We start from the raw sequence: 123,151 nt of genomic DNA, 5'->3' as shown, positions 1-123,151 counted from the left end.
TCTGCCTAGTTTGCAGTCAGGGGGCCTGCTGGTGATACCCAGGGGGGCTTTTGGCAACTGTGACGAAGGGGCTCCACCCGCTTCGGAGGTGACCTTGGTTCTGGGCTCTGCTTCTGTGGCCGTGGGGCAAGACTCCGCAGTAAAGAGTCAAGAGGGGACAGTTTGCCTCAGGACGCAGGAGTCCCTGAAAGTGTGGGCAGTGGAACTCAAGTCCCTGAATCCCTGGTCGGCTTCAGCAGCTTCTAATAATAGGACTCAGCCAATCACCTGGGCCCGGGCTGATCGAAAGCGCCACGGGCCCATTGGAGGTGCTGCCCACCACGCGCTGGCACCAGGCACCACCCCACACTAACACCCTGGTCAGGCTCTGATCGCCACAGCCCAGGGGCGCTGAACGCAGGGCGGCTGGTGAGAGACCAGCCCCGCCGGGACGGGCCCCGGACACTGGGCCCTCAGAAGGGACAGCCGTCAGGACCCCGAGGTCAGGGTTGGCGTTGCCGCGGTTGGGCTCAGGAACTGTGAGCCCAGCCCGCTGGTACAGATGGGAGAACTGAGACGGGGAGACCGGCTTGCTGCCCTGGGGTCATGGGGCAGGGAACATCTGGGCTGCCCTGGGGTCACGGGGCAGGGGAATCTGGGGCAGCACTCACGCCCACTGGCCCAGCCACCTTTGTGGGTGTGCGAGGTCCGGGCTTGAGGGGTCTTTCCTCCCACTCCTGAGACCAAAACAAAAAGCGAAACCCAAAAAACAACCCTTCTCCCTAACTCCTGACACAGACACAAGGCTGGAGTAAAACCTCCCTCCCCGCCCCTTCTGGGCACCTAACCACATGGCCTGTGTTTGTGTCCTGGTCCATCCCTGACTACCTGTGTAAACTCCATAACCTCTCTGCCTCCAGTCACCCCTTTCTGTTGCTGGCGTGACGATGCAGCCGCCTCCAAGGCCGTTGGGAGAATCTGGAAGGGAATTTTTTTTTTCTTTAGGTGGCTCAGTGGTATGGTACAGTCCATCTGCAATGCAGGAGACAGAGGTTCCATCCCGGGGTGGGGAGGATCCCCTGGAGGAGGACATGGCCACCCGCTCCAGTATTCTTGCCTGGGAAATCCCACGGACAGAGGTGTCGCAAAAGAGTTGGACACGACTTAGCGACTCAACAACAACAAATTGTTAATTCGCAGCATTGTGTTTCAAGTATAAAGCAACGTGATTCAGTTATGCACACATGCTTGTTTTTTCTGATTCTTTTCCATTGCAGGTTATCACAAGGTACTGAGTACAGTTCCCTGTGCTATGCAATGCGTGTTAGTCATTCAGGCGTGTCCGACTCTCCATGGCCCCATGGACTGCAGCTCGTCAGGTTCCCCTGTCCCTGGGATTCTCCAGGCATGAATACTGGAGTGGGTAGCCATTCCCTTCTCCAGTTCTATACAGTAGGTCCTTGTTTATTTTATATATCCGTGTGTATGTTATTTGTTAATCTCAAACTCCTAATTCATCCCCTCATCCCCTTTTGTAACCATTAACTTTGTTTTCTGTGTCTGTGAGTCGATTTCTGTTCTGTAAATAACATCATTTGTATTCTCATTATTCCACAAATAAGTGATATCATCGGCTGTTTGTCTTTCTCTAGTCTCTAGGTCCATTCACATTGTTGCCAATGATATTATTTCATTCTTTTTATGGAAGGTTCCCTTTTCTCCACACACTTTCCCGCATTTATTATCTGTAGACTTTAAAAAAACAAAGCTTTTTTGGGAGTCTTCATTGCATCCTGTGGGATCTTTCTTTGCGGTGCGTGGGCTGCAGCGTCTGCAGGCCCGGTGTTGGCGGGACACAGGCACGGAGGTTGAGGCACGTGGGGTCCACACTGCACAAGCTCCGTAGTTGGCTGGTCGCACAGGCTCTGGCGTTGCGTGGGCTCGGGTGCCCCGTGGCCTGCGGGGTCTTAGTTTCCTGATCAGGGATGGAACCTGCATCCGCTGCATTGCAAGGCAGATTCCCAGTCACTGAGCCACCAGGGAAGTCCCTGGACTTTTGAACGATGTCCACTTTGATTGGTGTAAGGTGATAGCTGACTGTAGTTTGGATTTGCATTTCTGTCTGACAATTAAGGATGTTGACCATCTTTTCATATGCCTGTTGGCCATCTGTCTTCTTTGGAGAAATAACTATGTTTCATGCTAAGATTGATTGGATGTGTTTTTTCCCCCATATTAAACTGTATGAGCTGTTTGTATATTTTGGAAATTAATTAATTAATTCCTTGTCAGTCACATCGTTTGCAAATATTTTCTCCCGGCCCATAGGTTGTCTTTGTTTGTTTGTTTACAATTTCCTTTGCCGTACGAAAGCTCTTAAGTTGGATTAGGTCTCATTATTTATGTTAGGTCTCATTATTTATGTTCGTTTTTATCTCTATTACTCTAGGAGATGGACCCAAAACTACACTGCTGCGGCTTATGTCAGAGTGTTAGGCTGATGTTTTCCTCTAGGAGTTTTATAGTATATGGTCTTATTTTTAGGTCTGTACTCCATTTTGAGTTTATTTCTATATATGGTGTTAGAGAATGCTCTAACCCTATGCGTTCTTGCCTCCTCTGGTGTGCGTTAGCTGGCCGAAAGTGTGCGGGTTGATCGCTGGGCTTTCCAGCCTGTCCTGTTGATCATCAGGTGTGTTTTCTGTGCCACTGCTCTTGTGTTTTGAGACTGTAGCTTTGTAGAACCGCCTGAGGTCAGGGAGCTTGATTCCTCCCTCCTGACCCGTTCTTTCCCAAGATTGCTCTGGCTAACTTGTGTGGGTCTTTTGTGTTTCTATACAAACTGGAAAAAAAGAAAAAAAAGCGGTTGTTCTTGTTCTGTGAAAAATGCCATTGGGAATTTGAAAGGAATTGCCCTAACTCTTTTGAACTGTGGCATTGGAGAAAACTCCTGAGAGTCCCTTGGACTGCAAGGAGATCCAACCAGTCCATCTTAAAGGAGATCAGTCCTGGGTGTTCATTGGAAGGACTGATGTTGAAGCTGAAACTCCAATACTTTGGGCACCTGATGCGAAGAGCTGACTCATTTGAAAAGACCCTGATGCTGGGAAAGATGGAGGGCAGGAGGAGAAGGGGACGACAGAGGATAAGATGGTTGGATGGCATCACCAACTCAATGGACATGGGTTTGGGTGGACTCTGGGAGTTGGTGATGGACAGGCAGGCCTGGCGTGCTGCAGTCCATGGGGTCACAAAGAGTCAGACATGACTGAGCAACTGAACTGAACCACCCTGCCTCTGCAGATTGCCTTGGGCGGCTTGGTCATCTTAACAAAACTGAGTCTTCCAGTCCGAGAACGAGGTAGACCTCTCCATCTGTTAGAAGGAGCCTTGCAGAGCACTCAGACGGTGCTGGGCTCGCAGCCAGGCTGTGGGACCAGTGCCCCTTCTCCGTCTTGCCGGTCCAATCCACACCTCCTTCCCATCTTAGATGTGCCCCTAGCCTGTCCCCCCCAACACTAGGGAGAACAGCAGTGCTCTGAGCACACATCTGGCCCCCCAGCCACGCTGGTCCAGCCACGCAAACGCGCCTGGTGTGACCCAGGGCCTGCCTGCTCCCCTCCCAGACGTGGGGCTCACACCATCCTGCGGAGCTGATGGCGTGATGCCCACGCAGAGCCGTGGTTCCCCCAGCCAGGTCCACACTGCCCCCTGGGCTCCTCCTGCCCTGGCGGCCCGGGAGAGACTTGGGGGCGTCCCTGGGCCCCCACCCCCAGGCGAAAGGGGCTCCGTACAGCAGACCCACTGCTCATCCGCATCAGTGGCTCCCCCTGCACACGGGATAAAATCCGCAGTCCCCAGCCAAGCCTCTCTACCGCGCCCTGCCACCTCCAGCCCCGCACCCCTCCCTGGCCTGCTTTCTCTTCCTGGCCCACCGGGCTCTGTCCACCTGGGGGTCCTTGCACTTGCTGTGTCCTCTGCCTGGACACTGTTCCTCCAGATGCGAGCATAAATGTCACCTTCCTGCCCCCTGAGCTAAAACCCCCCTGGTCACTTTACCCTTTGACCCTCTGTTGTTCCAGCCTCCAGGGCCCCCGTCCCTCTTGGAATCATTGGTGGCCCACTCACTGGTAAACTGTCTTCTGTGAGGATATGAGCCTCCCGCACGCACACAGGCCTTCATCTGTCTCGTTTGTGCTGTCCGCCCAGGTGGGAGAATGAGGCTGTGTGTGTGAGCTTAGTTGCTATCTGTGTCTGAGTCTTTGTGACCCACCAGTCTGTAGTCCATCAGGCTCCTCTGTCCATGGGATTCTCCAGGCAAGAACAGGTTGCCGTGCCCGCCTCCAGGGGATCTTCCAGACCCAGGGATCGAACCCAGTTCTCTTGTGTCTCCTGCATTGCAGGCAGACTCCTCACCTGCTGAGCCACCGAGGAAGCCCAAGTACGTTACTACTTTTTGAGTTCACAAATTACTCAAGAGCAGGTGAGCTGTGACAAGATCCAAAATAAAGATGACTCTTGCGAGGCTGGGATGTTCCTTCTTCATTTTTTTCTTGAAGATATTTTTTTTTGATGTGGACCATTTTTAAAGTCTTTACTGAGTTTGTTACAATATTGTTTCCGTTTTATGTTTTGGTCATTTGTGAGCCCTGTGGGCTCTTACCTCCATGACCACGGACAGAACTGGCAGGCCCTACACCAGAAGGTGGAGTCTTAACCACCAGACCGCCAGGTGAGTCCCTCTTATTTAAGCCGACGTATACTTCACTTAGAACATTATGTGAGTTTCTGTGGTACACAGGCTAATTCAGATATATATACAATAGATACAGATATTCTTCTTTAGATTCATTTCATTATAGGTTATTACATGACACTGAATTTAATTCCTAGACTTATTTACTAGAACACTGTTGATTATCTGTTATATGTATAGTGTTGGTGTTCAGTCGCTCAGTCGGGCCCGACTCTTTGTTACCCCATGAATCACAGCACGCCAGGCTTCCCTGTCCATCACCATCTCCCAGAGTTCACTCAAACTCAAGTCCCTTGAGTCAGTGATGCCATCCAACCATCTCATCCTTTGTCATCCCCTTCTCCTCCTGCCTTCAATCTTTCCCAGCATCAGAGTCTTTTCCGTTGAGTTGGCTCTTGGCATCAGGTGACCAAAGGGTTGGAGCGTCAACTTCAGTGTCAGTCCTTCTAGTGAATATTCAGGGTTGATCTCCTTGCAGTCCAAGGGACTCTCAAGAGTCTTCTCCAACACCACAGTTCAAAAGCATCAATTCTTCGGCCCTCAGCCTTCTTTATGGTCCAACTCTCGCATCCATACATGACCACTGGAAAAACCATAGCTTTCACTAGATGGACCTTTTTCGGCAAAGTAACGTCTCTGCTTTTTAATATGCTGTCTAGCTTGATCATAGCTTTTCTTCCAAGGAGCAAACATCTTAATTTCATGGCTGTAGTTACCATCTGCAGTGATTTTGGAGCCCCCCAAAATAGTCTGTCACTATTTCCATTGTGTCCCCATCTATTTGCAATCAAGTGATGGGACTGGATGCCATGCTCTTAGTTTTATGAACGCTGAGTTTTAAGCCAGCTTTTTCACTCTCCTTTTTCACCTTCACCAAGAGACTCCTTAATTCTTTGCTTTCTGCCATTAGGATGGTATCATCTGCATATCCGAGGTTATTGCTATTCCTCCTGGCAATCTTGATTCCAACTTGTGTTTCATCCAGCCCAGCATTTTGCATGATGTACTCTGTATATCATGTATGCAGGTCAGGAGCCAACAGTTAGAACTGGACATGGAACAACAGACCGGTTCCAAGTCAGAAAAGGAATACGTCAAGGCTGTATATTGTCACCCTGCTTATTTAACTTATATGCAGAGTACATCATGTGAAACGCTGGGCTGGAGGAAGCACAAGCTGGAATCAAGATTGCCGGGAGAAGTATCAATAACCTCAGATATGCAGATGACACCACCTTTATGGCAGAAAGTGAAGAATGAATAAGCCTCTTGATGAAAGTGAAAGAAGACAATGAAAAAGTTGGTTTAAAGTTCAACGTTCAAAAAACTAAGATCATGGCATCCAGTCCCATCACTTCATGGCAAATAGATGGGGAAACGATGGAAACAGTGAGAGACTTTATTTTCTTGGGCTCCAAAATCACTGCAGATGGTGACTGCAGCCATGAAATTAAAAGACACTTGCTCCTTGGAAGAAAAGTTATGACCAACCTAAAGAGCATATTCAAAAGCAGAGACATGACTTTGCCAACAAAGGTCCATCTAGTCAAAGCTATGGTTTTTCCAGTAGTCATGTTGCTGCTAAGTCTGCTTCTGTCGTGTCCGACTCTGTGCAACCCTATAGACGGCAGCCCACTAGGCTCCTCTGTCCCTGGGATTCTCCAGGCAAGAATACTGGAGTGGGTTGCCATTTCCTTCTCCAATGCATGAAAGTGAAAAGTGAAAATGAAGTCGCTCAGTCATCTCCGACTCTTAGCGACACCAAGAACTGCAGCCCACCAGGCTCCTCCATCCATGGGATTTTCCAGGCAAGAGTACTGGAGTGGGTGCCATTGCCTTCTCCGAGTAGTCATGTATGGATGTGAGAGTTGGACCATAAAGAAGCCTGAGGGCTGAAGAATTGATGCTTTTGAACTGTGGTGTTGGAGAAGACTCTTGAGAGTCCCTTGGACTGTAAGGAGATCCAACCAGTCCATCCTAAAGGAAATCAGTCCTGAATATTCATTGGAAGGACTGATGCTGAAGCTGAAACTCCAATACTTCGGCCACCTGATGGGCAGAACTGATTCATTTGAAAAGACCCTGATTCTGTGAAAGATTGAGGGCAGGAGGAGAAGGGGACGACAGAGGATGAGATGGTTGGATGGTATCACTGACTCAGTGGACATAAGTTTGAGTAAACTCTAAGAATTGGTGATGGACTGGTGTGCTGCAGTCCATGGGGTCACAAAGAGTCGGATACGACTGAGCGACTGAACTTGAACAGAACTCTGCATATAAGTTAAATAAGCAGGGTGACAATATACAGCCTTGACGTACTCCTTTTCCTATTTGGAACCAGTCCGTTGTTTCACATCCAATTCAAATTGTTGCTTCTTGACCTTCATACAGGTTTCTCAGGAAGCAGGTAAGGTGGTCTGGTATTCCAGTTTGTTGTGATCCACAGTCTGTTGTGATCCACAGTCAAAGTCTTTAGCGTACTCCATGAAGCAGATGTTTTTCTGGCTCTTCTGTTAATCCCAAGCTCCTATTTTATCCCTTCACCCCATATTTCTCCTTTGGTGATCATAAGTTTGTTGCCTATTTCTGTTTTGTAAATAAGTTCATTTGAATCAATTTTTCTAGATTTTACATATAATTGATATCACATAATATTTGTCTTTGTCTGACTTACTTCACCTAGCATAGTAATCCATAGGTCCATCCATGTTGCCGCAAGCGGCATCATTTCATTCTTTTCTGGCTAGTAATATTCCACGGCGTGTGTGTGTGTGTGTGTGTGTGTGTGCGCGCGTGTGTGTGTGTGTGTGTGCATGCGTGCACGCGTGGCACCTTCCTTGCCATTCAGCTGTCAGTGGACACTTAGGGGCATTCGGGTCTTGGCTATTTGTAGGTAGTGTTGCAATGCGTGTTGGGGAGCAAGTGTCTTTTCAAATTACGGTTTTCTCTGGTTATATGCCCAAGAGTGGGATTGCCAGATCATAGGGTAGATGTCTTTTTAGTTTTTCCATAAAAACCCAAATACTTTGCTCCAAAGTGGTGGTTACCAGTGCACATTCCCACCAACAGTATAGGAGGGTTCCCTTTTATCCAGGTCCTCACTCACAACTATTGTTTGTAGACATTTATAAAAATTATTTTTATTGCAGTATAGCTGCTTTACAATGCTATGTCAGTCTCTGCTGCATAGCAGAGTGAATTGGCCATATATATATATATGTATATGCCCTATTTTTGGATTTCCTTCCCAGTTATGCCACCAGAACAGATTGAGTAGACTTCACGGTGCTATACAGCAGGTTCTCATTAATTACCTGTGTTATAAGATCCCCTGGAGAAGGAAATAGCAACCCAACCAGTATTCTTGCCTGGAAAGTCCCATGGCTGGAGGCTCCTGGCAGGCTACAGTCCATGGCCTTGCTGCAAAGAGTTGGACACGACTGAGCAACTTCACTTTCATTTCACCTTCATACATAGCAGTGTATATCTTTAGTATACAGTCCACGGGATTCTCCAGGCCAGAATACTGGAGCGGGTAGCCTTTCCCTTCTCCAGGGGATCTCCCCAACCCAGGGATCGAACCCAGGTCTCTGGCACTGCAGGAGGATTCTTTACCAGCTGAGCCACCAGGGAAGCCCAAAAGTGAAAGTGAAAGTCGCTCAGTCGTGTCCGACTCTTTGCGACCCCATGGACTATACAGTCCATGAAATTCTCCAGGCCAGAATACTGGAGTGGGTAGCCTTTCCCTTCTCCAGGGGATCTTCCCAACCCAGGGATCGAACCCTGGTCTCCAGCACTGCAGGTGGATTTTTCTGTAGCTCAAACGGTGAAGAATCTGTCTGCAACACAGGAGACCCGGGTTTGATTCCTGGGATAGAAAGATCCTTTGGAGAAGGGAATGGCTACCCACTCCAGTATCCTTGCCTGGAGAATCCCATGGACAGAAGAGCCTGGTGGCTACCGTCCACGGGGTTACAAAGAGTCAGACACGACTGAACGACTTCACTACTGCGAGCATGCGTCTCTAAGGGCCAATGCCCCAGTGCCCTCTGCCCCAGCCTTTCACATGTTCTCTATGTCTGTGTCTCTATTTCTCCTTAACATAAAAGCTCATCTTTATCATTTTGGGGGGTTCCACATAGGAACAACATTATACAATGTAGGTTTTACTCTTTCCGAATGACTATACTCTGTTTGACAGTCTCTGAGCCCATTCACAACTCTGCAGATGGCATGATTTGGTTCATCTTATGAACAATATTCCACTGTACGTATGACACACATCGTGTTTGTCCATCACTCTGTTGCTGAATATCTAGGCTGCTTCCACGTCTTGGTTATTTTAAATAGAGTTATGTGAACACTGCGGTGCCTCTATCTATTGGAATTACGGTTTTTTACAGGTATATGTGGTAGACATTATTATGAAACCCATTCTGACCTCTGCCAACTGATACCTTATTTTAGATTTGATTTCAGTGATTCTGATCATTTTCAGTGTTGAGCATATCGTCATAGATTTTCTACTTATACAAAAAGAGTGAGCAAACTACCTCCTGAAATTGACGCCCGGAACCGTGGAGCTCTCCAAGCTCCTCGAGACCAGAGGTTTGGACCAGCACGCTTTAGGTGCACTGGGGACTCTGGTCCCAGCCAGAGCCAACCAGGCTGCACAGGCTTAAGAGGGGGCTCAACTGAGGGCAGCCTGCCCGGCTGTCTGGACCCCACCCCAATCCAGCTGTGGCATGAAACCCTGGCCAGGGCCAAGGACAGGACGGGATCGCGAGTCAAAAGGCCGAGGCTGTGAGGCGGCCACTGCTTGTCTTCGCTTGATTTCATTCCCTGATGCCAGCGCTCCGTCAGAGGACAGCCGACTTGCAGAGCTGTGCTCCCTGTCAGTGCAGAGCGGCCTGACTGAGGTGTTACGTACCCATGAGTATATTGATTCTGTTATTTTTTGGATTCTTTTACCACAGAGATCATTGCAGAAAGTGGGGCAGAGTGCTGGACACAGGCCTTTGTAGGGCGCTACAGAAACGGGGGGGAAGGAAGGAAGGAATGAGCTAATCCTGCGGATTATCTCTTAGAGTTTCAGATTTCTGTTTGTTAGAGACACAGATGTCTGTGTATACATGGAAGGAAGGAGATAATCCTTTTGATTATCTATTACAATTGCAGACTGCTGTGTCTATGTTGTTGCCACACCCTGATTAATATCGGACCCTTCAATTTTTGGGGGGAGCCCTTTGGATTCTCAGGGACTCTTTTTGGTTGTAAATTACTTGTTTTGCATCTGTTTCTTCATTTCTCCCCAAAGGAACACGATACAGTCTTGTCACCCTCTGTCTCGCTGACTTCACTTCGAGAGTGAGCCTTCAGACTCCATCCACGGCAGCATTTCACAGTTTCAGGGGCGTTTCTCATGGCTGAGTGATCGTTCAGCACACACGTGTGCTACAGCGTCCCAAAGCTTTCTCTCTCGCTGCGTATCCTGCGTTTCTCTGTCGTGGCTATTGTAAGCGGTGCTGCTGTGAGCGTTGGGGTGCGTGTGTATTTTTGAATGATGGATTTTTGGGGGTACAGGCCCTGCTGTGGGTGTGTCACATCCTAGGCTTAGCCTCTCTTGATATTTTTTTCAGGCATTGGGAAACTGTCCATTAGACTGGCGTTGCCCGTGTACATTCCCACCAGGAGTAGAGGGGGGGGTTCCCTTTCCTCCAGACTCTCTTCCCCATTTATTGTCTGCAGACTTGTGAGGATGGCCATTCTGACTGGTGGGATTTGATTTCTCATCATTTTGATTGGTTGCCTGCACAGATTAAGGATACTGAGCACCTGGGCCTGTGGTGGAGTTTTCGGTTGATTTTTTTTTTTCTTTTTCCTTCAAGTGTGTGAAGAAAATTTACCTGTGCCAGTTGGTGTCTTGAGTCACTTGTGTTTGGAAATTATTTCTGCAGTACTCACGCCAGGGCATGTCCTGAGGGCAGCCGTGATTAAGGGCACCCCGTCGTCTCTATGCACCTCCGTCCTTTAAGCTTTAATCTGTCAGAGAATTTGCTGATTCTTTTTCATACTGTCGTAGTGTGAGCGTGAAGGTCAGGGGCAAGTGTCTTTTTGAATGACGGTTTCTCAAGATACAGGCCCATGTATGGGAAGGTCAGATCCTAAGGTTAGCCTCTCTTAATAGTATTTCTGTGTGTGTGGCATTTCAACGCTGTCCATCACACAGGACCTGGCCAATGTTACCCACAGCGTAGGGAGGTTCCCTTTCCTCCTGGATGTGTCCCGCATTTAATGTTTGTAGGTTTTGAGGATGTCCGTTATCACAGGTGAGATGTGATTTCTCTTTGCTCTTTGATTGACATTCCTACAGTAATTAGGGATGCTGAGATCTTGTTCTGTGGTGGATGTTTGGGGTATTTTATTCCCTAAAGGGTGTGAGGATAACTGACCACTGGCATTGGGCTTTTTGAAAGTCAGGTGCTTTGGAAATTTTTTTCCCATTACCTAGGCAGGATGTATTCTCAGGGCAACTGTCCTTAACAGTCCCCCCAGGCCTTGTGAGTGAGATGGGCAAGTAGACACATGTAGTCAGCTGGTGGCTACAGGAAATGTCGACAAGGCGGAGGGACTCTTCGGTGCCCACCTTTGTTCCTGAGGCAACTAGAGCTTTAGGGAAAGAGGTCAGCTGTTATAAGAGTCCCCCAGGCCTTGTGCTGAGTGCCGAAGAATTGATGCTTTTGAACTCTGGTGTTGGAGAAGACCCTTGAGAGTCCCTTGGACTGCAAGGAGATCCAACCAGTCCATTCTAAAGGAGATCAGCCCTGGGCGTTCTTTGGAAGGAATGATGCTAAAGCTGAAACTCCAGCTTTGGAGTTTGGCCACCTCATGCGAAGAGTTGACTCAGTGGAAAAGACTCTGATGCTGGGAGGGATTCGGGGCAGGAGGAGAAGAGGATGACAGAGGATGAGATGGCTGGATGGCATCACTGACTTCATGAATGTGGGTTTGGGTGAACTCCAGGAGGTGGTGATGGACAGGGAGGCCTGGAGTGCTGCGATTCATGGGGTCGCAAAGAGTCGGACACAACTGAGCAACTGAACTGAACTGAACAGGCCTTGTGGGTGAGAGAACCAGGAGGCACCAGAGCGCAAGATGTAGTTACAGAAAGTGTCCACAAGATGGCAGCACCGCCCATGCCCAACTCTGATTCCTGGGCCAACTAGCGCCTAGGCAAAGGGGACTCCCAGGACTGAATAAGAGTGGGATGTGCCCGGGGACGCACTTAAGGCCTTCATTCTCATTAATTCTTCTCCTAATGTGTCACACCTCCCATCTCAGAACTACCTGCTGAGGGCTTTGGTGGTTGCACACACAGGAAGGAGGCTTGGGGTGCGAGCCCAGGTCGAGTGCAGGCTCGGTGACTCTCCCGCCACGGTCCCAGTGGAGACTCTGGTCTCAGCCCGACCAGAGGACACACCGGAAGTTAAAGCGGCTGCTCACCGAGACCACTCTGCCAGGCCGTCCCGACCTAGCTGCAGTGCAGACAGGAGACTCCAGCCGGCTCAGGCTCCAGGGATAGCGGAGCAGCCCAAAGCAGGGAGGCCGGAGGGGTTAGAAGAGGCGTTTCCCTTCCCTTTCATGTCACCCACATGCTGGGGTTTGAAGCTCCCGCCAGCGTCTGTTGGAGGCGAGGTGATCTGAACAGGGGCACGTGCTCTGAGTGCACACCGGCCTGATGCAGGTCTCGGGTCTCCAGGAGGATATCGCTCCTATACTCCCGGGGAGTCTTTGGCCACAGAGCTTATTTGAGAAGGCCCAGCAATGTGCTCAGGTCCTTGTAGTTTCTCTCTCCCTGATACAGGTTTCTGCATATGAGGGAAAATGGATGGAAAGAACCCCCCTCCTTCCTTCCTCATACACACAAATCTCTGTCTAACCTCTAACAGAGACCTGTGATCAATACTGCAGAGAAGATCTGCTTCCTTCCGGATATACACTGAAAATCGTGGGGCTAGATAACAGATCAGCACCTGATGCTCAGCTTGGTGCTCGACCTTCTGCAACGAGCTCTGTCCAAAACAGACTAGACTAGACAGACTCTGTGGCAAAGTCATACCCGAGTCAGGCGGCTGGACACTGAGGACAAGTGCACCACTGCAAACCGACCGCTGGGAGCGCATCGGCCGACGCGAGAGGGAGGGAAGGAAGGAAGGAAGGAAGGGAAACACGCCTCCTTTCTTCCCTCCCACCTCCCTGACTTGGGCTGTGAAACCCATCCTCGGGGCCCAGGGAGGGGCCAAGTGAGGGTCCACACAGCCTAGCAGCCCCTGAGGACACCTCTACTGCCTTCTCGGCTGTGGCTCGGCCCAGAGTTCCAACGGTATCCCGGCAGCGAGGATCTTGGAGGCCGGAGTCACTTGGCCTCCACCTCTCCGGTGCTGGCTGGGCTTCCCAGCGCGAGCCTTCTTCCTGACAGTCCAGCTTCCTGGGCAATGAGCAGTCTCAGCAGCGTACAGGGGCCCTCATCGTGACCAGTCTTGAAGGGGCGCGGTGGTGACGTTTTAGGGGGAGTAATGAAATGCCCTTGGGTGTTTGCTAAGGCACATCCCATGCTCACTCCCAGCCCAGGAAGCTGCCTTTCCCTCTAGCTTGGTGGCCCTAAGAGCCAGAGGTGGGCATGAAGAAGTGCTGCCACCTTGTGGACGTTTCCTCTAACAACAACTTTCCCGCAAGTTTATTTTCCCTTCTGATTCACAAGGCCTGGGTTGTGTCAATAACCCTATTCTCAGGAAAAAGCCTGCAGTAGATAATGCTAAAAAAAATTTGAATCTCAGCTGACTTTCAGGAAGTCAATTTGAAGAAGTAAATATACTCACACTGGGGATAGAGAAATAAGTAAATAAACCGTACCCCAAGATGCTCAAGATAAATAAACCGTACCCCAAGATGCTCAAGATAAATAAACTGTACCCCAAGATGCTCAAGATAAATAAACCGTACCCCAAGATGCTCAAGATCCCTAATATTTAGGAGAATGCCAAGCAAACCTACAAAAGAGAGGTCACTCCTCCAAGCAGGAGGTCCATTCACTAAAAGTCTACAAACAGTAACTGCTGGAGTGACCAAGGAGGAAAGGAGCCCTCCTACACTGTTGCTGGGAATGTACATTGCTAAGAGCCACCATAAAATGCTCTCCGACATCCTGAACAACGCTTAGAGCAGAACAGGCCCCTGATTTGCCATTTTCTTTCCTGGATGTATGTCCAAAGAAAGCTCTAACTGGAAAAGAATGCACCCCAACATTCACGGCGGCACTGTTTCCCTGTGCCCACGCAGAGCAACCAGGAAACTGTCCACCCGGAAACGAGTGGAAAAGGAAGCCGTGCTAGAAATAGACGACGGACTGTTAGCCAGAAAAAGGGATGAGATGCGCCACTGGCCACAAAACGGATGCACCCATGGAGACCCTCCACCAGCTGAACTGCTTTACACAGAGGAGGGCAGGTAAGACATACCATCACACGTGGATGGGGTTGAAGCACAGATGGAAGAGACCGACTTTGCAAACGACAGAGTGGCTCAGAGACTTCAGCCAGAGAAGGAGGGTTACAGAAACGGAGGAGATGGTGGGGCAGCAAGTGAAGAGGCCTGGATTGACATATGCAGAAATATGTGTGTGTGTGTGTGTAACAGATAATATACAGGACCTGAGATTCAGCACATGGAACGCTCCTCAAACTTCTGGAATTCTCAACTGCAAAAGATCCAAAAGTGAAGAGATATGCTCTATGTATAAATCAAGGAGAGCAAACCAGTCCATCCTAAAGGAAATCAGTCCTGAATATTCATTGGAAGGACTGATGCTGAAGCTGAAACTCCAATACTTTGGCCACCTGATGTGAAGAACTGACTCACTGGAAAAGACCCTGATGCTGGGAAAGACTGAAGGCGGGAGGACAAGGGGACAACAGAGGATGAGATGGTTGGATGGCATCACTGACTCAATGGACATGAGTTTGAGCAAGCTCTGGGAGATAGTGATGGACACGGAGGCCTGGCGCGCTGCAGTCCATGGGGTTGCAAAGAGCAGGACACAACTGAGTGACTGAACTGAGCCGATAAGTCGAGTCGAGCTGCTGTACATCGAAAACAAACAACAGGGTAAATCAACTATACTCCAGCATGTCATAAAAATGGAACTGGAAAGAAAAAGTAATGAAAGGAAAGGCCTTGCATAATGCTCTGTCCTCCTCGTCTTGGGCTGCTTGGTATTACGTCCCTGGAGTCTGAGCCAGCTTGGGTCCCATGGCTGAACCGCACTGGGGCTGAGAGGCCTGGCGTGTGTGTGCTTGTGACCAAGCCCCAGTTTGCTCCTGGAACACATCTGTTTTGCTCCCGATACGACCGCAGTCTCCAGATCTAGGCAGACCGTCCTACAGCTAAAGCAAGCCTGGTACCCCTGAGCGATGGTGGACCTTCTGGCCAGGAGGAGTTTAAAAAACCTCACGTAGCCTCTGCGTGCCCTGGTGTCGGGTCCCCACCTCAGCCTCCCTGCTCCGAGTTACCCCTTCTATGAACCACCGGCCACTGAGGAGGCCATTTGTGCAAGGCTTGGGATGTTTTTTTGTCTCGGTTGAATCTTAAGGGGGCATAAGTGGTGAGACACAGGCCCGTAGTTCTTTGCTCAGGCGCATTCTTCATGAAGAACACGTCCCCTAAGGCTCTAGCTCCCCCAGTAAGCACAAAGAGATGTAAAGAAAGGCTACTGCCTCATGGATGCTGCCCGTAACAACTTTAGTGTGTAGAAGTATCGGGATTGCAGTATCTTCTTCCTGTATATTTTTGTCTCCTTTGTCGAAGATTAATTGATCAGATGCTTGTGGGTTTATCTGTGAGCCCTGTATTCCCTTCTATGGATCTATATGATCATTTCTCTGACAGCGGCATGCTGCTTTGATGACCGTAGCTTTGCAGTGCTGTGTAAAGTTTGGGAGGCTTATGCCTTGCCGTATGTTCTTTCTCTTTGGGATTGCTTTTGCAATTCTGGGTCTTTTGTGGTTCCATAAAAATTTTAACAATTACTTTCCCTTGTGTCGTGAAAACCATCATCAGTAATTGAGAGAGGTATCACAAGCCAATGATTTATTTTTTTAAAGCAGGCACCCTAATCCAGGTGGTTGTAAATAGTTTTATTTTTTTAAAAAATCACCCAACAGCAATCTCCCACCCAACCCCCAAGTCATTGCAACTTGGCGGGGGGAGGTCTATACACGTGTCCCCAGACAGACCCCAAATGGCCTTGACAATTTGGCACCCCTTGTCACGCTGTGCTTCCCGAGAGCCCTAAGAAAACCCCTTGTAGAAAAATACTTTACAAGGAATATGCTCTAATCTCAGCCAGAGAAAAATACAGCTTTTAGGGGTGGGAGGGGCACGTGGCGGGGGGCTGTACTGAAAATGCATAGGCAGGCAGGATGCTCGCTGGGGAGACGGGTGTCAGGAAAAGTGGATTCTGCGAGTGACCAGTCCCCGTGAGAAGACAGAGGAATGTTGCATATGAGAAGGCCGGCTGCAGCCAGGAGGCTCACCTGCAGGGCCCGGCTGCAGACGTCTGGGGGAATGGCGGAGGCCTCAGCCCGAGGATGGGGGGGCTGGCCAGGTTCAGGGCGCATCTTCCTCCAACAGGCAGAACCGGCTCTGAGACCGTCCCTGCCCTAATCGTGCAGAGGGGTCGGCCCACAGGGGCCACATGGCAATGCGCAGTGACCCAGCGTGCAAACAGCACAGCTCTGGGGTCCTCACCAAGCCCCTTGAGGGGAAGAGCATTATTCTGGGGACACAGGGGTGGGAGGTGGAAGGTGCAGGCGGGCGGCGCCTCTGTTTTCCTGGGACCCTGTTAGGAGCTGGGCAGGGTCCAAGCACAGCCGGAGAACTGGCTGAATGCTTTCTGCCCACCTCCATCCGGGGGTGGGGTGGGGGGCCCAGTCCTGACCTCCAGGTAGATGTCCCGGGCCCTTCTCCAAACCCAAAGGTAGCAGAACATGAGGAAAACCATTTTAAGCGATGCTGGTGCTTCCAGATTTTCAAGCAAGAATCCACTTCCCTCCATGACCCCTTTGGACACTGTTGCCCCCAGGAATGAGGAGGAATGGCCTGTCTCCCCCCGCCCCTCCAGTCTCTCCATCTGCTTCTGCCCCCTCCTCCACCAGCCTGGTGAGGAGCTGGATCCCCTCACATGCATCCTATTTCCACGCTTCCCCATCTTTACGGTCACAGCAGCTAAATGGAACACCCCTGGGTCTTCGGTCCGAGAACGACTCCCTCCTGCCCTGAGGGGCCTGGGCTGAGAAGGGTGCGCTCGTACCGGGCAATGGCCACGCATCCGATGAAAGCAGGGGGAGAGACGGACAGCCTGAAGCCCGCTTTGTGGAAGCTCACCCAATGGGCCCAGAAATGCGATCACAAGTCACAGAGGCTTCAACCAGAGTCTCAGAAATGGAAGAACTGCTCAGAGGGCCTGGGATTCGAGACGCCCTGGCTCCAAGTCTCCTGAGTGCGGCATGGGAGGGTGTGCCGGTGAGCCCTGGACCCAGATTCTGGAGAGAAAGGGGTTGGCCCCCTTCCGTCGTTCCTGGCGGGAGGCCGTCCAGATCAAGTAGCCCCCAGCCTCACCCTAGATGCGCCCCTGAGGGGAAACTAACCATCCCCGAGAAGCTGCACATCCCTGCCTGTGACCACACAGGGAGCTCACTCCTGCCCTGCAGTCACTCGGCTCTACAGCTCTGCTGGGCGATCGCTCCCTGCGTGGTGCTGAGCTGTGCCCACATTGGACGCTCTTCCCAGGGGCCCTGCAGGGACCTGGAGTAGCCCCTTTACTCCTGGCTGAGCAACCTGCCTTCACCTCTATTGGGTGCCCCGCCCCACCCTGGCACATCTCAGAGGTCCAGTTGGAGAAAGACCTCGATGTCACTGGAACAGGCCCAGACCCCTGCCACCACAGATCTGGAGGACAAAGTCTGGTCCGAGCCTGCCTGACGACAGACGAGCAAGCGAGTGGCCACTTCTCCAGTCCGGCTGCAGGCGTGGGAGCCAGGATCTTCCTGGATGTCCAGATCACAGGCCGACTTCAGAGCATCCGTGGGCCGCTGGGGCCGGGCGCTCGCGGGGACCGGCTGGTCTGGGCCAGCGGGTTGCGGCTGATGATCAGCTCCACGACATCGCCTGCGTCGGCCAGGAGCGGCACGGTCAGGCGGCAGTCGAGGTCCCGCGTGCGGACGTGGTTGACCTGCACATGCACAGCCATGGGGCAGACGGCGTCCACTCAGCCGGGCTCAAGTGGGTGAGGACTTCCCAACACACAGACCCTGCCCGGCCCAGACACGTGTCAGTCTGAACACTGGCACAGAGGCGGGCACTCCCATTTAACTCTTTTAGCCCTTCCACGCATCCTTCACCCTCTAACACCTGCACCTTCTCTCTGTTTGTTAACATCACAAGCAGACCACACGCTGAGCCTCCTGCCCAGCAGGGGCATGAGCAAGGGTGTGCCCACTCACATTTCCCAGGCTCCCTTGCTGTGAGGTTGCATGACTTAGTTGCCATGGAGTCTGGGGCATTTCCTAGAGGGTGGACCCTCCCCAAGCCCGGGTGGAATAAGACCCGCGGTGGACATATAGGAGAGGTGATAAATAAATGTTCATGTGCGTTAAATCATTGAGATTTGGTGACTTCTCTGTTGGTCCAGTGGTTAAGAATCTGCCCGCCGATACAAGGGACGACCTGGGTTCAATCCCTGGTCCAGGAAGATCCCACGTGCCACAGGGCAACTAAGCCAGCATACCACAACCACTGAGCCAGCGCTCTAGAGCCTGCATACCCCAACTACAGAAGCCACCAGCATAGCCTAGAGCCTGGGCTCTGCAGCAAGAAGCCACCAGTGAGAAGCCCACGCACCCCCACGAGAAAGCCTGAGCACAGCCACCAAGAGCTAGCACAGCCAAAACGAAAATAAAAATATTTTAGGAAAGAAATACTTAAAAACCACTGAGATGTGGGGTTGTTACCACAGCATAACTTAGCCTAACCTCACTGATAAAACTGTGCGGTCAGCCCCTTCTCTCAGATGAAGCAGCTGGCTCTCAGAGACGGGAAGCCACCTGCCCAAGGCCGCTCAGCCAGGGTAGACATTGGGCTTTCTCCCCACCCCGGGGCTAGGGAAGACCACTCCATAAAAGGTACCCCCACCCCGGTGTTACCTGGAGAACCCGGTCAAAGGGCCGGAGACCCCCACGCTGGGCTGGCCCATCAGGCCGCACGGTGTGGACGTAGACGCCCTTCTCCAGGAGGCCGTCTGAGACGCTGAAACCGAAGTCACTCCGTACGGGGTCCTTGTGCAGCGTCACCTGGGAGCAGCAGGAGATGGGGCCCTCTGGAGCCCTGACCTTCCCCCAGCATCCCACAGTTGCCCAAGTCTCTTGGGCTGGCATCAGATGCCTCTCGGACTCAGCCCCAGCCCACCTGGATGCCCCCCGGCCTCTGGGGACCCTCAGTCTGCAGCACTCAGTCACCGCAGAAGCCATAGGAACCGAGTTCCTTTCCATTCCTTTTCAGTCTTCCCGCTTCCGTTCCAGAACAACGTCTCCGTAGGGTGGCCATGTGCGCTCACCAGCCTCTGACACTTCCCATTGCCCTGCCCACCAAAGAGCTCAGAATCTCCTGAAGACTATTATGGGGCCAGAGGTCTCTTTCCTCCTGTGTATCCTATTTTCCTAGACTGTAGCCTATAGTTGACAAAAATGCTGGCCTTTCCTTGAAGGTAGCGACATGCACGCATACACACATATGGGCTTCCCTGGTGGCGGTAGCGGTAACGAAATCCGCCTGCCAACGCAGGAGACGCGAGAGACGCAGTTTCGATCCCTGGGTCGGGAAGATCCCCTGGAATAGGAAGTGGCAACCCACTCCAGTATTCTTGCCTGGAGAATGCCACGGACAGAGGAGCCTGGCAGGCTACAGTCCACGGGGTCATAGAGAGTTGGACTCGACTGAGCGACTAAACAGGCACCGCCATACATATATATACACACACACGCGACAAGCTTATACATTGCATATACTCACACACACAATCACTGAAGTGGGATAGAAGTGAGTCCACTTAAAGAAAAGCATCACAAGAGTGTGTGTGTGTGTGTGTGTGTGTGTGCGTGTGCGTGCACACGAGTGCATGAATGTATATGTGTATGTTTCACCCAAATGGCAGGAGTTTTGGAAAACTCTCCCTTCCACCTACTCTTGTGTTTTACTGGTGGAGGAGAATGAAGCCTGGAGAGGAGCGGGGCCCAGCTGGGGCCGCATCGGGACATGCACCCCGGCCTCCCGCGCACCCTGAGCCCCAGTGCCCACCTTGTGCATCTCCACGGGCGTTGGCAGCAGCAGCTCCTGCGTCTCTTTGGGGGAGGCCCGCAGCTCCCGGCTCCTCCTCCAGGGCCGGTGGCCGGGCCTGCCCTCCGGGGCCATGCTCTGCACGGTGCCTGTCATGATGGACGCCTGAGGGGACACAGCCCTCCACTCAGATGCTTCCCGCTCTGTCTGCCGTCAGCAAACTTTTGCAAGCGTATCCGAAACGGTTACTAAAGCTGATCACGTCCTTGGCCACCAAGAAAGAAGTCTTACAAAAACTCCCAAGAGTTAGTATCAAATCGAATGCAGTTTCACAACCCAGTGTGAATGGGTTTTAAAGTTGGCATCAAAAAATAAAACCAAACATATGCAGTTCCAAAATCAAACACCCCGCTTCTAGAAGTGTAATTAAAGGGCTTCAGCAAAAATCACAATGGAAATTTTTTGAATATTAGGAATTGAATAGACCATAAAAGTACCACAACTTAGAGTTTATGGGATGCAGTCAAGCAAGGGCTTACAGGTAAATTCGTATCTATAAATGTTAGGGAACAAGAAAGATTGAATATTAAGGAGTTGAGAAACCAGGAAAAGTATCAGGACTTAAAACACAAGTAAAGTAGAAGGAAGGGAATATGGAAGCAAAATGTGAAAAAGGGTAAACAAAAAACCAATGAAATGTGAGAGAGAATGAACAAAACTTGACTCTCTGATGAGCCAAGTACTTGGCAAGACTAATAGAGAAAAAAAGCTCAATCAAAAATCCAAGGAGCAAAAACAGGGCACAAGCACAGATAAAGAGAGTGTAGATTACTGATCTCGGAGCGGGAAGGCGCTCCAGGAGTGACCCATAGGACCCCCAGCCGGGTCTCCCGGGCAGCCTGCCCCATCATGGGGGGCGTGGAGCTCACTGCAGCCGCACTCACCTCCCGGCCCCGCATTTCCTGCTGTTACCGATGCTGACATCCAGAAGCTTCCCAGGGCATGCGTACAACCATGCCAGACCACTGTGCTGCACACACACACACACACAGACACAACTGCCCTTATGCATTGACATGTGCACACCCGGACACGTGTTGCGACGATACACTGCACTGTGCATGCCTGAGCGTGCTCACACGCATGCACACACATGCTCCAAACATGCTTGCAGCTGCACATGCCAGTCGCACACATGTCCATCCGTGCATGTGTGCAGCACCTTCCCCCGGAGGACGCCGGTGTGTGCACTGGCACACACGACACGGGAGCACAGCCCACCACCGTGCTGCCTCCCACGGGCACACGCGCCTCGGTGCCCAAGCCCATACCTCCAGCTCCCTCAGCAGCTCTGACTGACCGCACGACTCCAGGTCTTCGAGGGCTTCCCCAAACGTGCGCCAGAAGCCCTCCTCGCGGCTGGGGCCAGGGGCTGGGCTGCAACGTAGGAACCAGAGAGCGTCAACTCCCGGCGGGCAGGCAGGCGGGCAGGGTCTGAGGCGTCTTCCAGGCCCTGGGGACCCTGCGCTGGGCTCAGGGGGGGCCCGAGGGTGGGCGGGCGGGCGGGCTGGAAGGCAGCTGTCCTCGGCGGCAGTGCTGGGGCCCCGGGGCAGTGGCTGGTGACACGGAATGGGGGGGAGACGCAGTGAGGGGCCACCGGGACTGGCGGTGAGCGGCTAGAACAGGGGCAGATGAGACGGGGCGGACAGCGGTGACACAGGACGCCTGGGGAGAGAGACAGACGGACACACAGACGGACAGAGAGACAGACAAGAGAGGAGATCCATGGTGCAGCCCCGGAGGACAGCCCCTGGCCTCCCCTCCCCGCCCAGACACAAGGCATTGCAGGACAGTGACAGACACAGCTGGAGCCGGCGTGGACACGAACGGATGAGGATGAGGGTCTGGGCTGGGGAAAGGGCCGCGCCCCCCCCCCCCCCGCCCCGATTTCCATCACAGGAGGTCAGGCCCCTTCTCACTCTAGACTCAGGTCCCATCAGAACGCAACGAGCCACATTTTCACACTTCACCGCCTGCAAAGCCCTTCACTGTCAACACAGCCCCGGCCGTTATCAAGCGTGCCGTGGTGTGCAAAGCACTCTCTCTCTCTCTCCGGAAGGCACCCAGGCTTTCATCTCCTAGGGAGCCTCAAGGATGATGATACAAATGAGGCGCCCCCCTCGCCTTCCCACTTCAGAGATGAGAAGACGGAGAAGGCCATGGGCTGCGTTCAAGTCCATTCTACAGACGCGCTGAGCCAGGCCTTCTCCTGGGCGCAGGGCCGTGGAGGGGACTAAGGTGAGGCCCCTGATCTCACGGCGTGTGTGCGTGAGCAGCTACTGGGTGCCAGGCTGAGCTAGGGGTGCCACGCAGAAGACTCGACAGCCAGGTCGTTAACAGGCAGACCCAAGGCGGCCAGAGCCACCAGGGGGCTCGTGTGCACGGCCGTGGGTTCCAGCGGAGGGAGGCAGGCCTTCCTTATGAGACTCAGGGAAGCCTGCCGCGGGGAGGGGACCTTGAGCCTGGTCTGATGGATGAGCAAGCGTCGGCCCAGAAATGGGAGGGGACGGCACTCTCGGCAGCAGGCACAGTCGGGTTGAAGCACGGAGGTGGGAAGAGGGCGGCTGGGACTCCTTGGGATCGCTCCTCGCAGGAGCCGTGGGCAGCCAAATCCCTCCGAAGACGCCACCACAAACACCGTCACACCCGCAGCCCAGGGCTGGCGCTCGTGACCACAGCCACCCCGGGGCAGGGAGGTGGTCCCCGCAGGAGGGCCACTGCCATCTGGGCCAAGTTGGGAGGGTCCGAGTTCAACGTCTCAGGTTCTGAGAAGAGCCGATCGCCAGACACAGGGTGGGGTGGGGTGGAGTCGGGGAGTCAACCAGGCTGCCTCGCTGACCCCTACCTGGGCCTCCTGAAATGGAGACGGCTCTGCCCCACGCTTGCTCTCCTCTCCCGGGAGGTGCCTCTCCTGGGGGCCACACGAGACTCATCCATTGCGCCCACCACCCTGGTACAGGGACCAGCTCCCTAAGCCCATCCCAGCCGAGAGGCCAAGCCCGCCTCCTCCCCTAGGGTGCCCCCTGCCCCCCACAGACCTAGTGGGCGGCTCCCAGTCCTCCTCCTCCTCCTCCTCCGGGACGCTCTCATCAGCAGGGCCTGGGGTATAGCTCGTCCTCCGGGGCTCGGTCAGGGGGGGACTGCTTCTCAGCCGGCTGGACCGCCACTCCTGGGGGGTCACGGCCCGAGCTGCCGCCTGTGGAGTGTAGGAACCTGGAGGTGGGAGAGAGGGTGTCGAACATCCTCTCTATGTGTTCTGCCCTCCTTCCTGCCCCACCTCCAGCCTGGCTGGGTGGCCTGGGAGAGAGGTCTTTCCCTCCTCTAGGCTTGCCGAACCACCCAGACCACCCAGGCCCCTACCCCAGAAGCCCATGACCATCAGCAGAGTGAATGCCAGGCCTCCAGGACCCTGTCCCAGCTCCATGGGGCTCAGCGTGGCCAAGCCTGAGAAGGGGTCCACTCTTAACCATCCCCTTCCCCCTGCCCTGAAGGTCCTGCCCTGCAGGGTGATGCTGACCCAGGGCTGCAGATGGGGAAGCTGAAACCAAGCGGGCAGACACGCAGTGAGGGATGACCAGGGCCGAGGGCCCCTGAGACTACCTCGAGGCCTCATCCCACTTCTCCCTGAGCTGGGCCTTGGGGAGTTCCCTGCGGTTCTGGGTCACAGAGATCAAAGATTCAGACGTCCCCCAAGGCCGCCCATGGGTCTCCACTTGCAGTGGGCAGGAGGGCGTGTGTCCTGGGGAGTGGCCTCTCAAGTGGGTCTTGTAGGAGGGATGGCAGGGAGCTTTCTGCCTTCCTGTCTTTGATGGGATACAATCAGCATTGAACACTTGCTGCGTGCCAGCCATCGGGCTGGGAATGGAGGAGGCAGAAGTCAGACCCCTTAGTCTCAAGCCTCATGGGGGAGATCTGAATGGGCGGCTTTGTGCCATGGATGCCAATCAAAGTCCAGGAAGGCCTGCGGTCCACGCTCTGAGGGTGAGGGGCTGCCAGAATGGCTGACGGGCCCGATCAGCTCTACCGTCAGGAAGTGTCCCTAAGGGATGGAGCCAGCAGAGGGGGAGCAAGCTGGTGGGGCAGGGGGAGGGCACGGCCCTGCAAAGGCCCAGAGATAGCACAGCGCTTGTCCAGGGGTCCGAGGCGATACCTGGGCCCCCAAAGCCACCCTCTGTGGCCGAGCTGCCCCAGGACTCCACGGCGCTGTCCACGCTGGGCACAGTGGGCGAGGATCGGGCTGCCAGCAGACCGCCTTTCAGAGCCTCTGGCGGGTCTTCATCCGCATCACTGGCTTCGCTGAGGCTGCCCGACTTGCGGGGTGCAAGGGGGCCTAGGAGGAAGAGCGGGTGTCACCGCCACTGGCTTCTGTCCTTGGAGACAGAGATGTCCACCCAGTCTGTTTCCCTGCTTCGGCCCGGTTTGGGGAATCACAGGCCCCTGGGTGACCAAGTGGACACATGAGGTGGGAGACAGGCTAGTGGGCAAACCCATTTCACAGACGGGAACACTGAGGCTTTGGGAAGGCTGCACCACACACCCAAGGTCACATGGTGGGCAACAGTGGAGCCCAGATTCAAAGGAGAGCTCCAAAGTCTGGACTCGTGTCCACTCCCTACCAAAGCATGGGGGATAAACACAGGGGAAACTGAGGAACGTATAAGTGACAGCCATAAGGGAAAACAAGCAGGCTCCTTAAGAGCCAGGAGGCTGAGGTGGGAGGTGATGAAGAGCATGGCTCAGGCCCAGAGAGCTCCACAGTGGCTGTGTGACCTCGGGCGCATCACTCCAAGCCTTGTCTCCTCATTGTCCCAGGGACCTCCTCGGGGTGAGCAATCAAATCATCTTGTGAGGCTGGGCCCAAGAAGCCGGCCACAGTGCCCGAGGGATCTCTGTCCCTAAGTGGGCTGGACAGCCCCCAGGGTGCGGGGTGAGGCTCACGGTCTAGCTGCTTCTTGATCTTCAGGGTGACGGTCTCGCCAGCCACCTGCAGGAGGTGGATGGCCTCGCTCAGGGGCCGGCCCTTGAGGCTAACACTGTTGATGGCCAGGATACGGTCCCCGACGTGGATGGCGCCAGTCCTGGGGAGGGGGCACAGGGTACAGGATGGGAGTTAGGGACTTGAAGTGGGGGGGGGGGTCTGCCCTCTGGGAACTCAGGAAACCCAAAGCACAAGCCTGGATGACCCCAGGTAAACCCACCTGTGGGGGATTAAAAAACAAAACAAAACAGTGTGATTATGTTAATAGAGGTGTCAAGTCTTTTATCTGGGAGGGGTTTTTCCTGCTCAACTCTAAAGTTAGGTTCTGGAACCAGTGTTCAGCATGAATTTTGAGGATGTTTGGAATGCCGCTTATTAGCTACCAAATACTAATGTGGTCTTTTCAAGCTGAGTGCTGAAAAATTGATGCTTTTGAACTGTGGTGTTGGAGAAGACTCTTGAGAGTCCCTTGGATTGCAAGGAGATTCAATTTGTCAATCCTAAAGGAAATCAGTCCTGAATATTCATTGGAAGGACTGATGCTGAAGCTGAAACTCCAATATTTTGGCCACCTGATGCGAAGAGCTGACTCACTGGAAAAGACCCTGATGCTGGGAAAGACTGAAGGCAGGAGGACAAGGGGATGACAGAGGATGAGATGGTTGGATGGCATCCTGCGTCTCCTAGATTGCAGGCAGATTCTTTACCCACTGAGCTGCCTGGGAGGGATTTATCCAGCACTTACCTGAAATCGGGATGGCTGCCAGGGGCTAGCCCCCACCTAAGGAACTGAGGTTCAGAGAGGGATAGGACAGGCCCCAGACCATCGATACTGGAACAAAGCTAAGAGCCAGTTTTGACTGACCCCAAAGCTCGGCTCCTGCCCCATGAGGTCCCTGGCTCACCTCTCAGCCAGGCCACGCTTGGTGAGGCCCGAGATGACGATGGGATCAAAAGGCTCCTCTGTGCCTGAGATGGTGATGCCCAGGGGGCCCCCATAGCGTTTCAGCTCCACCGTGTAGCTGATGGCACCTGTGGTCTCCTGTTCATCTGTGGAGGGTGGGTATGCATCAGAGGTTCGGGGCACGTATCAGGGGCCGGGGCATAGGGATGGGCACGCCCAGAACCCTGCAAAGCTTTAATGCACCACACTCATCATGCTGCTGCTGCTGCTGCTAAGTTGCTTCAGTCGTGTCCGACTCTGTGCGACCCCATAGACGGCAGCCCACCAGGCTCCCCTGTCCCTGGGATTCTCCAGGCAAGAATACTGGAGTGGGTTGCCAGTTCCTTCTCCAACACTCATCATATGCTTCCATTAATACACCCATTCCCTAAATCACAGATATGCCCAATTCCTCTGCCATTATCAGTCACTGATACACTCATCCCGTTATTCCCTTAATACACCTATTCCCTCAGTCTTTCCTTGTGTTAAGTCAGCCATTCCCTCAGCCATTAATTCAGGCATTCCATCAGCCATTCATTCAACCATTCCCTCAACCATTCATTCAGCCATAATTTCAAACATTCCCTTAGCCATTAATTCAAGTCCTTCATACCATTATTATACCTATTCCCTCAGCCATTAATACACCCATTCTCTCAGCCCCAGTACACAAATTCCCTCAGCTATTAATTCACCAATTTCTTCAGCCATTAATCCATTTTTTAGCTACTGATTCACCCATTCCCTCAGTCATTCATTCACCCATATCATTTACCATTAATTCACCAGGAATTCATCCATGCACTCATTCCATTAATATACCCATAACCTCATGCCTTGGTTCCACCCATTCCCTGAACCATTAAATCACCTACACCCTCAGCCACTCCCTCAGGCATTAGTTTTACCCATTTGGTCAGCCCCATTCTCCCATTCCCTAAGGCATTAGTTCACCCATTCCTTTAGATCCTACTATACCCGTTCACTCAGCCATTAACCCACCTCTGCCTCAGCCATTTACTGCAGCCATTCTCTCATCCACTAACACACCCATTCTCTCATCCACTAACACACCCATGGACTCTGCATTTAGTTCAGGCATTCTTTCAGCTTTAACTGACAGATTTCCTCTGCTCCTAATTCATCAATTCTCTCCACCATTAAATCAGCCTTTTCTCATACATTAGTTCAGCCATTCTTTCAGCTACTAACACACCTATTCCCACAGCTCTTCATTCATCCATTCTCTCAGCCATTAATTCACTGATTCCCTTAGGAATGACTTTCCCATATCCTCAAGTATTAATCCACCTATCCACTGAGACATCAGATCACCCGTTCCCAGAGCCCTTGATTCAGCCAAACCCTCGGCTGTTGTTTCACACGGCTTGCACGTTACTCACTCAGTCGTGTCGACTCTTTGAGACGCTGTGAAGTGTAGCCCGCCAGGCTCCCCCGTCCCTGGGATTCTCCAGGCAAGAATACTGGAGTCAGTTGCCATGCCCTCCTCCAGGGGATCGTCCCGACCCAGGGATCGAGCCCAGGTCTCTCATACTGCAGGCAGATTCCTTACCATCTGAGCCGCCAGGGAAGCCCCTGTCTCATACGTTATCTGCTGTTAATTCAACTATTCCCTCAGCCATTATCACTCATTGCCTCAGTCATTAATACACCAATTCTTTCATGGCTAACATACCCATTCGCTCAGAGATTAGTTCACCCATATCCTCAGCCATTAATTCACTGATTCCCTTAGGAATTAGTTCAAGCTCTCCCTCAGCTTCCCTAATGGCTCAGAGGGTAAAGCGTCTGCCTGCAATGCAGGTAGACCTGGGTTCGATCCCTGGGTCAGGAAGATCCTCTGGAGAAGGAAATGGCAACCCACTCCAGTACCTTTGCCAGGAAAATCCCATGGACGGAGGAGCCCGGTATGCTACAGTCCATGGGGTCGCAAAGAGTCAGACACAACTGACCGACTTCACTTTCCCTTTTCCCTCCCTCAGCCATTAATTAATCCATTCCACACCCACTAGTTCACCCATTCCCTCAGCCTTTAATACACCATTCCCTCAGTCATTAATATACAATTCCTACGTCCATTAATTCACCCATCCTGCCTCCAGTAATTCACCCTTTTCCTTAGCTATTAAATCAGGCATTCCTTCAGCTACTAACTCAGCCAATACCGGAGCCATTAATTCACCCAGTCAGCCATTAGTTTGCTATACCTTCAAACATTAATACACCAATTCCCCCAGCTTTAATACACTCATCCACTTAGCGATAAGTTTACCCAGTTGCTCAGCCATTAATTCACCTTTTTCCACAAAAATTAGTGGACCTATTCCTTTGGCCACTATATACTCATTCTATCAGCACTTAATTCAGCCATTCCCTCAGCCTTCAATACACCATTTCCTCAGTCATTAATCGACTCAACTGCCTCCATTAATTCACCCATTCCCTCAGTCATTCACTTATACCCTCAGCCATGAATTTATCTGTATCTGTTCAGTTCAGTCATTCAGTCGTGCCAGACTCTCTGCAACCCCATGAACCACAGCACACCAGGCCTCCCTGTCCATCACCAACTCTCAGAGTTCACCCAAATGTATGTCCACTGAGTCAGTGATGCCATCCAACCATCTCATCCTCTGTTGTCCCCTTCTCCTGCCCTCAATCTTTCCCAGCATCCGGGTCTTTTCAAATGAGTCAGCTCTTCCCATCAGGTGGCCAAAGTATTGGAGTTTCAGCCTCAGCATCAGTCCTTCCAATGAATATTCAGGACTGATTTCCTTTAGGATGGACTGGTTGGATCTCCTTGCAGTCCAAGGGACTCTCAAGAGTCTTCTCCAACATCACAGTTCAAAAGCATCAATTCTTTGGCGCTCAGCTTTCTTTACAGTCCAACTCTCACATCCATACATGACCACTGGAAAAACCATAGCCTTGACTAGAAGGACCTTTGTTGATAAAGTAATGTCTCTGCTTTTCAATATGCTGTCTAGATTGGTCATAACTTTCCTTTCAAGGAGTAAGCATCTTAATTTCATGGCTGCAGTCACCATCTGCAGTGATTTTGGAGCCCAGAAAAATAAAGTCAGCCACTGTTTCCACTGTTTCCCCATCTATTTCCCATGAAGTGATGGGACTGGATGCCATGATCTTAGTTTTCTGAATGTTGAGCTTTAAGCCAACTTTTTCACTCTCCTCTTTCACCTTCATCAAGAGGCTCTTTAGTTCTTCTTCACTTTCTGCCATAAGGGTGGTGTCATCTGCACATGTGAGATTATTGATATTTCTCCCAGCAATCTTGATTCCAGCTTGTGCTTCCTCCAGCCCAGCGTTTCTCATGATGTACTCTGCATATAAGTTAAATAAGCAGGGTGACAATATACAGCTTTAACGTACTCCTTTTCCTATCTGGAACCAGTCTGTTGTTCCATGTCCAGTTCTAACTGTTGCTTCCTGACCTGCATACAGATTTCTCAAGAGGCAGGTCAGGTGGTCTGGTATTCCCATCTCTTTCAAAATTTTCCACAGTTTATTGTGATCCACACAGTCAAAGGCTTTGGCATAGTCAATAAAGCAGAAATAGATGTTTTTCTGGAGCTCTCTTGCTTTTTTCATGATCCAGCAGATGTTGGCAATTTGACCTCTGGTTCCTCTGCCTTTTCTAAAACCAACTTGAACATCTGGAAGTTCATGGTTCACGTATTGCTGAAGCCTGGCTTGGAGAATTTTGAGCATTACTTTACTAACGAGTGAGATGAGTGCAATTGTGCGGTAGTTTGAGCATTCTTTGGCATTGCCTTTCTTTGGGATTGGAATGAAAACAGACCTTTTCCAGTCCTGTGGCCACTGCTGAGTTTTCCAAATTTGCTGGCATATTGAGTGCAGCACTTTCACAGCATCATCTTTCAGGATTTGGAAGAGCTCCACTGGAATTCCATCACCTCCACTAGCTTTGTTCATAGTGATGCTTTCTAAGGCCCACTTGACTTCACATTCCAGGATGTCTGGCTCTAGGTGAGTGATCACACCATCGTGATTATCTGGGTCGTGAACATCTTTTTTGTACAATTCTTCTGTGTATGCTTGCCACCTGTTCTTAATATCTTCTGCTTCTGTTAGGTCCATACCACTTCTGTCCTTATCGAGCCCGTCTTTGCGTGAACTGCTCCCTTGGTATCACAGAGCACGGGCGGCTGCGACGGCGCACACAGCACGGCCGAGAGGAGCTGCCCCACGTCCGAGGTCACCTATGCAGTTAGTCATTAATTAGGCCAATCCCAGAGCCATCACTTCACCCATTCCTTCAGCCACCAGTTCACCTATATGCTCAGAAATACATCAATTCTGCCAGGCCTAATACACCCAATCTCTCAGGAAATAGTTCACCCATTTGCTCAACATTATTTTCCTCACAGCCATATGACATTATTTCACCAATTCCTTCAGCTGTTATTCCAACCATTCCCTTAACCATTAATTCAGTTAATCCATCAGTCATTAACTCAGCCAATTCCTCAGCCTTTAAGTTACCCATTCCCTCTGCCATTAATTCACCTATTCCCTCAACCATTAGATCATCTGTTCCATCAGGCACATTCCCCCATTTCCTAAGACATTTGTTTATCCATTCCTCATTAGCTGACCCTTTCCATCAGCCATTTAATTCAGCCATTCCCTCAGCCATTAATACAACCATTCTTTCATCCATTAATACACCCATTCCCTCACGCCATGGATTCACACATTTCCCCATCACTGATATACCTACTCCCTTCTCATTTATCAGTAATTCACCAATTCCCTCAGTTTACAATTTACTCATTTCCTCATCCATTATTTCACCCATTCCTGCAGTCTCTAATACATCTATTCCTGCAGCTATTCATTCACTCATTCCCTCAGCCATCAATTAATTCATTTCCTTTGGAATTAGTTCACCTACTACCCACCTAATTTACCCATCCCCTCAACCATTAATTCACCTATTCCTTTGGCCATTAATACATCCATTCTCTGAACCATTAATATACCTATTCCTTTATCTATAACATACTCATCCCCTCATGGCATTTCACACCCATTCTTTCAGCCATTAATTCATCTATTCCCTCAATCACTGATATATCCATTCTTTTTGTCCATTACCATATCCATTCCCTTATACCACTAATTCACCCATTTTCACATCACTAATACATCTATTCCTTTCATATTTAATTCACCAAATTCCTCAATTTGTAATTTACTCATTCCATCACCCATTAATTCACTCATCCCATCAGCCATTAATGAAGCCATTATTTCAGCCATTCCCACAGCCTTGATACATCAATTTCATCAATCACTAATACACACATTTCCCCATCCATTAATCACTCATTTCTGTCTCCGTTAATTCACCCATTCAGTTTGTCATTAATTTAGGCACTCCACCAGCCTATACCCTCACCCATTACTGCACCAATTCCCCCAGGTCTAACACCCAATCCCTCGGGAATTAATTCATCCATTCACTCAATCGTTATTTTACTCATAGCCTCAGGATATTGATTGATAACTAGTCAATCCTAAAGGAAATCAATCCTGAATATGCATTGGAAGAACTGATGCTGAAGCTGAAACTCCAATACTTTGGCCACCTGATGCGAAGAACTGACTCATTTGAAAAGACCCTGATGCTGGGAAAGTTTGAAGGCAGGAAGAGAAGGGGATGACAGAGGATGCGATGGTTGGATGGCATCACCGACTCAATGGACATGGGTTTGGGTGGACTCAGGGAGTTGGTAATGGACACGGAGGCCTGGCGTGCTGCAGTCCATGGGGTCGCAAAGAGTTGGACATGACTGAGCGACTGAACTGGTCTTTCATTCCTTTAGCTGTTATTTCCACCATTCCCTCAGCCATTAATTCAAGCAGTCCCTCAGCATTATTTGTCATTCCCACAGTCTTTGATATACCAATTCCTTCAATCTATAATACCACATACCCGCATGCATTAATTCATCCATTTCATCAGCCATTAATTCAGGCATTCTCTCAGCCCTAATTCACCCATTCCCTCAGCCATTAATCTATTCCCACACCCATTAATATAGCCATATCCTCATGCCATATGAAAAGATCCTCACCCATTTCCTCCACTCTAAGTCACACATTTCCAAAGCCGTTAATTCCCCCCTTCCCTCAGCCATTCATTCCCCCATTCCTTCAGCCACTAATTCACCTATACCCTCAGCCACTAATTCATCTGTTCTTCCAGCCATTAATTCAGCCATACTCTCAGCCAGTAATACGACAATTCTGCCAGGCCTAATACATCCAATCCCTCAGGAATTATTTCATCCACTTGCTCAACCATTATTTTCCTCATAACCTCATGTTCACCAATTCCTTCAGGTATTATTTCAACCATTCTTTCAGCCATAAATTCAGCCATTCCCTCAGCCTATTTTTTGTTTGACAGGTAAGAAGTGGATTTATTTAGTTACACATTCCATAGACAGGGTGTGGTCCATCTTGAAAAGTGCGAGCGACTTTGGCAGAAACACTCCACAGAGAGGGTGGGCCATCTCAGAAGGCAAGAGGCCTCCCTTAATCTTTGATACACTAATTCCCTCCGTCATTAAGACACACATTCCTATATCCATTAATTCAACCATTCCCTCAGCCATATTTCAGGCATTCCTTCAGCCAACCAATCCCTCAGTCATTAACACACATTTCCTCATGCTATTAATTCACACATTCCCTCAGGCCTAATACAAACTTTCCATCGGCTATTAATTCACCCATTCTCTCAGCTATTAGTTTTGCATTATCTTAGCCACTAACTCATTTACTTAAGTTGTTAAATCACCCGCTCCTTCTGCTGCTGAGTTCAGTCATAAGCCCCCGGTTCACCCAGTCCTGCCATCACCTTTTACCTTGGCCATCAGTTCATTCATTCCATAAGTCACATCCACCTCTTTCCTGTGAAATCTCTCACCCATTAATTCAGCCAACCCAAGACGTTTTTACACATTCTCTCGGCCATTAAACTATTTCTTCAGCCAGTAAATCCCATATTCTCTCAGCCATTAATTCACCCATTCCATCAGCCATTAATTAAACCAATCCCTTAGCCATTATTTCACCAGCCCTAATACACCAGTTCTTTCATTTTAATACAGATTCCTTAAGTGATGAGTTCACCCTTTCCCTCAGCCATTGATACAGCCAGTCCCTTAGTCATGAATTCAACCAATCCTGCAGCTATTACCTCAGCCAATTCCTCAGTGATTATCGGAGCCATTTCCACAGACTTTGATACACCAATTCCTCTATTAATATACACATTCCCCCATCCATTAATTCACCCATTCCCTAGCCATTAATTCAGTCAATCCCTCAGCCATGAATTCACAAATGTCCTCAGCCACTAATACACCAATTCCCTAATGCCTAACACCCTGACTTTCTAGTTAGTAGTTCAGCCATGTCCTCATGCCATGAATACGCTCATTCCCTATGTCACTTATAAACCCATTCACTCAACCATAAGTTCAGTTACCTCAATCTTTAGTCACAGATCACCGAACCCGTAATTTATCCACTCCTTCAGCCACTAATTCACCCATGATTTCAGCCACTAATTCTCTACCACTTATTCAGCCAATCCATCAATCATTAATTTACCCAAACCCTGAATCATTCACTCACCTATTCCTTCAGCCATTAATTCGCCATTCCCTCAGCCACCAATACACCAATTTTCTCATGCCTAAACAGCCTGTTCTCTTAGTGACTAGGTCACCCATTCCCTTGTGCCAGCATAGAGCCACTGCCTCAGCCATTACCTCACCCACTCCCCCTCAGCCATTTTTCAAACACTCCCTCAGCTGTCAGTTCACCCATTCCCTCTGCCATTCATATACCGATTCTCTCATCTCTAGTACAGATTCCTTCAGCCACTGATTCCGCCATTCCCCTAGCCATCAAGTCACCCACTCCCTCATGCCATTAATTCGCCCATTCTCTCATGCCGCTAATTCACCCATGCCGTCATGCCATTAACATAACCATTCCCTAGGCCACTACTTTCGGAGTAGGCGATGGCACCCCACTCCAGTACTCTTGCCTGGAAAATCCCATGGGTGGAGGAGCCTGGTAGGCTGCAGTCCATGGGGTCGCTAAGAGTCGGACACGACTGAGCGGCTTCACTTTCACTTTTCACTTTCATGCATTGGAGAAGGAAATGGCAACCCACTCCAGTGTTCTTGCCTGGAGAATCCCAGGGACAGGGGAGCCTGGTAGCTGCCGTCTATGGGGTCGCACAGAGTCGGACACGACTGAAGTGACTTAGCATAGCATAGCATAGGCCACTACTTCACCCATTTCCTCTCCATTAATTCACCCTCCTCTCAGGCATTATTTCACTATTCCTCCAGCCATTACTACACTCGTTGCTTCATGCCTTTAATACACCCGTTCTCTCAGCCATGAATTCACCCATTCCTTAATTCCATTCATTACACCCATTCCCCCAAACATTAATGCAGCCATTCACTCTGCCATTATATCATCCGTTCACTCTGCCATGAATACACCCATTGTTTCATGCTATTTAATACACCTATTTCCTCAGCCATTAATTCAAACATTCCGTCAGTCATTAATCCACCCATTCCCTCAGCCATGAACACATCCATTTCCCCCATGGGAGGACTTCAGATGGCACCACTTGAGGCCATCTTCTGCTGCCAACAATGTTTCATTCCACCCAAACAGCCATTTCAGTAAGAGCAGAAACACTGAACCAGCATTTTTATAATAAAGATTTCACATACCACGCAGAACAACAAGGATAATGATGGTGATGATGATATTGGCTATAAGACGACACCAGATTTCCCGTTTTTCTTAAACAAAACTCTGAAATCTGCCCACAAGTGATCCTCCTGCCCAGGGTGGGAGTCGGTGGCAGCCCTTCTAAACAAGATTCTCACCAGTGGCCACAGCCCTCTCCTTCTGTCTACCCACACTGAATCATTTTTCTCAGCTTCGGCCCAATTCTCTCACTCTGTCACCTGTCCAGCCTCAGATGTGCCTGAGTTTGCAGCCTCAGCTCATTCACAGCCACCCACGCCGTGGTACATCCCCCACCCCCACCCATTCATTGTCACACCCAGTCATCTGTGCCCAGCAGCTGTGGGCAGGGCCTGTTGGGTCCAGGTCTCGCTCAAACTCTAGCAGACCTCACAAGGGCCTTTGGAGAAGGCCAGACCTGGGGACAGAGACACATCTGCCATCTTCCCCCCCGCCACCCCACATCTTCATTCAAGGGCTCTCCACCAGCAGCCCCTGGGTGGCATCCTTGGCTGGAGGGAGCACCAGATTGCCAGCTGGGCACCGTCTGGTTGGCGTGGGTAGGCGGGGACCAGGGCCCTCACCCGAGTTGTCCTCATCCTTGCGGATCTTTAGCTTCACCAGGTCCTCACACTGGCGCAGGATTTGCACAGCGTCCTCCATGGGACAGTTGTCCAGGCGGATGTTGTCAATGGCCAGCAGCTTGTCCCCTGGCTCGAGGGTGCCGGTCCTGCAGGAGCAGGGAGGGGACATGGAGGACTGGGCACATGCAGGCGCCCAGCCCACCCCCGTGGGCCAGCCCCCTGCCCTGCCAGGGGCCCCCCTACCTGTGCGCCACGCTGCCTTTCTTGATGTCAGAGATGACCAGGGGCTCCCCTCGCTTCCTGCTGGCCGCTAGGGGAAAGAAGCCAAAAGCCCATCCTTGGCCACCTTGGCCTCAGGGTCCCAGGAGTTGGGCGTGGACTCGGAGCCCCATGCCCCGCTTCCCATGCCCCGCTTCCCATGCCTCCCAGGCTGGGTGGACTGTGAGCAAACCAGCTCCCCTCTCTGTGCCTCAGTTTCCCCTCTGTAATATGGGGATGAGGCCACAGAGTTCACAGGGACATCCAAGATTAACTAGATGAAGCAGGACACCTCCCACACTCAGCTCATTCTCCAGCACATGGAGCTCCCTGAGGGGCTGTGTCTGGCTGGTGTCTGTGTTCCCAGCAATGGGCAGACAGGCCCAGGTTCCAGAACCAAGTGACTCTTAACAGCTGAGTTCTTCCTTGCCCGCTGCAGGGAATGCTGGCTGGGAACACTACAACAGGATCCTGCTGGGGAATGGCCTTTAGTTGAGGGAGCAGCCTCACCCAAAACAATGTCTACATCCATCGACCGGTCCACTCGGCAGTGCCAAGGCCCAGCTCCCAGCCTCTATGCAGGACAACTCCCACAGAAAGTGAAAGTATTAGTCACTCAGTCATGTCCGACTCTGCAACCCCATGGACTGTAGCCCACCAGGCTCTTCTGTCCATGGAATTCTCCAGGCAAGAATACCAGAGTGGGTAGCCATTTCCTTCTCCCAGGGATCTTCTTGATACTTGGATTGAACCCACATTTTCTGTATTGGCAGGCAGATTCTTTACTGTCTGAGCCACCAGGGAAGCCTCAGCTCCCGCAGCCTCCCCAGCAAAGAAGACTGGGGGAGCCCTCTACTGAGTACATCACAGCCTAGCTCCTCCCACTGCCTGGTCCTATAGTCGCCTCCACCCACAGGTGTTGATCCTAAGAGCCTGTCTCAATAAGGCCCGTCTACATCACTCCTTGTGGGAGAGGCTATTTCCCAGGGAACACGATCTAAGACAACGAGGGGCTGAGTTTTCCTGCAGAAAGACTCCATTTGGGTTAATGGGTTTTCCCATGAGTGATCAGGTGTAAAGCGGTCCCTCTAGCCCAAACAGCACCTTTGCAAATGAGACAAAGGGGCCCCATCTAATTAGTCTGTTGAGAAAATGTCAGAAAAGTCTAAGTCTACCTTGAATGGGCACCTTGCGTCATGTACAACCTGCGCACTGCACCTGGTGGCCCTGCCCAGAGGTTCCTGGGCTGGAAGCACCTTCTCCCCAGCGACTGCTTCAACTTCCACCACCACTGGCTGCGGGGTCTGGGGCCAGAAGGAGCTGCAGCACCAGCCCTTCTGGACAGCTGCTCCTCCAGGGTGTGATGGGGAGATGGCAGGAGAGGAAGTCAGAGGGGGCTTCCCCAGTGGCTCAGTGGTAAAGAATCTGCCTGCAATGCAGGAGCCACAGGAGATGCGGGTTTGATCCCTGGGTCGGGAAGATCCCCTGAAGATGGGCATAGCAATCCACTCCAGCATTCTTGCCTGGAGAATCCCAAGTACAGAGGAGTCTGGTAGACTACAGGCCATAGGGTTGCAAAGAGTTGGACATGACTGAAGCGACTTCACATGCATGCACACACAAAGTCAAAGGACTTCGGCTTTTCCGGAGTGAGATGAGGGCTGGGGGAGGGTCTGTGACCGTTCCTGTACCTTCTTCTTTCCATTCTGCAGTCCCTCACTTTCACTCCTTTGACAAACATGAATTAAGCACTGACTATGTTCCAGGCCTTTCCTGGGCCCTGGGAATACACAGGCAACAGAAAACCAAACCTGGGCCACGTGACTGGTGCCTCATAAAACCACTTAACCACCCCTGGAGACTAAATAGGCCAGGAGACTCCTACTGTGCAAAGAAAACCGAGGCTTCCAGAAGCCTTGCCTGAGGACACGCACTGCAGACAGAGGGAAGTCAAGTCAGCCAGCCCCCTCTCCCACCCAGAGTCTTCCCCTGATTGCCTCATGCTGGGTGGACTCGGGGCAGGCTGGAGGGCGCACAGGACGGGGACTCACAGCTGATGGTGATGCCCAGCTCCACGCCGCGCCTCTTGGGCAGCTTCACGTGGAAGGTGCCGCTGCTCGGGATGACGGACTCTGGGTGCAAACAGACACAAACCTGGGAGACTCAAGCGAATAGCCTCAGGGAGTCCGCACCCCACACTCATTCTGGTCCAGTGGAGAGGGATGCTAAACACAACCCCATCCTGCTTCCTCTACCCACAGAAGAAACTGAGGCACGGTGCACCGATTTGTCCCAGAAAAGCACCCACCGGGTCAGAGCACAGTCAGGATTGGTACCCCGACCTACAGCTGCCACTGGGGCCCCCTAGCCCGGCCCAAGCCATTCGGATCCAGCAAGGATTTAAAGGGCACCTCTCACATGACGGACCTCAGCTGGTGCTTCCAGGAGCTTCATCTCATCTCATCTCAACAACACCCCTTGGGATAGAGGATTCTATCCACTTTACACTGTTTTTACCCTGGGGAAAACTGAGGATGGAGGAGCACAAGCCCTGTCCGAAATTACACGGTGTCCAAATCAGGAGCCAGAATTCTAACCGAGTTGTTTGGGGATCTTTGCATAAACCCTCACCTCCCCCACCCGCGGCTCCTGTTCCCTTGCAAAAACCCTCATTCACACTGGCGTGTGCAATTTCTTCACTCCCGCCCCGTGCCTTTCTCCCAGCGTTCTGGGGACACGCTGCAAACGCGGAAAGAAGCGGGGAAGGAGGTGGGAGGAGCAGGGTGGAGAAAGGGGTCGCGAAGGAAACGAGGAAGCCGCAGGTACCCACTCACCGGCCACGTCAAACTCCACCTCCAGCACGACCTTGTGGGCCAGCGCCGCGTCCCGCAACAGCTGGTTGGCCTCCTCCATCGTCCCGTCCTCGGTGGCGATGCCGTTAATGGCTAGGACGCGGTCCCCTACCTGCAGCAGTCCACACCTGAACCGGAGAGAGAAGCGGCCCCTTTCGAAGCCAGAAACTGGCTGCGCAGGAGCAGTGCCAGGCCCCGCCCACATCCCGGGCGGGGGCGGGGTTCGGGCGGGGCGGGGTTTGGGCGGGGCGGAGAGAGGAGCGGCTCCTTTGGAAGTCAGGAACTGGCGGCCCAGGAGCAGGGCCAGGCCCCGCCCATATCCCCGGACGAGGGCGGGGCCTGGGCGGGGCTGGGCGGGGCTGGTAGCGCCCCGCCCCGCCCCGTACCGCGCCAGCGGCAGCTCCTCAGGCCGTTTACCCGCTCAGGCCATTTACCCGGGACACTGGCTATAAGGGATGCCCTCGCTGGGCCTCAGTTTCTCTGTCCCGTGGGGATGATGCCATGCCTCAGGAGATGTATATACAGGACTCGGACTTCAGACCACACTGGGGTTCGTGTCATGGGTCACTCCCAAGCTGTGTGACCCTGGGCAGGTGAATCAGCTTCTCTGAGCCTCAGACCCCTCATCTACAAAACGGGGCTGGCGACGGGGTGGACCGTGATGGATGTAAGATACACCTGTGCAGCCAGGCTAAGCGTGTGACTGGACTTCCCAGGCTGTCCGTGAGGCCCCACCCCACCGAATTGGAGAGTGGCAGGCCCACGGCGAGGGGGCAGTAGGCTCACCTCTCCGCCGGGCTGTCAGGCTCAATAAAACGCACGAGGGGTGGGGAGGACAAGGTCTCGGTGGCGAAGATGCCGCCCTGGAGTTGGAGGCCGAAGCCGCTGAGGGGGTCTCCGCAGAGCACGACCTCCGTGGTCTCCGTGTGCACAATCTGTCCGCCTGGCCCCACCGTGCTGGAGGCCAGCGACACTGCGGGGCAGACGGGCACGGCGCTCAGGGCACTGTCCCGGGGGTTACTTCCTGCCAAAGCCCACCCACCCTCGGCGGGACCACCTGGAGTCGGAGAGGGCACGTGAGTGGGAGGCCCGACCCGCCCCGGGGCGGGGCCAAGTCGCGGCCCATTCTGAACTTTGGGGTCATGGGTTCCACCTGGCAGAGCTGCGCCCAGGATCCAGGAAGACAGCTCCTGGAATGCCATGTTATAAAACAGGCTCTGAGGGTCCGTGATATGACGTCCTGTGATGTTGTGTGATGTTATGCCGTGCTCAGTCGCTAAGTCGTGTCCTACGCCTTGCAACTCCGGGCTGTAGCCCTCCAGGCACCTTTGTCCATGGGATTTCCCAGGCAACAATACTGGAATGGGTTGCCATGCCCTTCTCCAGGGGATCTTCCCGACCCAAGGATCAAACCCGTGTCTCTTGTGTTAGCAGATGGATGCTTTACCCCTGAGCGTGAGGAAGCCCTGTGTGATGTTATACTTCAACTTATTTTATTATTGTATCATATATCAAATATCACATTATATTACTATTAGATGCGATAGTATATATTATGCTATTTTTGGCAACAGCTTTATTGAGATATAGTTCAGCTTCCACAGTATTCACCCACAGAATGTACAATTCAATGGGTTTTAGTAAATATATTGATTATTTAGTATATTCAAGTTGTACAACCATTCCCTCAATTAATTTTAGCATTTTCAATCCCTCAAAGAAACCCTGTTTCCATTAGTCACTCAAATCCTCCTGTTTCTCCCAGCCCTGAGCATACTTTCTTGTGTCTATAGATTTGCCTGTTCTGGACATCTCATATCAATGGAATCATACTATAAATGGTCTTTTGTATGTGGTTTCTTTCACTTAGCATGTTTTCAGGGTTCATCCATGTAGCATAGATCAAGATGTCCTCCTTCTTGAGGCTAATATCCCACTGTATGATGGTACCACATTTTTTAAAATTCATCCATTGATGGACATCTGGGTTATTCCCACCTTTTGGATATTATGAATGACACTGTATAAACATTCATAAATATGTTTTAGGGTGAATATGACATATGTTTTCATTTCTCCTGGGTATTTATTTAACAGTGGAATTTCTGTGTCACATGATAACTCCATGTTTCACTATTTAATATGTTATTTAACATATTGTATTTTATATTCCACATATAAAATATATTTGTATTATTAATATGGATATTGGATATCATTTATTAAATAAAACTTATGTCATTCTATTAGTTATACCATTGTGTCTTTATATATTATTTTCCTATATTATTATATATCACACATTATAATATGTGTAACCTACTTTATTGTTGGATATATTGTATTATTATATTTCTATTCATTATTTTTTTCACGATTACATCACCAATGATAAAAATGGTATTTGGAACATTGGAAGTATTCAAAATTTTTTATTTAACTAATTAGTCGTTATCATCAAGGAAGGAGACAGGTAAGGGGTCCCAAGAGTCTCCAGGCTCCATAAGCTCCTGCCTGTGAAAAATATTTCTGAATCTCTTCACCTACATACCTGCTGCTTCAGTGGGTGACGATGGTGGCTGGTAAAGTTGTATTTTCTCTATCACCTGACTCTGAATTCTGTTTCTCTTTTCGCCTTGGCTGCCAGGAAGCTCATAACCATGTTTAGCGCCTTTCAGTGCCAAACTGACTTATGTTTCTCTCTTTCCTCACCTGGTTCAATCCTAAATGGCCCAGTTTGACCCTCCATTCTTCCTGGAGGCCTCTGCAATTCACATGGAAAGAGGCTGGGAACACTCTCTACATCAACAAAGGAAAGATTCTTCCCAGGCAAGATTTCAAAATTCAGAGCCCTGGACTTCCCTGGTGGTCCAATGGCTAAGACTCAGCACTCTCAACACAAAGGGCCTGGGTTTGATCCCTGGTCAGGGAACTAGATCCCACATGGTGCAACTAAGACCTGGGGTGGCCAAATAAATAAATATTAAAGAAAAAAATTCTGGGCAATCATGACTTTTTGCTACTTCCACAGGTCTCCTGCATTATCGTTCATTACTATTCTTTTAAAAAACACTTAAGGGACTTCCCTGGTGGTCCAGTGGTTAAAAGTCTGCCTTGTGATGCAAGGGACACAATCTCTGGTCAGGGAACTAAGACCCCACATACTGCAGAGCAACTGGGTCTGTGTACCACGATGGCTGAGCCCACCCGCCACAACTAGAGAGAGGATCTGTGTGCCGCAACAAAAGATCCCATGTGCTGAAACCAAGACCCAATGCAGCCAAATAAATAAAAACTAAATAATTTTTAAAATTTTTAAATAAAAAATTCTTACATGCCTTCATTTCAAAAGGAACTATATATATTGATCACAAATAAAGAAAAGTGTCAACAAGCAAAAGTTGAGTCGAAATATATACCTAATAAAACTAAATATTACTATATTCTGGATGGCTAGTTTCAGGCCTGGATGGCTAGTTTTCACTGCCTTAGGGAAAATTAACAAATGTCAGAAGGGTGGTAAAGACAAAGTAACACCACCCCCTGGAATGGATCAGAGGGTTGAAGAAGAGAAAAATGAAAGGAAGTTACTCTGAGACCTTCACACAAATCTGAAAAAGGCAGCCTTTCCTCAGGACACTTTGCCACCACCTGCTGGGAATTTTTCATGATAAAATTACAAGACAAAGTGTACAAATTCACTGGCACTCCTCAGGAGAGCCCTTGTGCAGTGTGCAACCTGTCCAACCATCCTCAGCAACCTGGTGTACCACATACTCTATGGAATGCCGCCTCCCCACCCCCGGCCCTGCCCCAAATACCCCACACGTTGGCAAATCTCTCTCTCAGGCATACCGGCAGCCCAGAGGGGAGAGAAGAGACCACGGCTTACATGAGCTCTTGTGTTCCCTTCTCCGCGGCCGCCTCCGCCCCATTGTGGTCCGGGGGCTCATGGGCTGGGATCCACGAGGCAGGGTGCTGGGGTTGGTGCAAGAAAAGGCGTGGTTCACGGTCGGCGAGGAGAAGGGAGATGAGGATAAGGCTGGGGAGATGAGAGCACAGACCCATGAGCCCAGCACAGCCCTCCACCCCACCCCAGGGAGACACAGGGGTGCCTCCTCCGCCCCGACCATGCTCACTGTGTGACCTCAGGCCTGTCTCTCCCTCTCTGGGCCTCAAAGCTTACAGGCTTTTCACAGACCTGGTGAAACCCAGCTGCCAGACAGGGGCCCCTCACTTCTCTGAGTCTCAGCTTCCTTCCCTATAAAACAGGCTCCAGCCCCTCCCCAGGGACAGAGGAGAGTGACTGCGGGGAGGGCACTTTACAGCGGTTCTGGTCCTGGCCGGCAGGGGCGGCCCAGGTGGGTGTCCTGCAGCGGCCGGGCTGGGGGCTGTGGCAGGAGGGCACGCAGGGGTCCCAGCGATGCAGCTGCTCGCTCCTCTGCACCTTCACTGCGGTGGAGGAAGAGGAGAGACAGGCGTTAGGGGCTGGGTGGGTCTGGACTCCATGCCCCTGGAGGATGAGCTCCGTCTGCCCAGCAAGGGGAGGAGAGCGGGAACAGAAGGTCTGGAGTTTCTGAGCCAGGCTGGGCATTCCAGACTTTGCCCACATGTCCCGGACGCCCGCTGTGTGCCGGGCCCTGTGCTCAGGGCTCAGCTACGCAGCAGCCCGAGAGGCAGGGATCCGAGAGGGAAAGCCGCACCAGCCCACAGCTGGGAGGGCTGGAGGAGCAGGATGTGAACCAGGCCAACCGGCCGGTCAGCTCCAAGGAGTGCAGCTGGCAGACGGTGACCAGCTGGAGCACCTCCGGGGACTGCGGTCATGCTGTAGCCTGGGCAGCCTTGGCCTGGGGCTGGTCAAGCAGGGCACCAGGGCCGGGTGTTTCTGCCCCATGCTGGGCTCTCGGGGGCCACGTGGGTCCCTGTTGGATTGGCCCAGGCTTGCAAGGACCCACATCGCAGTCTAAGTCTGTCCCCCCTCAACCTTTCATGGGCCTCGACTTCAGTGAACTCTTGACTCCAGCTAAGCATCCGCTTCCCAGGGGAGCCCACGGACCCTGCCTCTCTCACCTCCCTGACCTGGTCCTCCTCCCTGCAGCCCCAGACCCCATTCTGGCTCTTCCTTCTGCTGCAGGACTTTGTGGGGAGTCGGGGGGTGGGGGATGTCCAGCCTGGGGCAGCATGCTCTTGGATAGACGGACGAGGTCCCTGTGATCTCAGCCCATTGATTCTACCTCCCTGTGTGGCGTTCCCACTGCCACCCAAGGGCTGGGCCGACTCTGGGGCCAGGACCTGAGTCCAATCCCGGCTCCATGGCTGATGAGCTGCGGGACTGGGACAAGTCCCTGCGCCCTGCCCTGTGCCTCGCTGTCATAACTGTAAAATGGGACAAGGCGGCTACTTCCCAGGGAAGCTGGGAGGATAGAAGGAGTTACCACATGGGCTTGGCAGACGTTTATTTAGGGAGAGCCAAGGGGACTGTCGGCAGCCAAGTGTCATCAGAAGGACCTGCACTGCTCAGACCCTCAGAGCCTCCATACTGACCTTGTAGACGTGTCACGGGGGTGTACCCAGATGATCCCTGGGAAGCCCCAGCAGCACAGCAGCGGGTGGGAGAACAGATGCTGGGACATCTGAGGGACTCACAGGGGTGGCTCTAGGCCCTCCTGACTGCCTGGCTGCCTCCTCTGGACCTGCTGAGGGCCCTGGGGTGAGCCCACGGGTCCAAATTCTGAGTAGCACAGGGCACAGAAGGACTATCCCCTCCCTTGTTCCAGCCCTCATACTTCTATTAATGCAACCAGTGATGGATCTAGCTTTGGGGGTATCCACGCCAGCAAACTGTCAGATCAGAAAGTGTGAAAGTGTTCGTTGCTCAATCCTGTCTGACTCTTTGTGACCCCATGGACTGTAGCCCACCAGGCTCCTCCATCCATGGGATTTTCCAGGCAAGAATACTGGAGTGGGTTGCCATTTAAACACCCAAGTTATTTATCTGCCCTATTTCCCCACCCTTAGCTGCTGCACTTGATACTTTGAGCGTCCCTGTGGGACTGGACATTTGTTCCGCTAAATGCTAGCCTGCCCCTTAGCCCTCAGGGTTGAGCCCTGAGGTCTGCAGGGGACTCACCTGCCTCTGAGGGCTTGAGGGGCCGCCGGCTCTGGGGCGCAGGCAGGATCTCCAGCCGCACTTTCTCCGACACGCTGGCCAGGAGCTTGGTGGCTTCAAGCAGCGAGCAGTGTTCAGTGCTGGTACCGTCGATGGACAGGATGTGGTCTCCGGCATGCAGGGCCCCACTCCTGGCCGGGTCAGGGAGCAAAGGGGAAAGGGTACAGCCAGACAGCTCCAGACGATTCTCTCCCTGCACCCCTCCAACACACACCACGGCAGCTCCCAGCAGGTGCCCCACCTGTCCACCACGCTGGCCGGCTTGATGCGGTCGATGGTGATGACAGGCTTGTTCCGGTGGGAGCCGGTGGTGAGGGAGATCCCCAGAGCTGACCCTGGCGTCTTGGTGATTTCCACTATTAAGGGCCCCGAAGCGTTGGCCACCGTGTCTGATACGTGGAAGGAAAGAGGAGTTTGAGATGCAAATAATTCAGCACCTTCCTCCGTCTCAGCTTAATTCTCACTGCCAGGGAGGGATCACTGCATCCACTTTACAAACAAGAAAACTGAGGCGCCTGGAGGCAAAGGCCTCGTCCAAGTTCACATGGCCACTCAGTGGCAGAGGAGGGTCAGGAATTCAGGTTTCAGAGAGGCTCTGATCCCAAGGCTTTGGTGAACAGTACTAATTTACTCACATATATTGAGAGCCTGCGCTTCCCAGATGGTGCTAGTGGTAAAGAATCCGCCTGCCAATGCAGGAGACATAAAGAGACTCGGGTTTGATCCCTGGGTCAGGAAGATCCCCTGCAGGAGGGCATGACAACCCACTCCAGTATTCTTGCCTGGAGAATGCCATGGACAGAGGAGCCTGGCGGGCTACAGTCCATGGAGCCACAAAGAGTCAGACATGACGGCAGCAACTGAGCACTCAAGCATCAAGAGCCTACTGTATACACTGAACTGTGGGATTTCACTACGAGCCTTCCCCATCTCAGAAAACAGCACCCCATGCACCCACCCAGTGGCTGGAAAACAAAACCCGGCTCTTTCCACTCTTTTTCCCACCCACGTGTCGAAACCTCAGCAAACCAGGCCAGCAGAGCGTCATCGTCCTTCCCAGATCTAACTCCTCTCTACACCTCCACTCAGCGCCTGCTCCAGCCACCATCACTTTCCACCCACCTGCACGGCCGCAGGTTACAAAGTGTCTCCCTGATTTTTTTTTTTTTTTTTTTTGCACACTTATCATCCTCTGTGAGTATGGTTTCAGTGTGTCTGCCCTCTGATGACCTCTTGCAACACCTACCGTCTTATTTGGGTTTCTCTTACCTTGGGCATGGGGTATCTCTTCACGGCTGTTCCAGCAAAGTGCAGCCGCTGCTCCTTACCTTGGACGTGGGGTATCTCTTCACCGCCGCCCTTCCTGACCTTCAACATGGGATAGCTCCTCTAGGCCCTCCTACCCCACGTCCGAGGTCAGGGGCAGAAGCCGGGAGGACCCCATGCCCAAAGGGCGGCGGCCAAGAGGAGTTACCCCATGTCCGAGGTCAGGGGCAGCGGCCAAGAGTGCCAGGCTGCGACGGCGCAGGAACGGCTGAGAAGAGCTACCCAAGTCCGAGGTCAGGGGCAGCAGCCGAGAGAAGCTACCCCGCGTCCGAGGTCAGGGGCAATGGCTGAGAGGAGCTACCCCGCGTCTGAGGTCAGGGGCAACGGCTGAGAGGAGCTACCCCACGTCCGAGGTCAGGGGCGGCAGCCGGGAGGACCAACCCCACATCCAAGGAGCTGTAGCTGTGTGATGGTGTGATCACTGACCTAGAACCGGACATCCTGGAATGTGAAGTCAAGTGGGCCTTAGGAAGTATCACTATAAACAAAGCTAGTGGAGGTGATGGAATTCCAGTTGAGCTATTTCAAATCCTGGAAGATGATGCTGTGAAAGTGCTGCACTCAATATGCCAGCAAATTTGGAAAACTCAACAGTGGCCACAGGACTGGAAAAGGTCAGTTTTCATTCCAATCCCAAAGAAAGGCAATGCCAAAGAACGCTCAAACTACCACACAATTGCACTCATCTCACTCGCTAGTAAAGTAATGCTCAAAACTCTCCAAGCCAGGCTTCAGCAATACGTGAACCGTGAACTTCCTGATGTTCAAACTGGTTTTAGAAAAGGCAGAAGAACCAGAGATCAAATTGCCAACATCTGCTGGATCATGGAAAAAGCAAGAGAGTTCCAGAAAAACATCTATTTCTACTTTATTGACTATGCCAAAGCCTTTGACTGTGTGGATCACAACAAACTGTGGAAAATTCTGAAAGAGATGGGAATACCAGACCACCTGACCTGCCTCTTGAGAAATCTGTAGGCAGGTCAGGAAGCAACAGTTAGAACTGGACATGGAACAACAGACTGTTTCCAAATAGGAAAAGGAGTACGTCAAGGCTGTATATTGTCACCCTGCTTATTTAACTTATATGCAGGGTACATCATGAGAAACTCTGGACTGGAAGAAGCACAAGCTGGAATCAAGATTGCCGGGAGAAATATCAATAACCTCACATGTGCAGATGACACCACCCTTACGGCAGAAAGTGAAGAGGAACTAAAAAGTCTCTTGATGAAAGTGAAAGTGGAGAGTGAAAAAGTTGGCTTAAAGCTCAACATTCAGAAAACGAAGATCATGGCATCTGGTCCCATCACTTCATGGGAAATAGATGGAGAAACAGTGGAAACAGTGTCAGACTTTATTTTTTGGGGCTCCAAAATCACTGCAGATGGTGACTGCAGCCATGAAATTAAAAGACGCTTACTCCTTGGAAGGAAAGTTATGACCAACCTAGATAGCATATTCAAAAGCAGAGACATTACTTCGCTAACAAAGGTCCATCTAGTCAAGGCTATGGTTTTTCCAGTGGTCATGTATGGATGTGAGAGTTGGACTGTGAAGAAGGCTGAGCGCCGAAGAACTGATGCTTTAGAACTGTGGTGTTGGGAGTCCCTTGGACTGCAAGGAGATCCAACCAGTCCATTCTGAAGGAGATCAGCCCTGGGATTTCTTTGGAAGGAATGATGCTAAAGCTGAAACTCCAGTACTTTGGCCACCTCATGCGAAGAGTTGACTCATTGGAAAAGACTCTGATGCTGGGAGGGATTGGGGGCAGGAGGAGAAGGGAATGACAGAGGATGAGATGGCTGGATGGCATCACCGACTCGATGGACGTGAGTCTGAGTGAACTGCGGGAGTTGGTGATGGACAGGGAGGCCTGGCGTGCTGCGATTCATGGGGTTGCAAAGAGTCGGACACGACTGAGCGACTGAACTGAACTGAACTAAACTGATCATCCTCTGACACACTCTGTATATGACTTATCCTGTCCATGATCCATTTCTCCCCACCAGAATGTCAGCCCCATGGGAACAGAGACCTCATCTGTGTTGTTCTCAGATGGATCCCTGGTGCCTGGCAGAGCGTGTACCACCCAGAGGGGCCCAGAGAGGCTGCGACCGGGCCAGGGTCACACAGCCCTTGCAGTGATGGGGATGTGTGCCCCCCACTCCCTGCCCTCCACCCTGGGGCCTCTTCTCGCTGCAGCCCGAGCCCTCAGGCCACAACTCACCTGGGATGGCCACGTCGTACTCCACCTGGAAGAGCGCCTCGTGGCCGCACTGCCGCAGCGTGGCCAGGGCAGTGGCGTGGCTGGCCCCCTGCAGCGGGATCCCGTCAACGCTGAGCAGTCTGTCCCCCACCTTCAAGGAGCCCTCCCTGCGGGGAAGGGCCAGGTCATGCCGCCTCGTCCAGTGAGCGAGAGAACAGAGGGAGGGCAGGGATCGGAGGAAGGAGACGGGCAGAACGGATGAGGGACAGCACGCGTGGGTGAACAAACCAGGGAGGGCATGCGGAAGAAGCCAAAGAACTGATGGAGGTCGGGTCAGCGACGACACCCCCCGCCCCAATTCAGTTCAGGTCAGTCACTCAGTTATGTCCGACTCTTTGTGATCCCATGGACTGCAGCACACCAGGCCTCCCTGTCCATCACCAACTCCCAGAGTTTACCCAAACTCATGTCTATCGAGTCAGTGATACCGTCCAACCATCTCATCCTCTGTCGTCCCCTTTTCCTCCCACCTTCAGTCTTTCCCAGCACCAATTAGTGCTTAGTAAATTCACAGTCCCAGGTCAGCCCTCCAGCGGCTGAGCTGGAGATGCCCTTTGAGGTCACCTCCAGGGCCTTACCGGGGTCCCAGCCCTGCCAGGACCACCCAGCACCAGGGGCGGGCCGTCTGGAGGCTTGGAGCTGCCTGCACACAGGGCGCCCGCCCAGGGCCCCTCCCTGGGTCTCAGCAGTGACTCTGGCCTGGTGACAAACATGCCTGGGAAGGAATTCCGCTGGGTCCCAGGGGAACGGCCTGAGGGGGTTCGCCTCGGCCTGGGTCATAACCCAGCTCTGGAATGCCTGCCCCAACAGGTGGCCAAGGCTATTCTGGGTGGTTCTATGAATAGCTCGTCACAGGCCCCAAGGACGGGTTTAGATTTCTGACGAGGCCATTCCAGGCTTTTCTTAAAATGGCCAGGAATAGCCCTTCGGGAGGTCGGGGGGCCAGGAGCTGGGAGCTAGGCGTGTTCCTCCCTCACCTTCTCTCCTCCTGGAGCTTCTGAGCAGGCACCAGGCAGGGCCAGCCGGCAGTGTGGCCAGGACTGGGGAGGCTCTGTCACTGAGGGCCACACTGACGCCTGTCACCAAGCCCCACAGCCCTCGCATCAGCTCTGCAGGGCTCCACTATTGGGCCCATTCCACAGATGGGAAAATGAAGGCCAGGGAAGAGGCAACAACACCACACCAAAGCTCTCCACCCTGCAGAGAGCAGGATCTTGGGGAAGAAAGAGCTCGGGGCCCCCCTCATGTGGGACTTAGGGCTGGCTCCACCAACAAGCTACTGAGTGATGCTGGGCGGGGGTGTTCCCCCGTCTGGACCTTCATCCCAGGGGAGCTGGGCGAGGGTGGTGCAGGCCGAGGCTGTAAGCTTCCCCAGCTCAGGCTCACCTGTCGGCAGGGCCGCCAGGCCGCACGTAGGTCAGGACAAGCGGGCGGGACTTGTGCCCATCTTCATGGGCACCTCCTGGACAGAATTTGACAAGAGACGGCAGTCATCCACCCACCGCTGCCTGGTGCCCGGAGGCCCCCACCCAGACCTTAAGCAGGCTTCCTTCATCCCCTCTGCTCGAGGACTCTGTCCCTGCTATTCCCTGCCCCTCCTATGAGACATGGGCTCTAAATCCCATCCAGAGGTGGGACGGAAAGTAGGGAATAAAACCAAAGTCCTCTCTCGGTTAAACAGCTTGCTTTCTCTCCTGCAATCTCATCCGATTTCCCTTTTCTCCCTGGTTGCTAGGGAGCTCTGAACTTCACTTTCTGTTACAACTTTTCCCTTTCACTTCCTCAATCACGCACACTTTATTGGTTGGCCAAGTTTTCCATCTAATACTTGATTTAATGATCCTGGGTTCTTAAAGTTCAGAAAAAGATTATATAAATATAAATATATTTATATAAACATATTAATATAAATGCAAATAAATATATAAATATAAACATTATTTTATATATAATTATATAAATATAAGCTATATTTAAAAATAAAAATTATAGTTAATATAATATAGATATATCATAAAGATTTATCAATTACATATTTGTAACTATATTTAAATCTAAATATAAATATAAATTATATTAATATATAATTATAAAATGTAAATATATTAATAAATATACATTTATTTAAGTATAAACGTAAATTTATTTAAGTATAAATATATATGTATTTATTTAAATATAAAAATGAATTTATTTTAATAAACTTATGTTTGTTTAATATAAACATGTTTGTTTAAATTTAAGTTTATTTAAATTTAAATATATATTTATTTATCTAAATTTAAATATAAATATATTATAATTCATAGAGCAAAGCAGAACACACAGAATTGGCATTAGCCTCCGCGTCCCTTGGCCGCAAAGGTGAGTCTTACACTGACCTCTGAGGACAAAGCCAAAGCTATCGCCCTCCTTGTAGAGGGGGACATCCACTGTCTTTGAAACGATCCCTGGGTTGTTCTCGGGGGCTGGGGAGACGTGGAGACCCTCCTGAGTCCTTCGGTCGCATCACCAAGCTGGCAGCCGTCCCCAGAGTTCGTTCCAGGACAGGCGGGTCACCAGTCACAGACACTGCAGGAAAGGCCAACTCCCCCCACCCCATTTGACAAGCAGGACAAGTGAGGCTTAGAGGCGCCCTCCCCCCTGAAGCCCACTCAGTCCTCCGCTTACAGAGGGGAGAGGGCCGGCCCGGGCTCTCACAGAGACAGCGGCAGGACTCAAGCTTGAGTCCAGGGCTGGCAGTCTTAGGCTCGAGCTCAATTCCAGACAGTTACTCAGATTTCAAGACTTCAGACCAACTTTGGAAATTCAGAGCTGAGCTAAAGCACCCCAGGCCACTGTACTCGGTGCCGCACGGGAAGGGCGGGGACCTATGTACTCGGCGACATTCCTAAAACCTTCCCCCCAGAGGAGAAGCGTCTGGAAACCAAGCAGGATAAGGGTGTTACAAACAGGCCCTGCCGCCTCCTGGTGACAGCGTGCTACATTGCAGCAACGCCCCGGGTGCGGCCTGGCGGTCTGTGGCCAGTCCCCAGGTCCTGCCCGCCCAGGTGCTGTCAGGGAGGCAGCCGCGGCCCCCCGCGACCAAGGTAGTGGAGGGGGTTCCCAGCCCGAGGGCACCCACCGGGCGGGGGCAGCTCAAACTCCACCTCCAGCACCACGCGCTCGCCCACGTTCTTCAGTAGGGTGATGATCTCATCGTGGCGGAGCCTGGTCAGGTGGATCCCGTTCACTGACCGGATGTAGTCGCCCACATTCAGCAGGTCACTCCTGGGAGAGAGGAGGCCAGTGCACGCGCCGGCTGACACACGCTGGCGTTCACATCCTCCCCGCCTGCTGAATCCCGGGGGTCTCTGCGGCCCCATCTTACAGGTGCGGAAACTGAGGCTCAGAGAGGGCAGGCCTGGTCCGGGGCCACACGGCGGGTGAGCAGGAGAGTGCGGATCCTACCCTGGATCTGGGAGACACCCAGGCCTGGTCTTCTCCCCACCACCCCCCACATTGATGCTAGCCGGCCTGCTTTCCCTCCTGCGGGGGCATCACCCTCACAGAGCTCTACAGAGTGGCCAGATGTTAGTGCTTGCTATCCCTTAACACTCTTCCTGGGCCCAGAGGGGCAGTAGTAATACAGAGGCTAACTCCTAGTTTTCATGGACCTGAATCTGCCTGCAACGCAGGAGACCCCGGTTCGATTCCTGGGTGGGGAAGATCCACTGGAAAAGGGATAGGCTACCCACTCCAGTGTTCTTGCTTCCCTTGTGACTCAGCAGGTAAAGAATCCACCTGCAATGTGGGAGATCTGGGTTCGATCCCTGGGTTGGGAAGATCCCCTGGAGAAGAGAAAGGCTACCCACTCCAGTATTCTGGCCTGGAGAATTCCATGGACTGTATAGTCCATGGAGTCGCAAAGAGTCGGACACGACTGAGCGACTTTCACTTCCATGGTCCAGGGAGCCCCCGAGGTAAAGTAAATAGTACGAAAATGCAGGCAGTGTGTGTGGAAGTGCCAGCCAAGCAGAGTGGTGCTTCAGCCTGGGGCCTTGGGAGGGCTTGCCAGAGGCAGTGAGGAGGGAGGAATAGGAATTTGCCAGGAGGGTCTCTGGGCTTCCCTGGTGGCTCAGCGGTAAAGAATCTGCCTGCCTGTGTAAGAGACCCGGGTTCGGTCCCAGGGTCAGGTGGAGCCCCTAGAGGAGGGCATAGCAACCCACTCCAGTATCCTTGCCTGGAGAATCCCATGAACAGAGGAGCCTGGTGGGCTGCAGTCCATGGGGTTGCACAGAGTCGGACACACAATGAGAGGAGGAGGGTGTCTAGGGAAGGGGCCTTCTGGGCAGAGGGTTCTGCGAGTGAAAAGGCCTGGAGGGCCCTGTGAGCATGGGGTGCTGGGGTTGGGTTGGCTCCAGAGGAAAGGGAATGAAGTGGCCTCTAGCCCTTCCTCCACAGACACCCAGCCCTTACTGCTCTGCAGAAGCCCCAGGACCCCCACCCCGCCACCCGGCCCCCTTCCTGCCGGTCCCCTACCCACCGAGCCCAGGCTTCTCACCTGGCCGCAAGTCCCCCAGGCCTCAGGTTGGAGACCCTGGGCTTCCCATCCTTGTCGGTGCCCCCCGAGATGGTCAGGCCCAGCGTGCTGCCCTCCTTCTTGGTCAGCTCCACCGTGGTGACCCCTCGGAACTCCTCTGCCAACAGAGAGGGGGTGAGCGGGCAGCGTGGGGCAAATTCTGAGTCCCCGGCTCCAGGACAAACCAAACAGATGCTTGGTAAGCAGCGCGCGTGATGCTGGGTGAACTCATCTCCTTTTTACGGATCAGAGAGGCTAAGGGACTAGTCTAAGGTCACAGAGCCAACTCATTGGAGAAGACCCTGATGCTGGGAAAGATTGAGGGCGGGAGGAGAAGGGGACGACAGAGGATGAGATGGCTGGATGGCATCACCGACTCAATGGACAGGAGTCTGAGCAAGCTCCAAGAGGTGGTGAAGGACAGGGGAACCTGGCGTGGCACAGTCCAGGGGACAGCAAAGAGTCGGACACGACGGAGCGACTGAACAACAAGGTCACCGGGCGAGTTAGCGGCAGAGCTGAGGTGGTCTGACCCCCGCCCGGAGCTCTCTGTGCCTCCGGAGAGAAAGGGGAAGGTGGGAGGCTGTTTACCTGGGATGCTCTGCCGACGGCACGCCAGGGCCCCGTCGGCCACTCCGGCGTCCTTGCCTCCTTTGGTGTAAGGCCCATTGTCTGCAGGCGGCAAACAGAGGGAAGGCCCTGAGCTGCGCGGTCATTCCCATCAGGCAAATCCCTCCTGCCTCCGCAAGCTTCCGCTTGGTGGATGCGGCCCCTGAGGGGTTCCTTCCTGCCCCCAGCCCCACCCGGGACGCGCTGGGGGAGCCTCATGGCTTCTCCCCGCAAGGGCAATGCTGTCTCATCTCTCAAGTAACACGCTTTGGGGCACCCACCACAGTCTGGGCGGTTCTCTGCCACGCAGCAACTCGCCATCTCTACAGCCATCATACCACGTGCAGAGAAGGAAGCTGAGGCTCAGAGAGAGACGACTCGTGCCCACGGTCACAAAGCCCTCCGCCAAGGTAGCTTCTGCAAAAAGCCAGACGCCTGGCTCCGTTGTCCAGCCCACCCTGTGTTCCAGGTTCCCTGGACTGGGTTCTTCTTTTTTTTTCTTTTTCACATTCCCTCTCCAAGTCCCTTCTCAGTCCTGCACAGAGCTGGGCCAGGTCAACTGGTAAACCCTCAAGCAGGGTGGCTCTCCCATGCTGCCCCTGGGGCCGCCCCCTCCCCACCTCCAGGCACCTGTACAACCCCCCAGGCTTTTGCTAAAGAGCCTGCCTGCCAGTGCAGAAGACACAGGAGATGCACATTCGATCCCTGGGTCAGGAAGAGCCCCTGGAGTAGGAAGTGGCAGCCCACTCCAGTATTCTTGCCTGGAGAATCCCCATGGACAGAGGAGCCTGGCGGGCTACAGTCCACGGGGTTGCAAAGAGCTGGACATGACTGAGCACATAGGCTTCACCCAAGTCTGCACACGCCCCCACTGCCCCTCAGGAGCCCCCTGTGCAGCACCCGCCTTCACCACTCACCAGCTGTGGGAAGGCCACTCCCTCCCCGGCCCCCTGATGTCCGCAAGGCCTCACTCACAGGACCGTCCCCCTTCCCACACTTCAGAAGAGGGGATGAGAGAGGGCTGGGGCAGGGGCAGAAGCGTCCCATCCCATTCCAGCCACATCCTTTTTACGAGGGAGAGGCTCAGGTTAGTGTTCAGCCAGAGATGGGGTCAACCGGGGTCAAGATCAGGACACAGTCTGGTGAGGGCTCCGGGCTCAGTCAGAGGCAAACAATGGGGTTCAATCAACGGCAGGTTTCTCAACAACACTACTAACGCTTTTTTTGCCGGATGCTGTACCATGTTTGGGCTTCCCTGGTGGCTCAGATGCTAAAGAATCTGCCTGCCAACGCAGGAGACCTGGGTTCAATCCCTGGGTCAGGAAGATCCCCTGGAGAAGGGAATGGCGACCCACTCCAGTATTCTTACCTGGAGAATCCCATGGAGAATCCCATGGAGAGAGGAGCCGGGCGGGCTCCAGTCCACATTTAGCAGCATCCCTGCCCTCTGACCACTAGAGGACAGCAGCATTCCACGCCATCATCACAGCCAAAAATGACTAGACACCCCCTCTGTCCTGTAGGCGAGCAACACTGCCTCCCAACCCCCACTCGGCCCCTCACTGAGAATCAAAGCTTTAGATCAGGGGTGGAGCTCAGGCTGGGTCCAGGTCAAGTTCAGCCTGGGGTCAGGGCTCAACCCAGGACTAAGGAAGCCTGAGAACCTTCACCACCTGCAGCTCTAACCATTGAGAAGCGGTTTCTCCAGACCAGGGACAGGCTTCCTTGGCTTTGCCAGAAGGTGGGAAGTAACAAATCAAACCGCAGTTAAGCCCAGAGTCTTTTCCAGGGCCCCTGGAGTCAGCCCCCAGCCGCTTTGCTCACCACAACGCAACCCCAGGCCCCGTGTTCACATTCGCAGCCACGGATTCAGGCAACACCCCATTAAGTATAATGCCTCGTATTACGGTTCCCTCATTCGCACTTCATTTAGATTCAACAAGACGTTTCTGAGCTAATCAAATTAAAAAGACCGGGTTCTATCAACTGTGTGACAGTGAGCATCTCTGATATTTCAATGTGGGCAATTCTGGAATTAAAATGTCTTGTTCCGTGCAAATTAGATTCCGTCACTGGAAAATCCTTCTCTCCTGGGCTGCCCCGGGAAGACCTGAGGTAAGCTTGCTTCCCAGGGGGTGCTCATGGTAAAAGAACTCGCCTGCCTAATGCAGGAGACTTAAGAGATGAGGGTTTGATTCCTGGAAGGAAGGCATGGCAACCCGCTCCAGTCTTCTTGCCTGGAGAATCCCATGGACAGAGGAGCCTGGTGGGCTACAGTCCACGGGGTCGCAAAGAGTCAGACACGACTGAACGACAAACACTTTCACTTCGCTTCAAGTTTGCTGGCTCCAAGTTTGGGAGTCTGGAGACAGGGGAAGGGGAAGATATCCTAAGGACAAGAAAGCAGAGAGTCAAGTTTGCCAAATTCAGAGCCGTAGAATCTCAAAGAATGGAGAGGAATGGCTGCGGGTTCCGGCTGATTCTGGGGCAGAGGATCCGTTTCCTGGGGTGTCTCTGTGGCTTGTCAACACAACCTCACTGCACTTTCCTCATCCCAATATTCAAATTCTGCTCCAGTGAACGACATGGTGCCCGTGATGGCACCAACTGGGCTGTGACGGCAGGCTTGTCACGGCTGAGGCCGGGCGGGCGTGGGGAGGGGGGCGTCTGCTGGCTTTGGGCTAACTGTCAGGCATCTGACCACGCGATGCAAACGAGACGCATACAACTATGTGCGGACAGAGTCAGCAGGCGATAAGCGAGGACACGAGAGTCTTCTTCAGGGAAAGCACATGCATTTTAGGGTGTGGCCTTGATGAGTTCTCCGGGAAGCTGAGGCCACTCAGGACAGCTGGCTGCCAGATAAGGGGCTTCTGGATACCTCGGACCCCTGCCACTTTCAGAAAGGCACCCACAAGGAACGCTATATTGTTCACTGATGCTTGCTCGGAGGCGACCGTCCCCCACTTTCACAAACACCCTCAGGTCAGGGGGAAACAGGAGGCATTTACAGCAAAAACCAAGACAGGGTCAGAATTACTAGTCAACCGTGTGACCCAAGTCTCTATTTCTCTGTGAAATGGGGGTGTCTCCCCCACCACAGGCAGGAGAATTTGAGGGAATTATTTTATTTATGGAAAACCCTCAGAGGGCTCAGACCCCAGTCCTGCTCCCTCAGAGAACATGCCTGCTCTCTTTGGCTCTCTCTCTTTTTTGTTCCGGGACCTGGTAATTATATGCTTAGAGATGAAGGCTTTTCAAAAACATCTTTCCCACCAATTTTCAGCTGGAAACGTGCATAAAAAACAGAGATATTTTTATCTGGGTGTTTTTTTTTCCCCCTGTCTCCTCCTTCCAGCAATGGGCAATTATGAGCTCTTGCCTTCAGTCAATCTGTCCTGTAAGAACTCGCTTCAGAGAGAAATTCATTTCCGCAGTGATGCCAACCCATTCAGCAAGTGGGCTGGGCAAGTGGTGGGGGACAGGAGGGAGAGACGCCTGGCGGAACACAGACTTTACACGTGGTCCCCAGGCCCCAGGCTGCAGTCCGGGTGGGTGGGCTTCTCTTCTATTTCATTTCTCTTGAAAGCAGTGCTCATTTGCCTTCATTATCTCCGTTTCTCTGGGGCCCCAGGGAGCTATTGAGCTTTGACAAAGGGGAAAGGAAGTCAGCCCCCGGCCAGGCTGCCTTTGCCAGGGTCCCGCCTAAGCGGGGGAGAGGGGCTGGGGCCGTGGGGCTGGGCAGGGGGGCTGTGGATGGGGCGTGGCTGACCTTTGGCTCTGCAGGCCTCAAGGAGGGAGCACTCAGCATCTGAGGGGGGCCACTGAGAAACAGAGGCCCTGGTGGGAGGTTCAGCTTGGGCCGGACAGAAAATGACTGCTTGACTGCAAGCCACCAGCAGGGCCAGCCCGGCCCGAGTGCTGATGGAGAGAAGGGGGGCTCCCAGTCGCCTCTGGGTCCAACCACAACAGCGCACAGAGTGACCCGCTGTGGCTTGCTCCCTGCCAAGTGATCTGCCGAACCTGGCTGGCTCGGCCCCACCTTGGAAGCCATTGCCAGCTCGATGCGAAGGATGGACCCTGGAGCCTCAACCTGCTGCCGACTGGCTAAGCGGTCTGGAACGTGTCGCTTCGCCTCTCCAAGTCTTGGCACAGTGCTGGTGCCCACCTCGCGGGCTGGTGGGAGGAATCAGTGCGGTTATGGGGTGCCCGGAGCCAGGACGCATGTTAAGTTCTCTCCGTGGCCCTTCCACTGGCCTCATTAGAAAGATTTTCCTATTAATAACGGTAAGAGTCCCTACTGACTAAGTGCCAGTGCTGTGTTAGAGGCTTCACGAGTTTTATGTCATGTATCCTCATCACCTTCTGAGGTGGGATGATCGCCGTTCCCATTTGACAGATGGGTCGGGGGTGGTGGGTGAGGCACGACAGCTTAGGTGACTTCCCACAGCAAGGGGCAGGGCCAGGATTGGAACCCAGGCTGTAGTCTAAGAAACTGCAACTTGTTACCACTTTATCCTCACATGGGCTTCCCAGGTGGTACTTGTAATGAAGAATCTGCCTGCCAATGGCCGAGACCTAAGAGACGTGAGTTCCATCCCTAGGTCGGGAAGATCCACTGGAGAAGGGCATGGCAACCCCTCCAGTATCCTCGCCTGGAGAATCCCATGGACAGAGGGGCCTGGCGGGCTACGGTCCGTGGGGTCACCAAGAGTCGGACACGACTGAATGTCTGAGCAAGTATCCGCAGGTGGGTGGGTGCCATGATCATTCCTACTCTATCAAAGAGGAAACCAAGGCACAGAGAGGTTATGGGAACTGCCTAAGCCCATACAGCTGCCGGGTCGCATAGCCATGGGCCGCTCCTGCCTCCTCCCCTCGCTCCACGATGGTCTTGGGGGGACTCAATTCGGGGGTGATGCCTGCGGCCCTCCTGCCAGCAGCCTCGGCTCCTTTGGGCACTCCTGACCCACCGAGTGATCACCCTCTGGCCCCGGTGGGCTGGACCAGGGCAGACAGCCGGATGGAGGAGCAGCAAAGCCAGCTGCGGGCTGACCTCAGAGGACAGCCCCAACCCTCGCAGCTCACAGGGCTCCCCAGAAGCCGTGGAGAGATCACTGGCTCAGCCATGGGTGACCCTTGCTCTGTTCAGCGCATGTTTTTAAGGGAAACAAAAAGAAATGTATTAATAGATTTAAAAGGCAGACACCTGTTTCACTTGGAGCCAAGGACTGAAAAAAAAAAAAAAAAAAACGTGACAAAGGAAGCCAGAGCTGATCAGCCCGGTGCCTGGCCCGCTCCAAGCTCTTGGCCACTGATGCGTTCAACTCCTCCGAGAGCTCGCGAGCATCCCCCTCTACAGACAAGGGGACTGAAGCCCAGAGGGACCACTCAACTGGGGAGCTGCAGAGGACAGACTGGAGTTGGTCTGTCTGGCCCCCAGCAGACCACATCCTTAATCACCAGCTCTGCCCTTTCCCGCCAAACACGAGGGCAACGGACCCCAGAAGAGGGGTGCCTGGGGAGGAAGCGCCCGCCCCCAAGAGCCCCCTGTTAGGGCTCGGGCACCCACAGGCTGGACATGACCAGAGAGGTTGCCAGCCCCGCAATCTCCCTTCTACAAGGCATGTGGGGCCCCCGGCACTGGACCCTGAGCCCACACTCTGGCTCATGTTCCCCCTCTATGGGACCACAATGACCCCGGCGTCATGTGGGGTTGAGCACAGGCTCAAGAAGGGCCGTGGCCTTCTGGATCTGTGCTGTCCCACGTCCCTCTGAAACCCACCATATCGGAGTGCATGACCCCCAGACCAGGTCACCAATAGGAGCAGTGAAGACTCAGTTCATCCAGCAGAGAATCAAAGCAAAAGATCTCCCCACAACTGACCGACCTGGGCCTCCCTGACCTCACCTGCTAAAGCTCTGTCCTGGGCCAACTCCACTCTGTGCAATGGTCGTCCCACACCCAGCTTCCACAGCACCCCAGGGCCTTTGCACTGGCTGTTCCCTCTGCCCGGAATGCTCCTTCCCCGACATCCACAAAGCCCCCTTCCTCACCTCCTTCAGGAACTTGTGGAATCTTTACCTTCTCATCTTCCCCAAGCAGCTTGTTTGAATTTACACCTGAACCACTGGTATTTCCAGTACGGAGAGTCTGGCACACAGGATATGCTCAGTAAATCATTCGAAACGCAATTCCCACTTACAGATTAGATGAATGGGGATCAAAGAGGTGGAATGAGTTGTCCAAGGTCATGGAGTCAGGAAGAGACAGAGGCAGGAGGCAAGCCCAAGTCTCCCTGGGTCTGGAGGCCTCGGCCTCCGTGGTCTGGCGCTGGGGGTTTCCCCCCATGACCAGGGCTCTGCTAAGAAGCAGGAGGTCAGGCCTGCCCGAGGTCAGGCTCTGCTAAGACGAGGTCAGGCCTGCCCGAGGATCCAGGTGGTTCTGGTGAGGGCCCCCCCCCGCCAGCCTGGAGGAGTGGGCAGCTCAGGCCGTGGCAGAAGGACCCTCCCACCACCCCGACACACAGGCACCCTGTCTGAGCCTCCCTGCTGGGACAAAGTCCGCTTTGTGGCTGGCCGGCAGTCAGAGGAGAGTGCACACTGTGGGCCATGGGGCTTCCTGCCCAAATCTGCTTTCAAGCCTAACTGTGTACCCCAGTCAGGGACACACCCCTTCCTGCAGGGCTCGGGGTCCGTGGGGTGAACAAGGCTCCCAGCACCAAGACGGCAGCAGCAGGGTATGGGCCTGAGAAAGGACTTGTGCTGGCAGAGTCCATCGGGGAGGAGGAATGGCCCTGGGCAGTGTGCCCCACAGGCCCCAAGCCCCAGCCTGGCTCTCCCCGAGGAGCCTGCCTGAGCACAGCCTGCCCGCTTGGGGCCCCAGCCGGCTCTGAGAAACGCCGAGGGTGCATGGACTGGCCACCTGTTGGCTGCCTTTGGCCCCAGGCTCCAGAGAGGCCATGTGGCCAGAGGCCCAGTGGGTGGTCACGTGATCCAAGCTGGGTTGATGGGAACCAGCCCTGGGTTGCTGGAAATACCCTTAGCCTCAAAGGCACTAGGGGTCCCCTGGGCACCTCAAGGAGAGGAGTCTGCCTAGAAATAAAGCCTGCCTAAAAAGAGGCAGAGAAGAGGCAGAGACCTGGGGTCCTAATCGTGTTAACTGAGCACCTGGATCACACTGTGCCTGAAGCCGCATCTTGGACTTTTCCTTTTAAGAAGAAGCCTGAGTGCCAACACCAAGTGAGACAGGGGTGACCGTGAAGCGATGTGACCCGGGGAGGAGACGGGTCCGCAGGCGTAAGGGAGGGGGTGTCAAGGAAGCCGAATATTCAGAGAGGAAAAAGCCAGGGAGATCATGAAAGGCCTTGAATGCCAGGATAAGAAGCTGTGACCACATCTGAGTTTCAGCAAAAAGAACCCTCCCACAGCAGCATGGAGAGGGTGGGAGAGGGGAGGCCCAGGAGGCCAGTGAGGAGCCTGGGGCTAAGGTCAGGCAGATCAAGGGCAGAGACCACAGTACGGAGAAGAGCGGGAAGACATCTCCCCAGTGTTGCTCCAGGTGAGGTCTCCAGGGCACTGCCACCCTTGTGGCTCCGACCACTGCAGGACGAAGTGATCCCCACTTCTTGGGCCTGATGTTGAGAAGACAGATGTGCCCAAGCCAAGAGAGGGGTGGAGTTGCCAGGAGGGGGCAAGGGCAGATCACAGGGGGTCAAATCCCAGCCATCGCCCCGGACAAGTCACTTAACACCACCCTGCCTCGGTTTCCCCAACTATAAAATGGGGAGATTAACTGAATGCACAGTGGTGTGAGGACGCCATGAGAAAAAGCACAGACAGCGCTGAAAAGAATCTGGCACAGAGTCCGATCTCAATAGCTGTCAGCTACTATTATTATTTGCATTATTATTATTATTTGGGGGCCTGGGGGTAACTCCGCCACCTGTGGGGGGCGGGGTGGGGGCAGGCGAGAGCCTCAGTTCCCGGGCTCTCGGAAGCACGGTGCAGGGAGCTCTGCTATAAGAGAGATCTGGGTGCCAAGCCCGCCTTGGCCCTGTGGGTCTTGGGGGCGGCCGAGGGCCCCTCTGACCCTCAGCTTCCCCACTGGGACCACAGTCCCTACCCTGGGAGCTGTTGCACAGAGGTGACACCAGGAGCATGCCAAATATGGGAAGGCATCGCTGGGGCCGCTCAGGACACGGGCTGAAGGCTGAGCTAGTGGCCCCGAGCCCCACCCAGGGTCCCAGCCCTGGGGCCACCCAGGAGTGCGACAGCTGAGCGATACCTGCCTGCCCCCCACCACCTCCTTCCCACCGACCAGTCACCCCCGCAGGTCAGGGGAGCCTTGAGCCAGGGCAGGAGTTCTCCAACAGCACCCGCGGGCACACGGGGCAGGACGTGCCCCACTGGTACACAACGGAGGCCGGAGCGCTGGGGCAGGACAGCCCAGCGCTCGGTCCCCCAGGGCCGGGTCAGACAGACAGCCCTGCCACCTGCCCACCAACTGGGTGTCCGGCCCCCGCCCACCCTCCTCGCGCTGGGTCTGGGAGTGGCTGTCCCAGGCCTGGCCCCTCTCTGGGCGGCGGTTCCAGAGGACTCCGCAGGTTCAGGCCCCCTCGCCCCTCCTGCCGTCCCGTTACTCACCCGCCTCTCCAAGGGTCTCCCGGCTGAACCCACACAGCATGACTGCTATTGTCTCCCCGGTGCCACTGGCTCCCTCCCTCGCCCTCCCCAGGGAGGGGCCGTGGGAGGGGAGCTCCTGGCTCCCACTGGCTGGGCACGCGTCCACCCACTGCAGCGGGCGGCCCTCTGCTTAAAGGGGACACGGCCGTCGTCACGGCTGATTCCTGGACGGAGCTCAACACCCCTCCCCACCCCCCAGCCCCCTGCCACCCAGTCCGAGTCTGGGCAGGGGGTCTCTGGAGATGGCAGTCCACCCCCAGGGCCCTCAGGCAGACAGACCCCTGGGCCAACTCTGCCCCTGACACGTCCCGGGACTTTGGGGAGTGACTGCTGCCCGCCCCAGACTCAGTGTTTCCACCCAGCAAAGGGGAACAGTGCCTGCCAAACTTTTTTTTTTTTAAGTAGCAGATGCTAGTGGAATCTTGCACGGGATTCCCAGGATATAAGGCAGAGGAAAAGCAGTCATTGAACGAGGCCAGGGCGTGTCTGCAGGTCTCAGTATAGAAACCCTCACCCTCGGAGCCCCTTGGCCCTTCCATGGACATTCCAGCTTCCTTTCCCAGGCCTCTGTCTCCTCTCCCCAAAGGTGGGACTTGGGGAAGACAAGCCCAGCACCCTGTTACCCGGAGCATCCCCCAGCTGTGTGGGAAGACAGAGCAAGCCCGGAGCAAGTTCCGGCTTGATGAGCAGGGACAGCTGGTCACAACTCCAGCCCCCATTGGGCCTTGGGCCAGCACCCTCCGGGCGTCCTCTGCACCAGCTCAGGATGGCCCTGACGACCCTGATGGCCCCCTGGGGCCCTCCTCCAGCTCTCCAGCTGTTCCTGCTCCCCACCCACCAACACTGGTACGGGCAGAGAGCCATACACCGCAGAGGTGCTGGGAGAAGGATAGGGGATGGAGACTCAGGGTGTCAACAGCCTGGAACCAAACAGCATGTTGCAGCCAGCTGAATGAGCAGAGAAAGAGATGGACAAGGTCTCGGCTCCCTGGAAGCGCTCCAATGCATGGGAACAACGGGGCTCAAGTGTCCCCAGGTCCTGCAGCAAATGGGAGGGTACAGCCCATGGCTGGGAGCCCGGGGCTTTATCTGAGGTTCCTCCCCAACAGGGACGCCCACCACAGAACCCAGCCCACAATTCCTGGGCTGCCCGTGCTGGCTCTTGCCAGCCCCACCCTACTGGCACCTTCAGGACAAACTGGGATGCTGAGTGTGTGTGGGGGTGTCACTTGCACCCCTGGATCCACAGGTCACGTTCCTTGCCTGATGCCCACCTCCCGAGGGTGCCTTCATGTTTGGGTGACTTCAGGTACGTCCCAGGGTGCAGGGTGCCTTGGGCCTGCGGTGAGGTCAAAGGTCAAACAGAGATACCAAGGTCTCAGCCATGGGAGGGAGGGTGAGCACCGAGTCGGAGAGGGAACCTGATTTGGGAGGCGTTTGCTGGGAGAGGGCCTGTGGGCTCTCCGTGTGGTCCGCGATGCCCTGCAGCCTTCACGATAAGGCCCTCGATGAAGAGCCTGACAATCCCCAGGGCACCGAGAGCCACCCTGGAGCAGCCCAGCTGCACACCAGGCAGGAAGGGGCACAGCTCTTCACAGACCCTCATCCTCTTCCCCACCCCCCACCGCCCCGACGTACAGCCCCTTCAGGGAGGAGGGCGCTATGATGCCCAAGGCTTTGGAGTTCCATTTACCCGCTTTCCTAAGAAAATATTTGCTCTCCGAACACATGCATTTAAATGAGCGATTAAGACTGAGGGTCTGAAGCCTTGCCGTGTTTCTCTCGTGGCTCCTTTGGAATTTACTCTCGTGGACAAGGAGCGGCCGAAAAGGTCACACCACGGGTTATGGGAGAGCAAGCGAGGGCCAGCATCTTCCCACTGCCCTCTGTCCCTGCCAGCCCACCAAGCATGTTTCACTCCACTTTATCCAAAAAGTGGGTTTGAAAGCAACTATCGGTCCATTCTGGAACAAGGCAGGGCTTCAGTGAATATTTGGCACAGAGAGGTTAGCTGACTTGCCCGAGGCCACCCAGCTGTAACAGCAGAGCCAGGCATACACCTAAGAGGGCTGTTCTTTTTTTTTTCAGAAGACTGCTTCTTTTTTTTGTTTGCTTTTCCTTTAACATAGAGATGCAGTACTTTTATTTTTTATTTTATTTGGCTGCGCTGGGTCTTAGCTGCAGTATGTGGGATCTAGCTCCCCAACCAGGGACCGAACCTGGGGCCCCCTGTATGGGGAGCAACGAGTCTCAACCATTGGGCCACCAGGGAAGTCCCAGAGATCTGTTCTTAAAGGCACGGCTAGATGCCTCTCAAGGCGAAGAGGTTTGGGGGTGAGATGAGGGGGGTCCACCAAGAAGGCGTCTTTGAGCCTGAATGTGCAGGATGGGAAGGACGGTGCCGTGAACACAGTGCCATGGGACAAGGGAGGAGGAGACCAGGCGGGAGACACAGATGGAGCCAGACCACCGAGGGTAGTGGCAGCCACTCCTCTGGGTGTGGGCTGAGGACCAGCAGCATCAGTACCTCTGGCCCCACCAGGAGCCCCCCAAGAAAGGCAGACGCTTAGGGCTCCCTGGGCCTGCTGACCTGGCATTTCAACTGGCTCCCCAGAGGATGCGGAAGAAGTTTAAGAAGTGCTATATTACGAGCCAGGCTTCCATCCTGCAGACAGTGGGAGCCATAGATGGTTGAAGAGCAAGGGTGCGAGAGGCTCCGCGAGGACCTGAGACACAGAACACCGGCCCCAGAGGGAGGAGGTGGGAGGACCTGGGATGAGCAGCAAGAGCCCCTTCTGGGACCTGGGAGCAGGGGAAACTGTGGCGGGGCCCTGCCCCAGCGATGAGCCCTCTCGTCCACTGCGGCCAAAGCTCGGGGAAGCAGAGGAAAAGAGGCACAGATTGCTGGGCGTGCACGCGACTAGAAGCCAGGTCTGCAGGGGCCCAGGCCGCCAGTCGCTCGTGGGCACAGGATTTGAGTGTTCTACATTTCCATCACTGAGGATGACCCGGGAGGGGCACTGGGCAGCCTGGGGAAGGAGGCAGGGCCACTGAGCTGACGAGCGGTCCCTCCATGGCCAGGAGAGGTCCTGACACCTCTGCGTCCTCAGCTCTTACGGGACAAAGAATCGATTGCTGTGTGACCTGGGGCATGTGTCCAAAGCTCTCTGGGCCTCAGCTTCCTTAGCTGCACAAGGGGAATAATAACAGCACCCACCCTCTAGGGTTAGGGAGTCTAGATATAGACTCAGGAAGCATTTACGAACCCACTTTTCTTGCAAGGGTCTCATCCCAATGCCTCAGATGAATGAGGCCAGAGAAGGGGAACTTCAAGGTAGCTGAGCACACAGGCCAGGCGCACCCAGGTTCAAACCCCAGCTCTGCCACCCAAGGACCTTGTCATTCCAGGCAAATCACTTCTGTGCAAACTGCGTCCCCACCGGTGACAAGCGAGGACACAGAGGCCTTAGGAGGTTGGCCCAGTGCCCTGACCTCCTCCCTGCAGGGCATTCTCGAAGCCTCTCAGGGTGCCATGCGGTGTAGGACCCCGGCATCACTGACCCCCACCCACCCAGGGACAGTGACCCCCTCATCTCCATGAGTGGGAACTGACCCCACGCTGCACAGATGGGAAAACAGAGACCCAGAGAAGGTAATGTCGGAGCCCCCCCCAATCCCCCTCCCCCAGAGCAGAGTGGGGCTTGGACCCCAGCCTCTGTCCCTCCTCTCAGACCCCAGGGCTGGTTCGTCATCACCACACAGACAGACCATGTCCTGAGCTGCCAGACACCCTGAATGACGGCCGGAAATGAAGTCTGGGTGGGAAGGATGCAGAGATGGCGATCTGAGGACAAGAGATAAACCATTTATTGCTGTTCTGTTGCTTCTTCCTCCTTGTCTCCCTCCCTCCCTCCTCACACTACCCCGAGGGCCAGGCCAAGACAATCACTCCCCTCTCCTCTCTCAGACATTCCGTAAGGGGCACTATCGTCCCCATCTCACAGATGGGGACACTAAGACCTGGGGTAAAGCCACACCTGGGCTGTGCCCGGGAGTGGGCCCCCGGGCTGACACCTGCTGGTCCCCAGTGCCCTTCACCCCAGCCTCCCTCCAGCCCTGGAGGGCAAGGTGGTCTCTGGCGGCTTCTAGAGCAAAGCACGACAGGCTGTGTGCAGAGACGGGGAAGGGTGAGGCTCGGGAGGCGAGAGGAACCGCAGCGGGCTCTTCACGGAGAAGCTCTGCGCCCGGCCGCATTCTCAGCATTTTACACCTGTCTTCTCGTTTCATCCATATTCCTCGGACGTGAGGAAACTGGGGCCTAAAGAGATGAAGCCACTGGCTCTGAGTCACACAGAGTCTGAGGACCAAGTGGGATTTACACCCAGGCCCTGCTGATGCTGTCTACACAAACATCCCACTTGCAGGCCCCCCTGAGAAATGCACACTCACGGACACAGGAAGAAAGAGAAATGGGTGGGGGGTCCCCAAGCTGCTGCTCCTGGAGGATCTCTCTGTCCTCTGACTAGGGCAGGCCAAGGGGCCATTGTCCAGGCCCGGACACAAACAGGGAAGCTCCTTGGGGCTCCCTCTCAGCCTCCATGCAAGATACCGGCAATGGCTTCTCTCCTGGAGGAGAAACACGGGGCGATGACCGTGTAGGGTCCCTGGAGCCTTGGGCTCCTCCTCTGAATGATGAAGCTGTCTGTCCTCATGGGGTTTTGTTGAGAAACTCAGTGACTAAACAAAACGCCTGGAAAACTGTGGTGCGCAGGCCCCATGGAGGTGGTCAGGGTGAACATGGCCCTGCCCTGCCTCTCTGGTCACTCGGCACCCGAAAGCACCCACTGCCTTCCAGACACTGAGCTGGATGCCAGGTTTCCAAGAGGCCAAAGCAGGTGTGGAGCCTGCCTGTCGGGCGCTGCTCTGGGGGAAGGACAGAGCTCAAAGGAGTAGAAGAGTAGTCGCTCAGTCGTGTCTGACTCTCTGCGACCCCATGGACTGTAGCCCGCCAGGCCCCTCGGCCCATGGGATTCTCCAGGCAAGAATACTGGAGCAGGTTGCCATTCCCTTCTACCAGGGGATCTTCCCGGCCCAGGGATCGAATCTGGGTCTCCCGCATTGCAGGCAGATTCTTTACCGTCTGAGCCATCAGGTAAGCATCCAAAGGAGAGAAACACACAAATACAGGTAAATGATGGAGTCAGTGCTAAGGGCTGAGGGACCAGGATAACAGGCGGCGGGCAGGGGTCAGGGAGGCCCTAGAGGAGGTGCCTCTAGGCTGAGACAGGTTGGGAAGGAACCAGGGTGGCTGCGGGGATGAGCGTGGGCTGTCTGGGGAGCAGGAGGAGAGGAGCCGGGATTCTGCTCCGAGTGCGGTGCCAAGGGAGGCACCAGCAGGTTTAAACAGGGTCCTGAGTGATCTGACTTGTGTCCAAAAAGCAGCCGGAGGGGCTAGGCTGCCAGGGTGCAGATGGCATGGGGGGACCAGAGCAGGAAGGGCCAGGTGCCGCAGGGGCAGGAGACCGGGAAGCCAATTTTCTCCGTGCCTCGGGCCAGTCCCTTCCTGCTCTGAGCCTGTTTCCCTCCTCGTGACCAGCAGTGTGAGCCTGGGGACCTGCCAGGGGGTGAGGGCGGAGGGGAGAGGTCGAAGCCGGGAGTCAGGATGCATCGCGATGCGAAACAGGAAGAAAACGGAAAGGGGGCCGAGCTTAAAGGAAACATCCCAAATGTGTGCAAGGAAACGCAGATGAGTGCGAGAGCCGCCAGACTCACTGGCAAGCAGAGAGGTGAGGGGGAGGCAGTGCTTCTCCCACTGGACTCCTCAGGGCGGTGGACATGAGACCTGCAGGCGAGAGCAGGCGTTGGTGCCCACCGGGAGGCGGAGGGGCAGGGGCACTGCAGCGGGGTAAACTGAGGCAGCCAGGAGAGACCCAGACCCTCCCCCGTGGTAGGCAACCTCCGCAGTCAAAGCTACGGTTTTTCCAGTAGTCACGTACCGATCTGAGAGCTGGACCATAAAGAAGGCTTTAGCGCCAAAGAATTGATGCTTTTGAACCGTGGTGCTGGAGAAGACTCTCGAGAGTCCCTTGGACCAGGCAATCCTAAAGGAAATCAGTCCTGAATATTCACTGGACGGACTGATGCTGAAGCTGAAGCTCCAATACTTTGGCCATCTGACACAAAGAGCCAACTCACTGGAAAAGACTCATGCTGGGAAACATTGAGGGCAGGAGGAGAAGGGGACGACAGAGGATGAGATGGTTGGATGGCGTCATAGACTCAATGGACATGAGTTTGGGTGAACTCCAGGAGATGGTGAAGGACAGGGAAGCCTGGTGTGCTGCCGTCCACAGGGTCACAAAGAGTCAGACGCGACTGAGCGACTGGACAACAACCCTGAAGGGCAGCAGTAAACGCCATTTGTGGAGATGACCTGCATCTCCATCTGGGGGAGGGGGCGCGTGTAACACGATGGCCACACCCGGGCACAGCCACGGGGATGGGTTTAGAAATATAGTGTCGAGTTCACGGGAGCAAGGAGAGGAGGAAATAGCAGGAGGAGAAGGGAAGGAGGACAGAGGGGAAGAAAAGAGGCCGGGAGAAGGCAGGAAAGATCATGAGATTTCCCTGTGACATCATTTATAAACTACAAACATACATAAAGTGCAACGTGTGCCCAAGGGCACATACACAGTGCAGATCTATTTCACAGAGTGAAGGTTTCCAGGGCGGTAACTGGGAAGAGGGGCAGGGCACGAGGGAGGGAAAAATAAAGCAACCAGAGCGGGTGCCAGGCTGGCCCAGGACCAAGTGCGCTATGAACTGAAGAATCTAGCTCAACCGCTGAAGCCTGGGATTAAAAGTAAAAAATAAACAGATGCCTCGAAGGGCTTGTTAAGAAGCTGAAGCTCTCTCCTGAGGATACTGCGGAGCCACGGAAGGTTTTAGAGGGAGGGAGGGATGGGGTCAGCCCAGTTCCTTAGAAAAGCAACCAAACTGGGAGCTGAGAGAGCCCTGGGTGGGGGTGGAGCCTTGGCTGACCTCAGTCACCCTCCCCACCAGGACCACACAGACTGCCCACCTGCCCACTCGCTGCCTAAACAAAACCAGAAAACAAATGGGTACGCAGTCAGGGCTCAGCCCCGTCACGCATCCTCATCTCAGAGTGCCAAGGACACCACGGCAGTGCCCTCCCCAACCCCCATGCGTGTCCAGCCTTGCAGAGAACCCTGGGCTGGGAGTCAAGAGATGCAGGTTCGAGGCCCAGCTGCCGCCCACACAGGACCAACTCTGTGCTGAGAATATCACAGGTAATGCAGAACACCAGGGTCTCTTGTGGAAGGGACCACCCTCAGTGAGGACCCGCCAGGAGCCCAAATATAACAAAAGGGGGCTAAAGATCAGGCCGCTCGGGGAGGCACCAGGGAAGGCTGCCTGGTGGAGCCGGTGTCCAGGCTAAGCCTTAAGGGACGCAGGAACCAAACCCTCCGAGATGCTCCAGGAAGGGCATTCCAGGCAGAGGTACAGCCTGGGCAAAGGGTGGGAGGGGGAAGGCACGCAGTATCGTAGGGAGAGGCACCAGCCCACGTGGCTGAGGTCGGAGGTCCCCCAGGAGCAGGTGGGCTGGACAGGCAAGGGGCTGAGTCCTGATAGCTGGACACCTGCTTGAGGGAGAGAATGAATTGAATGGGGCATCCTGGCACCTTGTGGATAACACCTGAGGAAGGAGGGCTCTCCTCAGCTCCCTCCACAAGATGCTGGCAGGAGGACACATGCAGGGCCCTCCCACGTGACCGAGCTGTTGGGAGCAGGGCGGGCGTGGAGAGAACTGGACCCAGAGGACCGCGACGTCCCTTGGGGCTGGTGACCCATGGGCTGTGGAGGGGCAGGCGCAGCTCTCCTCCTATGCCCTCAGCCACCAAGAGGAGAGGCAGGTGGGTTCAGCCTGTGGCTAACTCTGGACTCCCACCATCCCGCTCTGGATCAAGCGGTGCCCTCTGTGTCCTGGTGTAAACGCCCCAGAGAAACGGCATCTACACACGGCTCTGCCATTTTGAGTGCAGGGTCTCACGGAACCCCTCAGGAGCCCTTGGACGTGGGCACTCCTGCTCCTCTCTTACAGAGAGGAAACAGGTTCAGAGAGGGGAAGGGACTTGGCCAAGGCCCCCTGCTAGGACAGGCCGAGGGTCAGAGCGTCAGAGTCAGGCGCTCCCGCCTGGGGTCCTTTACGTGGGCTCTTCCTTCTTGGGCTCTTCCTTCTGCCTGGAACTCCCTTCCCCCTGCATCCCTAGAGCCCAACCTAAATGCCACCTCCACCAAGAAGTCTGCCCTGACCACACCAGGTGGGCCCTCTTTTCCCTCTCCCAGCCTTTCCTTCAGTGCATTTGCTCACCTGTTTTTTTCCACTAAAGAAGGGACTCTGGACTGTCTTGCTTATTGATTTTGACCCTGTGCTCAGGGCTGGGCTTCATACAAAGTAAGAGCTAAATAAGTGTTTACTGAATGAATGACTAAGAAATAAGTAACCTCTGGATTGCTATATTGGAAAGAAACCCATCATTCATCCCTCTTCAATCTCATGCGGAAAGCCTTTCTGTTGTCTGGTAGAGCTTGCATACCTCCATGAACAGGGAGCTCACCACCACACAAGCAGCCCTCCCTATTTCTGAATGGCTGTCAGGATGGGAGTCCTTCTGTTATCCTGAGCTGGAGCCTATTTCCCTATGGCTTCTCTGGGCCCTGCCCCGGACCAGCCTGCAGAGACTCATAGGTCGTGCCTGGAGCCAGGTCACCCTGGCAAGAGAAGTCACAGCTCAGAGTCTGGATGTGGTTCCAGTGGGGACCCACCAGCTTCCCTCCCACTCTGAGGGTCTCTCCTGGGTGTGTGGCTGGAAAGAGTGGGCGGCCATCGACACCCCACACCACCAGGAAGTCTGGGGCCAGGCTCTTCAATCCCCTGTGAGTGTCACTGTGCTTCTAACGTCCAGTGGCTTCAGGCCCACGAGGCTGGCACGATCACCTCTTTTTACAGATGAGGAAACTGGAGTCCAGAGGGGCAGGAGACAGGGGCAGGTGTCTGACTTCAAAGCCTTAATCTCAGCCCAACACATTCTCAAAAGGGCTTTGTGTGATGGTCTTATTTTGTGTCCTCCTGGTGGACTATTTGAAAGAGAATCCTGCTGTTGTGGACTCATTAGTGGTACAAGCTCATGCAGGGAGAGACTTTGGGAAGGCAAATTTTGGAGAAGGGAATGGCAAACCACTTCACTATTCTTGCCTTGAAAACCCCATGAACAGTACGGAAAGGCAAAAAGATATGAAACTGGAAGATAAGCGCCCCCAGGTCAGTAGGTTTCCAGTATGCTCGAACAGTGGTGTTGGAGAAGACTCTTGAGAGTCCCTTGAACAGCAAGGAGTTCCAACCAGTCAATCCTAAAGGAAGTCAACCCTGAATATTTATTGGAAGGACTGACGCTGAAGCTGAAACTCCAGTACTTTGGCCACTTGATTCGAAGAGTCGACTCATTGGAAAAGACCCCGATGCTGGGAAAGATTGAAGGCAGGAGGAGAAGGGGACGACAGAGGATGAGATGGTTGGATGGCATCACCGACTCAATGGACATGAATTTGAGCAAACTCTGGGAGATAGTAAAGGACTGGGAGGCCTGGTGTGCTGCAGTCCGTGGGGTCTCAAAGAGTCAGATACGACTTAGTGACTGAACACCGCCACCACCAAGGAGGTCACACAGCCAGCTGAGAATACGCCGGTGAGATCCAGGCAGCAGGACTCCCTGGTGGAGGTGCAGGGCAGGGGTGGCCCCTAGCACAGGCCACTTATTTGAGGACAAGGCTTGACGCTGAGATTTCTGGGTCAGTGCCTGCTCCCGGTCAGTTGAGGCTCCCCATGTTCCCTGGCTCAGTGCTGTTTAGGAAGAATCCTTGGGAGGTTGCCAACTGGTGTCAAGAACCTGCCCTCCCCTGCAGCCTGGCCTCCCTCCATTCCCACCTTCAAGCCTTCACACTCTCGTTCCCCCAGGAATGAGCTGGCCCTAAGGCCTCCTCTGCCTGGCAAAATATGCTCCCCAGGGTTGCCCGGCTGGCGCTTCCTGGGGGCCGCTCCAGCTGGTTGGTGTCCCGTCTGGGTCTCCAAAGCCCTGGGGCACCCCTCAGTGCCACTGTGAACTCACCGGATGCCCCCCTCTTCCTCGCCCATCTACTCTGGACAAGCCTGACCCCTGAGGGGTGGCAAACATTCTACCCCTGCCAGCACCCCCTCCTCCAGCAGCAGCAGCGTGGGGGCCTGTGAGGGGACTCTGGGCTCGGGTCCTATCTCCACCCCGACTTGGCTGGGTGACTATGAGCAAAACTGGCCTCAACCTTTCCATGTGTAAAATGGGGGTACATGTGTGGGCTGGTGCAGGAGCCATGGCCTGTGGCCTCTGGAGGCTGCTCCAGCTCCTACCTCGCCAGCCTGGGACCCCTTCGCTTCAGTCCCCAGCTTGGACTCAACAACTCTGTGTGCTCTGTCACTGAGTCTGGTCTGACTCTTTGGGACCCCACGGACTGTGGCCCGCCAGGCTCCTCTCTGTCCATGGGATTTCCCAGGCAAGAATACTGGAGTGAGTTGCCATTTCCTTCTCCAGTAGGAAAGCTTCTGGACCCAGGAAACGAACCTGCGTCTCCTGCATCTCCTAGACTGGCAGGCAGATTCTTTACCACTGAGCCATCTTGGCTGTTTCCAAACCTCAAACCAGCATTCCTTGACGGACTGTTTTGCAACCGGGGACCGAGCCTTGGTGACAAGCGAGGACTGTCCCCAAGGTCACCTGCAGGGACCCCAGCGGCCCCAGTTGTGTGGCTCTAAGAGGCTGCCGGGTGGGTGCCCGCCCCCCTTCCCACACATGCACTTATGAGTCACCATCACCTGGGCCGAGTCAGTGAAAGGCGGGGGCTGGAAGGACAAGGTCAGCCCAAGGAGAGCCATGGGCGGATGGGAAGCAGGGTGACGAGACTTCCAGCCCCAGGGGAGCCGGGTGGGGGCACAGAGGGAAACTGCGGCCAGGAGGAGCAGGGAAGGGCTCCAGGGCCACAGGCAGTGGGGTCTCCTGTGTGATGGCCGTTCTTTCTGCTCCATCAGCCCGTCTCCCCAGAGAGGAGACAGGGGCTGGCAGCCTTCACAATCATCGGGGCGATTAGCAGGCAGATGGTCCTGCTGGACTGAACGTTCAAGCGGACAGACGGAGACGCCGCTGGGACACGGGCTGACCCGATCAGCACCGGTGCTGGTGGGCGACGCCGCTGCTCGGCCTGGAGGGGGAACCTTGGGGGACCCCGTCACTGTCTCTGCAGGGCCGTCCTGGGGCGGGGGGAGCAGAGGAAGTGGGGAGAACCTGGGGGAGAGCCTGAGGAAGACAGACTAGTAGCTGTACGCTGAGGGGTCCTCTGATCCTGGCTGGGAGGCCAGATAACTGACCACTGAGAAAAACGCCTGTGGTGAGATGTTTGGGCTTGGAAGTCAGACTGCCTGGGGGTGGGGATGGGGGTGGTGGTAAGGGGTTACACAGACACCACCATTTCCTTCCTGGCTGTGTGACCTTGGAAAGTTGGCAAGTCACATCCCCCCTGAGCCTCAGTTTCCTCACCTGTAAAATGGGGCAATTTAGTTCACAGCTCACAGGATTGTCGTGAGGATGAGAAAGTACACAGGAAGCACTTAACACAATGCCTAGCAAACATCAAGTGCTCAATAAAGGCCTGGAGAACATAGAACAGGTCCAGAGGTTCACTCCTGGCTGCGGGGGTTCCAGGAATTATTCCAGGCTGAGAGTTGATCCTTGGCCCTCTCTGCCCCGGGGGAGGGAGAAATCCCCGGGGACTCGGCACATCCTGGCTAGTCTGAACTTGGTCGGGTGGGGTGGGGCAGGGGCTCGGGGGTGCGGGCTGCTGTCTGGGCGCTGGAGGTGGGAGGCCTGTTTCCACACTGAGAGTCAGATCCGAGACCCCCAGCGCAGCTGCTGCAGCGTGAGAAGCGCCGGGAGCCGGATGTGGAGGCGAGAGGCAGACAGAGGAGAGACTCATTACGGAGGGAGAGGAAGCAGTGAATAATTCATCACAGATGTGCGCCACGGAGGGGGCGCGGGCGGACAGAGCTCGAGAGGGCACGCGCGGGACAGGCCCCGCTCGGCCGGCGGGGGGCACTGCTATCCTTGAACCTCGTCATCCCTGAGCTGCCCCTGGCTCCCCCAGCACCGCAGGGGCCACACCAGAGGGTCCTCCTCACCATCCGCCCTGACCACCCCTGCTCCAGCCTCACCAGCCTGGGAACACGCAAGCCGTCTGCACCCCAGGCCCTTTGGCCTGGCTGCAGCCTCTGCCGGCCACTCTTCCCCTGGACAGTCCCCTTGCTCCCTCCCTCCCCTGTGTCAGGGCTTTGTCCCAGGGTCACCTTCGCCCCACACCCTTTGTGAAAGTGTACCCTGCTAGCCACTCACCCTCATGCCCTTTCCCTGCCTCGTCTTTCTTTCCAGCACGTGGCACCACCATATATCTCCCTCATCTGTCTTGTTCCTTAGCTGCCCCTCCTCCTAGAAACATCAGCTCCACGAGGGCAGGGATTTCTGTTAGTCTTCCTCTGTTTTACCCTGAGGGCCTATAACAGTATGTGGCACGGAATAGGGGCTCAGCAGGTATCTCGTGAACGAGTGAATGGCTCGGGGTATTCTCCTGCCTCGACAACCATCAACTCCCCCTCCACCCCCTACAGCCCCAGCTCTCTCCCCACATCCCCGCCTGTGGTTTGCTCAGTACCCACAGCCCGTCCTAACACTCACAGTTGGCCTCTATTCCTTGCTGCTCATGCACCCTCCACGGCATCCCCTGCGCCCAGGACAGAGTCCAAGCTCCACAGTCTCCCACCTGCTCTGCCCCAGCTCCCTTCCGTCCCAAACCCTTCATGCCGACCAAAGTCGCCTGACCGATTCTCTGAGGCAGATCTTTGTACAAACTGTTCCCTTTGCCCAAATTCTCTCTTCTTCCCTTAGCTGTCTGGAAAACTCCTACTCATCCTTAAAAACCCCACTCTGGGACCTTCCTCCCCTCTCACAAGAAAATCACTGCTTCCTTCTCCAGGCATGAACAGGACCCTGTCTGTCCCCCCATCAAGCCACCCCCCACCCCTACCATGCTCCGACATCATCTACACGTCGTTTCTCCCTGGGTCTGAGCCCCCTGAGTCAGGAACTGCTAGTGACACCTAGCACTTTGAAAGTATGACCTTAGTGGTCCTTGCAGCCACTCAGAGAGGAAGGTTCCAATATTAATCCCATTTCACAGATGGGAAAACGGAGGCCCAGAGAGGTAAAGACACTTGCCCTGGTGGCACGCCTGAGACTTAAACCCGGCCCATGGCTCCAAGACTTGTGTATCCTGCCTCCCTTACATCAGCACACATCAAACTACATCTCTTTGAATTGAATGTAACCATTTTATGCCTCTAGAGGCTCAAGCTCCACTCAGAGTCCAGCACTCAGGTCAGAGCACAGCTCTGCAGGCCCCCCGGCCCCCACTGTCCAGATGCACAAGCCAAGGCTACTGTCAGGACTGAGGCAGGCAGGCAGGGGAGGACACTAAGCATCCAGCATCCTGGAGGTGTTCCCAACACTGGGTGCACACAGCAGGGGCTCCCCTGGCCTCTCAGGCTGCAGCAGAGATGGGGTGCCAGCCGGGTCTGAACCCCAGCTTTCCCCAGTCCCAGCCCCGGCAGGAAGCACGGCTCCTCAATTTAAGCCAAGCCTCAAATCCCATTCTGGGAGACACAGGAGCGGTTGCAGATGGCACGAGGCCCAGGGACCGCCCCACTTAAGCAATCACAGGGTGAGGAGCTTGGGGGTCTTACCCAGGAAAGATGGGAAATAGGTTTATCTATGTTAAAAAAAAAAAAAAAGGGCTGGAGGTGGAGAGACGTGTCCTCGCACATTTAAAACAATGTTTTGGAAAATAAGAGAAACGCCTTCCCTCCCCCCACAACCTCTTGAATCCCTCTCCCCCGAGAATTCCCATTTTAAATGGATGTGCAGGCTCATAACACCGGCGAGCAAGGTCCCTGGGCCTCCTTCGAGCACCCTCAAAGGAGTGGGGAGATGCCACAAAGCCTGGCACCCATCAGTGCAGTCTGTCCTCCGGCAATTAGGCCGTGCTTCCCTCTGCCTTCTTCGCTTCTTTCCCGTTAAGGGCTTGCTGGTCCCAGACACAACCACCCTGGGGTCCCTGTGTTTGTGGGGTGGGGGTAAGGGGGGGAGGGGGAGAAGGAAGTTGGGCCACAGATGGCAAGATGAAATTCAAGATTACCAGGGGGGTCTCCTGGGTGCCAGGCCCCACCCCAGTCTTTTCTAATCGTCACTGCAGTCTCGGAAGGGCGGGCTTTCCTTGGGTGCCTTTTATCAACAAGGAAACTGAGGTTCTGAGCCAGCCATGCAGGAAGTAAGAGCCGGGTCTGTCGGGGACAATTCAAGCACTTTCTGCACCTCCAAGACCCAGAACTGGATCCGCAGCATGAAGCTGGCTGTTCTCCAAATCCTGGGGACACTCAGATCAGATGCAGGTCAGGCTGGGTCTGTCCTTCCTTCCAGCCTGGGTGGAGCCCCCTGGGTTCTCAGAGGTGGGGGGGGCTGTGGTACCGAACACGATGACAAGAGCCTTGATGAGGGACGGGATTGTCCCCTGGGGACGGTCCCAGCACAGGGGTGAGCGTCTGGGAAGCCCCAGGGGAGATCCTGTCCCTATCCAGGCTGCTCTGCCCCCACAGAAGGGGATTCCAGGGACCTCTGGGATGTCAGACCGCCAGCGAGCCACCCACCGGCCAGTGCAGGACCCACTCTGCCGACCCACGGACCCTGCCACCTCTTGGCCACTCCTGAGGCAGCCCCTCCCCCCATGGAGGCCTCTTTGCATCTGGAAAAAGATGCTGCTGACAGTTTTCAGAGCTGGCTTGAGAAACCCTCTGAATGTCGGCTGTGTGGCCACGGGCAAGTTACTTAACCTCTCTGGGCCTCAGTTTCTCCCTGTGCACCTCGGGGTGAGGATAGGGCCGACCGTGCAGGGCCACAGGGAGGAATTAAAGGGTTAGCCCGATGCCTGGCACACAGTCAGCTCCTTCTGAAAAGTAACCATTATCCTGAGTTCTGAGGCCAGGAGCACAGAGGCTGCAAACCCACGCCCTCCACCCCATCCCATGTCCATGAAGAGGCCTGGGGTCACAGGGCCTGGAGGGCTGGACTCCCTGCTCCAGACGCTCCTCCGCGCCCGCCCTGCCAGAGCCACTTCTGGAGCTCAGCCTCGTTCGGGTCCCAATCCTGCATTTGCCCACAGCCCCCCAGCCCCAACTCCCCACACATAGCGCCTCACCCTATACACACACACACACACACACACACACTCTGTTGGTCCACCTCCACCTGCAGCCCCATGCCCCGAATGAGGAGAAAAGCCAAAGTCACCAGGGACATGGCTGATGAAGGGGAAGAAAAGTGGAGCAAGGTGGACAGTCACAGAAAGGCCAGGAGAGAACCCAGAGACACGGGGACAGAGCAGGAGAGAGGACAGGAGGCCAGAGGGGGATCAGAGAGACGCAGGGAGGAGACAGGACCAGACCAAGAGGGACCGCGAGAGACCCAGAAGAGACAGAGGCGGAGAGAAGAGCCGGAGTTGGAGACTCAGACAAAGACATGGAGAGGTGGAGACTCGGGAGCCGGCCAGGGCAGGGCACCGAGTCACACAGCGCGGATTCCCTGACGGAGACCCCAGAACAGAGAGGAAGGTGGAGCCGGGGGAACAGGGCGGGGAGGGGGCCCCGCGGCCGCCGCCCTCCAGCTGGACCCAGGGCCAGCCCTAGCCCCGGGGCCCCGTACCTTTGGGCCGTCGCCTCACCACGCCCAGCCGCCACTTGAGTGACACGGCTAGCATCGCGCTGCCTGCCCTGGGCCCGGGGCCCCGCAGCCCAGCCGCTCCGCGCTCCTCCGCGCTTCTCCGCGCGGCTTGCGCTTCTGGCAAAGGCTGGGCACTCCCTGCTCCTCCCTCCCCGGTTGCTAAAATAGATAATCCTCCCCGGAGCCGGCAGCGGTGCCATCAGTGAGGTCCTTCCTCCCCCGCAGCCCGGCCTGGAGAGTGCGGCTCCTGGGGGCAGGGAGAGGGGGGAGACCCCCGACATCGGAGCAAACCTTCACCGCCCCACCGGCTCCTCTATCCTCCCAAAGCGCTGACCTTGCCTGCTCACCCCATCTTTTGCCCAAATCTACCAATCCCCCTCCCTCTTTCCCCAGGTGGGGGGTCTGTTTGATGCCCCCAGGCCTTTGCACTCCCTGGAATGTTCCTCCACTCCTAGATGTCTCTGCCCAGGGAGGTTTGCTTAGAGATCCCCACCCGCCTGCTGGGCCCCAGTAATGCTTTGCATACTAGGTTGAGATTGTCTACCCCCTCCAAGCCTGGGAGCCCCTCCAGACAAGGACAGGGTCCTCTCATCCTGCATCTCCTGAGGTCAGCATAGGCATCTCACAGCCATGGGTGTCGAATGCTGAGTCTGAGGCCCCACCGCCTCACTCCCAGCTGCTACCCTTAGCCAGGTTTGTAACACTGAGCAATAAGAGAATCCCCACCGAACTGGCTGGGGTGAGGGCGGGGCGCGTGGTGCTGATGGAGACCTGTGAGAGCTCCAGGCATTCAGCAAGAGCTCAACAGATGCATCTGGTGTCCCTTCCTGTCTCACACACAGCTAGCCTCCTCGCTAACCACCCCAGCACTACACTTGGAGCCAGGCAGAAGGGCAGCAGGGGGCTCAGGGTCACAGAACAGATGCATGGCAGAGATGGGACGGACGCGGCTCCTGCTTCCTCCAACCTTTCTGCAAACCACTGAGGCCGCCACGATGAATCAGGCCACGGAACACCTTCACAGGGAGGGCCAGATGCCCTCTTGGGAATCACGAGCTAAGTTGCTTCAGTCCTATCTGACTCTGCAACCCCACAGACTGAAGCCCGCTAGGCTCCTCTGTCCATGGATTTCCCAGGCAAGAATACTGGCATGGGTAGTCATTCCCTTCTCCAGGGGATCTTCCCGACCTGGGGATCAAACCCGCTTCTCTGGCGTCTCCTGCACTGGCAGGCGGATTCTTAACCACTACAGCCTCCTGGGAAGCCCCCACTATGGATGGAGCGCAGGGCAATTATTCTGAGTCAACAGACCCTGCAGCTAACAGAGGCGACTCACCCAGTGAGACACTGATGCCCTCCTCAGTGATCCCCCGTCCTTCAGATCCCACCCAGGAGTGTCCACTCGGCTCTGTCACGCCTTAATGCCTCCCTGAAGCTTAGAGATCAGCCAGTTTTGACAGAAAGCAGGCCGCAGACTCAGAGCGTGCCCCCTCCTCCGCCCCAGTGTGGGTTCCAGCCCAGTGCACTGGGAGGCTCTTGCTGGTGGTCTCGGGGAAGCCCTATGGGGGCGACTCAGTGAGGCCAGCATGCCTGGGTCCTTTCTACTGCATCTGGTGGGGTCTCCCTCCCTTCATCCTGAAGGCAAGGGTGGCAGGGGCCGCTCAGGGCAGCCTGGCTAGATGGAAGCAAGCACGTGAGGGGATCACACAGCTGCTTCCTGAGACACAGGGCAGGGTATACGGCGCCCCCATCTCAGATCGACCCACTCCACCGCAAGGCTGCCCACAGGCAGGGAGGCCCAGCCTCCAGCCAAACAGCAAGTCTCTGGCAGAGCTGTGCAGAGTCAGGTGAGAAAAGAGAGCTCCAGCCTCAGAGGATGGGCAGGCCCAGGTTTGAATCCTGACTCAGGGTGCACCCCACTGAGAGCCTCAGTGGGTTTATCTCCCAACTCACCCCAAGCTCAAAGTACCATGGGTTGCCCCCATCGAGAGGGGCATGGACTCCACTCAGAAGTCACTGGGGCCCAGCCACTCGCAGTCGATTGGGAGGCAGCTCCCTGGGTGTCAGAGGGCCCAGGTCCTGGAGCCGTGTCAGGCGTCACCCCAGGAGCTGAGTGAGGAGCACGTGGTCCCTGCCCTCTGAGAGCGCCCAACCCAGGAAGACGCTCTTCACCCGGAGTCTGCCTATCGGAACCCTGGGGACAGGACTCTGCTCTATGTGGTGATCCCACAAGTTGGATCTGTACACTGCAGATGCTCAACACCTCTCACCACGCACAGTCCAACTTCTCCTCTAGACCACAAGCTCTCGGAGAGCTGGTGTCGGCCTGGACGACTGCTCTTTCTGCCTCCTGCTCCTTCTTCCTCCAGCAGTGTCACCCCACTTTTCAGGGGGGCTGCTCCTCCCCTGCACTCAGCCTGGGTGGAGGTTGCCCCCCTACCCCCCGCAAGCTCCTGGAGGGCCCTTGACCCAGAGCCCGCTAACCAGCACTCTCCTAGCCCGGCCACAGTGATGAGCTCAGGGGTGAGCACACGACCCATCCTGGGACCTGATCAAAGTCCTGGGAAGGGGAATTCTGTCTATTGCAGGGTGTGCGGGGAAGTGGAGTCATGCTGGAGTCGCTGGTGGCCACCGTGACGCCAAAATGGAAACGGGAGCCGTGAAACTGATCCAGCCCCGATGATGACGTGCCTGACGTCAGTAATATCCCTTTTCTGTTACTTTAGCCAATACATTCCCTTCTTGGCTTAAGCGAGTTTGGGTTGAATCTTTGGTGACTTGGACTCCACCCAGTGCCTTCCTCATTCAGCTTCCAGGGCAGAACAGGGACTTGGCCAACACTGACTGAATGAATGAACAAGTGAACAGAACACAGATTGACATGCTCCCCAAACTCTGCCTTCAGTGGTCACCCTGAAACCTAGACTCGAGCTGAAGGAGGTCGAAACTGGATGATGGGTTCCTCGCTGGCTCAGGAGTCCCCAGACTGGCAGGAGTGGAAAAGGGACACTGGGGCGTTCTGGTTTCTGGCCATCGAGAACTTGTGTGTTATCTGAGCGGCTCCTGTCAGGTGCCCCCTTCCCCAAATTTTCACAGGGCTCCTTCTGCAGAAACGGTAGCTTGAGGGAGAGTGTGGGAGAGCGCAGGAGCCCCTAAAGGAGATGAGACCAACGGTGAAAGGGCAGATCAGGGGGCTTCCTGGTGGCTCAGTGGTAAAGAATGCCTGCCAATGTAAGGGACACAGGTTTGATCCCTGGCCCAGGAAGATCCCACATGCCTCAGAGCAACTACGCCCACACGCCACAACCACTGAGCCTGTGCGCCTCAGCTACTGAAGCCTAAACGCTATACAGCCCATGCTCTGCAACAAGAGAAGCCACTGCAAAGAGAAGCCCGCACACCCCAACTAGAGAAGAGCCTGCACAGCAACGAAGACCTGGCCCAGCCAAAAACAACTAACTAAATAAATTTCTAAAAAAAATTAGCAGATCAGCCCAGGTGGGGAGCCAGGGGGCCGGAGTCCAGGTTCCAGCCATCTGGGGCTACAGGGTGGCCCCAAGCAAGTCCCTCCTGTTCTCTGGCCTCTTGGGCTGGAGTCCACGGTCCTCCCTAGGCTCACCCTCCCTGTGAGTCCCACTTCCTCTCCCCCAAAGCCCAGAGACGTTCCTCCCATCACCTAAGGTCACACAGCCACTGAGGCAGCCAGGTCAGGATTTGAACACAGGGCCACCTGATTTCCCTTAAAAATGAGCTAACAGACCCCCAAGAGATGGGCTCAGAGAAGGAAACCAACTACAGAGGGATCCAGGCTGGGCTCCACCCTGGATTCTGCTTTTTCATCCCTGCCTCAGCCTCACAAAGCCCCAGAGGCAGCGGGTTGCCGTCACCCCCACCTGCTTTACCCCCACCCGCTTCCCTGAGCAAATTAACATCTCATCAGATATGCCTTTAATCTTCTCAGCCCGACCCTTTCTTCCCTGTGGGGCAAGTGGTGTGACATTTCTGCTGCCCAGCTCTGCTGATCTAAATAAGACAGAGGCCCCCAGGCTCTGCAGGCAACGTGGGGGGGCGGGGGGGGGGGCGGGGGCGGGGGCCGGTGGCCAGAACCCTCTTAACTGCTTCTCCAGGCTGGTGGAGGGAGGAAGTGAAGTGAAAAGTGAAAGTGTTGGTTGTTCAGTCATGTCCAGCTCTTTGAGATCCCACGGAGTATAACCCATCAGGCTCCTCTGTCCATGGGATTCTCCAGGCAAGAATACTGGAGTGGGTTGCCATGCCCTCCTCCAGGGGATCTTCCCAACCCACGGGTTGAACCCAGGTCTCCCACACTTCAGGCAGATTCTTTACCATCTGAGTCACCAGGGCGGAGGGAGAGGACAGTGGCTATCCATCCATCCATCCATTCACTCTTTCAACCAGCGTTCTATTAAGCACCTTCTGAATGCCAAGCCGGGAGGTCCAGCCACCATCGGAACCAGTCTTCACCGCACTATCATTCTAGCGGGAAGGCAGAGTAAACGTCCCAGGATGTTAGAATAGAAGGCGAAAAATGCTAGAAATGAATGGAGCAGGGTGAGGGGTATGTGAGCACAGAGGGAGATGTTGCCAGTTCTAAAGAGAGTGGTCTCCTCAGAACCCAGACTGTGGTCTCTAAATACCTTCTCCCAGGAAAAGGGTCCCCAGGGCTCCTCAGAGAAGAGGCTGATTCCAGGACCGGTGCAAGACGAGCCCGGCACATCTCGTGCTGCTGTAAAGTAAGGACAGGCTTGTGGCAGCGCTCGTGGTGAAGAACCTGCCTGCCAATGGAGGAGACATAGGAGATACAGCTTGGAACCCTGGGTCGGGGAAGATCCCCTGGAGGAGGGCATGGCAACCCACTCCAGTATTCTTGCCTGGAGAATCCCATGGACCTGGGGAACCTGGCGGGCTACAGTCATAGGTTCACAAGGAGTTGGACACGACTGAAGCGACTTCACACACACACACACATGGCCATGCTTGAAGGCTAGTAGGGAGGGCTGAAAGGACACAGGAGCCAGTTTGAAGGGCTCCCACCAGCCACATGTGGGCCAAGCTGAGCATCGGACAGAACAATGACTGCAAAACTGCAAAAATCCGTGTGTTCACGCTTCTCAAAAGAAAGAAAAGCCTCCTCAGTTCCTTTCGAGGGACTCAAGGCAACAACTGATTATCCTATGAACAGAAGATGCAGGTAAAGAATGAAGCATTTATCCCTTCTTTCTGTATGAACGGTACTCGAAAGGAACCAAATAAGGGACGTCATTCTTTACAGAAGAACCACTGCAAATGGGTGCAGAAGAGACAACAGAACCGGAAAGCCGCCTTTTTGCAGCCCTAGTGAAATCAGGGATCCGGCGCTGGGCATCAAGGGAGGGCAGGACAGGACTGGTGACAACAGGGTCAGGAAGACACGCCTGCGCCCCTGAAGTGATCTTAGCGTCACCAAAAGTGGAACATTCTGGCACGCGGGCCTCTTGATAGCACGTGGAAGGAAGCCCACAGCACCACCTGCTTTGCCTGCAAAATCAGACCTGAAAGAGGAGAGTGAAAAAGCTGGCTTAAAACTCCACATTCAAAAAAGCGAAGATCACGGCATCTGGTCCCATCTCTTCACGACAAATAGAAGGGGTAAAAGTGGAAACAGTGACAGATTTTATTTTCTTGAGCTCCAAAATCACTGCGGATGGTGACTGCAGAAATGAAAGTAAAAGACACTTGCTCCCTGGAAGGAAAGCTATGGCAAACCTAGACAGCGTATTAAAAAGCAAAGACATCACTTTGCTGACAAAGGTCCATATAGTCACTATGGCTTTTCCAGTAGTCATATATGGATGTGAGAGCTGGACCAAAAGGCTGAGTGCCAAAGAATTGATGCTTTCGAACTGTGGTGTTGGAGAAGGCTCTTGAGAGTCCCTTGGACTGCAAGGAGATCCAACCTGTCCATCCTAAAGGAGACCAGTCCTGAATATTCATTGGAAGGACTGATGCTGAAGCTGAAGCTCCAATCTTTTGGCCACCTGATGCAAACAGCTGACTCACTGGAAAAGACACTGAAGCTGGGAAGATTGAGGAGGGCAAGAGGAGAAGGGAACGACAGAGGATGAGATGGTTGGATGGCCTCACCGACTCAACAGACATGAGTTTAAGCAAACTCCAGGAGATAGTGGGGGACAGGGAAGCCTGGCATGCTGCCTGGGGTCGCAAAGAGCTGGACATGACTGAGCAACTGAACAACAAGATCCAAATCTCAGTCAATAGAAAGTACACAGACTGAAGAATGTATTAATGACACCATGAGGCCGTTCCACAGGACAAATGACCCAGTTTTGCCAACACATAATTACAGTGAAAAAAAAAAGACGGAAAGGCACTGTGAAAGATTAAAAGAGACTTGAGAGACTGACAACCAAATGCGATTCGAAGATCCTGGTTGGACCCTGATTTGAATAAACCAAGTGTGAAAAGACATTTGGGAGGTGAAGAGGGGAAACGGCACAAGGACTGAACAGGAGACGATGTGAAGAAATTCTGTTGGGTTGATGCTGTTATTTTAATTATATATAAGAAAAGGACTTTGTTGGAGATACAGATGAAACAAACAAACAAAAAAAGCTGAAGATCTGCCCCTAAAATGCCTCGGGGGTATTCCTGTGCTATCAGTGCCATTTAGAAGTAAATGAAACACTGAAATGTAAAATAAAAAGAAGTGGGGGTTCACAAGGGCTTCACTGGTGGCTCAGATGGTAAAGAATCTGCCTGCAAGGCAGAAGACCCAGATTTGATCCCTGGGTCGGGAAGATCCCCTGGAGAAGGAAATGGCGATCCGCTCCAGCACTCTTGCCTGGAAAATCCCATGGACGGAGGAGCCTGATAGGCTACAGTCCATGGGGTCCCAAAGAGTCGGACAAGACTGAGCGACTTCACTTTCACTTTTCACTTTAGTCAGGGCACGGATTTTCAGAGAGGGACAGAGTGTTCCAGCATCACACAGCTTCCAAGCAGCAGGGGAGAGGTTCCAACACAACCCAGCCGACGGCCTTCTCCCCGACCCTCTGCCGTCCACCCTCATCAGACCCACTCTGGGCCAGAAGCAGCCCCACGGGGGACTCAAAGCCCACCAGGCGAGCAGCTTATCCATCTGATGGCTCCGCGACTTTCCTGAGTCAAGGAAGAGAGCGCCATCAAGCATTTTCTGAGTGGGCCGGGGCGGCTGTCCGACAGGTGTGCCAACAGGGCCACCTGCCAGGAAACAGGTGGCATGCCTGTTAATAGTCCTGGCACTGCCCTCACAGCGCAATGATTAGGAGCAGACGCCTGGGCAGGACATTAACGAGCATGCAGATTAAGTCGTGGGGTGCTTGGGCAGAGGTGATGGAGATGCTGCATTTATGGTCAGTCCCATGAGCCACCAGGGCTCCCCCACCAGCACCCATGCCTTCCCCAGCCTGACCTCCAGGGCTCCTCCCCAGGCGTGTCCACTGAGTCCCCGGGAGGGGACAGCCTGGGGGCAGCTTTAGCGGCCAAAGCACTGGGTTCAAGTCCCGCCCTCCCCTCATCCATGTAGTGGTAATCCCATCATCCAGGTACACGGCCTCAAGAAATAACGCAGGTCTGGGGCCAGTCAGGGCTTCCCTGGTGGCTCAGACGGTAAAGAATCTGCCTGCAATGCAGGAGACCCGGGTTCGATCCCTGGGTCGGGAAGATCCCCTGGAGAAGGAAATGGCAACGCACTCCAGTATTCTTGTCTGAAGAATCCCATGGACAGAGGAGCCTGGCGGGCTACAGTCCATGAGGTCACAAAGAGTCGGACACGACTGCAGCAACTTAGCCTGGGCCAGTCAGGGTGCTGTGAAAGGGACCTCCCTTATTATTACCTGCCAGGTGTCTGCTTTCAGACTATACCTTGTTTGAAAAATCTGAATAAAACCAAAGTTTTAATTGGACTCTGCACAAGATACTCCCCTTGGATGGCAAGATCAAGCCAGTCAATCCTAAGGGAAATCAAGCCTGAATACTCATTGGAAGGACTGATGCTGAAGCTCCAATACTTTGGCCACCTGATACGAAGAACTGACTCCTTGGAAAAGACTCTGATGCTCGGAGAGATTGAAGGCAAAAGGAGAAGAAGGCGGCAGAGGATGAGATCGTTGGATGGCATCACCGATTCAATGGACATAAACTTGGTTGAACTCCGGGAGATAGTGAAGGACAGGGCAGCCTGGCGTGCTGCAGTCCATGGGGTCGCAAAGTCGGACACAACTGAGAGACTGAACAACAGCAGCCAAGACCTCCCCAGCCTCTGCACACAGCAACCCTCCCCATGAGCCCATGATGTGCAGCTAAGATTAGTCCCAGATACCCGGTGGAGAGCTAGGCAAAGGGCTGGGGGGTGGGGGGGTGCAGCTCTGAGCCTGAACCTCACAAGCAGGCTCCAAGCCAACCCTCTTCCAAACACAGACGCCTCTGTCGTGGTCCCTGCGGGAGCGTGTGGGCAGGTGTGATTAAAGACAGCAAATGTGGCAAAATGAGGGCTTGGGCTACATAGCCGGCGCCTTCTTGCCATGTCCTCATGTCGGGGGAAGAACAAGGGACTCTCTGGGATCTCTTTTATTTATTTCTTTTAAAATTTTATTTATTTATTAGCCTCACTGCATGCCATGTGGTATCTTAGTTCCCCAACCTGGGATCAAACCTGTGCCCCCTGCATTGCAAGCCCAGACTCTTAGCCTCGCTGCCCTTCCCACCGTATGCCCCTCCCTGTGACCGTACCTGCGGGCGGGCAGCCCAGGGCGGGGCCCTCCGGGGTTGTGAGAGCCCTGCCTCCCCTCGGCCACCGCGGGGGCACCACCTGGCATTTCGGGAGGGTGGGGAGGTTCATCCGGGTCTGTGTGTCTGCTTTCAGTGGCCCCGAGGCTGCAGGTGGATGACATCATGGCCTGGGGGAGCCCGTGGGAGGCCCCAGGAGGCAGCCACATCCAAGCATCACCCTTCCTGGGGTGGCCTGCAGGTCTGTATCCCCCAGCCTGGCACACAGAAGACCGGGAGCCCCCACAGAGGGGTACAGGGGCTTGTACCCATCCACCCATCACTGGCATGGTCTGTGCGTTTCACCCCAAACCCCCGACCTCAAGCACACAGGAAGGAGGGGGCTGGAGGTCACAGAGCTCATTAGTGGCAGCTTCAGACCGAATGCTTGCGCTACACGCTGTCTCTTGGCAGCATCGGACTCTGTGGCCCCCCCAGACTGTAGCCTGCCAGGCTCCTCTGTCCATGAATTCAGGCAAGGATACTGCAGTGGGTTGCCATTCCCTTCTCCAGGGGATCTTCGTGATCCAGAGATCCGAACCCACATCTCCTGCATTGGCAGGCGGATTCTTTACCACTGAGTCACCTGGGAAGACTGAATGCTTGTATTCCCCCCAAATTCTTATGTTAAATACCTAACACCCAAGGTGACGGTATTAGGAAGTAGGGCCTTCAGGGGGTGATTGTGGTCAATGGGATCAGTGCTCTTATAAAAGAGACTCCAGGGACTTGCCTGGTGGTCCAGTGGCTAAGAGTCTGGGCTTGCAATGCAGCGGGCACAGGTTTGATCCCAGGTTGGGGAACTAAGATCCCACATGGCATGCAGTGAGGCTAATAAATAAATAAAATTTTAAAAGAAAGAAATAAAAGAGATCCCAGAGAGTCCCTTGTTCTTCCCCCGACATGAGGACATGGCAAGAAGGCGCCGGCTATGGAAGCGGGCCCTCCCCGGAGCCTGATCTTGGACTTCCGGCCTCTAGAACTGTGAGAAATACATTTCTGTTGTTCGTAAGCTACCCAGGCAGCGTATTTCATTACAGCAGCCAGAATGGACTAAGACAGTGGGGCCAGAAATACCAAGCCCTATTACCCACGCCACCACCCCCCCAACCCCATGCAGGCAGTAACCACACACTCCAGCAACACCCAGGGATGGCCCTGGTGGGGGGGGCGGGCCCAGATAAAGAAATGGTGAGTGCGTCCCAAGGGAGCCCTCTGGGCTGTCCACAGAGAGACTGGCCCAGCCAGGGTGACCTCTCTCTGCCCACTTGTCCTCAGGGCAGAGGTATCAGTAATCTGAGCAAAGTCTTGGGGCTCTGGCCACTTGAACAAGCCACCACCGCGTGGGAAACAGGGCCCAGGACTGTAGGAAGCCAGGTGATGGCCCACGGGGGCACAGAGCTGCCCCCAGGACAGGGACACGGAGTCACACAACATGGGGGAAGGGGTAATCAGCCACAAGGGCACACTCTTGGAACCCTGGAGCTCCAGCGTGCTGGTTCCAGGACCACAAAGCACTCACCGTGGGACCACGCCTCGCTGGGACCTGACCACAGGCCACCGGGCAGCAAGGGACCATGTCTGAGTTACAGGCACAGAAACCATGGCAGCGAGGGAACCCCAAGCCACAGGTCATCAGACTTAGGGCAAGGATAAGGCCAAGGAGGGCCCCGTGGGGCCCTGGGCCAGGTCCAAAGGCACAGCGGGAATTACTGGTTTCTTGCCAAGCAGACTGGGTCTCCCAAAAGTTCCGTTCCATAGCCCTGAGTCCCCCACGCTTGCCCTCAGTCCCCCCAGACTCCTCTTCCCAAGGCAGTCCTGTAGCTACCGTGTGACCCAGGACAAGTTCCTGCCTGCCCTGGGCCTATTTCCCCACGGTAAAGTTAGGGGGATGGCCCTTTCTGAGGATCTGTTCACCACCAATAATCTATGAAATGACCATCACTCGTCTCTCCTTCCTGAGAAGCTTCCGTGGTTCCCAAAGGACCTCACTTGAATGAATGGACAAGGCACCCTCCTGAAGTCTGACCATCCTGCTCCTCTGGGCTCCCCTCCTGGATCCCGGCCTCTGCTCTCTGTCCTCCAGCTTTTGTCCTTCGTTAACTGCACAGCCCCCTCCTCGGAAGGCCTCCTCTCCACCTCCTGACGTCCCCTATTCACGGATCACCTCCCCCAGGAAGCCCTCCCTGGCTCCTCCAGCCCTGGATAACGTCTCTCTTCACACTGCTGGACCAACCGGACAGTCCTCAGCACCCGTCACTCCCTCCCCCAGCTCTGTTCAGCTGCCAGCGTTGCTCCTTAGACAGCAGTGGCAGCCTCCTCCCTGGTCTCCCTGCTTTCCCTTCCCTTCCCTACCCTTCCTAAGCCACCTTCTACCTGCCCACCTTGAGGCAGTCAGAAATCAGATCTCATCTTTCCCCTGTTTATATCCTCCCATGACTCCCAGGGTGCTAGCTGAAACCCAAATTCCTCCACAGGCCAAGGCCCCCTGTGACCTCTGGCCTCATCTCCTTCCACTCTCTTCACACTGACTCTAATGCCCACCCAGGCCCTCAACCACAGGGCCTTTGCACCCATTGTGCCCTCTGCCGGAATATCCCCCACCCCACCTCCACACCTGCTGTCTGCACAGCTCCGTCCCTCCCTCTCCCCTTTAGGTCCTCTTTCAAAAATCACCTCCTCCATCTCCTGAAGGTGATTCCTGGGTGGTTCAGACGGTAATGAATCTGCCTGCAATGAGGGAGACCCAGGTTCGATCCTTGGGCATGGCAACCTAGTCCAGTGTTCTTGCCTGGAGAATCCCACGGACAGAGGAGCCTGGCGGGCTGCAGTCCACGGGGTTGGACTGAGAGTCCAGAGAGTTGGACACGACCAAGTGATTCACACGTTCACTTTCATCTACTGAAAGGTGCAGATCCCACCCCCCGGCACCCCTACTCCCTTCCTTTTTTAATTTTTTTCCCTCAGCATTTATCATCTGACAAGCCACTCTGTACTGGTATCTCTTATTTATCGTCTGTCTCCCACACTAGAATGGCAGCTCCACTAGGGCAGGGTGCGTGTCCCAGCACACAGTAGGCGCTCAACGATACGTTCAGTGAGGGACTCGAGGCACGCCCAGCCCGGAGGTGCTTTCCCGCTCTCTGCCGACCCGAGGCCCCCTGGGCTCCCAGGGACTGGACGGGGGGCGATGCATCCTCTCAGTCCCTCTCCCAGGTTGGTGCGGGTATTTGCACAAGGTCACCGAGCCACAAGGACAGACCTGGGATTCGAATCCAGGACCCTCAGTTCCAAGCTCTCTTTCGATCAGTTCCTGGGCACTGAAAAACTCTGCAAGGAGGAAGAAGGAGGCCCCTCGAGAGGAATCCTGGAGCCAGTGATTCAGAGTCCCCTGCCTCCGCGTGGGTTCCAGCCGAGGGAGGCGGCCAGCCACCGCGAGGACATTAAGTGCCAGGCCCCTCCCTGGGGACATGCCAGCCTCGGGGCTGCAGATCACGTGGTGTCCTGGGAATCCGGGCAGAGAGCAAGAGGTTAGGAGTGAGGGCACCTCGCTCCTGGAGCTGCTGGGGCCTCTTCTCTGCCTGAGGCTCAGGCAGCAGCGTCAACGAGAGGAAGAATAAGGAGCACAACAGCAGTGATAGCCCAGCGGCACTTATGCCCAGACCTCATGCGTTCCCAGCAGTCATTCACTCTCTTGCTGAAGACATGCTGAGCAGCGCTCATGCTCAGGCAATGAATAAAGCTTGTACGCTCTAGGAGACACATACAAGAAGGCGGACAGAGACGCAGTCTAACGTAGGCGGAAAGAAGCACATAGAAGAAAAATGAGAGTCGGGTGAGCGGACTGTGTAGGGGGAGGCGGCCTCTCTGAGCAAGTCTTCATACGCAGGAAGGAAGCGGGGGACCCAGCCGGGCCGATCGCTGAGTGAGGCAGAGGCGGCAGCCAGTGCAAAGGCCCTGAGGCAGGACGGCACCTGGCGTGTCTGTGGACCAGGAAGGGAACCCATGTGGTTAGAAGCTCAGTGAGTGAGGAACTAGCTGTCTCAGGATGTCAGAGGTCACAGGGCAGACCACAGAAGGCTGGGTCTGTAGGGGGGGAGTAGGGGCCACGGGAACAGGCACTGTGGCAATGGGTGAAGGCGGGGAGGAGGCTTTAAGGACAAAGGTATCTGATGTTCAACTGGGAGATGTGTGAGTTTGTACAATGAGACCCTCTCCATTGCCTCTTCCTGGCCAGCATCTTAGTCAAGACTGCCACCCTACATCAGTCTCCAGGGCTTACTGTGTCCCAGCCTGAACTCAGATGGGCCTCATGGGGGCAGAGACCACCCCTGTGGGCAGGGATGTGATCCCTACCCTGAGGCAGCAGAAGCCGAAGGTCAGAACCAGGACCTGGGGGTTCGGGGTGGCCGCCCTGGGTGTACGGAAAGCTTGGAGGGTATTTGGACCACCTGGGGTCAGGAATGGAGGTGTTGCGGCAATTGCAGCCTCAGCCAGACCGAGAGTGGAGCCATGTAAAGTGCAGCCTGTGGACCCAGGCCTGCCCTTGAATTAATTCTCGATGGACAACGACAGAAAAGTTCAGAAACAATAAATGGTTAGCAGCTCGACGCTACTACAACACCCAAAGCGCCTGATCAGGGCCTGTCTTTTCCATGTGCTGTTTTCTTTCACTTTTCAAGAGTTCATTGCTAATGTACTTTTTAAAGGGCTTCCCTAGTGGCTCAGATGGTAAAGAATCCACCTGCAGTGCAGGAGACCTGGGTTCGAGCCCTGGGTTGGGAAGATCCCCTGGAGGAGGGCATGGCTACTTGCTCGAGTATTCTTGCCTGGAGAATCCCCATGGACAGAGGAGCCTGGGGGGGCTACAGTCCAGAGGGTCACACAGAGTCGGACACAACTGAAGCAACTTAGCACGCACGCACGCATGTACTTTTTAAATGTATCAATATCCCATAGATTAAAAAGAAGAAGAAGAAGAATATGCTGGCCCTTCACCAGACAATCGGAGAAGCACCGCTTTGGAGGAACTAACCAATGACAAAAAGCTGGTACCCAGCCTGAGGTGTAACTCAGCATAAAGTCATGCTGCAAAATAAATGTTTAGCTTTTGAAATGACACAAAATTGTTATGTATGCTGAGATGGAGATAGCTTTGTCAGATCAGGGTTTCTCAAGCCCTGGCATGACTAACATTTTGAACAGGATGATTCTTTATGATGTAGGCTGTCTTATGCATCCCAGGATATATGGCAGCCTTGATGTACTCCTTCCCCAATTTGGAACCAGTCCGTTGTTCCATGTCCGGTTCTAACTGTTGCTTCCTGATCTGCATACAGGTTTCTCAGGAGGCAGGTAAGGTGGTCTGGTATTCCCATCTATTGAAGAATTGTCCACAGTTTGCTGTGATCCACACAGTCAAAGGCTTTAGCGTCATTCGTGAAGCAGAAGTTTTTCTGGAATTCTTTTGCTTTTTCTATGATCCGGCGGATGTTGGCAATTTGATCTCTGGTTCCGCTGCCTTTTCTAAATCCAGCTTGAACATCTCAGTTCACGTACTGTTGACATCTGGCTTGGAGAATTTTGAGCTTTGCTTTGCTAGCATGTGAGGTGAGTGCAATTGTGCGGTAGTTTGAACATTCCTTGGCATTGCCTTTCTTTGGGATTGGAACGAAACCTGTAGGCATATGAGTTTGCAAACCCTGGTGTCACCCGAAGGGGCAACCTGTCGGATCCTACCTCCCTAAAGTTGGCCCATGGAAGAGGCACAGCGACCACTGAGGACCGGTCTGAAAAGGTCACCATGGGAACCAGGAGAGCCTCAGAGACGCCGTCCACACAGCGGTAAAGCTTCCTTCAATGCCTCCCAGAGCCCAGGGGCAGTAGACCAGCAGCTGGACAGAAGCCACAGCCTTCAGCCAGAGGTTGAGGCCGAGAGAGGGGTCTTCGTGAATGGCTGGTCAATAAGAAGCTGGACGACAGCCTGGAGATGGGGAGCTGGTGGAGGGGACGCTCCTAAAGACGCCTCGGGAAGCTCGACTTTCAAACCGCCCGTGTCTGTGCTCCAGTGGGGGGCGGGGGTGGGGGGCAGCACAGATTCAGAGGGACTGGATGTCTGTGCTCTAACCTAGGGGGCTCTGATTCACAGTGATCCAGCAGGGGTCTCAGGGTCTGCCTTTTTAAAGCTCACCAGGTGATTTTCATGCACACCAAGAGTTGAGACCTCCCTCCGAGGGCCTCAGAATCTCCTGGGAAGGTTGATAAGAAATAAAGGTTCAGGCAGGAAGGTAAGAAAAGAGGGAGGGAGGGAGGAACAGACGGCAGGGAGGAAGGAAGGAAGGAAGTCTGACGACAACAAGTGTTGCTGAGGATGTGGAACCACTGGAACTCATACGTGGCTTGTGGTGATGTAAAGCAGTACAACTTTGGGAAGGAGTTTGGCCGTCTCTCTCTAAATATGCATATCCTAAAACATACCTCGATAAAGCCGTTAAGAATATGCTTACCCTACGGGCTGACAGCTGAACTTGAAGGTGTATAACTAACAGAAACGTGTGCACCGGGCTACCAGGAGGCAGGGTCAAGAATATGCAGAGCAGAAGTTTCTCATAAAAGTCAAAAACTGGAAACAATCTGGCAGTTGAGCAAAGGAATACTACACACACTACTGCTACCCGGGCCGCAATGAAGGAGCTCCAAAACATGGTGCTGAGGGCGAGGAGCTGGACAGAATACACACTCAGTTTATGTGAAGTTCAATAACAAACAATAACAAACTTCATCATGGAATGATATTTACAAGGGGTAATGCTGCAAGGAAAACAAACAGAACGATCATCCAGAAAGTCAGGACTGTGCATGCCTCTGGGTGGAGTGAGGGAGATGCAGCTTGAGATGAACCCACAGAGAAAGAAATAGAAATTTCTTAACCAGGGTAGTTACAAGGGTGTTCACTTTTCATTATCTTTTCCTCCTCTTCTGTGTTACAATCACATGCATATTTTACAATTTTCTTTATTTTAACATTTTTTATGTATCTATTCCCAGGTGGCGCTAGTGGTAAAGAACCCACCTGCCAATGCAGGAGACACAAGAGATGCAAGAGACACACTTTCGATCCCTGGGTCGGGAAGATCCCCTGGAATAGGAAATGGCAACCCACTCCAGTATTCTTGCCTGGAGAATCCCAGGGACAGAGAAGCCTGGAGGGCTAGAGTCTATAGGGTCTCAAAGAGCTGGATACAACTGGAACAACTTAGCACACACACCTATTTATTGGCTGTGCTGGGTCTTAGTTGCAGCAGGTGGGATCTAGTTCCCTGACTGGGGATCGAACCTGGGCTCCCTGCATTGGGAGTGTGGGGTCTTAGCCACTGGACCACCAGGGAAGTCTCTACAATGTTAAGTTTCCCTTCTAGTTCCAGCAATGCTGATTCCTCAGGCTTGGGTTGGGGCCCTGGGATGAGCATTTTAAACACGCCCCCGCCAGCCCTGCACCCTGAAGATTCTGATTCCCAAGGTCCTGAGGCCACACCAACCTCTAAAACACCCATGTGTTGGGAAGAGGAGCCTAGAAAGCCAGCCCCCAGTTGGCAAGCTGGGCCGTCGCTGGTTAAAAGTGCCCAGGGGACCCCCAGCACCGTGGCCGGCCCACAGCAAGTCCAGTCCGAGTCGGTGCACTAAAGGATGACCTTGGGGGTTTAAGGAAGGAAGTCCTGCCGGCGGGTGCCACTCTGGATGCGGGTGATACTGGAGGGGAGGGTGACACAGAGTGGGTGAGTCAGTGAAATCCCGTCACAGAGGGGCTGGCGGCCCAGTGTGCCCGCTCTGGAGGCCAGGCTCGGTGACTGCCCTTTAAGGAAAACAGAAGGGATGAGGAGGAAGCAGTTAAGAGGCTGCCATCAGGAAGGCGTCTGCTCGGGCTTCTGCCGAGGCGTGTTCGGTCTCCCCAGAGTCCAGGTGGGGGTGGGGGAGACGGGAGTGGGGCAGCTTCAAGCCCACCCTTGGCACAAAGCCATGGAAGACAGCCGCGTGGACGCCGCCAATCCGCATCAGTTGCTACCCCGTCACCACGGGAGGGAGTGGGCTACCCCCACAGTAGCTCCTGAATTGCTGATAGCCTGCTAAGTGCCAGGCCCCGGGGCAATGCTGGGAAGAGAAAGACAGCAGTCCCAGCCCTCTCCTGTGGGACTCAGGGCATGAGAGGGGGCAAAGGGAGGCTTTCCTGGAGAGAGGATGCTGGGCCAGGTCCACAGGATTAGTGCGGGTTCCCCAGGGAAGCCCCCTGTGCCCCAGAGGCAGAGAGAAGTGCATGGGCAAGGGTCTGGGGTGAGAGTAAGGATCAACATGCCTGGGTGCTCCCCAGGCTTGGCTCTGGGGCTTTATGCATCCACGTGGATTATCGCATGATGACACTTTCATGCAGGTGCTGCTATTCCCATTTGACAGATGAAAAGACAGGGCCACAGAGAGGTTAGGTAGCCCACACAAGGTCACACAGGAGGCCTGCGTGGCTGGAGCCCAGAGAGGGCAGAGGGAAGCGGGGATGGGAGAATGGAGGGGGCAGAAGTGCCGGGCCTCGCGAGAGGACGCTGACCTGCAGCAGCCAGGAGCCACTGAAGGAAGGAGGAAGTCAGGGCATCAGACACATTTCAAAGGTGCCCTACGGCCAGGGTACGGCCAAAGTCAAGCGACAGTGGACGACAGACAGACACCTCTCTTGTTTTGCACTGACGGAGCCTCAATGCACCATGGTCTTTCCTGCAGACAGCACGGTCCATACCGACTCCTGACAAGGCCATCTTGGACACAAAAGCACAAATTTTACCATGTGATGAACATAAGGAAGTGCTTCCTGGCACAAGCCTCGAAGACCCCACTTAAACCTTTGATTAATCCTCTACAAAGCGCAGTTAAGCCACTTCCACGGTTTCTGTTGCCGTTTTTGCTTTACTGAGGTCGATTTCATCAAGACGGAGTCTTTCTTAATTAAAACCTGTAATGAAGATTTGACTCATCAATCAGTTCCTTTGCCCACAGCACACACCACTTGATCACAGCATCTTCTGCCGCCTCAGATTCCCCGTTCCGGCCGTGATTTCTGTCCATTTCAATTCTATCGGGTCAGAATTTTACAGATCTTAATGTTGGCATGGAGATTTGATTCTTCTGTCAATTTTTAGATCAATAACTACTTTTTTTTTTTTTTTACTGTGCACAGTTTTAGCCAATGTCAGTTTTATTTTGTGTCAGTTATTTCTACTGGCAATGTTCATGACAGATTGGACTGGAGACGAATGGTCCGTGATTTTTTTTCTCCGGGAATCTGTGACAAATGGAAATATGCTTGCAAACCAGAAAAAGCACAGGGCTCTGAAGACGGGGAGAGAGAGCCAGACCCAGACAGAGACCACAGATACAGGCTACCAGGGAGACACAGAAAAACACGGAGACGGGGAGACACACAGGGAGAGGGAGACCCGTGAAACGGCAGCGCAGCTCCTGACGGCTCCTCAGAGTTGCACGGCGCTGTTCAAGCGAGTGGGCTGCCCTGCCCTGCTTCCTCTCCAGCCCCTTAAGGGACGGCCCCACCTGCAGACCGGGGTCCTGCCTGGAAGGAGAAGAGGTTCTCGGAGTCCTTCCCGGCTCCGCCTTGCGTTCGCGCCAGGGGAGGGCCTTCCTCCAGGCGCACCTGGACTCTGAGACAGGCCGGGGCCAGGGCTGGTTTTGGTAGGTCTCCTCTCACCTGCCAACCCCGATCCATCAGGAGTGGCTGCATGGAGATGGGTTTAAAAAGCCTCCGAGGTTAAGTCAGCAGGAAGCAGCGTGGCAGTCAGCTGGCAGTGGGCCGGGGGGCGGGTCTTGCGTTCCCTGCGTCTCCAGTTGGGGCAGTGAAAGGTGAGGGCCCAGAGATCTGAGTCTGAGTCTCAGCCACAGCACCACCTCTCTGGGCCTCCGTCCATCTGGGAAATGAGAATATTTCTATGATCTGGTCTCAGGAATTGTAGGGAGGATTAAGTGAAATAAATGGGGTGCATGTGTGTGTGCGCTCAGTCACTAAGTCTTGTCCAACTCTTTGCAACCACAGACTGTAGCCCGCCAGGCTCCTCTAACCACTGAATTTCCCAGACAAGAATAGCGGTAGGTTGCCATTTCCTCCTCCAGGGGATCTTCCCGACACAGGGATTGAACCCGAGTCTCCTGAGTCTCCTGCACTGACAGGCAGATTTTTTTACCGCTGGAAGCCCAAAGGGTGTATTACACAGGTGCCAATAAATATTATGAATGAAGGGAAATTTATTGGGTGAGTGGATGATGAGGTAAGAAGCCCCGGGCTGGACTGTCTCACACTGGGTGTGCCAGGTCAGCTGCTTTCTCTCTCTGGCCCTCAGTTTACTCATCCATAAGATGGGTCTGCTTCTTATAAGCAGCTGAACACACACTTGGCATGTAGCCCACTAGTCCCACTCCTGGGTATTTAGCCAAGAGAGACAGAAACGTGTGTTTACACAAACCCTGGTCTAGAAGGGCTCCTGGCAGCTTAAGTCATAGTAACCCCAAACTAGGAACCACCCAAATGCCCACGAACAAAAGACTGAGTTAAGACACCCTTTTTCTTACACTTGGCAAGAAAAAGAAAGAGGTTCCATCACACAGCAGCGCTGGGGGAATCTCAAGACTTGACTGTGCAAAACTCTATGTGTATGATCCCATTTCTATGAAACTCTAAAAAACACAAATCAATTTATATTGATGAAAAGCAGATGGGTGCTTGCCTGGGTCTAGCAGGAACTATTTGGGAGAGGCACAAGAAAGCTTTCATGGGTGATGGGAAGGCTCTAATTATGCATGGATCGGGGCAGTGGTTACACAAGCCCATACATTTGTCAAAACTTTCAAACTGTACACTGAAGATGGGCGCATTTTATCGTATGTAAATTATACTTCAATACGGTTCATTTTTAAATGGGTCCTGAGACAACCTTCTTGCAAAGTTTCCTGGGTCGGTCTATGATCAGATGGTATATACCGACGGACAGGCCAGACCTTGTCACCCTGGAACAAACTCTACAAGCGGGGGGGGAGGGTGGGGGGCATTTCTTTAGGTGGTACCGGAAAAAGGAGCCCACGGCACCAGCCGTGCTGAGATTCCCCTGTGAGGGTGACCCAGCTCTGGGGTCAGGCTGACCCGTGCGGGAACCCTGCCTCTCGCCTTCACCACCTCGCTGTGACACTTGGGGCAAAGCACTTTCCCTGCCAGAGTCTCAGTTTCTAGAACATTCCTGTTTGTTGGCTCCTAGCTCTGGGCTGAACACCAGGCCATGCTATCAGCCCTCATCAAAATTGGGAGACCAGTACGGACATGGAGCGCGTCTCTGGGGCTCCCAGTTCCGCAGAGGTGGCCAGAAGCTCTTGCATGCCGCTCCACTGGGCAGTGAGGTGGGCCTGTCCATCTAATGTGTGACGGTCTATCTGCCGCTAATTACTGTGATTCTCCCATCAGCCTCACAGCATCTCCCTTCCTCCAGCAAAGGGGCTGATGGTGAAACCACCTCACGTCAGAGTACTCAGACAGCTGCTGACCCCACCATGGGACTGCATGATGGACGCAGGAGGTCTCCCCAGCTGCCTCGACAGCTTGGGGGGCCTCAGAGGGTAAACCACCCTCTCCCTGACCACCAGGCAGCCTGGGAAGACCCTGCAGGTCTGGCCGCCCCACAGTCCAGAACCCAGAGCAGATGAGAACCAACACTTGTCAATGAGCTCGGGATGAAATTCGCACCCAGCTGCCCCTCTGACACCAGAAGGTTCTCCTCTTCTCTCTGCTGAGGTCATTGGCCTCTCCTGTACTTCCCTGAGTGGTTTCTCCCAGTCTTAGGTGAGAAGGGGACAAATGCACCTTGACGTTGCCACGTGGGGCTTATTTCACCAAGCACCATGGTTGCTCTGTGACGGTTCCCATTATGTGTCAACTTGGCTGTTCGGTCAAACCCCAGTCTAGATGTTGCTGTGAAGATATTTTCTAGACGTGATCGACATTTACAATCAGTTATTTAGTGAAGCATATGACCCTCCATCACGTGGGTGGGCCTCACGCTGTCAACTAAATGTCTTAAGAACAAAGACCGAGACTCCCCCCATAAGAAATCTGTCTCAAGGCTGCTGCCCAGAAACGCTGCCTGGGGCTCCAGCCTGCCCGAGCTGCCCTATGGATTTCTGTATGCCAGCCCCAGCATCACTTCCACCAATTCTTTAAAGCAAATATCTTCTTTTTTGATAGCTATAAAGATAGATAGATCTCTTATCCCTCCTGTTTCTCCAGAGAACCCTGACTGATACACTCTGAGCCCACGCTCCTCATTTAAATGAACTGAGGCCCCTACCACGGCACCAGTTGTTTCTACCCCTCCATCATCCAGACTCAGGTCTTCTGGTAACAACACTCCGATTTTGCTCTGGGGACACCCCCACCCCCACCCGCTGTCCATGTGATTCATGGGGCTGACCTTCCTTCCAAGGTGGGCATAGCTGATTAGAGCAGCTCACTCTCCCTGCCACCTGGACCCAGCTGTGCATTCTTGCCCCACGAGACTGTGGGATGGTACGAGTCTGGAGCAAAGCCAGCAGCACAGAGAAAGAAAGACAAGGAATGGGAGGACGGAGCGCTGATGTCATCCTTCGAGTCCCTGGATTCAGCCCTTCCTGAAGCTGTCATGAGCATGTCAGGCCTCTTCCTTGGGGTGCCACTTCCTTGGGGTTGGGTTTCTGTCGTTTCTAACCTGCAGCTTCCTGCCTGACACCGCCTCCTCTGCAGGCCTGAGAGTGAGCAGGTGGCCACGGCTCACGAAAAGGGCCCGGTTTGTTTTGGATCCTGGTGTGTGCAAGCCGGAAGCAGAGCTGATGAGCAGAGTGGCGGAGGGGAGGCTGAGGAGGGAGAAGGAGTGGGAGGAGGCACCCAGCACGGGGCTGCCAGTGGGGACAGGCTGGGGGAGAGCAGGGAGTGGTGGGCCAGGTGAATTCACCCGGCACTGCTGTGGGTGTCATACACCTGCCCCTCGTCTCTCCAGGGAGCCTGCAGCAACGGGGGCGCTGCCAGGGGGGTGCAGGCTGGGGGACAGCAGGGAGCGGCGGGCCAGGGGAATTCACCCCACACTGCTGTGGGTGTCATACACCTGCCCCTCGTCTCTCCAGGGAGCCTGCAGCGAAGCGAGGTCTCCGCTCCCACCCTCAGCACGTGATGCCCCGCTGTGCCACCTCCACACAAATACTCAGCAGTTTCAGCCTTTTCAACGTGGGGCCTCTGCTGGGGATCTCTCTGTGCTTTGTTTTTTTAAAAAAAAAATTACTTATTTATATCTGGCTGCATCAGGCCTTAGTTGCGGCGTGACGGATCTTCATTTTGGCACGCGGGCTTACCTGCCCCGTGACATGTGGGATCTTAGTTCCTCAACCAGGGATAGAACCTGGGTCCCCTGCCTTGGAAAGTGGATCCTCAACCACTGGACCACCAGGGAAGTCCCTCTCTGTGGCTTACTTTCCATGTCCCTCTGTGAGATGCTGCCAAGCACTTCCGCACACATTTTATTGGCCGTTTGGATCTCCTTTGTGAACGGCCTGCTTGGGAATCTTGGTCAGTTCGCTTTGGGGTTGCCTGTCCTTTTCCTGTTGATCTTTATGTATTCTGGATGAGCCCTTGGTCTGTCAGCAATATAGGCTACATATGAAGCCGTCTGGACCTGGGCTTTTGTTTGCTGGAAGATTTCTGATTACAGTTTCAATTTCTGTGCTTGTGATGGGTCTGTTAAGATTTTCTATTTGTTCCTGGTTCAGTTTTGGAAAGCTGTACTTTTCGAAGAATTTGTCCATTTCTTCCAAGTTGTCCATTTCATTGGCATATAATTGCTGATAGTAGTCTCTTATGATCCTTTGTATTTCTGTGTGGTCTGTTGTGATCTCTCCATTTTCATTTCTAATTTTATTGATTTGATTTGTCTCCCTGTTTCTTGATGAGTCTGGCTAATGGTTTGTCAATTTTATTTATCCTCTCAAAGAACCAGCTTTTGGCTTTGTTGGGTTTTGCTATGGTCTCTTTTGTTTCTTTTGCATTTATTTCTAGGCTACATATGACTGCAAGGTGGGCCCAGAGAGAAACCACAGGCCACTCGTGGGGCTCACACTTATTCAGGATGGGTCTTTGTTGTTCAGTCGCTCAGTAGTGTCCGACTCTTTGAGACCCCAGGGACTGCAGCACGCCAGGCCTCCCTATCCATCACCAGCTCCCAAAGCTTGTTCAAACTTATGTCCATTGAGTCCATGATCCCATCCAACCATCTCATCCTCTGTTGTTCCCTTCTCCCCCCACCTTCAATCTTTCCCAGCATCAGGGTCTTTTCCAATGAGTCAGTTCTTCACATCAGGTAGCCAAAGTATTGGAGCCTCAGCCTCAGCATCAGTCCCCCCATGAATATTCAGGATTGATTTCCTTTAGGATGGACTGGTTGGATCTCCTTGCAGTCCAAGGGACTCTCAACAGTCTTCTCCAGCACCAGAGTTCAAAAATATCAATTCTTTGGCACTCAGCCTTCTTTATGGTCCAACTCTCACATCCGTACATGACTAGAGGAAAAATCATAGCTTTAACTATACAAGTCTTTGTCAGCAAAGTGATGTCTCTGCTTTTTAATACACTGGTCTGGGTCATACGCAGGATGGGTCTAAAAAAAGTCAAGTTGTGAAGCTTAGATATTTTAGAAATCTCCGACCATTACACCATGAGTACAGGAAGACTCAAGCACAGGCCAAGCACAGGAGGGCAGGGGAAGGAGGAAGAAGTCCAGTGAGTGTCTGCCCTGTGCCAGGCCCTGTGCCAGAGTGCCACCTGCTTCATCTCAAGTGCTTGTGTGGCCCTGGCGTTCCCAGAACATGCAGACCTGTCTGTACCTCGGGGCCACCGCACTGGCTGTTCCCTCTGCCCATGCAGTTCCCTGCAGATTGGGCTTCTTCTCATCGTCTAAGTGTGTGCTTGACCATCCCCATCTCGGAGACACCTTCCTGAGGACCACAGGTGAGGGGAGCCTCCACCCACTGTTTGGCCTGCCTGGATTACATTCAATCTCATGCTCATCCACCAGTTGACAAGACGCTCAGCTGGCTAACACACTGGTATGGAAGGTCCATCAGGCACGGTCCTGTCTGTCTCATTCACACTCTACCCCCAGGGCCTAAGGCAGTGTCTTCACATAACAGCTGCTCAGCCAACAGCTGTCAAACAAATGGATAAACAAGTCTCACGACAACCCTGTCAGGCAAATACCAATGGTGTGCCCATTTCACAGATGAAGAAACTGAGACTCCAAGGAGATGGGTAATGTGTTGAAGGTCTCAGAGAGAGTGAGGGGAATCCCAGTCCTTGCGAGTCTGCCCGCTATGCCTGCCCCCTGCCCGTCTCCAGGTTTCTTTCAGCCCTGGAGGGTGGCAGATCCCGTGAACTGTTAATCCTGTCTTAGAACTGGATTTCGTGGCTCCAGATGAGCTGGGCGAGGGGGACAGAAGAACTGAATGGGGAGTGGGGAAAATGCAAGGCTGGGCCCCCTGCCAAGAGGCCAGTGCATGAACAGAAGCAGGTCAAGTTTGCAAAAGCTGGGCCCACCAGTGTGCCCAAGGCATCTCCAGACACACCCTGAGTCCCGAAGCCCAAACCCCACCCAGGACAGAGGCCCTTCCGGCAGCAGCCTGAATGGGGCACTCAATGCCTCCTAGGGCAGTCTGGTTCAGTCTGGCCCAGCCCAGGGAAGCAAGAGCTGTGGGAGTTGTCCTCAACCTGAGCTTGGCTGGGAGGCCTGGAGGGGATGCCCAGCACCTCCGGAACTGGGAATTTCAAGCACTGCTGGATATCTGGCTAGAAATTAGGTTAAAGCAGGAATAATCAGCTCATTAACCCCCTTGCTAGACTCCACACACACCCAGCCTGTCTCAGAGTGACGCTGCCTACTGTCGCTGTCTGCCTGGATCTGAGGAGAGCGGTACAAGTGAGATATTTTATTTATGCATCGTGCATATTTATTAGGAAGAAGTAAATAAATTAGCTGCCTGCCATCTGCAACCACCAGCCCACACTAAGTTCCCTCCGTCCTCGTCTGCCTCAGCTGGGACCACACCAGAGAAGCTCAGGCCCGGTAAAGAAGGGGTTCCTTTCTAGAAGGATTTTTCTCCAGGGTTTGAGCAGCGCTAGGATTACCATTTTTCTGAAAAGAAACCGATATCGGATACTCTTCTAGGCCATTTGCCAACAGCGGCTCCTCCCATCAAGCCTGGGAGGTAGGCATATTGCCATCCTCATTTTAAAGATGAAGATGCGGAGACTCAGAGAGGTCAGGTCACTTGCTCAGGGACACAGAGCAAATGAGTGGAGAAGCTGAGCTCAAGTCAGGGGAGGCTGAAAGACTTCTGCGATGTTTTGGGGAGAAAGGTTGGGCCAAGAGGCAATTATATTCCCATTCTGGTGCTAGTTGCTGCGAGCTCCAGACTGGTCCCATAACTCTCCTGGCCCTTCTCTGTTGAATGGGAAAATAAAAACCAGAGAACAGACTTCATATGATGGAAAAGCAAATCACCACCCGTCCAAAACCTGAGTGGCCTTCAAGCACACTCCGGAGGCTCCTGACTCCCCCATGGTAAAGGGGCCAAACAGTGCCCCCCACACCTGCCCCAGACCTGCTGTGTAATTCTGGGCACATCAGTGAACCCCTCAGAGCCTCAGTGTTCTCCTCTGTAAAATGGGAAAACAGCTGGCTTGGGGAGGGCACGGGCTGTGGGGAAGAGGATCTCATGGGTGTGGGAAGCCTCTTAGGTCTGGTGGAGGCAGGCGGCAGGTGGGGCCAAGGACAGAGAAGCTGGAGGGAGCCCAGAATACCCGGTGGTGCTCCAGAGCCCAGAGAAGGGCGGTGACTTGCCTAGAGCCACACAGCAATCACAGCCACCCGGAGTCTCATACCATCTGCCTCCCAGGGCACTGAGCCCAGCACCGTCCAAGCTCAGCCTGGATCTGAATCTTTTATGAAGCGCCATAAATCTCCCCAGAATCACTCCTGCCCACAGCCTACAAGCCCTGCCTCGCTGCCTCTGCCTCCCTGCAGGCCCTTCTCATTAAATGAAGTGCAGAATCCAAAGGAATTGCTTTTGATTTTCCCCGAGGGGACACCTGCCCCCTCCCTCCAGGGTGCCTGCAGGGCGCTGACAGTCAGACAGTGCGGAGATTTCTAGATAAAGTGTTATTGTTTAAGATATTTGGTTTAGCATCTCAGAGCCAACATTGGTGAGCCCCCTCTAGGTGCCAACACAGCCCCCTGAAAGCCCTGGGAGGTAGAATTGGCTCAATTCACACAGAGGACAGTTCAGAGCAAACGCAGGCCCACCGGGTCCCCTAATTCCTGGGCCAGGGGAGCTGGGGGGAGAGGAGCTGCCGATGCATAAAAACCAGCTTGTCCTCAGGCCACCGTCAGAGAGAGACAGGGGTGAGCTGCAGCAGGAACGGGACAGGTCAGACTCGAAGGAGACCAGACAGTGCAAGCCCGGCGCACTCGGCATCGAGTGAGTCTCAGCCCTCCGTCTCCCACACGACGAGGGTTAGACCTGGCATCTACCGTGGGCCAGGACCTGCAATGGTTTCCCAGGATGCTCAGAAGAAATTTGGACTCCTCTGCTCAGCCTGCAGGGCCTGGTTGAGCTCTCCGCCTCACCCCACAAACACGCCGGGGCACCCCTGCCCCAGGATCTCTGCCCCTGCCCTTCCCTCCACCTGCTGCGCTTCTCTTCTGGGTCTTCCCTCCGCTGGTCCACGCACAAACATCACCTCCTCCAGGAGGCCTTCCCTGACCACCTGGTCACCCTTTATCATCTCATCCCATTTCTTTACTCAAATAGTTTTATTTATTCATCTACTTTTGGCTGTTCTTGGTCTTTGTTGCTGGATGGGCTTTACTCTAGTTGCGCGGAGTCGGGGCTACTCTCTAATTGCGGCTCCTCTCGTGTTGCGGAGCACAGGTTCTGAGGCGCGTGGGCCTCAGTAGCTGCAGTTCCAGGGCTCTAGAGCACAGACTCAATAGTTGTGATGCACGGGCTCAGTTGCTCCATGGCCTGTGGGCTATTCCCAGATCCGGGATCAAATGGGCAGGCGTATTCTTTACTGCTGAGCCACCAAGGAAGGTCCCCATTTAAAAAAAAAATTTATTTGGCAGTGTTGGGTCTTAGTTGTGATGCACAGGATCTGTGATCTTTGTTGAGGTGTGCAGGATTGCTTTTTAAGTTGTGGCCTGCAGGATCTTTTTCAGCTTCGGCATGTGAATTCTGAGTCGTGGCATGTGGGATCTATTCCCTGACCAGGGTTTGAACCACCGGACCACCTGGGAAGTCCCTCATCCCGTTTCCTTGTCTTCCTTTGTTTCCGTGAACTCTTCTTTATTTGTTCGCCTGTTTATGGCCCAACTCCCCTGCTGCATAAGGACAAAGCCCATCTCGTTGGCTGCTCCAGGCCCAGTTCTTACAGCAGCGACTAGCACGGGAGGGCCGTAGAATGGATGAACGTGAGGAAGGAAGGAGTCAGTCCACTAGGGGCCAGGCCAGGCAGGAGGGAGGCAGCAAATGCTTGGGGTCCCACATATGACAACAGTCCCCTCCTGGCCTCCCCCGCCCCCTCTCTCCCCGACCACCCAAGGCCAGTTCCCTGAAGCAAAGGTGCTAGGGGAGGGGGAGGCTTCCCGGGGCAGTAGGGAGACCTCATGGGATACAGAGGGCTTCCCTCATAGCTCAGTTGGTAAAAAATCTGCCTGCAATGCAGGAGACCTGGGTTTAATTCCTGGGTGGGGAAGATCCCCTGAGAAGGAAATGGCAACCCACTGCAGTATTCTTGCCTGGAGAATCCCATGGACAGAGGAGCCTGGCGGGTTACAGTCCATGGAGTCGCAAAGAATCAGACACGACTGAGCAACTGACCTACGGCTGCTACGGGATACAGAGAGCGAGAAATGGTTTAGAACATGAGGAAGAGCAACACTCGAGGAGATTATGTAGCCATTAAAGATGACAAGTGTGAGAAATAACATCTGCAAGGGAAGAGCCCAAGCAGAATTGCCTTACAGGCTGATGACAACCACGAGGAAGCTGCGGCCTTCTTTGCAACAGCAGAACGCGGGAGACGCCTTGTGATCCAGCTCGCGGGGGAGGGGAGCAGGTAGATGAACGGTGCCCCACACCGACACTCAACAGGGCACCTGCAGCTAGAACAACCCGGGGGGATGCTGACCCAGTGAAGCCAAGTGAAGAAAAAACAAAAACAAAACGCAGAAGGGCATGTCATATGACACCAGCAAAAACAGACAGTGGAAAGGAGACTCGGAGGGAGCGCATCAAAGCGTCCCTGGATGGAGAGTTGACAGAGGATGATTTTAGTTTTGTTCTTGGTCTTCATGTTTCTTTCCAAAATGGTCCGCCTTTAACAACAAACGCATGCTCAATCAGGTAGAAACTTAATTTTTTCTTTATTTTGGCTGCTCTGTGCAGAACGTGGGATCTTAGTTCCCCAACCAAGGATCAAACAGGCACCCCCTGCATTGGAAGGGTGGAGTCCTAACCACTGGATAATCAGGGAGGTCACAGAAAGTAACTTAATTTAAAAGGATACTGTTGTTAATTTTTAATGATGGCAAAAAGCCAGAGGAATGTGCCCACATCAGTGCTACACGGAGAAGGAGGGGGCATTGTAATGCCTTTTTAAAAATTGATATTGCTGTGCCTAATTATTTTAAATAGTTTAAATGCCCAACAAACGTTTTATAAGATTTCTTTATTGCAAACAGACAAAGGAACAGACAAAACATACAAAGGAAGAACCAGGAAACTGGTCAACAGGAGAGTCAGAAGACCAATTTCAGCTCAGGGACCAGATGAGGCCTTTTCCCCTCGGGGCCTCAGTCTCCTGGTCTGTAGAATGGGATCAATCCTTTGCTTCCCAATCTTGCTGCAGAATCCAGGCCTCTAGAGAAGGGGTGTGCCCATGCCCAACACTTGGTGGAAGCTCAGTAAATGCTGGTGCCTTCCGCTCTCCAAGCAAGGGACATCCCAGTAGGGTCCTCCCTAATGCTACGCTCGCATCAGGTAGGCAGGAAGTGGTCCCCAAACGCTTTGGATCTCGTACTCCCATCTACAGAAAAATGTTTGTACGCTTGCTTGCAGCAACATATGCACATCGTTTATGGACTATCCATGCTTCACCACATCTGTGTATCATGGCATACAACATGCAAAAACAGAAATAGTTAAATAGCGAGAAAACGCCACCATAAACTGAAACTCGATGTTTTTTTCCATCTTCCTCTTCAAGAGACGTCCTGGGTGTGGCAGCTGCGCCCCACTGTGGGGGACCACTAGCTGAGCCGCAAGCTTCTGGAGGGCAGAGGTCACCAGAGGGCTCGAACCGTCCCAGCAAACTGCTGACCTTCAAGGGAGTGACAGAGGATGAGGTGGCTGGGCGGCATCATTGACTCAACGGACGTGAGTTTGAGCAAACTCCGGGAGATGGTGAAGGACAGGGAAGCCTGGTGTGCTGCGGTCCATGGGGTCGCAAAGAGTCTGACACCACTGAATAGTCACTGAACAAGGGCAGTTTGGAGGGATGTCTGTGGTTCAGGCCGGTTTACATTTGAAAGAAACGAAACAATTGCGGAAGGTCAACCGCTCAAACCAGAGCCTGACTCCTCGGATATGAAGGAACTCTGGGCTCCTCAGAGGCACTGGGCCACACTCTCCCTCTCCCGGGGCAGTGTCCCCACCGAGGACCCGAGAGAACTGGACCGAGTGATCTCGGAGGGAGGGTCCTTCCTGCAGACCCCAGGCATCATCGCCCCCCAGTCCCTTCCCACCCATTCAAGGGAGGCGGCCTCTCTCCAGAGGCTGGGAGGTCCGTGATTTACATCCTTCTGGGGTCCAGCCTTACTGTAAAATACAGCCGTCCCCATCCTGCCAGCCCTCCAGGACTCCTGCCCACCCAGAGCCAGCTGCCCATAAACCCCCAGACGTAAATCTTTGACACCCAGTTCCATCAGGACAGAAGGCAGGCAGTAAATTCATGGCTCCAGGGTCTCGGGCAGCAGCGCCTCCTGGGAGAATTCATTTTTCACCCTAGGATGAATCACCCTTGCCGGACGGGAGAGGGGAAGAATTTGTTCATTCAGTTGAAAAACGATTGTTTGAAGGGCATCCCCCTTCCATGGGGATCCGCAGCTGGGCTGCCAGCTCCCAGAGCTATGCCGCCAGCCAGGTGCCTCTAGGACAGAAGTCTTTGGCAGGCCCCTCCCATTCAGCCCCCTAAAACCCACTCCTGCACATCCCCCAGCGAAAGATACCAGTGTAACTCCCCAGGCCCTGAGGAATCCCGATTAGGAAACTCCGTTCGTCACGAGGTCAGCTGGGTCCCCTGCATGGCCCGCTGCCTGCCTCCCTCCGGAGGCTCTGGGCTTCGGCTTCCACCCTGCTGGGCAGACAGACCTGAAGCCCAACCAAAGTCACTACCTGCCTAGCTTGGGGACCCCGAACAAGTAAAACCACTGCTTTATCTTTTTTTTCTGTAAAACTACACAAATCCCCAAAGGGAGTATACGTCAGAACAGCAGTTTTGGAGACTCGTGTGGCCTTGGGGCGGGGCGGGATTTATTTCTCACCCCAGGTCGGATGCACTGGTGATTGCTTTATGTTGCTCTTTCAAAAGTACCCATGTTTGAAGAGCTCTTCTTTGTGTCCAGTGTATCTTTTAATGAAAGCTCAACGTGCAGAATCAAAGGGTAGCAGGCCATCACTTAAGTGAGGGGAAAGAATAGGAATGCAGAGTTGTTTATTACACACAGAAGAAATTTCTAGAGGCGTGCACTAGGAACGGATGATGGTTTTACCTACTGCAGGAGAGGAGGGACTTGGTAAACAGAAGACAGACGCTGGGGAGAGACTCTTCAGGGAAGTATTTTGAGGTTTTCTACCTACACCACGTGACCCTCAAGCTCCCAGGCCAGCCACCTACCAGTGGACAGCTGCTTTATAATCTTTAGTTTTTTTTCACTAACATTACAATGAATGTCCTTATCCATGTTGCCTTATGCATCTACGTTAGATTTTTCCTGAGCATAGATACTTAGAAAAGGGAGGGGTGGGACTTCCCTGGTGGTATGGCGGTTAGGAATCCGCCTGCTAACGCAAGGAACACAGGTTCCATCCCTGGTCGGGGAAGATCCCACATGTCGTGGGGCAACTTAAGCCCACAGGCTGCCACTACTGAAGCCCGCTTGCCTAGGGCCCGTCATCCGGAGTAACAGAAGCCATCGCAATGAGAAGCCTGCACACAGCAACTAGAGAAAGCCTGTGCGTAGCAACAAAGACCTAGCGCAGCCAAAATAAAAAGGTTTTACAAAGAAAAGGGATGGCTGAGTCACAGGATGTGAGCACTTTCCATAACTGTCAAACTGTCCCCCGAAAACGGTCCTACCCGCTGGCTGCGTTCATCAGTCTCTGCTCACTCACGGTCTCACCAGCAGTAGACGCTACTAATGTTTTCATTTCCCCTCAAAACTGATAGTGTGCTACCGTTTCTATGAGCATTTTTCCTGACGCTAATACAGCAATCCCCCGAGATGGTGAGGCTGACCATCTTCTCATTCACTTTCTGGTCATTTGTGCGTCTTCATCTAGTAACTTCCTGCTCAAATCCATTACACTTCTCCTAAATGGCTTTCTTTTCTTATTGATTTGCAGACTTCCTTGTACTCTAGATATTATTCTTTTTTTCAGTTTAGTCATTCAGTCATGTCTGACCCTTTGCAGCCCCATGGACTGCAGCCACCGGGCCTCCCTGCCCATCACCAACTCCCAGAGCTTACCCAAACTCATGTCCATAGACTTGGTGATGCCACCCAACCATCTCACCCTCTGTCGTCCCCTTCTCCTCCCGCCTTCAATCTTTCCCAGCATCAGGGTCTTTTCCAGTGAGTCAGCTCTTCGCCTCAGGTGGCCAGAGTATTGAAGCTTCAGCTTCAGCATCAGTCTTTCCAGTGAATATTTAGGACTGAGCTCCTTCAGGATGGACTGGTTGGATTCTTTGGTAATACTGATCTGTTTCTGGCTGTCTCAGGGCTTCGCTGAGGCACGCGGGATCTTCGGTTCCCGTGCGCAGGCTGTTCCCTTGCGGTTGCACATGCTCCAGAGCACACGGCCTCAGACGTTGCAGCTCACGGGCTCAGCTGCCTTGTGGCACGTGGGATCCTAGTTACCCGACCAGGGATCGAACCCACATCCCTTGCATTGGAAGGTGGATTCTTAACCACTGGACCACCAAGGAAGTCCCTGGATTAGGTATGTTTTAAAGACTTCCTCCCGGCCTGTGGCTTGTCTTTGGACCTTGCAAATGGTTTCCTTGGTCATACAAAACTACATTTTTTGGTGGTCCAATCTCTCCATTCTTTCTTTCGTGGCATCTGCTTTTGGAGTTTCTATTCCCTCATCTGATAACCGGAGAGGGCACTGGCACCCCACTCCAGTACTCTCGCCTGGAAAATCCCATGGATGGAGGAACCTGGTGGGCTGCAGTCCATGGGGTCGCACAGAGTCAGACATGACTGAGCGACTTCACTTTCACTTTTCACTTTCATGCATTGGAGAAGGAAATGGCAACCCACTCCAGTGTTCTTGCCTGGAGAATCCCAGGGACGGGGGAGCCTGGTGGGCTGCCATCTATGGGGTCGCACAGTCAGACACAACTGAAGCGACTTAGCAGCAGCAGCAGCAGCATCTGACAACCTGGCCTTGCAGGGTTAATACAAGGAGTGAATACAGAATGTAGTAGGGCTGAGCAAATACGCCTAAAAATGACAAGGACAGTCGCTGGAGAGGGGGTGGGTCTTCCTGCCTCACCCTGCCTCCCAGTCCCCTGGCAGCCAGCAGGAGCTTTCTGAAGATAATCACTCTCCGCCTGAAAACCTTTCAGCTGCCTCAAGAAATGACGCATAAACTGCTTTCGTGGTTGAGTTCAAGGTCTCCCGCACCGGGCAAGTGCGTGAATGCGTCATTGGTTGGATGGGGGTGGGGGGTGGTGACCGCACTCCACAGGGCACAGTGGCAGGGCGAGCCCAGGGTCGCGAGGTCCTCTGAAGAGAGCTGCACATCCGGTTTTCAAATGTGAAAGCTCCCCGCCTCCTCCCACCTACCCTTAAAATTTAACAGCAACTAATTTGTTTGGGCTACTGTCAGTGCCAAGCAAGGTGTATTCACGGCTGGGTACAGTCGTCTCTGCCCTGCCAATCTGGCCAGACCCACCTTTCCAGAACGGAGCCCCACTCCCCCAACCCCAGCCACTTCATGCAAGCCCACACCGCACAGCTGTGGACATGGAACGCTTTTCTGAACTCTGTTTTTTCACCCGCTGATCTGTGGGTCTAAAGTGCCTTTCCCTGATCCTTTCCTTCGTGGCCAACTCACCATTGCTCTTTGAAACCCCAGTCAGAAAGTGAAAGTCGCCCAGTCGTGTCAGACTCTTTGTGACCCCCATGGGCTGTACAGTCCATGCAAGAATTCTCTAGGCCAGAATACTGGAGTGGGTAGCCTTTCCCTTCTCCAGGGGATCTTCCCAACCCAGGGATCGAACCCAGGTCTCCCACATTGCAGGAGGATTCTTTACCAGCGGAGCCACAAGGGAAGCCCACTCAAGCCAGATGTCAACACCAGCTCCTTCCCTGAGTGCCCCATCACTCATGACTCTTGGGACTGGAATTCCAAAGGAAGCAGCCTGGGGTCACAGAACGAGCCTTGGCTTGGGAGAAAGACACCCCTGGGATGAAATTCCTGCTGTGCTGCAACCCAGCAGTGCATTCTCAGTCAAACGACTTAATCTCCCTGCACCTCAGGTTCCCAAGGGTGAGACGGAGATACTGAGCTCTGAGCTCAGGTTGGGTTTCTGAAATGGTATAAGCTGAAGAACTGATGCTTTTGATTTGTGGTGTTCGAGGAGACTCTTGAGAGTCCCTTGGACCTCAAGGAGATCAAACCAGTCAATCCTGAACATTCATTGGAAGGACTGATGCTGAAGCTCTGATACTTTGGCCACCTGATGCCAAGAGCCGACTCATTGCAAAAGACCCTAAGGCTGGGAAAGACTGAAGGCAGGAGGAGAACGGGACGACAGAGGATGAGATGGTTGGATGGCATCACCGACTCGATGGACATGAGTTTGGGCAAGATTCGGGAGATGGTGAAGGACAGGGAGGCCTAGTGTGCTGCATGCAGTCCATGGGGTTGCAGAGTCACACAGGACTTAGCGAGTGACTGAACAACAAATAAGAGAAGGGACTGGCACTTAGTAGGGGCTTAGTAAGAGTTTGCAGAATGAAAGGACAAACTTTAAAAACAAACAAATATTTTCTCAGAATGCTCTGAACGCCCCACATGGAAAAGTTAGCTAATTTTCTGGAAGGGAGCCCAGGGGTTCCCTACACTCCTGAGCAACCTGTCCTTTGCTGCCATCTCCTGATTTCAAAGAAGGCCACGGACTACCTGCCCCTCCGTGGCATGCACTCTGAGGAGCCATTCAAGGCTGAGGACTGGGAAGGAGTCCCTGGAGGGTAAACTGAGGCAGACCAGCCAAAGGAAGAGGAGTGGGCAGATCCAAGCCCCTGGTGTTTGGGAAGCACCACCAGAGGCAGCAGCCCACAGGGCTCAGCCGCACACGTGCATGCTCTGTGAGAGCTCGGCCTCCTCGGTCTTCAGCACTGCGTGCCCATGTCTGGCACACAACAGGAGCTCAAAAAACCATCCGCTGATTGAGTGGGCTGCTAATTAAATAATACCAATAAGGATGTTTTGCAGGGACTTCCCTAGTGGTCCAGTGGTTAAGAATCTGCCTGCCAACATGGGTTTGATCCCTGTTTGGGGAAGTAAGATTCCACATCTGAGCCCGAGCACCCTAGAGCCTGTGGAAATCAACAAGAGAGCCCGCCGCAAAAGAAGCCCACGCCCTGCAACTAGAGAGTAGCCCCCGCTCACTGCCATTAGAGAAAGCCCGTGTACAGCATTGAAGACCCAGCACCGGCAAAACACAAACACTAAACTCCTAAAAGGGTGATATGGCTAATAAACCAACAGCATTAAAAAAAGCAGGGGGATGCTCTGCAAAGCATAAACTGCCATAAAAATGCAGTTCCCCATGAAGGGGTTTGCTGCCCCCTCCACACTCAGATCTGTCCTGGCCGGCTCTGGAGCTGGGGCCCCAGGGCAGGACACTGAAAAGATGGATGGGACAGGGTTCCTGCCCTGTGGAGCCCGAATCCAGCAGAGAAGAGAGATGAGCAGACACATGGTTATGCTCCAGTAGGAGAGGAGCTGGAATACAAATGTGGTGGGAGAGGCCAATTCTGCCATGTTGGGGGGAGGGGACAACAGGAAGCTGCACCCTGCCCTGGTCTAAGGCAGGAACCCGAGGAGACACTAATTTGCTGGGTGAGAAGAGGGTGGGAGAAGAGGCGGCAGCCTGAGTGAAGGCTCAGAGGTGGGGCAGAACAAGGTCTATGCACGATTCCGGAGCAAAGAGAGGTTACTGCAGCCAGATCCCAAAGGGCTGGGAATATCAGAGGCCTCCAGCTTCAAAGGCAGCGTCATCTGACCCCTCAGAGTTCGTTTAAATTGATGCTCAGCATTTTAAAGTTGGCCGGTAGCACTTAAAACTGGATTTTTAGCTTCTCTAGGAAAAAAGAAAACACAGCAACAACAAAAAAGATCAGAATATCTGGTGGGCTGAGCCAGGGCTCCTATAAAGCCTAACTCTCTGTTTCAACTCTGTCCTCCAGGCTCATTTTGCTCCCTTCAAATATTTATTGAGCAAGTACTATGGTTGTTCCAATTGTGTTTCTCCCCCCAAGCCTACCTGGGCTTCTGCTGTAGAAAGTCAACAGCAATCTAAAGAGAAATGAGGCAAATGAACTTATTTAAAAAACAGAGACAGATTCAGACTTGGAGAACGATATCATGGTTACCAAGGGAGATGGACAGAGGGGAGGGACAGTTAGGGAGTTTGGGACAGACACATACACACTGCTATATTTAAAATGGACAATCAGCGAGGACCTACTGTGTAGCACATGGGACTCTGCTCAAGGTTATGTGACAGCCTGGATGGGAGGGGGGTTTGGGGAAGAATGGATACCTGTATACGAATGGCTGAGCCCCTTTGCTCCCCATCTGAAACTACTATAACATTGCTAGTCAACTATACCCAATACAAAATAAAAAGTGAAAAAAGAGGAAAAAGTCAACAGCGAAGGAAACACTTGGATGAGGTTTTTGCTTGTTGGTTTCCCTGCTCCTTTTATAAGCAAAATTAATGTGCAGATTTCTTGTCCTTTTGCCCACCAAGTGAAAGAAAAAGAGATACTATTTTTTTAAAAAAAAGGAGAGGAGAGAAACACCAGATCTACAATGTTACACCATCCTCGGCTGGGCGGGGGGAAGCAGGCGATTCTGCACACTGACATCACAGTCTGCGTCACGGGACATAACTTCCGCCACTCGAAGGTTGCTGTGCATTTCTGGAGGTACAGGGAGACGTTTCAAGTCGGCTTCAGTGTTGACACCGCAGTTATTAAAACCAAACAAAAGATCCTTTCTCAAGTCTGGCTGGCTCTTCTTAAATTTCTCTGAGCCCCCACTACCTGATTTAAGGAAACGAGCAGATGTTTCACAGCAGGAAGCACATTAGCTCCAGATGCCGCCGCTTTGTTCAAGACGTGCATACAGACGCACTGGCACACACACACACACGGAGGACTTGGGGCAGCGAACATTCGCAGCTCCCCTTCCAGCACTTGGCATGCCCACATGGACCATTTGTAACCTCTGCCTGCAAGTCTGACAGAAAGATGAGCAGCGGGAGTAAGTAGCCAATCAGATCCCACCCCATGGTCTTCCCGCTGTCTCCTAGGTAACCAGCAAAGGGACACATCAGCTAGCTGGGTACCACAGGGACGGACACACACGATCCCCTAAAAGTCCATAATTGCAGACCCGCTGGATGAGCCTGTCAGAACCCTGGACAGTTCCCCCAGCGCGCTTTCAGTGCCTTTGGTTCCTGCTCATCCGGCAGTCTCAGCTCCTACAGCTTTCCCGCCTCCACCCCTATACCCATACCCATGCCTATACGCCCCTATACCCATGCCTGGCGTGCCTCTCCCACTGCCATCTCCATCAGTCAAAACCTTGCTCATCTTCAGAGCCAACCCAAGTCCTTGGTCAAGACTTCCGATGCCTCCCATCGCAGAATAAAACCCACCCTCCTCTCCTATGGTGATCTGGCCTTCCGTGACCTGGCTCCTCCAGCCTCTTCACTCATCACCCTCCTCCCTCGCTTCTTTCTCTTCCTCCAATAGGTCAAACCCGTCCTCCCCACACTACCCCTTGGAAGCCAGGACTTTTGACACTTGCTGTTCCCTCTACCTACACTGGAGAAGGAAACGGCAACCCACTCCAGTATTCTTGCCTGAAGAATCCCCTGGGAAGAGGAGCCTGGCAGGCGACAGTCCATGGGGTCACAAGAGTCGGACATGACTTAGCGACTAAGCCACCAACTACCCTACCTACACAGCTCTTCATTCTGCTCTTGGCATGGCTGAGCTTTCTTGTTCTTCAGTCTTGGCTCAAAAGTCACCTTCTCAGAGAGGCCCTCCCTGACACCCCCCTTGGCCACCCTCTCTAAAGAAGTCTCCTCCTCTGGGACTCTCCACTACATCACCATGTTCCTGTGTTGTCTTCCTTTCACCGTTGATGCTGAAACGATCCCATTCCTATTTACTTGCTTACTTGCTCCCTGTCTCTCCCCAGAATGTAAAGTCCCTTACAGCAGGGTCTCTGGTTCATGCCGGTATCCCCAGGCCCCAGAACAGTGCCCAGGAAATATCTGGTGAGTGACTAAAAAGTCATTTCCTCCTGACTGCTTCTGTATTTCGCCCTCTCTCTACTAAGAGAGTTGGGCGTGATGAGTTCTATTAACCCTCCTGGCTAACATTCCAAAAGTCCATTAGAGAGCAGAAAGGACTGGCATAAGGAGGAAAATTAATCAGGCCACACCACGGGAAGAACTTGCCGGTGGAGATCCGACTGTCTCCACTGGGTCGCAGGGCCCTCCTCTGAGCAGCCTCTCTCTGACCGGGAATTGGCTGCTGCTTTCAACTCCACGTTCCCCAGGCACTGGGCACCTTGAACTTTTGTTATCTGAGGGACTGGGGGGCAACCTGAGGCTGAGGACTGGTGTTTATTTTTCTGATCCCACACAGAGATCAGCAGGAGCCTGGAGGAGAGAGGCGAGTGTCCTCTAGAAGGGTTTATTGCAGCGAAGAGAAGGGAATCTGTCGCTGTCTATGGGGCCACAAAACTCAAGGTGATGGTTCATTAGAACACAAGTTTCTCTCTCTCTGTCTCCCATCACACACACACACACAAACACACCCCTCAAAAGCATCATGAAGAGTCGCAGAGTTCCCCAATTCCTGTGGCTGCGTGTGTTTCTCTTCAAGAGACATGACTACTACATAAGGTGCTAAGTACTGTGCAGTGACCCAGACACACACACTGGGTAAGTGTGTGCTGAGCACAACCACACTTTTGGCCAACCTCACTGGGCAAGGCTGGCCGATGGATCCAAGTATCCACACAGCAGACACAACCCAGACTGGATTCTCCCAAACCCTAGGACTTCGGAGCCTCAAGATGACTGCTCATAATCCAGAAACCCACCCTGAGTCTTGAGTGCTCCACTGACCAGAACACTGGATCACTTCCCCAAATCTAAGCATGCGTGCATGCTCACTCAGCTGTGTCCGACTCTTTGCGACCCCACGGACTGTAGCCCGCCAGGTTTCTCTGTCCATGGGATTTCCCAGGCAAGCATACTGGAGTGGGTGGCCATTCCTTCCTCCAGGGGATCTTCTTGACCCAGGGATCAAACCAGTGTCTCCTGTGTCTCCTGCATTGCAGGTGGATTCTTTACCTGCTGAGCCATCCGGGAAGCCCCGTCCTCACCCCACCAAACCTGAAGCGGATATAAAGATCAGGAAAGGAAAATGGGGATTAGTATTTCTTGAGCACCAACCACTTGCCAAGCCATGTTAACACTGACTCTCCAAGACCATATGCAAGGGTACCTTTCCCACCTCACGGATGGAAAACCGGAAGCTCAGAAGAACTAGCAGTGGGCCCAAGGTCACACAGCTGGCCAGCAAAGACGCTAAGCTGGGGCCCTGGGTCTGGTCTCCAAGCCCACTCTCCTTTCCCTGGGGCCTTAACTTACGCCGCCCAACAAGCAGACAAGCTGGTCTTGTTCAGAATGTCCCTCTTGCTGGCTGAAGCTCTTCTCTGAGGATGCCAGGCCTGCAGCCCCATCTCTGCAGCCCTCTCTCTCCCTCACTCAAGCTTGGCTGACCTCCCACAGGGCTCCTGTCCAGCTGGGCCCACATCGCAGAGTTTCTCATCTGAGACCTGGCCCACGGGAAACGATTTTCCCATGGCCCAGAGTCAGCTGGGGATTTTTGTCTTTTTAAAATAGCAATTTCCTTCCAGGCAAGGGTGGAGACACCAGTCACCCTCCGATTCAGTGCCGAGCTCAGAGATCAGTCTTAGGTAAGATTTCCCCAGGAAAACTCAGACGCTGGGTATCTCATGGCATTGAGGCAGGGGACGGGGGCTCCTCTTCAAGACGGTGGCCAGCAGCAGGTGAAAGGTCTGCAGGCGTCACAAGACCCCCGCACCTCATACAGGTCACCCGTGAGCCTTGGGCACGCCCATGTGCATCTCAAACACGCCACCCGCGTGCCAGCATGCACACCTCACACACACACACACCACCCACGTGCCTCACCCATGGCGAGTGGGAATCCAGGAGCAAGGCAGCAACACCCTCTGTCTCAGGACATCACAGCCTCCCACTTGCCAGTCTGCCCTGGGCTGTGCGCAGTGCCCAGGGGCCAAGATCTCACATTTTCCTCCCTAGGCAGGCCCTCCCCTTAGGGACACGGAAAGTGAGCCTCGCAGAGCCGGAAGGACGGGTCCAAGACCACGGAGCACGCCTGTGGCTGAGCTGCGCTGTTTTCTGAAGCCACTGGGCCCCTGGCTCTGAAGATGCACTTCTTAATTTACTCCTCTCCTTTGGGGCAGCTCCATGGTGCCCGCTCTACCCACCTGCCCCCTTCCTCCACCGAAAGGAAGGAAGCCTGGGCACCTGCCCCGCCCCCACCTTTGCCCGTTTTCCAGAACTGACCTAGCGTTGGGGACAGGACAGGAGGGGCAGGGACCTGCTCTCAGCTGTCCCTCTCCCTGCTTCCCTCATGCCCCATTCAAGAGCATCCTGGGCTGGACTGGACACGAATCCTTTCCCAGGAACTGAGCCTGGTCCGACTCCGGGCGGGCAGAAACGGGAAGGAGTTGGGGCAGGGGGCTGGCACGACCGAATTCTCGCCAGTAACGCAGACCTGGGTTCGTTCACCTCCAGCTTTTCCACTCAGCGGTGTCGTGACCTTGGGCGAGAGGCATCCTCCCTGGAGCTCAATGCCCTCCCTGGCCAGGAGGAAAGAACAGCGCCCTCCCCAGGGGTGGCCGCGAAGGTGAAAGGCAGAGGCGGAAGTGTGGGCCCGGACGCACAGTGCCCGCTGCCTGTAAGCCCGCCTTCGTGCCCCCCGAAGTGAGCCGAAGGTGGGCACTGCCATCCCTGCCTGGCTCTGCCCCCTCGACACCGTTCTGGCAATTCACCGAAGCCGAACTTCCCTCGGCGGTGGCCGGACCCGGGCGCGCGGGTCCTCCTTAATCTCCAGCCAGCGCGGCCAGCGGCCCCGCCCACAGGTAAGCTGCGGGGCAGCCCGGGGTGCGGCTGGCGGAGGCGGCTGCGCCGCTGCGCTGCGGCAGTGCCCGGCCGGCTCCCCGCTTCTCCGCGCACCCCTTCCCGCCTCCGGCCTCTCTGCAACTTTGAGGAACTGCAGACTCTGGGGTCGTCGCGGGGCGGCTGCCGGGCGCGCGGAGGAAAGTTGAGTCCCAGCGACGGCAGCCTCGGGATCCCCAGGCCCCAGCCGCGGTGAGCGCGCGCACACCGGACCCCCCCACCCCGGGCCAACTCGCGGGGACGCACGTGGTCGCTGCGCCGGCCCCGGCCGCTCCAAGGACCAGACTCGCGCGCCGGTCGCGGGCTGCGCCCTGGGGCGTCCAGAGCCCTTCGCCCCCCACCCCCAGCCCCAAGCGGTCGCCCGGACCCCGGTCCCACCTCCGCGGGCCCCGTGCAGCTGCCCGCTGTGTCCCCCCGGCCCGGCTGCGCTCCAAGCCGCATGTCCTGCGGTGACCCTTCGGGCTCGGCGCTTCAGGCGCTCCCCTCCCGCGCCTGGGAAGGAGACGGCCGTCCGCCCCTCGCCTCCCGCGGGGACCCCCAACGGACGCCCCCCGATCAGCCCCGCGCTGGGCCCGCCCTCCTCGCCCCGCGCCGCGCCGGTGCTCACCGGCCTGGGCGGCGGCCGCGTCCTACCTTCGTCCGGCAGCCGCTGCAGGCAGAACGCGAGGTTCCTCCGCCAGCCCCGCATCCCGGCGGCCGCCCTGCGGCCCGGCCCGGCCTCGCCAGCCCGGCCCCGCCCCCGCCGGGCCCGGCGGCGCAGCGCAGCGCTGGGGAGGGCCGTGCGCCCAGGGCGCGGCGGGCATGGGCGGCCGCCGAGGGTCGAGGGTCTCGAGCGGCCGCCAAGCGCTCGGCTCAGCTCCGGAGCCCGCCGCTGAGCAGAGGCGCCCCGAGAGCGCGCGCTTTCCCGGGCGCGGGGGCGCGGCGGCCGGGGCCGGCGGGGGCGGCGCGGAGCGCGGCCGGAGGGGCCCCCGCAGCGGCCTGAGCTGGCTCGCCGCGCCAGCCTCCCGCGAATCCGCACTTAGCACGTCCCAGGAACGCTCATCACCGCGAATCAGACCGTGAATGAATGAGTGCAAACAATGAATGCCTGAATAAATGGGTGAATAAGGGAGGGAATCAGTGAGTGAACACATGGGTGTATGGATGAGTGAGAAAACGGTGAGGGAATGAGTTAATCAATTAGTGAATGGGTGTATGATTTATGTAAATTAGCGAGTGAATAAATGGGGGGTGGGGAGGAATATATCAATAAGTGGCTGAATAAATGAAAGAACGAGTGAATCAGCGAGTGTCCCCGGGCTTCAGGCTAGTAAAAGGCAAACGACTTTCTGCAGCAGCCCTCACCTCTGCCTGCGCGTGGGGTCTTCGAGTTGTATCTTGGGATAAAGGAGGCTCAGAAAGGGCGGGCCCTGCCAGTGGACCCAGCAAAAAGCTGGAGGCCAGCGGTCAGAAGGTCTGTCTATCTGCAGGCTTTGTCCACGGAAGCCCACCAGAGCTCGCTTCCATCAGCCCAGAAGCCACTAAGCTCCCCAGGGCACAGTGTTTCTGAGGAAGAACAGCCAGGGAAGGGGCACTGGGAGTCCTAGCCTTGGAAATCAGACTCGCTTCTTCCTTTAGAATGCGGGGAAGGAGGTGTGTGAGCAATCCAGACAAAGGAATACCACACAGCCATTAAAAAAAGGAGGAAAGGTCTCTTTGGAAGAGGGCAAAGTGGAGTACATGTTTATAAAATGTGCAGGGAAAAAAAGTGAAGGCTCTGCCTTCATGTTTGCTCGAGCATGTGGAAAATTCTCTCTTGTGGACACAGAGATCCCCTTGACAGAGTGGCTGGGGGCAGATGCGGGAGACTCTCTTCTCATTGCATCCTTGTTTGTTCTTCTTGAAAATTTTTAAAGTGACTTTATTTGTTATTTAAAATTATTTTAAATCGTTTTGTTTATTTTGGGTTGTGCTGGGTCTTCTTTGCTGCAGGGGCTTTTCTCTAGTTGCGGTGACTCCTCCTGATGCGGAGCACAGGCTCTAGAGGGGCACTGGCTTCAGTAGTCGAGTCTCCTAGGCTTTAGAACACAGGCTCAGTAGTACTCAGAGGCGCGTGGGCTTAGTTGGTCTGCCGCATGTGGGATCTTCCCGGACTAGGGATCGAACCCGTGTCTCCAGCATTGGCCGGCAGATTCTTTACCACTGAGCCACCAGGGAAGCCCTTGAAATTTTGAACTCTGGAAATGCATTAAGGAGTTCATCCTCAGTCATGTCTGACTCTTTTTTTGACCCCCATGAACTTGTAGCCCACCAGGCTCCTCTGTCTGTGGAATTCTTCAGGCAAGTATACTGGAGTGGGTTGCCATTTCCTCCCACAGGGGAACGTCCCTGCCCAGGGATTGAACCTGCGTCTCCTGCATTGGCAGATGGCTTCTTTACCACTGCGGATTACCTATCTAAAAAAATTACTTAAGGTTCTTAAATAAATAAAATTTTATGACAGCAAGAAAAAGCATTTGTAACTCAGTAAAGGCTGCCTCCCCCCTGCCCAATCAAGTCACCGTGTTTGCCTAGCTGCCTCCCTCCCCCCTCCTGCTCTGAGAGGGAGGGGGTCTTGCTAGTCAACAGCAGAGCAAAGTACGAACGCAGGGCTCAGCAGAAAACACTGCCCTCCACGAGTGCTGGGGGAAGACAACTGGCCTCTGCTTGCATCTTGGGTTAGTCTGTGTTTAGCCAGGTGTCCTTGGGCAAATGACCTTATCTCTTTGAGCCACAGATTCCCCACCTGCAAACGAGGAACCATCATAAGTGTCCTTACAGAGTTCAGGAAAGCTGGAGCCGGGTGCTTGTATTCCAAAAGGCAATCCCAGGTGTCTTGATCCTATCATTGAAGCCAACCTAAACTTTGGCCTTCAGAAGTACCCCTTTTGTAAGGTAAGCGTGGGCTTTTATGGGATCTTAGATCCCCAATACTTCTGCAAAGTTGGTGTAATTAACCCATGTTACAAAGGAGGGCAGTGTGGCCCAGAGAGGTTGTGTCTTTCTCAAGGTCACACAGCCAGAAGTTGGCAGAACTGGCCATCAAACCCAGATCTGCCCAGCTCCAAGCACCCCCAGACAGTGCCACACACTCAGTCTATCTGATCCATCTATCACCTATTTGTGCTCCTAAGACCCTCAGATGGGTCACACCCCAGCCCTGTATTCATCGTGAATCATTAATCACTTCCGTACTTCGGGAGCAGGCGCAGGGGGTTGGGGTGAGGCGGGGCAGATGAGCACAAAGGCCCGAGTCCACAGAGTGCGGACTCTACAACTTGCCTTATTGGCCGAGAGCTTTTGACGAGGAAGTAAGTCTTTCCCGGCTGCAGAATCGTGAATCACTGCTGTCTGTACCCAGACAGATGGCCTCATGCATGGCCCAGATGCCCGCAGCCCAGAGGGTGACGGGGCTGGAATCGCTGATGGGACAGGCAGCGGTTCCAGTGCCAAGGTCAGGAGGCTCTGGCAGAAGAAGGCAGTTACCAGGGCAGGGCAGAGTCCTGGGCCTCTCCAGGATGGGCCGTGTGGGTGAGGGGAGAGCCTTTCAACTCCTGCTGCTGCAGAGTATGCCACCCTAAAGTCAAGTGGTGTAAAGCAGTCAAGTTATTATGGCTGTGAATTCTAGGGTCGGGAATCTGGACAGGGCAGAGGGCATGTCTCAGTTCCATGATATCTGGGCGCTCAGCAGGGACGGCTGGAGGCTGGCACCATCCGGACGCCTCTTGCCTCACTGGTTCCTGAGCTGGATGGTGGCCTCAGGGCAGCTGAACTGCTCACATTGGGCTCAGAGCTCCCAGAGTGAGCCTTTCAGACAGCAGAGGTGGAGCCCGCTCCACTTTCACGGCCCTGCATCAGAAGGCACAAGTCTCACATCCTGTTTATTCTTTTTTTGTTGTTTTTAGTTTTAAAGCATCTCTTTATTTAAAAATGTTATAAATGCAATATATATTGTTGTGAATAAAATAAACTCAAATAATACAGACGTATCCTTAAAGCAGCCACCAGCCTCCCAAATTCCAAGCACAGACTCCCCCTCTTATGGGAGGAGTGTCGAAGGATTTGCACATATTTTTGAATCCCACAGAAGGGAAAAAAAAATGTCAGAGGAAAGAAGAGGAGGAAGAATAACAGAAGAAATCCTATTCGCTGAAGGAGAAGAAA

At 54.1% G+C, this 123,151-nt stretch overlaps 1 protein-coding gene across 6 annotated transcripts; it reads right to left on the bottom strand.

Annotated features, from left to right (window-relative positions):
- Positions 1-15,912: 15,912 nt before the first annotated feature.
- Positions 15,913-119,681, bottom strand: GRIP2 (glutamate receptor interacting protein 2). 6 transcript variants are annotated; one of them, XM_025272157.3, is made up of 24 exons: positions 119,603-119,681; positions 53,576-53,656; positions 52,967-53,102; positions 51,548-51,693; positions 50,805-50,891; positions 49,810-49,885; positions 48,385-48,530; positions 45,070-45,217; positions 44,790-44,959; positions 42,986-43,111; positions 42,552-42,701; positions 39,446-39,632; positions 38,642-38,787; positions 37,859-37,939; positions 35,793-35,859; positions 35,550-35,695; positions 26,066-26,210; positions 25,121-25,260; positions 24,333-24,512; positions 23,221-23,395; positions 21,454-21,559; positions 20,144-20,287; positions 18,994-19,140; positions 15,913-18,023 (listed from the first exon to the last, which is right to left on the bottom strand). In XM_025272157.3, the coding sequence occupies exons 1-24, from the start codon at positions 119,655-119,657 to the stop codon at positions 17,865-17,867; spliced, it is 3,144 nt and encodes a 1,047-aa protein (XP_025127942.3). In that variant the 5' UTR covers positions 119,658-119,681; the 3' UTR covers positions 15,913-17,864. The 6 variants fall into 6 exon arrangements, with proteins under 6 accessions (XP_025127942.3, XP_044789541.2, XP_006078950.4 ...); XM_044933606.2 differs by lacking the exon at positions 119,603-119,681 and adding an exon at positions 78,184-78,305; XM_006078888.4 differs by lacking the exon at positions 119,603-119,681 and adding an exon at positions 62,240-62,332.
- Between the last annotated feature and the right edge of the window lie 3,470 nt (positions 119,682-123,151).

Source organism: Bubalus bubalis, chromosome 21, assembly GCF_019923935.1.
Source record: "Bubalus bubalis isolate 160015118507 breed Murrah chromosome 21, NDDB_SH_1, whole genome shotgun sequence".
NCBI classification, from domain to species: Eukaryota; Metazoa; Chordata; class Mammalia; order Artiodactyla; family Bovidae; genus Bubalus; species Bubalus bubalis.
This window is presented reverse-complemented; position numbering and strand designations above follow the sequence as displayed.

Coding starts and splice junctions, on each gene's coding strand:
- GRIP2 (XM_025272157.3), bottom strand. CDS start 119,657: ATGCGGGGCTGGCGGAGGAACCTCGCGTTCTGCCTGCAGCGGCTGCCG. Junction 42,702..42,985: donor CGGCCAGGACCAGAACCGCT/GTAAAGTGCCCT, acceptor TCATCTCCCCAG/CCTTATCCTCATCTCCCTTC. Junction 26,211..35,549: donor CAAGGATGAGGACAACTCGG/GTGAGGGCCCTG, acceptor CACCCTCCACAG/ATGAACAGGAGACCACAGGT.